The following is a 141,033-nucleotide window of genomic DNA, read 5'->3' as shown; positions in this document are numbered from 1 at the left end:
GTGAATTTATGAGTAAGCCTTGAATACCACCTCCCCACACACAAAAAATGCCAAGTGATCTCAAGCAGTGCAGGAAATGGAAAGCATCTCCTTAGGGAATCACTGCAGTCTTGTGTTGGGAAGAACAAACTTCATGACTTTATTGGAATATGTTTTGGGGGAGGGGCCTCTATGTAGGGCAGAGAAGGCGATGACACCCCACTCCAGTACTCTTGCCTGGAAAATCCCATGGACGGAGGAGCCTGGTGGGCTGCAGTCCATGGGGTCACTAAGAGTTGGACACGACTGAGTGACTTAACTTTCACTTTTCACTTTTATGCATTGGAGAAGGAAATGGCAACCCACTCCAGTGTTCTTGCCTGGAGAATCCCAGGGACAGGGGAGCCTGGTGGGCTACCATCTATGGGGTCACACAGTCAGACATGACTGAAGCAACTTAGCAGCAGCAGCAGCTCTATGTAGGGGTGAAAATAGAAAATGTCAGAGTGTTGCAGGGGAAGCGGTCTATGAAGAAACCCTCCAATGAGGGAAAATAGTCCAAGGAGTGAATTTTTGCTATGGTGTACAATGTAAGGCTGCTCTAAGCCAGATAAGAAGTTTTGTTTGCCTCCCAAATGCCTTCCTTGTTTGTTTTGAAGTGGCTCCTGACATTGAAATTTTTATAAAAATCTTGAGTGTCTTTTCTTGTGAAATAAGAAGATCCAACAATTTTAGGCCTCTATTCCTGTGTGACAGGACTCAGATGGAAGTGGATGCCTGTTTTATGAGGAGGATGCCCTCTACATTTGACCACATCCATCATTATCTTTCTTGTGTCTTCCAATTGAAAGCTAATGAAACCAAGCTGGTGGTTAAGGGCATATGGTTAAGGCATGCACTCTGAAAGCACACAGACCTCAGTGTGAATCCCCACTTTGTCTCTTCTTAGCTGTGTAACTTGTGCAGGTCACTTGACCTCTCTGAGCCTCAGTTTTCTCATGTGTAAAGTGCAGATAATACTATTTACTTCATATGTTTGTATGATGGAAAAAAAGCTAAGGTGAAGTATAAAAAATCTAGTATAGCCCTTGATATGTAGTAAGGGCTCAATAAACACATAAATAAAAATAAATAAAAGTGCTTAATGCTTATATATTGAGCAAAAAAATACAGAATACCCAATTCCCTTCCTCAGGACTTTTATCATATAACTCAAGCCTATCATCTTGGCATATTGTCTCCTTTTATCTCTGAGTATTATGTGATGTGTCCGTTTGTCTTCTTACTTGACAGGCAGGCCCCATGCCCAAACACATTGCGTTTATAATGGATGGGAACCGTCGTTATGCCAAGAAGTGCCAAGTGGAACGGCAGGAGGGCCACTCACAGGGCTTCAACAAACTGGCAGAGGTGGGTATGGGTGGCAGAATCAAGGGTGAATGGTCTGGGGAGAATTGGATTATAGTTAAAATCCAAGCCCTGAGTTTGCTGTGGTTTGGGAGTGCTTTTATAGCTGTTTGTTTTCTTCCTTGCTTGTTTGCTAGCTGTAAGTCTCATACCAACATTCACAAAAAATTAAATCGTCTAGTTAATCATTACAAAGTATTAGATATAAGAGCAAAATTGTCTCCTCTTACCACTTTAATCAACAGTTTATATTTTTCTGTGCCTCATCCCAGTCCTTATAGTATGTTTGACATGACTTAACATCCGTAAAATTATATCTATGCTTTTGAAAAAAATTGTTTATTTTTCAGTTCAGTTCAGTCGTTCAGTTGTGTCCAACTCTTTGTGACCCTATGGACTGCAGCATGCCAGGCCTCCCTGTCCATCACAGACTCCCAGAGCTTACTGAACCCACGTCCATTGAGTTGGTGATGCCATCCAACCATCTCATCTTCTGTTGTCCCCTTCTCCTCTCGCCTTCAATCTTGCCCAGCATCAGGGTCTTTTCAGATGAGTCAGTTCTTTGCATCAGGTGGCCAAAGTATTGGAGTTTCAGGAATACTGTGTCGGTTTCTGCCGTATATCAACATGAATTAGCTATAGGTATGCATATGTCCCCTCCTCTTGAACCTCCCTCCCACCTCCCACCCTTTCCCACCCCTCTACGTTGTTATAGGGGGTTTGGGTTCCCTGAGTCAGTCATACAGCAAATTTTCATTGGTTATCTGTTTTACATATGGTAGTGTATATGTTTCATGCTACTCTTTCCATTCATCCCACCCTTTCCTTCTCCAACCCCCTACCCATGTCTGTTCTCTATGTCTGCTTCTCCATCGCTGCCCTGCAAATAGGTTCATCAATACATTTTTCTAGGTTCCATATATATGTTTTAATATGTATTTATATTTGTTTTTCTGACTTTCTTCACTCTATATAATATGCTGTAGGTTCATCTACCTAATTAGAATTGACGCAAATGTGTTCCTTTTTATGGCTGAGTAATATTCCATTGTGTGTATATACCACAGCTTCTTTATCCATTTGTTTGTCTATGGACATCTTGGTTGCTTCCATGTCCTAGCTACTGTAAATAGTGCTACAGTAAACACTGGTGTACATGTGTCTTTTTCAGTTATGGTTTCCTCAGGGTATATGCCTAATAATGATATTACTGGGTTGTGTGATATCTCCATACTGTCTTCCTGGACATACTGGAGTGGGTAGTTGTTCCCTTCTCCAGCTGATCTTCTCAACCAGGGATCAAACCCAGATCTCCTGCATTGCAGACAGATTCTTTACCAGCTGAGCCACCAAGGAAGCCCAAGAATACTAGAGTGGGTAGACTATCCCTTCTCCAGGGGATCTTCCCCACCCAGGAATAGAACCAGGGTCTCTTGCATTGCAGGTGGATTCTTTACCAGCTGAGCTACCAGGGAAGCCCATGATAGTTTTATTCCTAGTTTTTTAAGGAGTCTCCATACTGTCTTCCATAGTGGCTATATCAATTTACATTCCAACCAACAGTACAAGAGGGTTCCGTTTTCTCCACACCCTTTCCAGCGCTTGTTGTTTGTAGATTTTTTTGATGATAGCCATTCTTACTGGGGAGAAGGCAATGGCAACCCACTCCAGTACTCTTGCCTGGAAAATCCCATGGACGGAGGAGCCTGGTAGGCTGCAGTCCATGGGGTCACTAAGAGTTGGGCATGACTGAGCGACTTCACTTTCACTTTTTACTTTCACGCATTGGAGAAGGAAATGGCAACCCACTCCAGTGTTCTTGCCTGGAGAATCCCAGGGACAGAGGAGCCTAGTGGGCTGCTGTCTGTGGGGTCACACAGAGTCGGACACGACTGAAGTGACTTAGCAGCATTCTTACTGATGCGAGGTGATATCTCATTGTAGTTTTGACTTGCATTTTTCTAATAATGATGTTGAGCATATTTTGATGTGTTTATTAGCCATCTGGATGTCTTTGGAGAAATGTCTGGGTAGGTCTTTTACCCACTTTTTGATTGGGTTGATTGTTTTTCTGCTATTGAGTTGTATGAGCTGCTTGTATATTTTGGAAATTAATCCTTTGTCAGTTTCATTTGCTATTATTTCCTCCTGAGGGTTGTCGTTTCACCTTGTTTATAGTTTCCTTTGCTGTGCAAAAGCTTTTAAGTTTAATTAGGTCCCACTTGTTTATTTTTGTTTGTATTTCCATTATTCTAAGAGGTGGGTTATAGAGGATCTTGCTATGATTTATATCATACAGTGTTCTGCTTATGTTTTTCTCTAGGAGTTTTATAGTTTCTGGTCTTACATTTAGGTCTTTAGTCCATTTTGAGTTTATCCTTTTACATGTAGTTGTCCAGTTCTCCCACCACCAATTATTGAAGAGACTGGTCTTTTCCCCATTGTATATTTTTGCCTTCTTTGTCAAAGACACGGTGCCCATAGGTGTGTGGGCTTATCTCTGGACTTTCTATCTTGTTCCATTGGTCTGTATTTTATCTATAGCTTTGATAACCTTGTTTTTTCTTGACATTTGGGCAAGCATTTTTCTAGGTTCATGTATAGCCTTTCTACCTGTATGTTTTGATGACTGTGGAACATTTTATCCTGAGGATCTGACATGGTTTGTTCAGCTGCTCCACTGTTATTGGACATTATAAATGGTACTGGGCTTCCCTGGTGGTTTTGACAGTAAAGAATCCCCTTGCGATTCAGGAGACTTGGGTTCGATACCTGGATCAGGAAGATCCACCGGAGAAGGGAATGGCTACCCACTCCAGTATTCTTGCCTGGAGAATCCCATGGACAGAGGAGCCTGGCGGGCTACAGTCCATTGGATCACAAACAGTTGGATACAACTGAGCAACTAACACTTTCACTTTTCACTTTGATAAATGGCACTAGTTTAGAATAAATTCTTAGACGTGACATTTCCAGAGCAAAAGTAGGGGGTAACTACCCATCCTGAGATTGAGGTGTTTTTCAGGACACGGGCCTTTAAGTGCTTAAACTAGGAAAAGGACCAGACAAACAAGGACATGACTCCAACAGAGGTCATCGGCATTTTATGGTTTTAATGCCTATTGCAAATTGGGAAACATTAAATTTAACGATAACAATGGACTGTGTTGATCTTTGTGAAACTCTAGCCCATGGATCTCAGCTTCCTGGCACAAGAACACAGCCAGCACAGTGATACTTTTTGCCTTGAATGAGTGGTTGTGGAGTTCTCTCCAACATTGTGGAGTCTTCAGGTCTGTTGACCTGAAGTTTCTCTTTTATGACTAGAGGCGGTTTTGCCCTAGTGCTTAGGAGCTTAAGCTCTGTGGTCACTTAAAATTCATCGGCACCCCTGCTCTGCCACTTCCTGGCTCTGTGACCTGCTTTAAGTTACATAGCTTCCCTTTGCCTCAGTTCCTCCATCTACAGTATGGGGAAATAACATAAGGATTAAATAACATGGTTCAATGAAAAGCATGTGGCACATGCTGGCGTAAAGGAAGTGCTCAAAAATTGAAGTTGTTATTAGCGTCTTTACTGACTGAGGTCAATGGTGGGCTCCAACCCGGATGTACCCACTAAGTTCGCTGCCTGGTAAGGTCTTCAGGGCCCAAGCCTATTGGCAGTTAATGTGTTTGTGTATCTGATAGCGAATTAGAAAGGTGGTTCTTCAGCTTTATTTCTTCAGTTCTGTTTGAATGTCTTCTATCCCTTGCCTTTAACCTCTAGGCTCCCTGTTTCAGCACTGCTGTTCTCAGCTCCAGTTTGTTCTCCACCTTTAGTGGCACTGGGTTAGAGAAGTACCAGAAGACTGAGTTTAAATTTGAGTTTTACTTCTCTTTTCATTGAGATGTAATTTCATACAGGGAAATGCACAAATTTGGGGTTTTGACAATTGCACTTGTCTGTCTATTCCACACCCCTATCAAGATATAGAACATTTCCATCTTTCTAGAAGGTTCCTTTGTGCCCCCCCCACCCCAGTGAAAGCCTATGCCACCTCCTCTTCCTCTCTACAGGCACCCACTGTTCTGATTTCTGTCACTCAGTGTGATGAATGTTTGCTGTTCTAGAACCTCACATAATGGATTCATACAGTAGAGCTGTGGACTTTTGATAACATTTCTTCACTTTCCCAGGCTCAGTTTTACTATCTGTAAAGTAGGCATGAAAACAATAATGCCTTTCTCAAAGGGTTGCTTGAAGAATCAAATGAAAAAATGTATGTGGAAACACTTTGGAGACTTAAATGCTACACACTTGTGCAGTTGTTGCGTGTTTTCTTGTAACTCATCAGCCTCTCAGTCTTCTGGAATAATGATGCTATGGGCACCTGTGTTCTTATGTACCTTTAGCCACCTGTTGAGGGATGGATTGTGATGCCGTTTCACAGATAAGGAGATTTAGGCCCTGAGAGGTTAAATGATATGCCTGCAGTCACATAGCTAGTGCATGATGGAGTCAGGGGCTAGGACCTAGAACTTTACTCTCTCAGTGAAGAGTTCTTTCCAGTAAACCACAGTAGCATCAGCGTAATAATACTCATTAAGTTCGCATTTTTCAGTCTCTCAATTGGTGGCTTTCTGCTTGTTTGGTTCACTATTCTGGTATTATCCTAGTTCTACCCAGAGTGGGAAGGAAGAAAGTCTGTCTCCCACTTCCAGCACTGAGATGGGGCTGAGGCATGCCCCGTTTCCCTTCCTGCTCTTCCTGGATCCTAGCTCCTTGCCTTCTCCCCCTCAGACTCTGCGTTGGTGTTTGAACTTGGGCATCCTGGAGGTGACGGTCTATGCGTTCAGCATCGAGAACTTCAAACGCTCCAAGAGTGAAGTAGACGGGCTAATGGATCTGGCCCGGGAGAAGTTTAGCCGCCTGATGGAAGAACAGTAAGATGCTGTCAGAGGGGAGCGTGCGTCCTTCCACCACCTCCAGCCTTATCCTAACCTTCAGCTCTCTTTTCTGGGGCTAGTTAAGGAACTCTAAATCTTTCTGCTGTTAATAAGACCTCTTCAGTGGCAAGTATGACAAGCTAGTTTTTCTCTTTTTTCAAAGGAATCATTTATTTGAGGGTATGGAGGTATTTCATAGAATTCAAGGACAAGTACAACCAGCCTCAGGTAGAACTGAAGTCAGGGATTGGAATCCGTTAGATAATGGATTCTAAATGCCTCCTTGGACATTTACTTCTTTGGCTCCACAGACCAGCTTTGTCTGCTTCAAGAGCACAGCCCAGAATGAACTAAAACCCTAGTTGGTTCTAGTTCTAAGCAGCCCACTTTAGATTGGATTTCTATCCTGGGACCAGTAAGCTGTGACCAGGGGAGTAGAGTGAGAGAAACTTTGAAAAAGTCATTTTCTGTGGTGCAGTCATCCCTAAAAAGCAACTATACTTCCCTGTATATTCCCTTGGAAGGAACTGGATGATGCACAAAAGGCCTTTATGGGGATGAGTCAGTACTAGTCTTATCTGTCATTATGTTTAAGCCTTAACTCAGGGAGCAAAGCCAGAATGGGATGAAGAGGAAGTTTGGTGGAAATTATTTGCTCCAAAATGTGGAACTCTCTCCAGCCCGGACTGCCCCAAAGTCTTCATTACGACCATTTTCTGCCCAGCTCCTCCTCACTCCAGGACCAGGAAGAGGAGAGAACAGAATACTTAGAGCTCTAGCAGAGCTGGGCCTAGGACAGTTCTGTCATTTCTGTCCCTGTGTGGGTCTGGGTGAGGGGAGAGTAGCCAGGCTTCTCTGTCCATGTTAAGATGGTGAAACTCTGGGCCACAGAGATTACTGCCTCCTTTGTGGCTCAGAAGTCACACCCAAGGGACTGGGGACGGAGGTAATGGGGATACGTTTCAGGTGTTCAGATTCTTCTGTATTTCACACTAATTTTGCCTTTTTAAAGTGCTTATACTGTGTGTCAGGCCCTGAGCCTAATGTGCATTCTCGTTTAATATTCACATTATCCTGTGAGAAAGGTATTATTATCCCAGTTGTAGAGAGGAAGAAAGTAAAAACCAGAGAAGTTTAGGTGTGTATCTTGGGTTGTGCAGCTATCAGACAGACAGAGCCAAAACAGACAGAATCTTTCTGACTCTGGAGCTAAGCTGTTGTCTATTATACTGTACTCCAAGAGACAGGAGGTAATCTTAGAGTTCTTAAAAGGTGCTCCTGAGATTGTTCTAATCAGTCAGTAGTAGAGGACATGGTCTTAGGTTGTGAAGTCCTGGACAGAGCAATAAGAAGCCTCAGCAGTGGTTTTCCTGTAGTGTGCCACAGAACCCCAGTGTTGTGAGGGCGGGCGTGCAAGGGACCAGAGGGGACAGGGTATGCAGTGCCGCTTTGTCTTTATCTTTTACATATTGGGCATCTGTTTCAGATTTGATTCAAAGAAAGAGTTGTTTGGCTAAAAGAAGTTTGGAAAACCACTGGTCTAGTTTGGTTTCATCAGTTGGGAAACTAACCCTGGTGGAAAGAAGAGAAAGGCTTGCCCATGGTCACACAGCAAACCAGTGGCAGAGCCAGGCTGGGAACCCAGGTCTCCTGGCTCCTTGCCAGCACTTTCACAGCTCCTTCCCTGTAGCCCTCCTTTGGGTCATGTGTGCTTTCCCAGTAAGGCAGAGATGGTTAGCACCCCCAGTTTACAAGGTAAGAGGCTCAGCGAGGCTAAGCAGTTATGCTAGGTCAGATAGTAAGCAGTAGCACTAGGGCTTGAATCTAGGTATTCTTTCTCTTTTTTGGCCACATCCCAGGGCACGCTGGATCTTAGTTCCCTGACCAGGGATTGAACCTGTGCCCCCTGCAGTGGAAGTGCAGAGTCCTAAAAACTGGACTGCTAAGGAATTCCCAAATCTAGGTGTTCTTATTCAAATATTGCCTTGATTTTGAGTATACATTTGTCTACTAGTACTCAAGTGGGTTCTCAAAACTAGGTGATTAGATCTTGCTTCACTCTTGGAAGAAATGTGGTTGAGGGTTGCAGTGTGGAAAGGCTGTGGGTGCAGCCTTCAACTCTGGATCAGGGTTCTCCAGAACCTGCCAGATACCCTCACCCCACAGTATACTTCTTGTTACGGAGCTCCTGTTTTCCAAACATTAGTCATTCTGTTTCTCTTTAGCATTCCCAAGTTCAAGAAGCTGACTAGGAAACAGTGAGCTCATGCTCACTCTGCCATTTGGGAGTTACTATATAGAGGCAGTGTAATGTCGTGATTAAAAAGGTCCTAGAACCAGACTGCCTTAATTCAGTATCTGACTTTCTACTCACCAGCTGCCTGATCTTGAATGAATTAACCTCCCTGGGCCTCAGTTTCTTCATCTGTAAAAGGGGAATGATAATGGTGTCTGCCTCAAAGGTAGATGTAAAAATGGAATGCATGTAAAACACTTAGACCAATGTCTGAAAAAGTGAAAATGAAAGTTGCTCAGTGGTGTCCGACTCTTTGTGACCCCATGGACTGTATAGTCCTGAATTCTCCAGGCCAGAACACTGGAGTGGGTAGCCTTTCCCTTCTCCAAGGGATCTTCCCAACCCACGGATCGAACCAAGGTTTCCACATTGCAGATGGATTCTTTACCAGCTGAGCCACAAGGGAAGCCCAAGAGTCCTGGAGTGGGTAGCCTATCCCTTCTCTAGTGGATCTTCCCAGCCCAGGAATCAAACCAGGGTCTCCTGCATTGCAGGCGGATTCTTTACCAACTGAGCCATCAGGGAAGCGCAGACCAATGTCTGGCAATTAACAAACATATAATTAATGTTAGATGTTGCTATACTTATATTTCACGAGAAGTTAACAAAAGTAACTAGTAATACAACTCCTGCCCTTGAGTTTGTTTGCCTGTCAGAATGGGACAGATAGCAGAGAATCCATGTGATGCAGCTTGCCAACAGGGACACGTGAGGCAGTGTAATATGTGTTAAAGAAGTTTGGGTTCTCAAATCAGACAGACCTAGGTTTCAGTCCTGACACGGCTCTTGATGGTTGTTTTGACTTTGGGTAATCCCTATCTGAGCCTCAGCCTATTCTGTGTGAGCTTCAGTTTCCCGCTGGAGAACAGGGAATGTACTAAACTCCTTTCACAGACATTGAAGGCATGCAGTGAAATAATGTAGAATGGTGCCTGACACACAGGAAAGCACTCACGCTGGTAACTGAGTATTATCTAAGCACTTTGCTCTCTCCAGCTCAGCAGGTGCTCTGTCCCAACTCCCAAACCTGCCTCCTTTCCCCCCTGATTAGGGAGAAACTGCAGAAGCATGGGGTATGTATCCGGGTCCTGGGTGATCTGCATTTGTTGCCCTTGGATCTCCAGGAGCTGGTCGCACAGGCTGTGCAGACCACCAAGAACTACAACAAGTAAGTTTTCAGATTTTCCCTTAGGGGCCTGTATCAATCTTTGACTCCCTCTAACTTTGGGGAGACCTCCTGGGCCTTTCTTGGCCTGCATTTGGTACAAGAGGCAACAAGGACTTGGTTTCGGATGCTTAGAAGCTTCCTCCTTCAGCTATAGGGCAGATGGAGATGTTTCTGCAGTATCTGTTACATGTGTGTATGTTCACACGTGCAGTTTCTTATCTTCATCCCTCATGGGCCTTGCCCCCTCCTATATATATGCACATATATATACACACACATACATATTTAAGCGTATAAATATATACATATATTTGTGCATGTATATATATGTGTGTGTACCTGTTTACATACATTTAATGTATATATATACATATTTAAATATATATGTTTGTGTTTGTGTGTATTTTTAATTGACAGAGGATGGGGTAGGAATGTATCAAGCATTATCCCTGTCTCTGAAGACAGATCCCTCAAGAAATTCTCTTTCTGTCCCACTGCTTTGACCAGTAGATGGGATGCCCTGGGGAGGGCATGCCGATGCATTGGGAACAGAGTTTAATCATCCAAACCTCATTATGTTGGCTTTGCAATGTAATGTATATTTGGCAGTGGATTTGTTTCACATCAGATTTCCTTCCTGCTCTTCTCTACTTGTTCTAATAATCACAATGAATTCACATCCTCGGAAAGCCAGGTGCTAGCAGAAGGCAAGAAGATTAAGTGAATAATAAGGATCAGTTAGTATTATTCTTACTACAAAACTAATGTTTTTTTCCCCAAGGAAAATAGGAAAACTCAAAAAACTAATAATCTCGCCTTTCAGAGGTAACCATGGTTAACCTTTGATGTGTGTTCTACCACAGAGGGGGTGCTCTGTAATCAGGGACTCTGCTTCTTACTCCCTGTCCCTCTCGGTAAATTATTCTGTTCTTCCCTTCTCAGGTGTTTCCTGAACGTCTGTTTTGCTTACACATCCCGTCATGAAATCAGCAATGCTGTAAGAGAGATGGCCTGGGGAGTGGAACAAGGCCTGCTGGATCCCAGGTACCCACAGTCGTTCAGCATGGTGACTGATAGGGAAAGCAGGCATGCACTGAACCATACAGTCCCTCCTAAGTCATGTGCGTGGGTCAGAAGTCAGAGCAGGAATGTATGTGGAAAGATTCAGGTGAGGGTGATTCCCCTCACTTAGAGTTTCAGAATGACTTCTTATAGCCTGCTTTAGAATTTCTCTGTGTTCACCACATACCAAGAACTTCCAGAAAAATGGCATAGCAGGATAGCAACACTGTGGCATGCAATAAACATGATGCCCTCCTGGTGCTCTAGCAGAGTTTTTCTAGGAATGATTTTTCAGGAATGCAGCTTTTGGGGGGTATTGTCCTTCAGACCTGTCATGTTACAGTTCATACAAGATTCAGGTATTTTTCAAAAAGAAAGTTCTTCATCATTAACAATGTGGTGGGATATTTAGAGCTGGGAGAGACTTTGGAAGCCATCTGTCTGTTCAGTCTCTATTATGAGTATAACCTTTGGTAATAATATTAGTAAACTAACAACAGCAATAGTAAAATAAAGTAGCAAAAAAAAAAACAAAACCCAGGTAATACATTATGCTTTGTATTTTATTAAATTAATATTCTTAAGTGTAAGAGCTTTGAGTCTTTTCTCCATTTTATAGATGAGAAAACTGAGCTCACACTGAAATGACTTTCCCAAGGTCATTCTGCTAACAAGTGCCAGAGCTGGGACTTCTATCAAAAACTGTCTTGATTCCAGAGGTTTTGTCCTGACATATGGGGTCTTGGGACCCAGGAATTTTTCTGACTCGCCTCTTGGATATAATTTTATTTTCCTGGGAAACTAAATTAAAATGAAGTTTCTCAATGAGAATGAAAGTATATAAGAAGAAAAAGAGATAGTTTTTAAGGCTATTTTATGAATCCCTCTTCTCCCCAATAGCTGAATGATCTTTCTGTGCTACATAATTTTATTCATTCAATCAATCATTCATTCGTTAAACAGATATTTTTTAAGTGCCTACAAAAGGCCAGGCAAATTGCTATATATAGAGGATATAGTGGTAAGAATAAAAAACATGTATTTCCTGTTTTCATGGAGCTCTGGCAAGGGAAGCAAACATTATCAAGGTCATACAAGTCAGCATAAAACTATATTGATGCTAAGCGTGATAAAGGCATTGGTGCGTGGTTCAATAAGAATTTATACTTAAGAGGAATGGACCTAGTATGGAAGGCTCTCCAAAGGAAATGAGTGATAAGTGACCTCCCAGGGGGGTGGGTGGATAAGTAATAGCTGGGGAAAGAGGCAGTCGTGTGAGGAGCTTTTGAGTTGCACAAATACTGTTGGGAAAAATTCAAGCAGAGAGTACTTGGAAGGGAGCTTAAATTATGGTGGTGATGGTGGAATAGCCCAGAGTGAATCAAGAGTAATGCAGCAGATCAAACTGAGAAGACTTGGTGGGCTGACGCTGGGAAACTTGGTGGGTGACTCCAGGTGGGTGTTACGGGTGACTTTGACTTATGCAACAGAGGACAGTGGTGCCCTTCACTGTGCTGAGAACCCTGAGAGGATGCAGTTTGAGGAAGAAGGTCAGGAGTTTGGTCTAGGATATCCTGTAGTTGTTGAGCATAGATGTCAGGTCTACAGTAGAGAGGAGGGGTGGGGACTGGGGTAACAGTATGGTAACTGATGCAAAGAGAGGGCCTAAGGAATCTGAGGAGATTCTAGAGTGAGAAGAAGAGAAGGCCTAGGATGGAGTTTTGAGAAAACTGGCTGGGTAGAGGAAAAGAAGCCTTAAGGGGAAAAGAGAATGAACAACCAGAAAGGTTGAAACAAAAGCACTGCCAGTATAATAGAAAGCAAGTAAAGAAGGTGTTCATCAGCGCAGGTGGGGTGGGAGCAACAGTATCAAACAGTGTACAGAGGTCAGTTAATATGTGGATTGAAAATTAGCTATTAGTGGGAAAAAAATGAAGATACAGGCTAAGTTGGCAGTGTGGGGCTGGGCAGGAAGATGAGATATAAGTAGATGAGGGATATATAAGTAGATGCAAGTTACTGGTAATTTTCTGATTCTTGGATGATTCTATAGTTGTTCATTATATTCTTAGTGCTTTACAGTTAACATTTTATGCATTTACAAATATTTGTGCTAAAAAGAAAAGAAGCTATTTAGCAAGCAGATTTAATATCCTTCATGCCTGGGACTAGAGCTCTGATCTCTCCTCCTAGTGCAGGATGATTTATGTTCCTCCCACATTGCATAGCCACTGACTTCTTGCTTTTTGCCTAGCAAATTTTCTCATATCCATTTTTTCTACCCTGCATGGTTTAGTAACTTGCCTGTGTGGGTTAGTCATGCAGACATGGTGTGGGCTGGGCAGGTTACTCGGGTAAGGAGGCTGTCTCTCAAACCACCAGTTCAGGAAGCTTGATGTTCAGCTCAGATTGGGCTGATCAGGGCCTGAGGCAGTGCTCTTTACGTTCTTCAGTTTTAGGCAAATCCATATTTATAACAGGGAGTCAGTGAGTTCACTACAGCCAGGCTCTACTCTTCTCATAACTGGAATTTTTCTGTTCTCTCATTACCACTATCCAGCTCCTCATTTTCCTGTCTTCCAGGGTATATATATTTTTTCTAGCAGCCATATTAATAGATTGTTTTTTCAGTATCAAATTACAGAAGAAGGAATTAGGTTGAGCATAAATGATAGTTAATAAACTCTTCTGGAACAGGTCTTAACACTCTGCCGGCCTCTATCTTCCCCTTAAAACAATAGTGTTAATAATAATTGCTAGTGTTTACTAAGCATTTTCTTTGCAGCCAGCACTTGATAAGTAGTCCATGTATATACTTCATTTAATCCTTAGATAGACGCTTTGAGGTAAATACTGTTTTTATAAATTGAACCTCACTATGAGGTTAAATCGGAGAAGGCAATGGCACCCCACTCCAGTACTCTTGCCTGGAAAATCCCATGGACAGAGGAGCCTGGTGGGCTGCAGTCCATGAGGTCGCTAAGAGTCGGACACAACTGACCGACTTCACTTTCACTTTTCACTTTCATGCATTGGAGAAGGAAATGGCAATCCACTCCAGTGTTCTTGCCTGGAGAATCCCAGGGACAGGGGAGCCTGGTGGTCTGCCGTCTATGGGGTCGCACAGAGTTAGACACGACTGAAGCGACTTAGCAGCAGCATGAGGTTAAATGGGGCTTCTTTGGTGGCTTAGTTGGTAAAGAATGTAACTGCAGTGCAGGAGGCCTGGGTTTGAACCCTGGGTTGGGAAGATTCCCTGGAGAAGGGCATGGTAACCCACTCCAGAATTCTTGCCTGATGAATCCCCATGAACAGAGGAGCCTGGCGGGCTACACAGTCCATGGGGTTGCAAAGAGTCAGACATGACTGAGCGACTAAGCACAGCACAGCATAGGGTTAAATAACCAAGTTCACAAAGTTGACTAGGATTTCCAGCCTGGCTCCAGAGCCTGTGCTGTCTTTCACTGTGGTATACCGACTGCCTTATAGGAAGGTTGAAATAAGCAATAATAAAGTATAAAAATAAAAATTAATATCTAATAGTTATCAGATCTTATGTGGCAGGCACGAGACTGAGTTTATCATGCATAGTCTCATCTGATTTTCATATAAGGTAGTGACTATTATTTGTCCCACTTTATAAGACCACTCATGTTGTTTAGTCACTAAGTTGTGTCCGACTCTTTGCAACCCCATGGACTGTAGCCTTCCAGGCTCCTCTGTCCATGGGATTTCCTAGGCAAGAATACTGGAGTGGGTTGCCATTCCCTTCTCCAGGGGATCTTCCTGACTCAGGGACTGACCCTGTGTTTCCTGCATTTTGACAACGGGATTCTTTACCACTGAGCCCCCAGGGAAGCCCTAAGACTGGCTATGTGCATGGGTGCGTGCATGCTCAGTCATGTCTGACTCTTTGCAACCCCATGGACTGTAGCCTTCCAGGCTCCTCTGTCCATGGGATTTCCTAGGCAAGAATACTGGGTGGGTTGCCATTCCCTTCTCCAGGAGATCTTCCCGACATAGGGATCAAACCCATGTGTCCTGCGTCTCCTGATTGGCATTCTTTACCACTGTGCCATCTGGGAAGCCCAAAACTAAGGTTTAAGAAGATTAGTTGGGACTTCCCTGGCAGTCCAGTGGTTACAGCTGTGCTTCCACTGCAGCGGGTGTGGGCTCAATCCCTGATGGGGGAATTAAGATTCCGCATGCCAGGTGGCACAACCGAAAAATTAAAAAAAAAAAAAAAAAAAGGGTTAGTTGCCCTGCCTAACCTAAAGTCACATAAACTAAGTGGGACAGCCTGGACTCCACCTCAGTGGCATCTGCTTCCGTAGCCTGTGTTCTTCACCACCTTCTTTATAAACTGAATGCTAGAGAAGTGCACTATGGTGTTATCACAGGGCACATTTCTGAGTTTGTATCTTCTAGAAAAGGGTCTGTGTTTCCAAGATGGTCCTGGGAACAGTGACACGTGCTTACTCTCCCTTACGGGCCATTCACTGTCTTGTTGATACTCACTGTTGCCAGGCCTCCCTTCCCAAAGCTGATGTCATATCTCCATTATAGGTTTTTAATTGATTTTATTTTAGGTTGGCCATATCCTGAAATAAGTAGTTTACTAGGGAGGAGCCATTATCTTGTGGAATATTTGTACCAATATCCTTCCAGAAGATGTTTTACTTTTTTTTGTGATAAGACATGCATAACGTAGATTTTACTGTTTTAACCATTTTTACTATAATTCAGTGGCATAAAGCCCAGTCACAGTGTTGTGTAATCATCACAACTATTTCCAGAAGTTTTCCATTATCCTAAATAGAAATACTTCTTTTAAAAAGAATACAACCTCCCCGCAATATATGCATACTTTTATAAAAGTCAGAGGTAATCATTAGAGAAAATTTGCAAGCTGTATAAAGATGAAAAATTAAATCTCTCAGGATTCGACCCTCAGCAACAGTCCTGGTAACGGGTTTATTTTTCTGGCAGTGCTGGGTCTTTGTTGCTGCTTGGGCTTTTCTCTAGTTGTGGTGTGTGGGCTTCTCATTGCAGCGGCTTCTCTCGTAGCGGAGACGAGCTCTTGGGCTTCACTAGTTATGGTTCCCGGGCTCTACAGCACAGGCCCAGTAGTTAGAGAGCACCGAGTTGTAGCGCACCAGCTTAGGTGCTCTGAGACATGTGGAATCTTCTCGACCCAGTGATCGAACCTGGGTCTCCTGCACTGGTAGGCAGATTGCCTGCCCCTGAGCCACCAGGGAAGCTGCCAGGTAAAGTTTTGATTTGAAGTATTTCCTTCTGAGTCTTCTTGTGTGCTTATGTATGTGTGTGTGTTTAACTATCTTTTCTAGCAAGCTGTGACAATGTCTGTTACTTGTATTTGAATTCTAGGTTTTTTAAAAAGGTACATAGTCAAATACGTTTTAGATGTATTTATATTTGGAAAACTAGTGAATATTTATTTCTGAGATCTGTTTTCAGTGGCTCATTGATTGATTTATTCGAACAAATCTTCCTCTGTCCTGGGAAAGTCCTCTGCTAGAAGAACAGGATAGGGGCTTGCCCTCAAGCAGTTCACAGTCTGGTGTGTGTACACTAATACGTAATCCATGGTGCCATGTACCACAGTAAGGGATGTGATGTGCAAGGCACAGAGCTGATGCTGACAGAAGTGGTGATCAGCTATGGTTGGGAGTTCAGCCAGAGTCATCTTTTTAAAACACTAATCCAATAATGACATAAATATTTTCAATAGAAGAAATTACACTGTGAACAACTTACAACCTTAATCATGCTTTGTTGCTTATTTGTAATATGAGCACTCGTCCATGTCCCATGTTTTTAATAATTCTTCCCTTTATTTGTTTATTTATTTTTGGCTGTAACAGGTCTTAGTTGCAGCATGTGGGATCTTTCCCTGTGGTACACAGGTTCAGTAGTTGTGGCTCACGACCTCAGTAGCCATGAGGCATGTGGGATCTTAGTTCCCTGACCACGGATTGAACCCTCATCCCCTGTATTGGAAGGTGGATTCTTAACCACTGGACCATCAGGGAAGTCTTCTTAATAATTCTTCATATCATAATTTTTAATGGCTACAGAATATATCTTGCTTTAATTTCACTTAAATCACTTAATCACTTTGCTGTTGGTTCTATAAGCTATTTCTAATTTATCATCATTACAAATAGGGCTACAGTGAAATCTACGGCCTTAATTCTTATCTGCATTTTGGATTGTTTCCTTAGGATCTGGATCTGGATGTGTCTGTTTCACCTTATTTTTGCCAAGATTTTTTATTTAATGTAAACTAGAGTTTTGCCAAGAAAATGCACTGGTCATAGCAAACACCCTCTTCCAACAACACAAGAGAAGACTCTACACATAGACATCACCAGATGGTCAACATCGAAATCAGATTGATTATATTTTTTGCAGCCAAAGATGGAGAAGCTCTATACAGTCAACAAAAACAAGACCAGGAGCTGACTGTGGCTCAGATCATGAACTCCTTATTACCAAATTCAGACTTAAATTGAAGAAAGTAGGGAAAACCGCTAGACCATTCAGGTATGACCTAAATCGAATCTCTTATGATTATACAGTGGAAGTGAGAAATAGATTTAAGGGACTAGATCTGATAGATAGAGTGCCTGATGAACTATGGACTGAGGTTCGTGACTTTGTATAGGAGACAGGGATCAAGACCATCCCCATGGAAAAGAAATGCCAAAAAGCAAAATGGCTGTCTGAGAAGGCCTTACAAATAGCTATGAAAAGAAGAGACACGAAAAGCAAAGGAGAAAAGGAAAGATATAAACATCTGAATGCAGAGTTCCAAAGAATAGCAAGAAGAGATAAGAAAGCCTTCCTCAGGGATCAATGCAAAGAAATAGAGGAAAACAACAGAATGGGAAAGACTAGAGATCTCTTCAAGAAAATTAGAGATACCAAGGGAACATTTCATGCAAAGATGGGCTCCATAAAGGACAGAAATGGTATGGACCTAACAGAAGCAGAAGATATTAAGAAGAGGTGGCAAGAATACACAGAAGAACTGTACAAAAAAGATCTTCACGACCCAGATAATCACAATGGTGTGATCACTCACCTAGAGCCAGACATCCTGGAATGGGAAGTCAAGTGGGCCTTAGAAAGCATCACTACAAACAAAGCTAGTGGAGGTGATGGCATTCCAGTGGAGCTATTTAAAATCCTGAAAGATGATGCTGTGAAAATGCTGCCCTCAATATGCCAGCAAATTTGGAAAACTCAGCAGTGGCCACAAGACTGGAAAAGGTCAGTTTTCATTGCAATCCCAAAGAAAGGCAATGCCAAAGAATGCTCAAACTACCCCACAATTGCACTCATCTCACACACTAATAAAGTAATGCTCAAAATTCTCCAAGCCAGGCTTCAGCAATATGTGAACCATGAACTTCCAGATGTTCAAGCTGGTTTTAGAAAAGGCAGAGGAACCAGAGATCAAATTGCCAACATCCTCTGGATCATGGAAAAAGCAAGAGAGTTCCAGAAAAACATCTATTTCTGCTTTATTGACTATGCCAAAGCCTTTGACTATGTGGATCACAATCAACTGTGGAAAATTCTGAAAGAGATGGGAATACCAGACCACCTGACCTGCCTCTTGAGAAATTTGTATGCAGGTCAGGAAGTAACAGTTAGAACTGGACATGGAACAACAGACTGGTTCCATATAGGAAAAGGAGTATGTCAAGGCTGTATATTGTCACCCTGCTTATTTAACTTATATGCAGAGTACATCATGAGAAGCGCTGGGCTGGAAGAAGCACAGGCTGGAATCAAGATTGCTGGGAGAAATATCAATAACCTCAGATATGCAGATGACACCACCCTTATGGCAGAAAGTGAAGAGGAACTAAAAAGCTTCTTGATGAAAATCAAAGTGGAGAGTGAAAAAGTTGGCTTAAAGCTCAACATTCAGAAAACGAAGATCATGGCATCCGGTCCCATCACTTCATGGGAAATAGATGGGGAAACAGTGGAAACAGTGTCAGACTTTATTTTTTGGGGCTCCAAAATCACTGCAGATGGTGATTGCAGCCATGAAATGAAAAGACGCTTACTCCTTGGAAGGAAAGTTATGACCAACCTAGATAGCATATTCAAAAGCAGAGACATTACTTTGCCAACAAAGGTCTAGTCAAGGCTATGGTTTTTCCTGTGGTCATGTATGGATGTGAGAGGTGGACTGTGAAGAAAGCTGAGCGCCGAAGAATTGATGCTTTTGAAGTGTGGTGTTGGAGAAGACTCTTGAGAGTCCCTTGGACTGCAAGGAGATCCAACCAGTCCTTTCTGAAGGAGATCAGCCCTGGGATTTCTTTGGAAGGAATGATGCTAAAGCTGAAACTCCAGTACTTTGGCCACCTCATGCAAAGAGTTGACTCCTTGGAAAAGACTCTGATGCTGGGAGGGATTGGGGGCAAGAGGAGAAGGGGACGACAGAGGATGAGATGTCTGGATGGCATAACTGACTCGATGGACGTGAGTCTGAGTGAAGTCCGGGAGTTGGTGATGGACAGAGAGGCCTGGCTTGCTGCGATTCATGGGGTCGCAAAGAGTTGGACACGACTGAGTGACTGAACTGAACTGATTCTAATTTTATAGGTAAAAATTGGTATTTTACTTTTCTTTAATGGAAATTATTTCTTAAAATTTTTCATGTGGCCAGATAATACCATATAGTTGGTAGTTTTTTCCTGGCCAAAGCACAGATACTCTATTTTCATTTTGTCACTTTTGTCTGTACCTCCTTAGATTTCTCTTCTTTTTGAAATTAATTCTGCCCACTGCATACAGTAGACAGAACAAACTTATTGCAGACACATTTGAAATTCGGAGAGTTTATGTAGGGATCCCAAGTCCCCCAGCATGCTGCTCGGTCTGGAAATAATCTTTATTCTTCTTATGTATGTAGCATTTTATAGTTCCTAAGGTGCACTCAAATCTGTATGTCACTTGAGTTGACCCTCTCAGTAACCTATAAGTAAACAGTACAAATGTGCCTATTTCAAAAACAAAGAGAGCTGAAAAATTGTTGATTGTACAGATTTCGCCTTTTTTTTTTTTTTTTTTTAAATTTTGGCCACAGCACACAGCGTGTAGAATCTCAGTTCCCCAACCAGGGATTGAACCCTGCCCACAGCAGTAAAAGGGCTGAGTCCTAACCACTAGACCACCAGGGGGGCTCCCTGATAGCTCAGTTGGTAAAGAATCCTCTTGCAATGCAGGAGACCCCGGTTCGGTTCCTGGGTTGGGAAGATCTGCTGGAGAAGGGATCGACTACCCACTCCAGTATTCTTGGGCTTTCCTTGTGGCTCAGTTGGTAAAAAATCCTCCTGCAATGTGGGAGACCTGGGTTTGATCCCTGGTTCGGAAGATCCCCCGGAGAAGGAAAAGGTCACCCACTCCAGTATTCTGGCCTAGAGAATTCCATGGACTGTATAGCCCATGGGATTACAAAGAGTCGGACACAACTGAGCAACTTTCACTTTCAGACCACCAGGGAGTTCCCATGTTTCACATTCTTAATGAGAGAATTAAAATCATGCTGTCAAGACAAGACTCGGGGGCTTCTCTGGTGGTCCAGTGGTTAAGAATCCACCTGCCAATGCAGAGGACACAGGTTTGATCCCTGGTCGGGGAAGATCCCACATGCCCCAGGGCAGCTAAGCCCCTGTGTCAAAACCACTGAGCCTAAGTGCCTCAGCTACTGATGCCCACAGGCCTAGAGCCCATCCTCTGCAACACCAGAAGCCTCTGCAGCGAGACGCCTGCACACCACAACTAGAGAGTGGCCCCCGCTTGCCACAACTGAAGAGAGCCCGTGAGCAGCACTGAAGACCCAGCACAGCCAAGACTCAGATTATCAGGGAAATCTGAACCAGAGCCCTTCCTATTGCCCAGACATAAGTGAATATTATTTCTCAAATGATGGTATAGAACATAAAGCTGTGGTTTGCAAAATGATGACTGAGAGATGGACTTACCGAAAGACACACAACTAGTAAGTGTAAATCCTTGTTCTGAATACTCAGCCCAGATTGCTCTGCCTTTTTTTTTTTTTAAATAATTTTTATTTATTTGTTTTTGGCTCTTTGTTGCTGCATAGGCTTTTCATTAGTTTTGGAGAGCGGGGGCTGCTCTCTGGTTGTAATGCGTGGGCTGCTCATTGTGGTGGCTTTTCTTGTGGAACGGGGGGCTCTAGAGCACAGGCTCAGTAGTTGTGGCACATGGGCTTAGTTGCTCTGTGGCATGTGGGATCTTCCCAGATCAGGGATCAAACCCGTGTCTCCTGCATTGGCAGGCAGATTCTTTAGCTCTGAGCCACCAGGGAAGCCTTTCTGCTTTTTTTGACTACACTCCCAGAAGAATGTTCCCACCAAGAAATTTTGTCTTCTAACCTCTTCCCGAGATGCAACTCTTACCACTTGGAGATTCTAAATTCTGCCTCTTGGTGCTTGGTAGGATAGGTAAACAGCATTCCTAGAACCACCAGACACCAGTCTTGCAAATACCCTCTTTCATTGGACAGAAAAGTTTAACTTAAGATAATTACTCCCAGTCCCCATTCTTCCTTCATTCCATCTCCTTTCTGAGTGTCTGCTTGGAAAAGTAGCTCTTATCAAATGTAAGAGGGCCGATCATTTTGCTGGTTTTCATATCCTATGTGGATTTTTTGCAGTGTTTCACTGTCCATAGGACTTAAATTTAAGGTTTTAAAATTTCTATCTATAATAAATTCAAACCATAGCCAAAGTATATAAAGTAAAAAAAGATAGTCTTTCCTTCTTATCCAACCTTCCAGAAATAATCACCGTTAATAGTATGGTGTATGCCTTTTTAGATTTTGTTTGCATGTATCTATGTTTATATGTATTCACAGGTGTGAGGGTTTCTGTGTGTGTTTTCCACACTATTTTTTTCTGAAACTTCCTTTTTTTCATTTAATGTTACGTCTTAGACATCTTTCCAAATCAGTGCACTTAGGTTTATCTGTATTAAAAACATTGGCATAGTATTTAATCAAATTGCAAGGTCCTAGGGTATATCCATTTTATTTTTAAAAAAATATTTATTATTTATTAGGTTGGTGCAAAAGTAAAAAAAAAAATTGCAGTTTTGCATTGTTGAACTTTGCTGTTTGATATTGGAATATATTCTCAAATACGGTTATGTTATACATCATTTTAATGCACATTTCTAGCTTTATGGTTTTTTGCTAATGACATTATTGCTGGTTTTTTTTTTTTTTTTTTTGCTGTTTATATTTATTTTAGACTATAGAAATGATGTTAGACAAAAAGCAAATTCAAGCAGTTTTTTTATTTGAGTTCAAAATGGGTTGTAAAGTAGCGGAGACAACTGGCAACACCCACAGCGCATTTGGCCCAGGAGCTGCCAACAAATGCACAGTGCAATAGTGGTGCAGAACGCCTCACAAGGGAGGCAGAGCCTTGAAGATGAGGTGCTCAGTGGCCGGCCACTGGAAGCTGACAACGACCAGTTAAGAACAGTCGTCGAAGCTGATCCTCCTCAGACTACACAAGAAGTTGCTAAAGAACCCAACATCAACCATTCTATGGTAATTCAACATTTGAAGCAAGTTGGAAAGGTAAAAAAGCTTGATAACTGGGTGCCTCGTATACTGACTGAAAATCAAAACAATTATTGTTTTGAAGTGCCATCTTCTCTTAATTCTGCCCAACCACAACAAGCCATTTCTTTTTTTTTTTTTTTGCAATTAGAAAATGAAACTTTATTGACAGAGCTTTAACAGTCAAATATACAACATAAGAACAGCATAGATGGTTTCAGTTTATCTTCTTTCAAGCAAATGGCTGCCCTTCACCTGCTTCTGGCATTTCAACAGGCTCTATATTTGATGCAAACTCCTCCCTGACATCAGGACCATCTCCACCTTCACCCCCAGTCTTTGCCTCAGCCAATTGCTGGAGATCAGCTTCCAGGCCAGAATCTTCAAAGGGATCCTTCTCCTCTTCTTCATCACGATTCACTGGATCCTCTCCATGTACTTCTTCCTTTCTAGGTGTGATATCCTGAATCTCAGCTGGCGGTTCCTCTTGTTGAGGTTGCTCAACACTGGGCTGCTGGTCAACCACAGGTTCATCCACCTGGGAGCAATCTTGATTTGTAGGTCCCAATTTTGATGCCACTTGCCCACTCATATTTCTCCCTGGTGAGTCTCAAGTAGTGAGAAAGAACCGGGACTGATTAAACACACCCGTCTCAGGCCCAACGCTCCTCACAGAATGCTCAGGAAGCAACAAGCCATTTCTTGATCGGATTGTGACATACAACGGGAAATGATTTTATATGACAGCCGGCGACAACTAGCTCAGTAATTGGACCAGGAAGTGGCAGAGTACTTCCCAAAGGCAGACCTGCACCAGAGGAAGGTCCTGGTCACTGTTCGATGGTGTCTGGCCCACTACAGCTTTCTGAATCCCAGTGAAACCATTACATCTGAGAAGCATGCTCAGCAAATCGATGGGATGCACCAATGACTGTAACTCCTGCAACCAGCATTGGTCCACAGAAAGAGACCATTTCTTCCCCATTTCTTCTCCACAGCCATGCCCGACCACCTATCACACAACCATTGCTTCCAAAGTTGAACGACTTGGGCTACAAAGTTTTGCCTCATCTGCCATATTCACCTCACCTCTTGCCAACCAATTAACCACTAGTTCAAGCATCTCAACAACTTTTTGCAGGGAAAATGCTTCCACAGCTAGCAGGAGGCAGAAAATGCTTTCCAGAAAATGCTTCGAATCCTGAAGCACGGATTTTTATGCTACAGGAATAAACAAACTTATTTCTCATTGGCAAAAATATGTTGATTGTAATGGTTCCTATTTTGATTAATAAAAATGTGTTGATCCTAGTTTTAATGATTTAAAATTCACCGTCCAAAACTGCAAGTACTTTTGTTCCAACCTAACATTTGGCTATGCTGGGTCTTAGGTGTGGCATGCGGGATCTTTAGTTTCGGCATGTAGCATCTAGTTCCCTGACCAGGGATTAAACCTGAGCCCCCTGCATTGAGAGCATGGAGTCTTAGTCACTGGACCACCCGGGAAGTCCGTGGTGTATGCATTTTTTAAAAAAAGATGTTTTACATGAAGGACAACACATGCTCTGATGGGTACATCTATTTTAGGCCTGCAACTAAATTACTTTGGGTGAAATTTTCATCTTCTCTGAGCTTCAGTTTCCTTATCTAAAAAGTAAGGATAGAAATATCTTATGTAGTTGTGAAAATTAAAATCATTCTTTAATTTATCAAGCATTTATTGAGGGCCTTCTGCATGCCAGGTAGAAGTAATGTATTTGATGGCGTCCTACAAACTGGGAAGCTTTATGTAAGGAAGTTCATCGTGAGAGTAATTCAAGAGGAGATATGTGCTTATCTTTGTCTCTTCCTCACTCACCTTAGCGATGTCTCTGAGTCTCTGCTCGATAAGTGCCTCTATACCAACCACTCTCCTCACCCTGACATCTTGATACGGACTTCTGGGGAAGTGAGGCTCAGCGACTTCCTCCTCTGGCAGGTAGGTCATTTCCAGCCACTATTCTGTTTGTGTCAGAACTGAAAACTGTGACTGCACCCGCAGAACAGATTGGAGGGGGAGCTAAAATCCAGAGTACTGTCTGCAGGCTGTGCCTGGTAACATTTGTTATCCCTTCCTCATCCACCCCTGGCTTTTTGAGTCTGTGTGGTTCTTGCTGCCTGGAATGCCCAGAGGAAAAATCAAAGCCATCCTGCTGTAGTGGAAGCTTTACTTGTGCCTCTGTTCAAGGAACTGGACTTCTGCCTTATGTCCTGAGCACAAGCTCCTGCCTTGGTAACCTGCCATGTAACCTGCACCTCTAGGCTGGAACCTTGCCTTGAATTTACTGATTTCTCTCTTTCAGAATAAAGGGCTGCATTTACACAAGCACAGTCCACAAGGGATATAAACTATATGCAGACTCTTTCTTTGGGGCCTGCCATTGCCTCTCAGCTCAGTTATCCCAGTGTAGGTCGTCATCTGAAAGCTCATACTCAAATAAGGTTGTCTTTGCTTGAGAATCTCCATCATCTGTTCGCTTTGCCCCTGGGTAGCACATGGCTGGAGAAAATCTTGTTCAAGGAGAGGCTGGAGGGAGAGACATGAGTTGGAAACAATTCACATGGTAAATTCCAGAAATTTTAATGGCCCGTAGTCTCAAAAGCAAACTAACAAGATTCAGCTACTGAAGATACTTTTAGTCTTTGGCTATACTAAAGAAGTGTAACATGCAGCTTATGGTTTTATGGCCCGCTCTGTTGGTCAGATGATGTCGGAAGAATTTACATCTGGGCACTGAGTTTTAAGAGATTGCACTGGTAAACTAGAGGACTTAGCAGAAGAGGCCAACCAGAAGATGGCCAGGAATCTGAGACTCATGTCCTCTAAGGCATAAGTGAAGGATGATGGTCTGGAAAATAGTTTATTCTCTTGAGGGGAAAAAAAAATTGAGTTCCTCCTTGGTGCTGGGAATATGGCAGTGACCAAGTTAGAAATTGGAGAAGGTAATGGCACCCCACTCCAGTACTCTTGCCTGGAAAATCCCATGGACGGAGGAGCCTGGTAGGCTGCAGTCCATGGGGTCGCGAATAGTTGGACATGACTGAGAGACTTCCCTTTCACTTTTCACTTTCATGCATTGGAGAAGGAAATGGCAACCCACTGCAGTGTTCTTGCCTGGAGAATCCCAGGGACGGGGGAGCCTGGTGGGCTGCTGTTTATGGGGTCGCACAGAGTCGGACACGACTGAAGTGACTTAGCAGCAGCAGCAAGTTAGAAATAATCCCTACTGTCTTAAAACTTAGAGTTTGTTAGCAAGGACAAGCTGAACAAGTCATTACAACCTTGGGAGCAGATAACAGGCCGCTGTAACCTAGCCTTCCAATATGTGAAAAATGTCACTTTGGAAAAGAAAGTTGTTCCAGAGAGAAGACCTTAGACCTTGGTAGGAGTTCCAGGGAAGGTGACACTGGTTTAGCTTAATGAGCTCTTTGACAGCTAACATATCCCCCTTTAGGCACTGAATTCCTTTCCACTAAAGGTCTCAACAGTGACTGTCAAGAATGTTCCAAAATCAGTAATGATTGTTAAAAGTTCACTCAGCTCTGTGCTTTGTTTTATGTATGTTATCTTATTAAATTTTTATAGTACCTTATAATACAAGATACTCTTATATACCCAGAGAAGTTAAGTAACTTGCCTCAGGTCAGATAGATGGTAAATGGTGGAGCCAGAATTCAAAGCCAGGCAGTCTGGCCCCAGAGCCCATGCTCTTAACCATTGTGCCATACTCTGCTACTTAAAAATAACAATGGCAGCTACCATTTATTCATTGCTAACTTTTATCAGACACTGTGTCTCTGAGATGACCTCTGAGGGCCAAGAGCCAATAACATAATCCAGATGTTATTTCATAGTCCTAAAATTGGCTCTTAGAAAACTCCTGGTGGAAATGTTGATCTCGCCTCGCTTTAGTTCTGCCTTGCTACAGGCAGGTGACCTTACTGCCTCAGATGACCCTTCCCCCATCAGTGAGTGGATCCGGGCTGGCAACAGCAGCTGCAGCTCAGGATGCCTGGGCCACCTCATCTCTGGACATGATCAGCCTGCTCCTTCTTTGGAACCTGACTAGGGATATGTTCCAGTGACACGTTACTAAACCAAACTCTCTTCCTTCCCCACCTTTCCCAGACCTCCCACTCCTGCCTGGTGTTCCAGCCTGTTCTGTGGCCAGAATACACGTTTTGGAACCTCTGTGAGGCCATCCTGCAGTTCCAGATGAACCATAGCATGCTTCAGGTAAGAGTTCATGGCTGGCCTGACTGGATGGGATGGAAGAAAATATTAGCATTGATTGACCCCCATGACTGTATATGTCAGGCACTTGCTACTGGCATGTTAATGATAATGATGAGTAGCTACCACTTACCGAGTATTTACTGTGTGTCAGGCACTGTAAACAGTGTATATCACCGTCTCATTTAATGTTCCCAAGAACCCAACAGCCCCACTTGTGCAAATGAGTAAATCAAAATTATTTAGTTAAGGACACAGAACCAATAAAAGACCGAACTGAGATTCAAGTTACAAGTCTTTAATCTTTTCACTGTGGAAACTCAGGAAATGCTTCTCAGAGAGAATGGCCATTATTCACTGAAGGAATTAGCCTAACAAAAGATTGTAGAAGTGGAAGTATGCAACATCCAAGACTCTTCCAGAGGGATTAAAAACAAAATAGCACTATCTTCCCATTGTATAAAGCTGTGTTCTACCAGTACTTGAAGTTCTGCTTTCGGTTTTGATCACTAGATCTTGAAACAGGTTTCATTAGGAGGGAGATTCACCTATATCTGATTAGGACTCTTCATCATAATGACAATGTGTATGCTGGTGGCAGCTAACTTATTGAGGGTCTGCTAAGGCACTTTGGTGTTTTCATATTTAACCCTTCCAACAATCCAGCAGCTTTGGTGTCCTCATTGTTCAGATATGGAAACAGAGGGATACGGTAACTGTCTCCAAGTCACAGAATTTTAAGCCCAAAGCTGGTGATGCTTCTTGAGTCTGGAGAGTTAATGGCCAGGAGGAAATAAAGATATAAGTCAGGGCTTCTCAGTCCCCCTGGCATCGGGGACTCCTTGGAGAAACTGATGAAAGTCATAGACCATCTCCCTAGAAAAACTGCAAAGGTCACTCTAACACATGGCATCTTGCATAGAATTGCACGAATCACTGAAGCACGTAAACTACTTCTGGAGGTTCACATAACTCGTGAAATCTTTCCCTGAATCCCAAGTCCAGAACTCCTGGAATAAGTCAGTGAGATTATGTGCCTGATCATTTAGGCTCAGAATATGAGGAAACTGAAAGAGGAAGTTGAGTTCAATTGAAAGGAAAAACAGCAAAGTCTCAATTATCCACTGTCAGTGAGGAATGAATATCAGTTTTTCCACATGACCAAATCTCCCTTTAAGAACTAAAACTTCTTTATCCTTTTTTGATAGAGAACTTTCTGAAACATGTCCTGTGTGTAATTCATTGACACCTACTGTGTATTAGGCACTTGCTAATAATTACGATGATCAGAATAATCACGTTCTACTGATGCTGATAGTGATGGTAGTGATCCCATCTTGAAGCACTTCATTGTCCAGGATGGCCTTGAAAGATGGGATTCTTTCTCTAAGCTAGAATACTTGACTCTAAGTCTGCAGACTCTAAGTCTGCAAATACTTGACTTTAGGATTTCTTGTTTATGGTCAGTGGCTAATTTTGACAGCATTTCTTCTTCCCTTCTCTTCCTGTTTCCAGTTTTAAATGAGCTACAGGTAAGAAAACCAGTCAATCAAGCTTGTTAGAATTATATCTGTAAAGAAAGAGTAAACTGGCCTTTCATGAAGCCCAGAGGATCTTGGTGTACGAGCTTTTGTGTATGGCTATTCTTGTCTCTGGGCTTCCCTGGTGCTCAGATGGTAGAGAATCTACCTTCAGCGTGGGAGACCTGTGTTCAGTCCCTGGGTTGGGAAGATCCCTGGAGAAGGGAACAGCTGCCCACTCCAGTATTCTGGCCTGGAGAATTCCATGGACAGTGGAGCCTGGCAGGCTACAGTCCATGGGGTCACAAAGAATCAGACACGACTGAGTGACTTTCACATTACTGTCTCTAATTAGGAAGCTCAGAAGTCTTTTAGTAATTCAGATTTCTCAGATACTTTCCCACATGGCTATCAGAGGAATTACCTCAAGTTGCACTCATTCCGTTCAGTTCAATACAGTTCAGTCGCTCAGTCGTGTCCGACTCTTTGCGACTCCATGAACCGCAGCATGTCAGGCCTCCCTGTCCATCACCAACTCCCGGAGTTTACTCAAACTCATGTCCATCGAGTCGGTGATGCCATCCAACCATCTCATCCTCTGTCGTCCCCTTCTTCTCCCGCCTTCAACCTTTCCCAGCATCAGGGTCTTTTCCAATGACTCAGCTCTTGCATCAGGTGGCCACAGCAAATGTCTCATTCTATACATGTCTGTTACCGAGCACCTGGTCTGAGTCAGACACTATGTCAGTATTCCACACAAGAGATTGAAGCAGTTAATTGGCCAGACAAGATCCCTACCTTCATGGAGATTATATTTTTACTTGAGGAGACAGATAATAAGTAAACAAATATATGCAATAAGGCAGTGAAGAAACAGAGTGTTGTCCTAGAAAGGAAGGAAGCAAGCAAGAGGTGCTGAGTGGAGCAGTCAAGGAAGGTCTTGATAAGCCATGATATTAAAGATGAGAAGTAGCAGACATGTAAAAATCTAAGGGAGAAGGATTATTCTCTGTAGAGGGAGCAGGAAGTGGAAGGATGCTACAGTTATATAGTTTAGGTCTTAGAAGAACAAAGAGGCCAGCATGCATGAAGAAGGATGTGAGATGAAGCTGGGTAGGAGTCAGGCCTCTGATCATTCATGGCCTTGTAGGCTATGGGGACACATCTGAAGACTTCTGATCAGAGGGAATGGCAGGATCTAATTTACATTTTGTATAATTCACTCAGGATTTTCACAGGGCAGGAGTCAGAGATCAAATTCCTAGAGTTGTCCAGGTGGGAGGATGTGGCCTCGAGGTGGGGTGGCGGCTGCAGAGAAGGGAAGGGCTGAGTGGACTGAGATGGAGGAAAAACAAACATTAAAACAGGAACAAATGAAACTAAGTTGATAATACAACCTTCAGAGAAAGGGATTAATTCAAGTTACCTGAACATAGTTCTCTGATTATACATCTTCAGCAGTATATATTCTAAGAATAATACAAACTGGAAAGCAAACTTAAACATCACTTAAGAGGTTTATCAGTGGTAATGTTAATGATGTAATTCTGAAATTCTTTCATGCCTCTTGTAGGAGAAAACCAATGAGCATGAATATTAATGTTACTAGGAACCAAAACATTTAGGTTTTGGCCTGGGCAGTTGGGTGGATGGTTCTGCTGTTTTCTAGAATGGGGTGGAACATGTTTAAGGACAACCTTTAAGAGTTTCATTTGATACCTACGAATCATAATTCCAGACATTTATTGAGTTCTTACCACGTGTCAGGCATCCTTTTACTTGATTCTACGTAGTTCTATAAGGTATATACTACTCTTAATTGCCTCCATTTTTAGAGTGAGGAGACCAAAGTAATAACAGATATTGACTGTCCTGAACTCTTTCTCAGCAGACCCCATGGGGGTTTTGGCCAGATTTCCTCTGCCCAGGAGCATTCATACTGTTTCTAGAAATCTTAGCACCTCAGCAGAAGCATTAGCAGTATAGTCCAGACTAAACATCCTGGCCAGTATGCTGTCAGACTAGAGAGCTGATCTTTCTGATATCCGCCTTGTATGTGTTCTGTATCCTCACCAAATTGGATTGTTCAGTTCTTATTCTCATCCCCTTTGGTTTTCTGCCTCCACATCTGTGTTCTTGCCCCATCTCCCAAATTCTTATTGTTCAGTTTGAGCTTCTCTGTCTCTAAGCCCAGCCCAGTATGTCCTGATGCCCTGCAGGAAGCCAAGGTAGGGAGCTGGGTTCTTGACCTAGCTCACTGGGATGAGGGCAGGTGCTGGATGCTAATGGAAGCAGAGACTCAGCTACAAATTGTTGGAAGCTAGATCCTGGTATCTGAAGGGATCGTAAAAGTTTCCAGGTGGTCACCCTTCATCTTAGAGAATGGGGTCTAGCAAAGGGAAGCAATCTTGACGATGACACAGTAGGACAGAGAAAATCAGGGTGGGGAAGGGGTGGGCAGCAGTACAGAGCCACTGATTCTCAGTTACAAGCTGCATGGATGGTAGGTCCCCGGGGATCTTTTCTCAGCGATGAGGAGTAATAGTGTGGTCCACCTGATCTGCAATGATGTAGAGGGAGAAGATACAGGTTCCCACTAAACTTCCTTTGATGCATCTGTCAGAGGTTAAATACTAGGCTGGATCAATCAACCATTTTATTTCTAGTACTCTAAAGGTAGTCAATGTCTTCTCAAGAGAAGTTAGAAAACTTCAGCTGTTATCTCAGACATTCCTGACTTTGAATCATAGTGCTTCCTACTGGCTATGTGACTGACTAGGCAATTACTTAACCCTTCAGAGAATCACTTTTCTCATCTGTAACATGAGAGAAGTAATGATAATACCTGCCTCACAAGTTTGTGATCAGCCTTCAGTGAACTAACACACCAAGAGAACCGAGTGCAGTGGTGGAACAGAGTTCATTTTCAGAGACTGCTGGTCAGTATAGTCCATCATGTTTGTCTCTGGGCTCTTCATTAGACTTCATCTGTCTCCAGAAAATCCACAGACACTTAGCACCCTGCTCATCCCGTCCCTAGGACAGTTCCCTTGGCACGGAGACTCTGGGTGCTCGTCAGAATATCATGTTACCAGCAGGAGGTGCTGTCTCAGCCCTCCGAAATGCATCCCACTTGCTACCAACCTGGGGAGATGGGGACTCAAGAGAGGACTTATTAGCTGGTGAATGTTTTGAAGCCCAAGACCTGTATCCTCTTTCCATGCCCTAGTGAAGTCAGTGGACCTGAGGATTTATGTACTGTGGAGGGGCCATTACATCTGGTTCCCTAATTCTGCTGAAGAGAGAACAAGAGCAAAGAGTCTTAATGCCCAGGAGAGGTTTATATTGATAGTCCATTTCTCAAAATGAGCTCCATGAAGCCCTTACACCAAGACCACAGAAGGTCTGTATAAGAAGTATCTACGGTAATTATTAACGCCCTCCCCCAATTGCTCCTTATACAGGGAGAGTAGACAGTATGGTCAGGGGGAGAGAAGTTGACCATTAGGACCTCCATTAGCCTAGATTTTCAGAGGCTGAGTACCTGAGAAGAACTTGGAACACCTTTGAGGCGGGGTAGTAGATCCAGACCATCTGGTTGCACAGAGGCATCCAGATGCAGGTCACTGGTTCCCCACTGCACCCCTAGAAAGTACAGCTTATCCAGAGGCACACAACACATGTCCTATAGATCTTTCAAGAAGTCACCTTAGTGGAAATCAAGGGAACTTTAACTCACTGTGTGACTTAGGCCAAGTCCCTCCCTAGCATGGTGTCATTGTCTGTACAGGAGAAGTATAGAGCTGATGGGCTTTCTGCTCTCCCCTGACTCTGTCATCCTAACAGTGAATTGCTGATTCCTGGCAAATTAGGGTCCAGACTCTGCCCGACTGCCACCTTTCTTCTCAACACTCAGTCTCGGGCTGCCATTTGGAAAAAGCCAGAGCAATTTTAACCAGCTCCACATCTCCTGCCTCTGTGGCTGGCTGGCCTCGTCCTTTCTGTTTGGCTAGAACTTTGCCTACCTAGTCTCAAGCAGTGGTGACAGAAGAATAGCTACCTGTTAATAGCCAGGCACCAGATTGGGCATTCATTATCTCCTTTTTCTTCAAACCACCCAATGAAATGGATGTTATCATCCTCATTTTGCAGATGAAGAAATAGGCTTAGTGAGGTGAGGACATTCTTGGAACAGAAACTTCTCAGACCCCAATGTTCCAGGCAGACTCACTGGCCTAATCACCCTCTCTGATTTCATGAGTCTGCCCATTATTCCCCTGCCTAATATTCTCCTCCCCCATACACTCTACCTTTATCTGACTCTTTCCCATTGGTTAAATGGAGAAGGCAATGACACCCCACTCCAGTACTCTTGCCTGGACAATCCCATGGACTGAGGAGCCTGGTAGGCTGCAGTCTATGGGGTCACTAAGAGTTGGACACAACTGAGCGACTTCACTTTCACTTTCATGCATTGGAGAAGGAAATGGCAACCCACTCCAGTGTTCTTGCCTGGAGAATCCCAGGGATGGGGGAGCCTGGTGGGCTGCCATCTGTGGGGTCGCACAGAGTTGGACACGACTGAAGTGACTTAGCAGCAGCAGCAGCATTGGTTAAAGTTCATCTGGTTCTGCCTGCCCATGAGATTCCACTGCCCCTTGACCTTCATCAATCACAATTTCTTTCCTCTGAATTACTCAGCCCTTTCCCTTACCTTCCTGATGACCCTTACCGCATTCCACCAGTACTATGGCATTTGGGTACATCTCTGTGTTCTCAGCTTGTGAGCATATGGATTGTGGTGACTATAGCCTATGCACTTCTGAACCCCCAATAAGGTCCCACATGTGGGACCCAGGGTCCTCCCTGACCAAGACCAGGAAGAAGCCCTTCTAGCAAGATGGAGACACTTCAGCAGCAACTTCTCAAACTTGTTTAGCCTTCATAGCACCACACGTGAGTTCGTTATCATAGCAGAAGAGTGCCCTTGAATGCCTTGGATCATTTAAGAGCCTGAGGGGGTATTTTCTAGATTTTTCATTTCTCGTCTTTGTGGTGGTGGTGGTGTTTAGTTGCTGAGTCATGTCTGAATCTTTTGCGACCCCATGGACTATAGCCCTCCAAACTCCTCTGTCCATGGGATTTCCAAGGCAAGAATAGTGGAGTGGGTTGCCATTTCCTCCTCCAGGAGATCTTCCCAACCCAGGGATTGAACCCACATCTTCTGTGTCTCCTGCATTAGCAGATGGGTTCTTTACCACTGTGCCTTATTCATGCAATAAATCTTTATTGTTGAGAAGATACTAGAAAATCACTTCCCTACTCTGAATCTCCATGTCTATCTCCAGCAGATAGAAAATCCCTTCCTAGCTCTATTGTGAGGGTCAAGTGAGACAACAGATGAAGTGCTTGTGTATGTGTAAGATATTCCTTAAAGGAGGAACACAGAGCAGTCCAGGTGTTCACAGGCTGAGTAGGACACAGACAGGTATCCAGATACCACAGTACGAGGTAGAGTGTGGTGGAGGGGCACCAAAGGTATAGTTGGCAGCAGGATGGGAGTTTCTCCAACATGGAATAGGACTGACAGGAGGAACTCTGAGGCTAAGGTTCTGCAGCCTGTTAGCAAGAGCAGAGAGCATCAGTAAGGCACAGCATGGCCTTGGTCCTGCTCCAAAAGGATTTTCGCCTCCGGTGCCAGGAACATCCTCCATGGCCTCCTGGGGGCATACGGTCAGTCTGTTGAACAGGTACAGGGTGCCCCAAGTGCCAGAAAGAAAGAGCCACAGTCTCTTTCCTCTAGGAGTTCATGGTTTGTCTGAAGACACAGTATGAGAAGTGCTGCCAAGGAATGTAATCACTTACCTGGTGTCAGAACTGATTCCAGGAGCCCGAGGGCTCTATGGAGCCTTCAATGGCTCCTTTTCTAACAGAAATGGTGGACTGTGGTCCTAATGCCTATTCTAGAGGCAGAATGCAGTAAGTGGCTTAGGAAAGCTGAACCTGCTCTCAGAATGTTCACAGGAGGGTCATTTGCTGAGCAGGTCAGCCTGGTCTCACATGAGAGGCAGTTCTGGATCCAAACCCTGAAAGGTAACTTAGGAAGTTGGGAAGATGACCCCCTCAGAGTGCCTGGGGAACCAAAAGAAATGACCCAATGGATATGCCCCAGGCAGGAATAGAACCTTCCTTGCATCGGAGAATAGGCAATAATAATTTGTAAAATTGCTATTTCTGTTTGAGAGCCTGCTAATATGCTGGAGGGGTTTTGCATATATTATCTCTAATCCTTAAAACCATTCTTCAAGATAGGCACAACCCCCACTTTACAGATGAAGAAATGAGGTTAGGAGAGGATTTGTCCAAAGCCACAAAGCTAGGTGGTGGGAGAACCAGAAGTCAGACCCAAATTTGCTGGTTTCCTTCCAAGTACACACCTGAGAAGAATTTCGAGAAATACAGAAGCTCACCCCAAAGAGACCAACATGGATCCAGAACTGGAGCGCCCTGCCTGTACAATGTGGGCACCACCCATTGCATACCTACTCCCAGATCTTTCCAAATGTGATCCAAACGCCCTACTGTTCCACTTAACTTGGCCAGTCCTGTGCCCCACCCCCACCTCCTCCATTCCAATTCCACCCAAACCTAAAGATGATTTCCCCACCCCAAACCCTGCTTTTCTCTAGCAGAAGGCCCGAGACATGTATGCAGAGGAGCGGAAGAGGCAGCAGCTGGAGAGGGACCAGGCTGCAGTGACAGAGCAGCTGCTGCAAGAGGGGCTCCCGGCCAGTGGGGACCCCCAGCTCCGACGGACACGCTTGCACAAACTCTCAGCCAGACGGGAAGAGCGGGTCCAGGGCTTCCTGCAAGCCTTGGAACTCAAGCGGGCTGACTGGCTGGCACATCTGGGCACTGCATCAACCTGAGTGAGGCTGGCCTCCTGCCACTTTGCCCTACCCTTGGCCTCCAGGGCCCCACTCCCCTTTCTTTTCTTGGCAAAAGGCACCTCCCTCCTGATGGATGAATTGTGTTCCTTGGCTTAGCAAGGAAGCCCGAGGCTAGGTCTGCTGGCCAAATATCTATGGGCCACCTGGGACAGTGCCGCTGGGGAGAGGGATGGGGGTGAGTCTCAAGTACCCTGAGCCCAGCTGTGATCACCGTAGGTCTGGGGAGCAGAGGGCCCCAGCTCTTCCATCTTTGCCACCTCTACCTGTACTTCTAGGTGCATTTTGGTTTTCCACCAGCACATCCTTCAACACACAAAATTTGGGGGAAGAGGTCTCCCACAAACCTTGGCCCTTTACCCATCCATCTTAGCCATCACAAAAGATGTGGCCCCACCATGGATTTGCTGGTAAAGAGCTAATAGATGGCCAGCATGATTTAGGCAAAGGGGAGGCAGAGACAGAAATTTTGCCCATCTGCTGCTCCTCCTCCTTGGCTCTCCACCTGGGATTTGCTATTGAATCTTACCCCCTCCCACCACGCTGGGCTGATTGCTCACTGAAAGGCTCAGCGCCCCCAATGGTGCGAGGAAGCCAGGCGGGTGATTACAATCCAATTACCTATTGTCGACTCAGCCCACACAAGCTTTTCTCCTCCTCTTGCAGGGCATGGGGCCAGGCTCCACTCCCCAATGAGACGGGCCCCCTCCATTGCCACAGGGTAACAGAAGAGCCTGTAGGCCCTGGTGAGTCTAATCTAGCACAGGCCACCTCCCATGGATCACATGAGGACCAAGAGCACAGAAACCAGCCCATCTCCCAACTGACTGCCTCCTGCCCTCAGCATCTCGGACTCTGCTTCCCACCTCCACAGCCTTTGAGGCTTTTCTCAGCTTTTGACCTGGCCCCCTAAGTAGGCTGTGAGATGATTTAGTCTCAGCATGGCAGAGTCTCAGCTTGTGAGGGCCAAGGTTGCCCAGCAGGGAGAAGAGGGCCAAGTCAAGGGTTGTGTCCTTTCCCTTACCTCTCCCTGCCAGGCCTGGCTACAGAGCTGCTGAGAGGATTAGTGCCTTTGAAGAGCTGTCTGTCTGAGCAACTCCATGCTTCAGGTGCCCCACAGCAGCAAGCACCAGCGGGTAGTACCAACCAAACGCTGTGTCTTCCCATTTTACTTTCTGCAAACTATTTCCCCAGCACCTCCCTCTAGGGGAGAGGTGGGGTCTTGCAAGCAGTGCTAAGAACATATTCTTTAAAACCCCTAACTTCCTTGTATTCCAATCGTCTCCCCTTTCTGTGCCTGGATACCTGGCACAAGAGACCCCTTGGCCATCATCACTGCTCCCAGAATCAGGCATGAATGCCAGACACTGTGATGGAAAAGCCAATCAGTGCACCCTTTGGCAAGTCCCCCCCACACACCTGGCACTCCCCACTACCAATGGCTGGCACAGGGCTCCCAGAGAGCAGGTGCTGTACATTTTCCAGCTTTACAATGAGGCTGTTGACAGCCTTAATTAGGGAGGCATGAATTATGCGGCTATAAAGGCAGAGCCCTACAATTAAGGCGGGAAAGAGGGGCTGGAGACAGCAAACGGAATCTGCCCTGTGAGCATGGTAGTTGAGTCCTTGTCTCCTTTCTGGGTCTGACTTTCCCTAACGTGATCAGGGGTACCGCAGAGGTGATTAATGGGCAGGTATCTCTCCGGCCTGAGGTCCTGTATTCTGGGAGAGGTACACGGGGTGGGGGAGGGGCGAGTGGCTGCCTCGGGAGGCACGGGAGAGGTGAAAAGCAGCTGAGGGATCACGGATGCTTTGAACCGGGCTGCAAATAGTTGATACGAAGTCACCGTGATTGCTTTCGACCGGTATGATTTGTACAAACCAGCTCAACCCTTGCCTCAAGAAACTCGGTGCGACCTATTTAAATGTCCTCCCACCTGTGAGCCAACCCCGCCCCCCCCAACTTGAGGATATTTATCGTGTTGTGTTCTCTTGGGTGTCAAATAGAATTTTAAAAATTCTTTCTTAGAGGTAAAACTTGTTTGCGAGGGCAACAGAAGACCGCGTTTTGCTGCAGCAATTGTCCACCTCCCTCAGGTGCACTCGGCCACTTCCAGGATCCCTAGCTTTGGGGGCGGAGGGCGGGGAGCCACTGGAAGAGCCCTTTTGCCATCGCAACACCTGTTCTCTACTTGTTTCCTAATCCCTGGACGCTTTCCTCCACCCTCCTTTTCCTCGCGCAAGTGAAAGGAAGCCAGCCTGCCAGTGTGGAAGGAGGGATTTCGCCAGCTGCGTTAGCAGCGCCCAGGCTTGGTGGCCGCGTCGGGTGGGGGCAGCTGAGCTTGATGTCTCCGAAGCGGGTGGAGCTTAGGGGGAGGGGAATGCTAGTAGGCCGCCTTGGCGGCCACTCTCCATCATTCGGTGGCGGGGTTCTGAGGTCCGGGAATACAAGGACCTAAGGGAGCCCAGCCGCCCGACAGGCTTCGGGGGGCGGTGGCGGGGGGGGGCTTTGTTGGTATTTGGGGAGGCGGCTGAGCAACGGGTGCTGAAAGGACAGCTCCTACCTGCCCCACTGCACCCGAAAGGCACCTCTACGCATAAAGTCTCCCCGCTGGATCCTCCACCCCACCTCGAGCGGTCCGCCTTCCAGGTGAGGTGCACGAAAGGCTTCCTCTGAGTGGCAGCTTAGAAGGATGCACGTCCGGCTGCGCCAAGCTGGCTTCCCGGCTGTTTCCCCACTTCAGGCGTCAGCCTCGGCCCTGGGAACTGCAGCCCATGCCTCCAAGCCGCGCGCTTCCTCCCGCCTCCGGCGGAGAAGGGCAGTGCGGCCAGGCCTAGCAAACCCCTCTTCTGGGGCCCCCAGCGGGAACAGGAAGGAAAGCGGCTGAGATGCGCCCTAAGTGTCGCACGGCTTGGAGAAGTGGGTAGCTCGGTTGCATAAGGTGGAAGGAACTTGGTAGTTTGCAAAAGCCAAGCTCTTGGCGGGAGCCGAAACCCAGAGCCCGCCGACTCACACCACAACCACCCCCCCCCCCCCCATTTACTGCCTTCGACGCGCGCCTCCCCCACTGCGCCCCCACCCCCTCGGCGCGCCGCCGTCTCGCGCGCCCTACCCCCCCATACTCCCTCCAGAGGAGGTGAGTTTAAACCCCGCCCACGTGACCCCAGCTGGGCCAATGAGCGGCGGCGGGAGGTGAAATCCGGTTCTAACCGGTCCGGGGCTCCCAGCGCTATAAAAACTTTATAAACCCCCCGGAGCCCGAGCAGTGTGAAGAAGAGGCGAGAGCGACCCCTGGATCGACTTAAAGCCCGCGCGCCACTGCATCCCCGTGTCCAGCTCCTACGTCCCGCCGCCGCAGCCACCATGCCCAAGAGAAAGGTACGTGGCGCGAGGGCCCCAGGCGCTGGGCCGCCGCCGCCGCCGCCACTACCACCACCGTCAGTGCTGCTCCGCCGCTCTCCTCGGCTTCGGGGCGCGCGAGCCGGCTACGATGCTGGAGCAGGCTCAGCCGCCCGGCGCAGCGTCTCGAGGCGGTGTCAGGCGGCCCCAGGCTACCCTGCGCGGTTCGTCTGCCCGCGGGCGCCAGAGGCCATATTGGAGGAGCGGCGGCCGCGGCGGGAGGAGCCATGTTGGCGGCTGTTTATCCCGCTCCCCTCGGGCTCGACGTGCCCTCCCCCCATGGCTAAGCTCTCCCTCCCTCCTCCCGTCCCTTCCCCGCGGGCGGGCAATTCAAACCCGAAAGGGCGGGAAGGCGGCGTTCTGGGTTGGCGGGCGGGGGGAACGCGCTGCCGCCAAAAAACCGCCGCCGTGAGGGGGCGGGACCCTCCCTCCTGGGGGCGGGGCTTCGATGCGGCCCCGCCTCCACCCGCGCACCGCCCACGGCCCCAGCGCACGAGACTCGGCGCCGGTGCGCGCCGCTGCCGCCCACGGGTTCCCCCCCTCAGCTGCGTGCGCCTGCCGTCTCCCGCCCTCGACGGCTGCCATGGCAACGGCGCTTGGGCCCCGCCCCCGGAGGGGTTTGTTTGCTCCCTGTGCAGCTGTTGCTTCTGCCTGGCGCGGCGGCGCGGGCCGCACTTCGCGCGCCTAGCTCCAGGTTTCCCCGCGTTTTCCCAGGCTGATTGGGGCTCTTACGCTCGCTGTCTAAGCGCGGTTCGAGCCTGCTCGGGCGTGCAGCTTGACACAAAAGGTCACTCCTAGAGCTTTCTAAGCACTTGGAGGATTTGCAGAGGAGCTGGAGATGCTACAAACTGACGATTTGTATGTCCTGGAAAAAGTTGTGTACAAGATTCCCATTGATCCCCCCATCCCCGGGACTTAAGTTTACTGAATCATTAAGAATTGCTTCAGAAGCTGCAACTTTCTTAGCTTTTGCTTGTTTTTTTTTTTTTTTTTCTTTTTAGGCTGAAGGGGATGCTAAAGGAGATAAAGCCAAGGTGAAGGACGAAGTAAGTCTTTCTACTTTTGGAATCTCACAAAGCTTTGGGCCCCTTCAGTGGAGCCCAAACCATATCCTTAGTCCTGAATTCACCTCAGTAAGCTCTCTTTAGTCTCTCGAGTCCAGAACAACTTAGCTCCAAAGCTTATGTTTTTAAGTGCTTCCACTGCCCTATTTGTAACTTTTTTCCTTTTTTTTTAATAGCCACAGAGAAGATCTGCAAGATTATCTGCTGTAAGTGTGTCTGCCTCTAAACTTTCATGTTATTCCCTGAAACTAAAAAGTGCTGGAAAACAATTCCCTTTACTTCCCATGAGTTACAGTTAGTCTCTTGCCCATTGGAGTTTGCTCGTTGTGAAATTGTGTTGACTGTAGCTAAAGTGGGACACTTCTGAGTGTTGTTTGAGTAGGTTTCTAAAGATAAGTTCTAATACAAAGCCCACTGCAAACTTTACAAAGCTGGAGAAACTTCTATGCCAGTGATACTGTGGTTTGGTTGTGGGTGGTTTTCTTTGGTCTATTGTACTAATGTTTTCTGCTTTCTTTCTCTCCCCCAAATAAAAGAAACCTGCTCCTCCAAAGCCAGAACCCAAGCCTAAAAAGGCCCCTGCAAAGGTGAGCAAGATGGTGAGACAAACATTGCTTATAGGATTTATGCAAAAGTCTGAATAGTTGTCTCATGTTGCTGACAGGGAGACCTGCTATAAACAAATTCTTTTGTTGACACAAAGTTGAGATTTCACAAAGTTACTAGGGCTGGTCCTTAACCAAAACCTCTGTCTTCAGTTTACAGCAAATTCTGCACTTGGGTATTAAAACACCCAAGTGTTTAAACTGTTTTATTCTATTATTTGCACCTGAAAGATTCTGTATATTGAAGACCACAATTGGTTTTGTTTGTCAATGGGGGAGGCATTTGTCTTATATTTGATAAAGCAGACTGTATCCTGGTGATATGAAATGAGGAGAAACAGCTTTTTTTTTTCCTCCTCCCTCCCCTTTTTAGAAGGGAGAGAAGGTACCCAAAGGGAAAAAGGGGAAAGCTGATGCTGGCAAGGATGGGAATAACCCTGCAGAAAATGGAGATGCCAAAACAGACCAGGTACAACTACTATTTTCACTTTCTTTAGGTCTCCTCTTTCAGTTACTGATCCCAAAAGCTTTTATGGCCTTTTTATTGCATCTGCATCACTCCCCAAGTGTCCCTTTTAATCCAGAGTTTGCTTGTGGTTTTTTCCCCCCTGTGAATTTAATGTGGATTCCTGAAGTCTCTGCCATCCAGTATATGAGAGCCTTGTGCTTGGCTTAAGCGTCACACTCCTGCTAAACCATGGTTTTCAAGCGGGGAGTCACCTCAGACCTTGTCATGCTGATGTGTCCCCTTCCCCAATTTCACAGTAAGATCCAGAGGGGAAGTGACTTAGTAAAGTTACCTACTAAGTCGTTTTAAAGAGAAGTACAGAGTCTCGAAGATAGTTTCCAAGTCTGCTTATTGTATTCTTCTGTCCTTTTCTTGCAGGCACAGAAAGCTGAAGGTGCTGGAGATGCCAAGTGAAGTGTGTGCATTTTTGATAACTGTGTACTTCTGGTGACTGTACAGTTTGAAATACTATTTTTTATCAAGTTTTATAAAAATGCAGAATTTTGTTTTACTTTTTTTTTTTTTTTAAGCTATGTTGTTAGCACACAGAACACTTCATTGTTGTTTTTTGGGGGAAGGGCACGTCACTAACAGAATGTCTCCGAAGCTGAATTGACGTGGGGGAAAAATACCTTTCCCGTCTAGTTTTGAGAGACTTCCTCTTGGTTCCCAGGAAGGAGGGATTCCTTGGTGTTGACACACATGAGCCACCGTGGCACAAACGCCTTGTGGTGTGGGGAACTAAACTTTAGTTTTCATGTCCTCTTCTCCCTCTCCACCTCAGCACAGACTTGACTCCCCTAACCCAGAGACCTGTTGGAACCTGAACCCCGTGCCCCCCCAAAATTGATGACCAGTATGTCAGGCAATCTGGACTTTCTAGTGTCACCATTGAGATGGCGTCCTTCAAAAGAGCAGCGGTTCCTTTTTTAGACTGTGGCTCCTCAGAGTGACACTTCTGCCATTTTCATTTCCATTTCCTGAAAGTCAGGGTCGGCTTGTGAAAAGTTGTTAAACAACATGCTAAATGTGAAATGTCAACCCTCACTCTAAACTTTCCCTGTTCAGAGCATCACATGAAGATTTCATTGGGTTTTATAGTGGCTTTCTGATTTTGGTAGTCCATTGAAAAAGGGAGTTTGAAAGTTGTATACTGTTAACGATTGTCTGCCCATGTCCTGCCTGAAATACCATGATTGTTTATGAAAAGTATCTTTAATAAAGCTGGATACAGTTTGGCTTGGAATGCTGCTTTTAATCTTTTCCCAGGAGTGGGGGAGCCTGGTTTCTCCCAAGTCTCTTGGGACAGGATGCATTCTGGTGTGAGGTGTAGAGGCTCCATGTACAGTCGATCTTTATGGTCCATCTATAGAACACAGTGCTGCATGGAGTTGGGAAAGATCCCAGGAGCAGACTGCTGGTGAGGCTGGGAGCAGAGAAGTGGTTTCTGTACTTGGTTATACCTGAAGTGTATCTTTAAATGCAGGTATCTGGTAGGTCTGATGTTTTGGCCTGGTAGGTGACAGTAAAAGAGCCTTTCCACTTCACTCGCATTTAAGGTCTCTGTAAAGTTAGCAGCTTAATAGATGCAGCTATATATTCCTTAAGCACACCAAAGGAAGTGCTTTGGTGTTACACAGTTGGCCATAGGATGTGTAAGGCAGATGGCACCCTGCTCTTGAGAAGTGATTATAAATTCTTGTCCTTGCTGGTGAAGTATTCTAGCTCCACAAACAAAGATGTTAGTGGGGACTTGACTCATTGCTTTAGCTTGAAGACCCTTCAGAGAAACCCTTTCTTTTAGAAAAATAGCAAGAACTCATCTGTTAGAAAATCAAACTTGTAATAAATTGACAGTTGCAATTTGAATTTGCTTTCACAGGTCACCTCTTATTTGAGGGGAGTTAACGTATTGGGTTGGCCAAAAATTTGAAAGTGTTTATGGAAAAACAAACTTCTTGGGCAGCCCAATACTTTTTTTTTTTTTTTAAACCTTATGTTACTTTATCCCTTTAATCAAAAAGGTAGAGCTTTCATATGGGTTAAGCTCTTTGTTGGTAACTTTTCTATTGTCTCTGACCTTCAATTTTGAGACAATTGTGTAATCCAAGTGTTAACACCCTTTTTACTAATGGGGAAATAGATGAAGAAACTTGTTCAAGGTTATATGTACATCTAAGGAGTAGCAAAGTCCTGGTTCAAACCCCCGACTTTAGTGAAAAATAATTTCCAAGTTCGACTTGTACTAGGGGCACTATCAGGAGAAGGTATACTTTGCCCACTTGGGCAGTTTCAGGCATTTGCCTCCATTATTGCTGAAATAGTTCTAGGGTGTTGGTGGTTAGTTTTTATTCAGGGATGGTGTCATTTTCCAGAGTGGAGCCTGTTACAACTGTTAAGAGTCGGGGTATGGCAACTTGTTATTGCACAGAAGTTGCAGGATTTGAGAAAGCCACAGTTAAGGTTACCTTATCAGTATTTGTTAAGAGTTCACATTGTTGAGACCTGTTGAGACATAGACCAGGCTAGGAGTTTGGTCACTTTCTGTCCTTTACTCTTTGGGTCAGTCCTGTGTAGATGTTATCCCCATTTTATAGTTAAGTGATTCAGAGGTGAAGTGACTGGCTTAGATTATATTCAGTAACCATCTTTTTCTCTTACCTAGAAAATAGGATGAGGAAGGTGAGCTTGAATTTTTTTTTTCCTTCCTGGAAAATATTTACCGACTTGACTGACTGTGGAGCATGAGAGTGCCTGGGTTTACAAATCAAGAAAGTAGATGTGAAAACCTTGTAAGGACATTTAAGACAATCCTACAGCTTGATCAGTGGCAGTCCTGACCTGAACATCTTATAAAAACATTCCCTTCCCCGTGCCCTGTCTCCAAGCCCAATTGGGAAGAGTTGCCAGTAACCTGCCTTGGGCTGCTTTCTTGACTCTTTAAAAAAGAAAAAAAAAAAAAAAAAAAAATCAAATGCCTTAAACAGGAGGATTTCTGTCCCTAAGAAAACTCCTGGCTTAGAGTGGTTTCTAAGAACCCAGGTGGTTCTTTCCAGCTTTTCTGCCCTAAGAGTGTGGTCCACCCACCACCCCTCCCCAGTGAGCTGCTGCAGACCTCGGCTTCACACCCGTGTGCAGAGGCAGAAGATGGTTTGTTTTTTTCTTCTTAAGAATAATGAATTATTTCACAGATGTGCCTCAGTAGCTTGAGTCTAATTGGGCAAAAGTAGATCACCTGCTCACACTTAAGCCAGTCATAGCAAGAGGGATGGAACCACAGAATCTGTTGATTCAGCCAGAATTACTGAAATTAAATAGGGTAGAGATGATAACAGAAGAACTGAGTGGATAATCACCACTACACTCCAGTCCTGTGATGTGTCCAGGCCTCACCTTGCCAGGCTTGACTGCAGCATTTAGTATTGCTGAGCACAGGCCCCCGACCTTATTTCAAAGTGGGAAAAAATTCACCCCGTAAATTCCACCATTTTAACACATAATTGAGTGGTTTTAAAATATTCACAAGTTTATACCACAGTTTCCACTATGCAGAACATTTTTAGCACTCCAGAGAAACCTCATAGCTATTAGCAGTCATTCCCCGTTCCCCTTCCCACCAACCCTAGGCAACTGCTAATCCCCATTGTCTTAATTTTTTAAATTTTTATTGAAGTAGAGTTGTTCCACATTGTCTTTAGCCAATCAAAGACATTCTATCTAAATGAAGTCTTGGAATACATAGTCTTGTGACTGGCTGATCTCACTAAGCATGTGCATGCAGGTATTTCATTCCTCCTATTGCCAAGTGTCCATCGGATGGATGATAAACCGTATTTTATCCATTGATGAGTTGGGCATTCAGGTTTCCTTTTTTGGCTATTATGAATACTGTTTATTGTATGCAAGTTTTTTGTATGGACATGTATTCAGATTGGGGCATATACATAGAAGTGGAATTGCTGGGGCATATGGTATCTCTTAGGTTTACCTTTTTGAGGAACCAACAGTTTTCCATAGCAGCCGTGCCATTTTACATTCCCACCAGTGATAAATGAAGGTTCCATTTTCCCCACGTCCTCACCAACGCGTATTGTTTTATTATAGGCATCCTGGTGGGTATGAAGTGATGTTTCATTGTGGTATTGACTTACGTTTCCCTTATGATTCGGACGTTGAGCATCTTTTCACACGCGTCGGCCATTTGTATACCTTTTTTTATTTTGGCCAAGGGCTTACAGGATCCTAGTTTCCCAACTAGGGGTTGAATGTATGCCTCCTGCAATAGAAGCACAGGAGTTTTAACCACTGGAATGCCAGGAAATTTATTTATTTATTGAGAAATGTTTATTTAGATCCTTTGCCCATTTTTAATTGAGTTATCTACTGTTGAGGTGCAGGGGTTCTTTATATATTCTGCATACTAGATTCTCATCAGGTATATGATTTGCAAGGACTCCCATCTTGTGGGATTATATTTTTTTGTCCTGTGACTATAGCAGTCTTTATATGTGAAATTCAAGAAGGAAACAGCTGTGTTCCAAAGCAGACTCTCAGGTCCAAAAAATGAAGGTATTTTTTGAACTGCCGCCTTCACTCCAAAGCCCATCCATCTTGGCATCCAAAGATTAAGGACACGTTCTGCTTAGCTATTTAATAGAGTGGCAAGCTCTGCACCACTGACGCCACAGGGCAGTTGCCTATGAAACGACGTCTGCCGCGGGGCCCCAGCTTCACTTTCTCACATTTATCATCTTCGTCCGGGAGAGCGGTTGTCTGAGCATCCCTCTAGACTGTGCTCATGCTGTGCTGCCAAGGCTATGCTGGCAGGGCAAGAGCAGGCATGGCTTCAGACTCCAAGAGGAACGGCTTTTCAAAGCTATAGTTACTTTTGGCAGCAATGTCATAGTACTGAAGATTCTTTCTGGGGAAGACAGTTGACTTTGCCTTAACCTTTCTGTCCTTAACATCTACTTCGTTGCCACACAACACAATGGGGATGTTCTTACACTCGTACCAGATCTCTATGCCAGTTAGGCACATTGTTGTATGTAACTCTCAATTCAACATCAAACATCCAGACGGCACACTGAGCCTTGGATATAATAGTCATCTCTCAGTCCACCAAATTTCTCCTAATCAACTGTATCACATATGTTGAATTTAATAGGTCCTCTGTTGGTATGGAACTCAAGGAGATGGCCCTCAACACCCAAGGTGGTGGTGGTGGTTTAGTCGCTAAGTCGTGTCAAAATCTTGTGACCCTATGGACAGAGGAGCCTGGCAGGCTACAGTCCGTGGGATTCTCCAGGCAAGAATACTGGAGTGGGTTGCCATTTCCAAGGTGGCTACATAATCTCAGAGTCACCAGTCAGATGTTTTACCAGTTCAGTTTTTTCTAGTACCACCATCACCAGGCAATACAAGCTACTTGGAACTGAACTTGGGGTTCTCCTTGGTCAGCCATCGTGGTCTTATTTCCGGAAGTGTCTCCATGCCCATCTGACTGAGGGGCGGGTTTTATTATTTAATAGTTGTGTTTTGGTTGGTTGTGATAAATCCATTGCCTAGTTCAAGGTCATAAAGATTTACATTTAACATTTTTCTAAAAGTTTTAAATAATTTTAGTTCTTAAATTTAGCTCTGAACCGTTTGAGTTACTTTTTTGTATGTTGTGAGATCTAAGCATTCCTCCTTTTAAAAGCTGTTCTAGACCTCTTCCTGGGCCTTCCCATTTTCTAAGACACCGTTTATCCATGTCTTTGCCTTATGACCACTCAGACTCCTTTGAGACCCTCTTTTCTACAGTTTCTCCTAGTAATGTCATCCAGTGACTCCCATTTTCATCTTCCACATCTCTGGAGTTTAGTGTTCCACCATTGCACAGATTCTCCTGTGCAGTCCCATCTAGACATACCACAGACACCCCAAGTTAAGCATGACTCACATGGAGTTCATCTTGCTCACAAACTGACCTCCCTGGCTTGTCTCAGGTCTGGTAAAAGCACCATACCCATTCCATCCCTCAAACTATCCTGAAGTTTAGCCCAGATACCCTGCTCCCTCTCCATCATCACACATTTCCAGTGAGTGCGGAAATCATGGAGACCTTTGGGGAAAACTTTTTTCATATTTTTGTCATGAAAAATTTTAAATGTGCAAAAGTAAAATAATGTAACAAACCCCAGTGTACCTATCACGTTGTACAGTTGCTAAGTCTTGTCCGACTCTGCAACCCCATGGTCTGTGGCATGTCAGGCTTCCCTGTCCTTCACCATCTCAGAGTTGGCTCAAACTTATGTGCATTGAGTCAGTGATACCATCCAACCATCTAATCCTCTGGTGCCCCCTTCTGCCCTCTAATCTTTCCCACCATCAGGGTCTTTTCCAATGAGCTGGCTCTTTGCATCAGGTAGCCAAAGTATTGGAGCTTCAGCACCAGTCCTTCCAATGAATATTCAGGACTATTTTCCTTTAGGATTGACTGGTTTGATTTTCTTGCTGTCCAAGGGACTCTCAAGAGTCTTCTCCAGCCTCCAAAGTTCGAAAGCATCAATTCTTCAGTGCTCAGCTTTCTTTATGATCCAACTCTCACATCTGTATATGACTACTGGGAAAACCATAGCTCTGAGTGTACAGACATTTGTTGACAAAGTAATGTCTCTGCTTTTTAATACACTGTCTAGGTTTGTCATAGATTTTCTTCCAAAGAGCAAGTGTCTTTTAATTTCATGGCTGCAGTCACTATCTGCAGTGATTTTTTAGCCCCCCAAAATGATGTCTCTCACTGTTCCCATTGTTTCCTCATCTATTTGCCATGAAGTGATGGGACTGGATGCCATGATCTTAGTTTTTTGAAGGTTGAGTTTTAAGCCAGCTTTTTCACTCTGACTTTCATCAAGAGGCTTTTTAGTTGTTCTTCACTTTCTGCCATAAAGGTGGTGTCATCTGCATATCTGAGGTAATTGATATTTCTCCCAGCAATCTTGATTCCAGCTTGTGCTCCAGCCTGGCATTTCGCATGGTGTACTCTGCATATAAGTTAAATAAGCAGGGTGACAATATACAGCCTTGACAAACTCCTTTCCCAATTTGGAACCAGTCTGTTGTTCCATGTCCAGTTCTAACTGTTGCTTCTTGATCTGCACACAGATTTCTCAGGAGGCAGGTCAGGTGGTCTGGTTCCCATCTCAGAATTTTCCACAGTTTGTTGTGATCACACAGTCAAAGGCTTTAGCATAGTCAGTGAAACAGAAGTAGATGTTTTTCTGGAATTCTCTTGCTTTTTCTATGATCCAATGGATGTTGGCAATTTGAGCTCTGATTCCTCTGCGTTTTTCTAAATTCAGCTTGTATATCTGGAAGTTCTCAGTTCATATACTGTTGAAACCTAGCTTGAAGGATTTTAAGTATTACGTTGCTAGCATGTTAAATGAGTACAACTGAGTGGTAGTTTGAGCATTCTTTGGCATTGCCTTTCTTTGGGATTGGAATGAAAACTGACCTTTTCCAGTCCTGTGGCCACTGCTGAGTTTTCCAAATTTGCCGGCATGTTGAACGCAGCACTTTAACGGCATCATCTTTTGGGATTTGAAGTGGCTCAGCTGGAATTCCATCACCTCCAACACCTTTGTAGTAATGCTTCCTTTGACCCACTTGACTTCACACTCCAGGATGTCTGGCTCTTAAGTGAGTGATGACACCATTGTGGTTATCTGGGTCATTAAGACCTTTTTTTATACAGTTCTTCTGCATATTCTTGCCACCTCTTCTTTTTATTTATTTATTTATTTATTTTTTACCACCTCTTCTTATATCTTCTGCTTCTATTAGGTCCATACCATTTCTGTCCTTTATTGTGCCTATCTTTGCATGAAATGTTCCCTTGGTATCCCTAATTTTCTTCAAGAGATCCCTAGTCTTTCCCATTCTATTGTTTTCCTTTGTTTCTTTGCATTGTTCACTTAATAAGTGAAAAGAAATACCTGTCCCATAGCTTCAGTAACTATCAGCTCATACATGGCCAGTCTTGATTTAATACCACTGTCTACTTATTCCTCTTAACCATACATAGCCTGACATCATATTTCATCCAAAAATACTTCAGTATATATGGATATGAACTTTTTAAGATACACGATCATAACAGCATATCAAAAACATGAATTCCTTAATGTTATGAAATACTGAAGTACTCAAATTTCTATGTCTTTATTTTTCACAAATTCATTTATTTGAAAATCCAAACAGGGTTTTATATTAAAGTTGGCATATTCCTTCAAGTCTTTTTGAGCTGGTAGGTTCCTCTCCATCTCTTTCCCATTCTGGCTTTTGCTAAAGTGTCATTTAACAGGTTTCTTTACCCTTTGTATTTCCTGTTAATTAGGAATAGACCTGGAAGAGTGAGTGAATTCAGATTTAATGGCAAGAAAACCTCACAGATAGTGTTGTGTGTTTTCATCAAAGATGCGTCATGTCTGATTGTCTCTTTTTCTGTGTTGCAGCCATTGAAGCTCAGTGCTTAGATTGCTTATCGAAGCAATAAGCTCAGTGCTTATCCAAGTTTGCAACATGGTGATACCACCTTTTCACCATTCCTTTCCTTACAATACCTGAAATACCACTATAAACGGAAACTTGTCTACATTACTGTTCCTATTGGAAAGAGGAAAAGCGTCCAGATTTTTTGCCAGTTTTCTAAATAATGAGTTGGTTTACTGGCACCCTCCAAAAGTGACAAGTAGGCTGTGTTTTTTTTTATTATTATTGTTAGTATCATAGTTACTGAATTAAATAAATTTTACGTGTTTCAGTTCATTGCAGTTATTAAACATCAGTGATGCTTTAATTGTCCTTAATTTTGTCCAGTGGCCGTCTCTTCAAGTTGGCTCCCAAGTCCTTTTGATACAATTCTTTTGATAGTAATATTTGGTAACTTCTTCGCTATCTAGTATGATAAGATGTTCCAAACATATCCTGTTCATTTTCTGCTCCAGACCTGGAGTCAGTTATTTTTAGGGGGATAGAACAAAACAACAAAATCCATTGTTCTTTTTAGTGATGAGAGGTAAATCTAGGCTCTAGAAGGCCCATTGCTGCTGTTTTGGTCATTGTTTCTAGGCCTTTTTAGGGCACAAAGCTAGGATACATAGTTTAAGATAAAACACACAGATACTTCTGTTCAAATTCAAGACTTCAGAGTATTTTGTTTTTAATATTTATTTATTTGGCTGTACCCAGTCTTATTTGCAGCATGTGTGATCTTTGATCTTCATTGTTTCGGCACACAGGATCTTCAGTTGCAGCATGTGGGGTCTATAGTTTCCGGACCAGCGACTGAACCCATGCCCACTGCAGTAGAAGTGTGGAATCCTAGCCACTGGGCCACCAGCAAGGTCCCTCCTTAAAGTTGACTTATGTAAAATAATTACGTAGTTCAGGTCTAATCGTTAAAACAAGATATATTCAGACAAGTCTAATTTCTGTTCCTGTATCATCCTCTGGCTTCCCAGGTGGCTCAGTGGTAAAAGAATCCACCTGCCAATGCAGGAGACATTGGTTCTATCCCTGGGTCGGGAAGATCCCTGGAGAAGAGAATGGCAACCCACTCCAGTATTCTTGCCTGGGAAATCACATGGACAGAGCCTGGAGGCTACAGTCTGTGGGGTCGCAAAAGAGTCGGACACGACTGAGCGACTCAACAACCACCAATCATCCTCTACCATATGCCCTTGCTTCCCACTGAGGGACTTTTTGGTTAATTTTTTTCCTTAAAAATTTTTTTTCAACAGATAAATAATGTTATATTCCCCCTTTCTTATATGAAGATAACATATTTCTCCGCTTACTCACTTAATACAGTCTGGAGATGTGTAATGCCCCTTTTACAGTACTGTTTTGTGTTATATTTATGTGTATTTCAAGTCTTTTGTATATAGTTCTTCTTACATAGTATAATTTTTATCTTTTAGATGTTTTTAAAAAAATTTCAGCTGCTTTTGGTATTTAAAAAGGTGTGTGTGTTTGCTCAGTGGTAATGAGTAATTACCATTACTTTAAACGCCATTACTTTATAGTAATGCCTTTATATGATAAACTTAGTCTCTTCCAACCCCAAACTCCCAATTCGTTGGCCTTTCTTAATTTTTCCCCAGCAGTCACTACTTCTCTCTGCCTTCATTTCCCTTCTCACACCCTAGGCTCCACTGTCCAGCACTGAAGCCACACCCCAGCTCGCTTCTCCCGCCTCCATCACTCTCACCAAGCACTCAACCAGCATGTGCACACAAGCAGCTGAATGTCGCAGAGGACACCTGCCACCACGCAACCAGAATCACTTGACAGTTTAGACCACGTTTCAGATGGGGCCCAAACCCTGCCGACCTCCCTGTTAGATTTCTCTGAAAGACTCGGCTTTCCTCTCGGCGTCTATTCCATACCATCACCTCTCCCATCTGCAGCACCCCATCTCCATCCTCATTGGTCACTTCCATTCAGACTTCATAGTCATGGAAGATGCAGTTGAGAGGAGCCCCCTTGTCTTCCTGCCACCTGCATATCCCCCAAAGGTGGGGGAACACCTCTCTTCTTTAGTCCAAGCCTTTTACTTGGTGTCCAGATCCATGCCGCTCAGCTCCTCTGAGACTAAACCCACAAGGTGTCCCCTTTCTCTCCTGCCTTATCCATTTCTCCTCTCCTGGCTTGTTCCTGCCTGCAAACACACCAGGCCTCAAGAGCATCCTCCCTTGGCCCTCTGGAGTCACCACCCCATTTTTCTGCTCCCCTTTATGGCAGAACTACTCAAGGAACTTGTCTGTCTTCTCCATCATCACTTCCTCTTCGCCTAGTCTCTTCTCAGCCCATTCTAACAAGGAGGCTTTGCCTCTCCCCCACCTGTTGTTAAGCCACAGTGGTGTACATCTTGCCAAAGTAAAAAATTCTGCCTCATCTCCTTTTTGCTCTCAACCAACCTCTTTTCTTAGATGTTGACAACCAGTATTGTATTCTGACTTTACCATCTACATGTGTGATTGCTCAGTTGTGTCTGACTCTGTGACCCTGTAGGGTGTAGCCTACCAGGCTCCTCCGTCCATGGGATTTTCCAGGCAAGAGTACTGGAGTGGGTTTTCTACTCCAGGGGATCTTCCCAACCCAAGGACTGAACCCGCATCTTCTCATTGGCAGGTGGATTTGTTACCACTGAGTCACCTGGGAAGCCCACCATCTACATGACAGTGACTCAAATTCCTATCTCCAAGCAGAACTTCTCCCCTCAAATCCAGACTTAGGGCACTTAATAGACTTCACCAATCTAACAAAAATTTATTAATTTTTATAACAAAGAATCTTTCCCTCAAGCTTTCCCCATCTAAGTAAACAGGACCATCATCCACCAAAACCTTGATTTCTCTCTTTGCCCGTCCATCACTCCATTCACAATCAGTCCATCAATAAATTCTTTTGGTCCAATTTGAAAAATCTGTTTTGGACCCAACCAGTTTGCAGTGTCCTAACTACAGAGGACACAGACTCTATGAGATCCCTCAGACTCCTCAGCAGCCTCTGCAGCTCTCATTTGGACCCCACCTGCACCCAGTCACCCCTCTACTTTCAGACTTGGATGAAAGACCACTCTTGGGCCACGAGATCTGACTTCCTAAAAGGCAGCCCAGCGGCTGGTTGATTTGGTCCAGAACTGTGGAGACATTCGCTCCCTAGAAACATGGGGGACGGGAGATGAATGGTGAGGGAGCTGTGCTAGTGAACGCCTCTGCCTCCAAGTTTCCTCCTTTCAGCCCTTCCAGAAAACTCTCTTGTGCCAAGGAAGTCCAGCCTCTGGATGGCCTGCGGCGTCTGCAGATGGTTGGGAAGCAGTAGCCGGCGCGTCAGGCATCCCGTCTCGTGACGCTGCCTCTTTCCCCTTCCTCACCCTTGTCACCCTGGGCTTGCTTAGATGAGTAAAGTTGTTTCAGTCACTAAATCATGTCTGACTTTTGCAACACCCTGGACTGAAAAACATCTGCTTCACTGACTACGCTAACGTCGATGATAGTGTGGATCACACCAAACTATGTAAATTTCTTAAAGAGATGGAAATACCAGACCACCTTACCTATCTCCCGAGAAACCTGTATACGGGTCAAGAAGCAACAGTTAGAACCGGACATGGAACAACTGACTGGTTCAAAATTGGGAAAAGAGTATGTCAAGGCTGTCTCTCGTCGCCCTGCTTGTTTAACCTGTATGCAGAGTACATCATGTGAAATGTTGGGCTGGATGAAGCACAAGCTAGAATCAAGATTGCTGAGAGAAACATCAGCAACCTCAGAAATGCAGATGATACAACTATAATGGCAGAAAGCAAAGAGGAACTTGATGAGGGTGAAAGAGGAGAGTGAAAAAGCTGGCTTAGAAGGAGGAAAAGTGGAAGCAGTGACAGATTTTATTTTCTTGGGCTCTGAAATCACTGGATGGTGACTGCAGCATGAAATTAAAAGATGCCAGCTCCTTGGAAGGAAAGCTGTGACAAACCTAGACAGCGTATTAAAAAGCAGGGACATCACTTTGCTGACAAAGGTCCATATAGTCAAGGCCATGGTTTTTCCAGAAGGCGTGTATGGATGGGAGTTGATTCATAAAAGAAGGCTGAGCACAAAAGAAGTAATGCTTTCCAATTGTGCTGGAGAAGACTCTTGAGAGCCCCTTGGACGGCAAGGAGATCAAACCAGTCAGTCCTAAAGGAAATCAACCCTGAATATTCATTGGAAGCTCCAGTACTTTGGACATCTGATGTGAAGAGGTGACTCATTGGAAAAGACCTTGATGCTGGAAAGATTGAGGGCAAGAGGAGAAAGGGCACCAAGAGGATGAGATGGTTGAATGGCACCATTGACTCAGTGGACGTAAGTTTGAGCAACCTCTGGGAGATAGTGAAGGATGAGGAAGCCTAGTGTGCCTCAATCCATGAGGGTCACAAAGAGTCGGACACGAATTAGCAACTGAACAGCAGTAACATGGACTGCAGCCCGTCAGGCTCCAATGTCCATAGGATTTCCCAGGCAAGAATATTGGAGTGGGTTGCCATTTCCTTCTCCAGGGAATCTTCTCAACCCAGGGATTGAAACCCATGTCTCCTGTATTGGCAAGTGGATTCTTTACCACTGAGCCACCAGGGAATCCCCTCAGGTAAAATATCAGTACTTTAGTCCTTTCCTCAGCCTTTTCTTTCCCAAGGAACAAGGATAATACCAGCGTAAAACACAACCCCGATCCAAGCCAGTGTTCACTGTCTCTGGGGCAGTGCCTCAGAACACCTGTGAACCTGTGAGCAGTGCAGGTCTGGAGCCCCACCCGAGACCCGCAGAGTTGGATTGCTGGAGAAGGGGCTCAGGACTCTGATTTGAAAAGTTCTTCAGGTGATTCTTGTGCCCATAAAGTTTGAGGAAGAAAGAGTTTCTAGAGGGGAAAAACCTGCTGCTATCTTCCTCTCATTAACTCCCTGTTTGGTGGCGTATGAGGATGTGAATCTTGGAGCTGCAGCAACCACTCTGTGACCATACGGCCAAATGTTGCCAATACACAGGAGATGACAGAGCAGAAAGCCTGGGACAGCCCGAGCTGCAAGCTCATTTTAGAGCTACCAGATCTAGATACTTTTTATTTTTGTCTGGTAATATTACATGCAGCTGAAAACAGCCCTAACTGATTCCATGTGTGTATGCCCAGTTCGGTTCAGTTCAGTCGCTCAGTTGTGTCCGACTCCTTGTGACCCTATGGACTGCAGCATGCCAGGCCTCCCAGTCCGTCACCAACTCCCAGAGCTTACTCAAACTCATGTCCATTGCATCAGTGATGCCATCCAACCATCTCATCCTCTGTCGTCCCCTTCTCCTCCCACCCTCAATCTTTCCCAGCATCAGGGTCTTTCCCATTGAGTTGGTTCTTTGCATCAGGTGGCCAAAGTATTGGAGTTTCAGCTTCAACATCAGTCCTTCCAATGAATATTCAGGACTGACTTCAGGATTGACCGGTTGGATCTCTTTGCTGTCCAAGGGACTCTCAAGAGTCTTCTCCAACACCACAGTTCAAAAGCATCAGTTCTTCAGTGCTCAGCTTTCTTTATAGTCCAACTCTCACATCCATACATGACTATTGAAAAAACCATAGCTTTGACTATACAGACCTTTGTTGGTAAAGTAATGTCTCTGCTTTTTAATATGCTGTCTAGGTTGGTCATAGCTTTTCTTCCGAGGAGCAAGCATCTCACCGCACCACCTACTGTTTTCTACCACTGAACCTTTGAAGGTACCAGCTTCCCTACTGGTACCATACCCCACAAAGTCTCCAGTAACTCTGTCTCTTCCTGGGGCCACCAGACAAAACTGGCCCTCGGAACCCCATGTCCTATGGAGATGTACTTTTCTTACGAAGTTTTATTTACTTTGGCTGTGCTGGGTCTCTTGCTGCCCAGGCCGTCTTCTAGTTGCAGTGAGAGGGGACCGCTCTCCAGTTGCAGTTCCCGAGCTGCTCGTTGTGGTGTGTTCTCTTGTTGCAGAGCATGAGGTCTAGGGTGTGCAGACTTCAGTAGGTGCAGCACGTGGGCTCCACAGTTGTGATTCCCGGGCTCTACAGCACAGGCTCAATAGTGGCCCATGGGCTTAGTTGCTCCTTGGCATGTGGGCTGTTCGCCAATCAGGGGTCAAATCTGTTATCTCCTGCATTGGCAGGCGGATTCTTTACCATTGAGCCACCAGGGGAGCCCCTACCCACTACATTTAACAGAAAAAACTTTAGCCCCTCTCACTTCCTTTACCAAAGCTGGAGGTTTAGTCCAGCCAAGACTAGTTTCTCGAATGTTTTTCTTCTTACTAATATCACTTTGTGGGACTTCCCTGGTGTTCCATTGGCGCTCCCAATGCAGGGGACCAGGGTTCAATCCCTGGTCAAGGAACTAGGTCTCTCCTGCCATAACTAAGACTCAGCGCAGCCAAACAAGTAAATAAAAATCACTTTGTGCCAAATAGGACATACATATCTCATTTAATCCTCATGACAATATTTTACAAAAAGAAGACTGAAGCACCGAACAGTTCATGAGTTGTCCAAACTACTGCTGTCCATGATGGGAGAAGGCAGTGTCCATGGGGCCAGAGGGCGCTTCTCCCATGTTCCTGATGCAGCCCCAGTCCAGACACCTGGGCCCCCAGCAGGCACCACCGCTCAGCAAGGGCACCATTTCCACTCCCAGCACAGGGGCCCAGACCCCTCACAGTCCCTGGGCCCAAGAGGAACCTTTTGGGCCACTCTGAGCTTTGGCTGTTCTGGAGCTGGGGTAACATGGTGGGACCTTGACAGGGTCTGTGCGGGAAGGGGCCAGCCAGAAGCTGGACGTTTCCCCAGAGAGTTTTAGCGACTGAGGGCACAGTGGTCACTGCTGGGCAGTGAGTCAGTACTGACTGCTGTTTCTTATTCTTCCTTGCCTGCCCATATGTTCTGAATTTCCCACACTGCCCGTGTATTCCTTGAATGAGCTGGGAGGGAAGTGTTTGGGTGGGGGGAGTGTTTGCCTTCTAAACACAAATGTTTTGCCTGCTCACTATAAAAATGTTATTTGAAACAATTTAAGGATTAGAAACAGAGAGTAAACGTGAAAATCCCCGTCACCTCTCCAGACCTTCTCTCCTCCCAGAGGCAGCCACAGCCATGCTGATGTGGAGCCCTCAAGCCACAAGAAAGGCCTGAGGGGAAAGAGCTGAGCCCAAATGTGTCCAGTCTCCAGCTTCCTCAGTCCCCTTGGCTCTGCTCCTGCGGTCTCTTTTCCAAACCAGTTGAGAAGCTCAGCCCCTTTCTGGAATCTACCCTGAAACTCATGTGCCCTGAGTGTTGGTCAGCCAAGTGGACTTCACAAAGGGTTTGGAAGTTCCTTGAAGGGTTCACATGGTACCCCACGCAGCAAACAATTTTAAGCAGCATCTCTGTGATGGGTTCAAAGTCCTTTCACCCACCTCTGCCAATAAGAAGCGCCCCGTGGTTCTTTGCCCCATACATCCCACCATTTTGCCCCTGGCCCATCCTTCCCCAACTTGGGAAATTAAAATTCTCCTCCCTTCTCTCCCCAAGCAGTTCAGCTCCCCTGCTCCTCATGGAGCCAACACAAAGGCCTTCCATGGTCCTGGGCCTGCCCTCCGTGGCAGGCATCTGTGGTTGTACAGTTCGTTTTTTCCTTCTGGTCTCATGGATTGGGGTTGGCGATCTCATCAGGAGGCTTTTGCTTACATCTGGGTTACACGCTTAACATATATAAATAGTTCGGGGGTGGAATTTTCATTTGTTTGTTTGCACAAGTGAGATCTTGTTGTACTGAGTGCTCAGCAACAGGCTGGTTTCACTCAGCCTAAAGGACAGACGTCTTAAAGGTCACCAGTAACAGTGGCTGATCTTCTTAAGAACATAGCTTGTGCTGGGCACTTTATATCTGCGCTATCCCAACCTGATCGCCACTAGCCACACGTGGCTCCTCAGCTCTTAAAATGTGGGTGGTGCTACTGAGGAAGAAGGTTTACATTTTTATTTAAAGTTTTAAAATTCATTTATCCGGCTGCACCAGGTCTTAGCTGCAGCATGTACGATTCAGTTCCCTGCCCAGGGATCAGACCTGGGCCCCCGGCATTGGGAGTGGAGTCTTTGCCTCCGGACCACCAGGGAAGTCCCTAATTTTAATTCAATTTAAAAATAAAAATATTTGCTAAATACTTTATTTTTTGGTAAGACTATGTTTTATTACATTGCGTAAGAGCTCCAACCAATGCATTCTAAAGGAGATCAGCCTGGGATTTCTTTGGAAGGAATGATGCTAAAGCTGAAACTCCAATACTTTGGCCACCTGATGCGAAGAGCTGACTCATTGGAAAAGACTCTGATGCTGGGAGGGATTGGGGGCAGGAGGAGAAGGGGACGACAGAGGATGAGATGGCTGGATGGCATCACCGACTCAATAGACGTGAGTTTGAGTGAACTCCGGGAGTTGGTGATGGACAGGGAGGCCTGGTGTGCTGTGATTCATGTGGTCGCAAAGAGTCAGACATGACTGAGCGACTGAACTGAACTGAACTGAAGACGTTGTATAGCTGAAATGTGCTATAGGTATAAAATATACACCAGATTTTGAAGACTTAGTAAGAGAAAAAGAGTGAAAAGTAGCTCGATAATTTTTATATTGATTTCATGTTACAATGATATTTTGGATATATTAACATATATATTATTAAAATTAATTCTACCTGTTTCTTTTTACTTTTTTAACATGGCTACTAGAAATCTTAAAATCATAATGTAAGTTGTATTACTTTTCTGTTAGCGCTGCTTTATACATTACCTCATTATTCCACAGACTTGTTCAACAAATGTTTATTGAATAGCTGTGCCAGCTGAAATGACTGAAACAGATCAAAATCCTGCCCTTAAAGAGTTTCCATTCTAGGTTCCAAATTTTTTTACAATAACTGTATCAGGTAGATACTGTTGTTAGCCCATCTATAAAATTAGATGAGGAAACAGAGACACAGAAGAGTTAAATAACTTTCCCAAAGTCACAGAGCTAATGAACGGCTGAGCTGGGATTTGGATTCCAGCATTCCAAGTCCACTGAGGTTAAGTTTTGTATTGTACAGTATTAATGTATTAAAATTTATCCAACCAGGCCTCTACTGTTGGATGCTATATAGGAAGCAAACAATAAATGTTATGAGAACAAGTAAACTGTGGTTGAGGGCAAATATAGACGTTGAAAAGAGACAAGCTTCAGGTCAAAGGTCATAAGCAGGGCCAGGGATAAGACAATAAGGGACATGTTCAGAAAAGATGCTCAACATCACTAGTTATTCGAGAAATGCAAATCAAAACTATTGATACAACGAAATATCTGATCTCACACTGGTCAGAATAACCATCATTAAAAATTCTACAAATAACAAATTCTGGAGAGCATATGGAAAAAAGGGAACCCTCGTACACTGTTGGTGGGAATGTGAATTGGTTCAGCAACCATGGAAAACAGTATGGAGGGTCCTCAAAAAACTAAAAACAGAATTACCATATGATCCAGCAATCCCACTCCTGGGCATGTATCCAGACAAAACTCCAATAAAAAAAGACATACATTCCCTACGTTCATGTGCTTTATGCTGTGCTTTATGTCAAGTCCGGCCGGTTTCATTCATACCCTGTGGACTGTAGCCCACCAGGCTCCTCTGTCCATGGGATTCTCCAGGCAAGAATACTGGAGTGGGTTGCTGTGCCCTCCTCCAGGGGATCTTCCCAACCCAGGGATCAAACCCAGGTCTCCCGCATTGCAGGCAGATTCTTTACCATCTGAGCCACCAGGGAAACCCAAGAATACTGGAGTGGGTAGCCTTTCTCTTCTCCAGGGGATCTTCCTGACCCAGGAACTGAACCTCGGGCTCCTGCACTGCAGGTGGATTCTGTACGAGCTGAGCTACCAGGGAAGCCCCGTGTTCACAGCAGCACCATTCACAACAGCTGAAACAACCTAAGTGTCCATCAGCAGGTGGATGGATACGGATGCGTGAGATGCATGTATCAGCTCAGTTCAGTCGCTCAGTCGTGTCCCACCCTTTTTGACCCCATGGACTGCAGCACGCCAGGCCTCCCTGTCCATCACCAGCTCCCAGCGTTTACTCAACCTCATGTCCATTGAGTCGGTGATGCCATCCAACCATCTCATCCTCTGCCATCCCCTTTTCCTCCCCGCTCCAATCTTTCCCAGCATCAGGGTCTTTTCAAATGAGTCAGCTCTTTGCATCAGGTGGCCAAAGTATTGGAGTTTCAGCTTCAACATCAGTCCTTCCAATGAATATGCCAGACTGAATTTCCGTAGTTTATTGTGATCCACACAGTCAAAGGCTTTGGCATAGTCAATAAAGCAGAAATAGATGTTTTTCTGGAACTCTTGTTTTTTTGATGATCCAATGGATGTTGGCAATTTGATCTCTGGTTCCTCTGCCTTTTCTAAAACCAGCTTGAACATCTGGAAGTTCACGGTTCATGTATTGCTGAAGCCTGACTTGGAGAATTTTGATCATTACTTTGCTAGTGTGTGAGATGACTGCAATTGTGGGGTAGTTTGAGCATTCTTTGGCATTGCCTCTCTTTGGGATTGCAATGAAAACTGACCTTTTCCAGTCCTGTGGTCACTGCTGAGTTTCCAATTTTTTGGCATATTGAGTGCAGCACTTTCACAGCATCACCTTTTAGGATTTGAAATAGCTCAACTGGAATTCCATCACCTCCACTAGCTTTGTTTGTAGTGATGCTTCCTAAAGCCTGCTTGACTTCACTTTCCAGAATGTCTGGCTCTAGGTGAGTGATCACACCATCGTGATTATCTGGGTCATGAAGATCTTTTCTGTATAGTTCTTCTGTGTATTCTTGCCGCCTCTTCTTAATATCTTCTGCTTCTGTTAGGTCCATATCATGTATGTCCTTTATTGTGCCCATCTTTGCATGAAATATTCCCTTGGTATCTCTAATTTTCTTGAAGAGATCTCTAGTCTTTCCCATTCTATTGTTTTCCTCTATTTCTTTGTGTTGATCACCGAGGAAGGCTTTCTCCTTGCTATTCTTTGGAACTCTGTGTTCAAATGGGTATATCTTTCCTTTTCTCCTTTGCCTTTCACTTCTCTTCTTTTCACAGTTATTTGTAAGGCCTCCTCAGACAGCCATTTTGCCTTTTTTGCATTTCTTTTTCTTGGGGATGGTCTTGATGCCTGCCTCCTGTCCAATGTCCAATGTCCTATGTCCTGTACAATGTCCTCCGTCCATAGTTCTTCAGGCACTCTGTTTATCAGATCTAACCCCTTGAATCTATTTCTCACTTCCATTGTATAATCGTGTCCAAGATCCTGGACACTGATTAATGTATTTCAAGCCCAAGTACCCTGCCTGTGGCTTTGGCCCCACTCTTCAGTCACTCACCCAGGCTCAGAACCTTAGAGACCTTTTAAAAATGTATTTATGTATTTATTTTGGCTTTGCTGGGCCTTCATTGCTGTGTGCGGGCTTTCTCTGGTTGTGGTGAGCGGGGGGAGGGGGGGTTACTCTCAGCGGCTGTGCACGGGCTTGTCCTTCGTGTGGCCTCTCGTTGCAGGGCGTGGCCTCTCTTGTTGCAGGGCGTGGCCTCTCGGCACATGGGCTTCAGCAGTTGTACCCTGCAGGCTCCATAGTTGTGGCGCATGAGCTTAGTTCTTCCATGGCATGTGGCATCTTCGTGCATTGGCAGGCGAATTCGTAACCACTGGACCAACCAGGGAAGCCTTAGAGCCTTAGAGACCTTTGAATCACTCCCCTCCTCTTAGACATGTCTACCTCAGCTTTCAAACTCCATCTCCAGGGCATGCTCCTCCAGGAAGTTTTCCCTGATGCCCTCACCAGCCTAGTTCAGCGCTTATCTCACCAAGCCTGGAGTTATAGACATTCACATGCACTGCAGAGCTCAGGGGCAGGGCCAGGCCCAGCACCGAACAAAGGCCCGGGCCGGTTTCATTCAGCCAGAGCCCAGCAGGCCCTGAGATCGGCCTTCTCTCTCAGGACTTCTGCCTCTCGCCTGCGCTCTGGCTGCACACGCTCCCTCCCAGGTCACTCCACACCTCCTCTGTGGTCTCTCCATCAACCTCCTCCAACCCACCACCTCTGTGAGATGACACCTACCTTCATTTAGGTTCCTTCAACCATTACATATAGCAAAGACTATAGGTAACATTACTGCAATGTATATTTGAAAGTTGCCAAATATACAATAGATGGTAAAAATATACAATATACAATATATACAAATATACAATAGATAGTAAAAGTTTTCATGGCAGGGGGAAAAATTTGAAACCATGTATGCTGACAGATGTTAACTAAACTTATTATGGTAATCAATTCCCAATATATCCAAACATTGAATTGAATAAAATGAGTACAATGTTATATGCTGATTACATCTCAATAAATAAGTTTGAAAAGTATACTGGGCCCTCTTTTGCATGCTTGGCTCAGTCCTGGGTGCTAGGGATATAATGGTAAATAAAACAACAGGTTCCCCATGTCTCCTGCATTGGCAGGAGCCAGCAGGGAAGCCTGGATTCCAGGAATTGTAATGGAAGATTCTCAGTGACACTGGTTTCTGGATAGAAAACATAATTTGATGTTATAGTCACATCATCTGGATTCTTAATGGGAAATGCAATTTAGTAAGTCGATGTGTATGCGTGCTCAGTTGCTCGGTTGTGTCTGGCAAAAACAGAAAGGAGAAAAAAGCAAAAGAGAAGGGATAAAAAAGGCAGGTTCCATCTATTACAAAGCTCACACTCTATGGGGAATCTGACATTAAACCCAGAAGCCACCAATGGCCTCACAACTGCAAGCTGAGTCCTGCAGAAAAAGAGCGTGGTTGAAGGATCAGACTGCGGGGGACTGCCCTTGTGGCCTCCCTGCTTCCACTGCAGGGAGCACGGGTTCGATCCCTGATCGGGGAACTATGATCTCCCATGCTGCATGCCATGTCGTACAGTCAAAAAAAAAAAATTGAAATCAATAAATGGCTTTTTAAAAAGAATCAGACTGTGGGAAGGAGGGACAAATCGGGAGGTTGGGATTGATATATACACCCTACTATATACAAAATAGATAACTAATAAGGATCTACTGTATAGCTCAGGGAACTCTACTCAATATTCTGTCATGACCTATATGGGAAAGGACTTTAAAAAAAGAGTGGATATATGTATATCCACTGGTTCACTGTCCTGTACTCCTGAAACTAAAACAACACTGTAAATCAACTATTGTGGTTCAGTTGTGTCTACTCTCTGTGACCCCACGGACTGCAGCACGCCAGCCTTCCCTGTCCTTCACCATCTTTCGGAGTTTGCTCAAACTCACATCCATTGAATCAGTGATGCCATCCAACCATCTCATCCTCTGTCATCCCCTTCTCTTCCTGCCTTCAATCTTTCCCAGCATCGGGGTCTTTTCCAATGAGTTGTCTCTTCCCATCAGGTGGCCAAAGTATCAAAATGATTTTTAAAATGTACAGAACAGAAAGGCATGATTAATAAAAAAAAAAAAAGATGAAGAACCAGACGGTGGTCTCCTGAGGCCAGTATGGGGTGTGGAGGGGCCAGGTGAGGGACTGAGGCCGGGGAGAGGATGTCAGCCAGGGGGAACTGCTGGAGGGCCAGAGTGGAGTGTGATGGGAGGAAGGCCGGCTGGAGACTGAGGGCCCACATGACACCGACCCTGCGTGCACGTGAAGGCCTGCTCTCCCCTGCTGGTCATCCCCTGCTCCAGACCTTCCATGGAGCCCTCTGTTGGCCTCTGTGGCCCTTAGTTGGCCTTCGAGGTCTGCTCTGCAGGAAGAAACCTGAAGGTCATTCTCCTCTCCTTTCCCCTCTTTACCCCTCCATGTCTAGCCAGAAACATTTATCAAACGTCTCTGGTAACCAGACAACTGGGCATATATACACAGAAGGCATGTCTGGGCTTATACACAGCGGGCAGCCGAGTGGACGTAGCTCCTGCCCTTTTGGAGGTGACGGTCCGCCTGTGTCCTGAACGGCTCCCTCCAGCTCTCCAGCCATCACCTTTCCAGTCTAGCCCAGCCTTCACCTTGATCGCCAGTGGCTTCCTGTCTCCAACCCCACGAATGTTCCTCACGTGCTCTTCTCTACACTGAAACAAGGAGCACAGTTTAAAGATACAACTCTGCATTTCTTACGTCTGAGTCGTCCTGCGGCTGTTCATGTCTCGGTCTTGTGTTTGTTTCCTCTGTAGCATCACAGTCTGTAATTATTATCTTTTAAATATTTATTTATTTGGCTGCACCAGGTCTTCATTGCAGCAGGCATACTCTTAGTTGAGGCATGTGGGATCTAGTTCCCTGACCAGGGATGAAACTTGGGCCCCCTTGTATTGAGAGCACAGAGTCTTAGCCACTGGACCACCACAGAAATCCCTCAGTCTTTATTCATCTGTTTACTGGCTTAGGTAAAAACAGAAGCTCTGAAAATTATGGCAAATTGAACATATGCATCTAATTTCACTCCCTCCCCAAAGTTCACTAAAACTACAGTAAAGGGATTTTGTTTAAGGCACAAACCCTTTAACATGAGCAGAATGAGGGAGAAGACAAGACTAGGGCATTGGAAGCTGGAAAACAGATGGTCGGGTGGTAACTACACTGCAAACCCAAGGAAACCACTGCCTAACCTGGGTGTGGGGAAGGAAAGCCAACACAGTTTAGACCCCCGGCTCCCCTAAAAGGCTCAGGTACCTCTTTAAACGGGGGTGTGAATACGAAAAAAGGAGAAGAGGTTGGAAGATGTTTCTGGATCAGAACTGTTAGGTCCCTACGTCCCTTCCCCAGTCCTGGAAGGAAACTGGAGGTTTATTCTCTAGACAGAATTAAACAGGATCACTGGGACGGTAGACCATTGGCATAGTAGAGGGCGGGGGTATCTTTCCCAAATCAGGTGGTGAAGCGACTATATACACTGGGAGGGCTGAGCCACCTCCCAGCCTGTCTCCCAGCTTGCCTTCCAGAAAGCTGGCAGCCATGGCTGCCTCCAGGAGGTAAGAATGGGATGTTCTTTTAAAAAGAAACCAACATCAACAACAAAAAATCCTTGAAATTAAAAATTCAACTGGGACTTCCCTGGTGGTCCAGTGGTTAAACATCCACCTGCCAATGCGGGGGACACAGGTCCAGGAAGATTCCACAAACCGGGGGCAACGAAAGCCATGCAATTACTCACGGTTACTGAGCCCAGGCTCTAGAGCCCAAGAGCCACAACTACTGAAGACCATGAGCCTTAGAGCCCATCCTCTGTAACAAAAGAAGCCACTGCAATGAGAAGCCCATTCACCATAACTAGAGAGTAGCCCCCATTCACTGCAATTGGAGAAAGCCCTGGCACAGTAATGAAGACCCAGTACAGCCAAAAACATAAAATATGCCAATAACTTAATTAAAACTTCAGTGGAAGGGTTGGAAGACAAATTTGAGGAAATCTTCCAGAAAGTAAAACAAAGAAAATAAGAAATAAAAAAGCAGAAAGAGGGGAAAAAAAGAAAATTAGAGTACTACTCCGAGACACTCAACATCTGAATAACAGAAATTAAAGAAAGAGAAAGCAGAAACAGAGAGGAAGTGTCATCAATTAAAAATCGAAGAAAATTCCCAGAACTGAAGGACATAATGTTTTCATGTTGAAAGGTGTCTCCAAGGCAAAAATATACAATGGAGAAAAGACAATCTCTTTAACAAGTGGTGCTGGGAAAACTGGTCGACCACTTGTAAAGAATGAGACTAGAACACTTTCTAATACCATACACAGAAATAAACTCAAAATGGATTAAAGATCTAAATGTAAGACCAGAAACTATAAAAGTCCTAGAGGAAAACATAGGCAGAACACTCTCTGACACAAATCACAGCAAGATCCTCTATGTACCACCTTCCAGAGTAATGGAAATAAAAGCAAAAATAAACAAGTGGGACCTAATTAAACTTAAAAGCTTTTGCACAAAGAAGGAAACTATAAGCAATGTGAAAAGACAGCCTTCAGAATGGGAGAAAATAATAGCAAACGAAACAACTGACAAAGAATTAATCCAAAATATACAAGCAGCTCATGCAACTCAATAGTAGAAAAATAAATGAGCCAACCAAAAAACGGGCCCAAGAACCAAAGACATGTCTCCAAAGGAGACTTACAGATGGCTAACAAACACATGAAAAGATGCTCAACATCACTCATTATCAGAGAAATGCAAATCAAAACCACAGTGAGGTACCATCTCACGCCAATCAGAATGGCTGCCATCAAAACGTCTACAAACAATAAATGCTGGAGAGGGTGTGGAGAAAAGGGAACCCTCTTACACTGTTGATGGGAATGCAAACTAGTACAGCCACTATGGAGAACAGTGTGAAGATTCCTTAAAAAAGTGGAAATAGAACCACCTTACGACCCAGCAATCCCACTGCTGGGCAAACATACCAAAGAAACCAGAATTGAAAGAGAAATGTGTACCCCAGTGTTCATTGCAGCACTGTTTACAATAGCCAGGACATGGAAGCAACCTAGATGTCCATCGACAGACAAATGGATAAGAAAGCTGTGGTACATATACACAATGGAATATTACTCACGTATTAGAAAGAATGCATTTGAGTGAGTTCTAAAGAGGTGGATGAATCTGGAGCCTATTATACAGAGCGAAGTAAATCAGAAAGAAAAACACCAATACAGTATATTAATGTACATATATGGAATTTAGAAAGATGGTAATGACCACCCTATATGCAAGACAGCAAAAGAGACACAGATATAAAAAACAGATTTTTGGACTCTGTGGGAGAAGGCGAGGGTGGGATGATTTGAGAGAATGGCACTGAAACATGTATATTACCATATGTGAAATAGATCGCCAGTCCAGGTTCGATGCATGAAACAGGGCACTCACAGATGGTGCACTGGGAGAACCCAGAGGGATGGGGTGGGGAGGGAGGTGGGAAGGGGGTTCGGGACGGGGGGCGGGGGGGAACACGTGTACACCCATGGCTGATTCATGTCAATGGATGACAAAAACCATCACAATATTGTAATTAGCCTCCAATTAAAATTAGTTAATTAATTAAAAAAACAAAAAAGGTGTCTCCAAGTGCTCAGTGCCATGGATGGAAATGGACCTGTTCCAAAGGTACCATCTTGAGGTATCAGAGTTTGGGGGTGGCAGGTTGGGGGGAGGTGCGCAGGGGCCAGGAGATGCAGAAAAGACCCTGTAGCTTCCAGAGCAGAAAAGAGACCCCACACAAAGCACCAGGGATCAGGATGCCTTTGGACTTCTCACAACAACACTGAAAGAAAATAATCTCCAATGAGAGTTTTTTAATAATGAGAGCAAAACTCCTGTCACTTACGATGTGCCAGGCACTGTTCTAAGAGTTTTTATATATCCTGTACTGAGCCACATTATTAAGGGCGAAGATAGAATGAAGATATTTGCAGACTTGTAAGGTCTCAAAAATCCTCGTTCCCAAGAAACTGTTGGAGGAGGTACTCCACTGAAAGGAAGGGCAAAAAGAGAAGCAGTCCCAGGGATACCCAATGGAGGAGTAAGGTGAGAGATGCCCCTGAAGACCCCAGGATCAGAAAGGGGCTCACTTGGAAGCCTAAGCTTCTGATTCCTGCAACTCTCCCCAGGGCTCTGGCATGCTGGGGTGGGGGTGGGGTTGTAAGTGTTCTCTAAGGAGGCGGGGAAAAGCCAAACAGAAGAAAGCATTTCCGCTGGATTGTCCAATCAGAGCTCAGAAGAATAGATCCTGAATCTCCAGGATCTCAAGCTCCAGGAATTTATTGATTTATCAATCCAAATTAAATATACCTAACTTTGTATACCTATTTTTTTAAGGGCCCCCAGATATAAACTTGAAACCCTACGAAGTCTGGATCTTTCCCTGCTCAGAATGAGAACTGTTCACCAAATAGAAAGGGCCGATACTCCAGACTGGAGTAGAAGGTAGACTCCAAAGAAAGTTCCCTTTAAGAAGATGGAACTGACAGAAAACCCGATGTGGTGGTCATGGAGCTCGTCTCCCAGAGCCCTCTCCTAGGAAGGGCTGGTGGCCCCACTGTGGAGGAGTTTGGACAGCGGACCACCTCCAGCTGTTAGCACCTTCAGGGCCGGTCTCTGATGCAGAGAGCTGCATTGAAAATGCAGATCCTTCCTGGGGCAGCCCATAGCGGGGACTGAGTCAGGCATAAAGGCCTGGCCATTTCAGCGGGCTTCAGGATACTTTTAGATGGGCCATACTTGCTCCAGGGCTCCCTACCAGGCAAGCAGAAGCTTCCTAGGCCTCAGTACAGTTCCTTTCGCCCTGCCCCCTCCGCTTCCACCCACTGCCACTTCAGAGGTGTTGATCCCTAGTAAACATCTCTGTCTCCATCTCTGCTGCCAGAGACCCCAACCTGAGACACCTGATTCATAGGAACCTCTTGAGAAGAGATTCAGCTAACCAGCGGAGGGTGGAACATATACAAACTAAGCAAGTGACAAAACAGGACAACTGCTAACTCTGGGGAAAACAAAAAGGGGTACAGGAAAGGACAAATAATCACAGCGTACATATAGTAATGCACACAGTGGCTACTGAGCTAAGCAAGATCGTGCTGGCAATTTGGAGATGGGGGGCTTATGTGTATGATGGCGCAGAGGATGGGGAAAGAGAATTAAAACTATCTTCCATAGTAGAGAATCAAAAGGCAGTCTTTAAACAGAAACATCGAGGGACTATCCCTGGTAGAGGAACTAGGATTCCACATGCTGTGAAGCAAAAAAAAAAAAACACAACTTTTTAAACCCCCCTAAAACCCTGAAAACATCTAGAAGTGGCAAGATGAGAAGATCAGAGATGATGGAGATGAATCTAAAATATAGTCAGTTAAAAGACCTGAAAGTGTCCATAGATGTGTCTGTGAATGTGGAGATGAGGGAAAAGTGTAGTGGACCAGACCACCTTCTGTTTTCATGGAAAACCTTACAATACTTGGTATGTCTTTAAACCACGTGTAAGTATCACTTCTGTTTTTTTAAAAGAATATAAGCTTTCTGGTGGCAGGGACCATGAGAGTCTGGTTCTATAAAATCCCCACTTGAAGTAGGTGTTCAAAAAGTTATTTGTTATTTGAATAATTGAAGTCACCTTACTTGAAGCTCTGAACAGCTCCTCATAAGGCATACATAGTGTGATGATCACAATGCTTGTGATGCCTCCAGGGACTGCAGCTGGGGTCTGGCCCTGCAAACTCCTCTCCCTGACTCCTCCTCTCATGCCTCTTTCAGGTGCTCACAGGCACACTGCTCCTTTCTGCCTCAGGAACATTTGCACATGCTGTTCTACCTAAAAAGCTCTTCACCGACATAACCTAATTCTCTTCCATAAATCAGACTTCAGCTCAAATGTCACTACCTCCAGGAGGTCCTCCCTGTCTTCTCTCTCCCTGTCTTTACCACCAGCAGGCTTATCCCAGGATCCCCAAGGACCTTGTGGTTATGTTACTACATTTACTCCTTATCTAGAAGACAGGGAGCCACCAAAGTGTTGCCAGCCAGGAAAGAGAAGATGGAACATTCTGGTAGGTCTGGGGCTCAGAGAATTATGAACAGTGGCAAGCAGCTTACTTGGGACACAGATGATCCTTGCTCAACAAAAAGCGGCCTCATCCTACCTCCCCAGGGTACCTCGGTAATTCCCTATGTGTATTTTCCAGAATGGGGCATGGCTACCACTGGGCATGGGGGATAATTTTAGTGGCATATGGCCAAATATTTTTCAGAGTTACATATTTTCTTAATGTACTAAGTCACTGCAGTCGTGTCTGACTCTTTGTGACCCTATGGGGTGTGGCCCGCCAGGCTCCTCTGTCCATGGGATGTCTCAGGCAAGAAAACTGGAGTGGGTTGCCATTTCCTTCTCCAGGTGATCTTCCTGACCCAGGGATCAAAATGGAGTCTCTTCTGTCTCCTGCATCGGCAGGCAGGCAGGCGGGTTCTTTACCACTAGTGCCGCCTTGGAAGCCCTAATTTTTATTTATTTATTTGACTGTGCTGGGTCTTCGTTGCTGCGTGGGCTTTTCTCTAGTCGCAGTGAGTGGGGGCTACTCTCTAGCTGCAATGTGCAGACTTCTCATTGCAGTGGCTTCTTGTTGCGGAGCACAGGCTCGAGGGTGGGCAGACTTCAGCAGCTGTGGCTCGTGGGCTCAACAGTTGTGGTTCCTGGGCTCTAGAGCACAGGCTCAGTAGCTGCATCACATGGGCTTAGTTGCTCTGCAGCATGTGGGATCTTTCCAGATCAGAGATAGAACCCATGTCTCCTGCATTGGCAGGCGGATTCTTTACCACTGAGCCACCAGGGAAGCCCAAAGACTTACATATTTATTTCAACTGGTATTCAAAAATAAAACTTTCATACTAAACCCATGATTTCATGGCCATTATTGCTTAGGACAAACTTCATGAGGTTGATACTCAATTGACCAACTAAGATTTGGAGCCTCTTGGTCAAGTCAAATTTGTCACACACCCTAAAAATCCCTCCACGTCTTTCTCTATACAAGTCTCCTGCCTGAAACGCCTTTCCTACCCCCTGCTTTGGAAATTCTATGTGCCCTTCAAAGTCCCAGTTGAATCCCTGTTCAGGAACGTGGCCTTCAATTAGGGTAGGAGGTTGGCATAGTGGTTAAAAGCTGAGACTTATCAAATGAAAGTTTAGGCTTTGGGTGATAATGATGTATCAATGTAGGTTCACTAATCGTAACAAATGCATCATTCTATGTGTGAGATGTTCAAAGAGGGAGGAGGTTATGTGTTGGGGCAGTAGGCATAGGGAAATACCGCATCTTAGCTTGATTTTGCTGTGAATGTAAAAATGCTGTAAAAAAATAAAGTCTATTTGGGGGAAAAAGAAAAAAAAAAAAGGGAGTTCCCTGGTGGCCAAGTGGTTAGGATTTTAGGTTTTCACCGCAGAGGCTGCAGTCAGTCATTGGTGGGGGAACTGAGATCCTGCAAGCCCCATGCTTGGCCAAAAAAAAAAAAAACAAGGCTTAGAAATTTTTTTTTTTTTTTGGCTTAGAAATTTGATCCTTAGCTAGCTGTGTGACTTTGAGCAAGATACTTAACTTCTCTGAATTTATCCTCATCTGTTGGATAGGAATAATAGTGCCTACTCTTAGAGGATTGTGAGAATTTAACGTCATCATGCATATAAAAGTAATCAGTAAATGTCTACCATACAGTAAGCCGTCTTCAAAAGTAACCTGTTATTTTCATGAGTATGGGAAGCAACGAATAAGACTTTCCCTACTTACTTTAATTATTCGTCTTTGTACGCCTTTCACATAGTACGTGCTTAGGAAAAGCTGGCTGGTTGTTGAATTTGCTGCCTTTGGAAGGGGCCATTCTCATCCACACCTCCACATCTCCTTATTCAGTGAGCAACAAGATGCTGGCGCTTATTGGATGTCCACACCCGAGTCCCATGCCTTCCTGAGTAGGATCCACGGTGCCTGGGGGAAGCCCTGGTGACCGCTCCGCCGCCACCATGGCAGCTTCAATCCCATTTCTGGAAGCTAGCTCGGGAGGAGCAGGGTGTATAAAGTCAGACTCCCCAAGGGCGGCCCTCCCGATGTCTTCGGGGACCTGTTCTCCCGCCCGGGCCGTGAGGAGTCTCTCCAGGAACCCGGCAAGGCGCTGCTCCCGGGGGCCACACGGTGGCGGCGTAGAGCCAAGCTCCGCGCCCCACCCGGGAAGCGCTGGCAGAGCCAGAGCCCCAAAAGGTGGTCTCCTGCTCCCCACCCTTTTGCCAGGACATGGCACGGCATCCAGGCCGAGAGAACCGCGGGCCTAACCTCACTTCATTACCTCCGACTGGACCCTCGACTCCCGACCCTAGGCCGGGCACTCCCGGTTCGCTTGACTCGCCCTGCACGCCCGACAAACGCTGCCGGGGCTACCCCGCCGTGCCGCCAGTCCCGCGCAGCACACCTGGCGGGTACCGGGCCAGCTCGTGCTCAGAGTCAGGCTCCGAGCTCGCCGGACGCAGACCGAGTGTCCAGTCCCAACTCCCATAGTGCGCGGGCCCGAGGGATGGAGGTGGGCGTGGGCTCGGACTCTGAGGTCCTCACAGCCCGGACCTCCGGCCCGCTCCATCCTCGGCTTCCGCTTCCGGGCCTGCATCGTCTCCGAGCTTCTCTGAATGCCGCGAATCCCCTTCCTAACCATCCGAACGCAAGTCTCAAGGACTGAAAGCATCCCCAGGGCTCTACCTATAGCGGGGTCCCCTTAACAGCGGGGAGAGGCAAACAGGGCAAGCGCTGGCACGTGCCGGGGCGGGGCATTGGGGGCGGGGCCTCGGGCGGCACTTTGGGGCGGGGCCCTGGGGGCGGGGCCTCCGAGCTAGCGCTCCCGCGGGCTGGGGAGGTACGCGAGGCGCGCGCAGGGTGCCGGGAGCGCGAACTACGCGGAAACGGGGTGGGGGGTCGGGGGGAGGGGAAAGCGCGGGACTTAGGGCTGGACGGACGCCGGAGTTGGTTTGAGTGAGCGAGAGCAGGGCCGGCTAGACCTGGGAGGTGAATGGTCTGGCCCTGGGGTTGGGCCTGGATCTGGGGCCCCAAAGCGGGAAGGGCCTGGGGTGGGGGGGCGAGGGGAAGAAAGAAGCAGGAACCCCGCCCACTTTCCGACCTGGGTTTCTTGGAACGAGCCAGGAAATCTTGGGGCTTGATCTGTAGGCCATGGTGTTTATAGAGAAGGCTGATAGGGGGCCCCATATGGTTTTTATAGAGATGGCTGATAAGACACCCATTTCCCCCACATTCCAGGAAGTTCTCAGGCTTGTGCCCCAAGTGTTTGGGGGGCCTCAGCAGCCTCCTCCCCCACACGCTGCAGGATGAGCCCCACCCCGAGAACCCAGGAAGGCCCTGTGGTCCCTCCAGAGCCTGCCCTCATCTTCAGTTTTAACGAGATTTGGGGGGAAAGACGACGTCTTGGGGCCACAGGCCACATACATCTAGATCTTCAGGCCCGAGGGCCTTCACTCTTCCCCCTACCCTCCTGGCTCCGACAAACCTTACTCTCCTTAGCAGAGGTATTAGAGGGGTCCCCATGGGGAGAAATGGAGCAATTTCAACTGGCTTTTTTCTATTGCAGTCTGCAAAAAAGGACGTGGGGGGAGGACTGAAGATGAGGTGCCCTGTTAACTCTTCCTGCCCAGCCTAGTGGCTGGCAGGAGCTCAGCAATTGGGCTGAGGTGCGCAGAATCTCGGAGTCCTTTTGTTTTCTGGTGTTTGGTTCTGCTGTGGGCCTGGGAAACACAGCTAGAAACTCTCTATGCCTGTTTTTTAAGCCCCTTCAGTGTTCCTCTTGTGTAAAGGTAATTCATACATATTATATTTTTAAATTAAACTTTACAAAAATATGGATTTGAAAATTGAAAAACTTCACTGATAATTGCTTAACATGTATAAAAACACAGGCATACATAAAGGGGTCAAACCACATATAGTTTTGCAACTTGCTGTATATTGTGGACGTTTTTTGTGTGTGTCATTTATAGAGATACTTCATTTTTAAGGAGTTCATAATATTCCAGAATACAGGTACCCCATAATTCTTTTGATCTTCTACTGATAAACATTTAGTTTTATGCTTATGTTTATAATGATCTTCATGTTGTTTCATTTTAAATTACAAATATGTGCTTATTGGAAAAAATGTAAATAAAATATTGATAAAGGCAAGAAATATGGATAAAGGCAGCACCATATTCGTACCAGCTAACTCCTTTATTTTGTAAGCTACATTTTATGGAACGCTTACTGTATGCCAGATACCATGCTAAGTCATTCACGGAACAGCAATCTGAGGTTTGGAGAAATGTCTCCAGTGAGGCTTGCCCAAGGTCACACAGCTAGAAAGTGGCAGAGCCAGGACCCAACTTTATCTGATTCCAAAGCTTTCCTGGCATCTTCCTGTTAACATTCGGGTGTCTTTCCTTCCAACCTTTTTCTTTTTTTTTAAACATGCAACAGGACAGAAATACTCACATGTAAATATGCACTGCTTTTCCTCCTCCCCAGGCTAAGTTCTAAGGAGCCTTTGTAAGGAGGGCAGAGGGAGACGAATAGACCTAAGCAGAAGACTGGAGAGACCTGGAGGAATTTCCTTCCAGCCCCAGTCAGGAAGAGCTGCTACTGAGAGAAGGGAGGGGAGTTGGCAGAGTTTGGGTGGTCAGGAATTTGGAAAAAAAGAGAAAAAAGGGAGAGCTTGGGGAGCGTTGTAATCGTGTGGAACTTTGAGGAAGAGAGATTTGGGAGGATTCTGAAAAGAGGTCTTGCCATGCGCTATGCTGCGTAATCCCTTTGCAGTGTCCTCCAGAGAGCTTTGGTAACAAAGCCTTTTGTTTCCTGTCAGTGCTTTTTGCAGTTGGATCGATTTCTTTTGGGTGAGAAGGGAGCGAAAGAAGACGAGCTTTCTCCAGGTTCACGTGCATTTTGTTTACTTTTTCTTTTATGAAAATGAGATAGCCTCTCTACCCTTGCTCACTCGGTACCCACCCCCTAGAGTGCCCTGTCTTTCCCGTATCCTCCTCCAGTCCCCTCATCCTCGAAGGCTCACCTCTCCACCTCTTTCCCTCCTGTTGGCCCTTGCTTTTTCCAAGTCCCGCATGATAGCCCAAATCAGGACAGATGACTGGCCCGTTGCTGGTAGGCCATACTGAATAGGAATTTTGCCACCACCAGAATCTCTTTGGTTACAAAAAACTGGGCTGGTTTGCTGGTTTTAGAAATCTCCTGGTGTCAAGCAGAGTACCCACGTTATCATTATCAGGGGAAGACTCTATAAACACGTATACCCATTTCCTTTTGGCATCTGAGTAGTCGAGGAAGACCCAAAGCGGTTGAGCACCGGATAGAACAATGCTTTACTCACGTAGAGAAAAGACAGAACAACACCAACTTCAGGAGTGGGTGTTGGTCTCTCATTGCCTGGGGATCTCACAGTGATCAGCACAGGGAATTCACTGTATTCACTGTTTGTGCCACAGAGGAAGGACCTTGTCCCCTCTAAGAGGAGGACAGATACAGCAATGGGGTTGGCTAGATGCCAAATGAGCGACATGCTTTAAGCAGAGGTGAAAGAGTATTCATGACACCTGGAACTAGGAAGGAAACACACACACAAGGTGGTAAATCCAGCACTGGTTGCACGGGCTCTTTATCTCCTGGTTAGGAAGAGTTCCAGGCCCAGGGCCCACTCTTACGTCATTGAATAAGGGTTAAAAAACTGCAGGCAGGAGACATTCTCAGCATTTGGCCATCATGACTCTTGTTTCCATCTTTGTTTTGACTGCTAAGAAACTCAGAACTTAAAAATCAACATTTTGTTTATTTAAAATTTTTAGTTTTGTCTGCGCTGGATCTTTGCTTCTTGTGGCCTTTCTCTAGTCGCGGTGAGTGGGGACTACTCTCCAGTTGCAGTGCACGGGGGCTTCTCGCTGCGGTGGCTTCTCTTGTTGCAGAGGCGAGTGGGCACAATTGTTGCGGTGCACGGGCTTAGTTGCTCCACTGCACGTGGAATCTTCCTGGGACAGGAATCGAACCTATGTCTCCTTTGTTGGCAGGCAGATTCTTAATCACTAGACCACCAGGGAAGTCCCAGAACTTTTCTACTGCTGGATCAGTATTTTCTCTTTGTCCCAATTTTCTTAATTACTTATTTTTAGCCTTTAAAAACTTTTTATTATGGAATATGTCAACATTTATCTTTATTTTTGGCTGCATCAGGTCTTAGTTGCGGTATTCCAGCTCCGCTGTAGTTGCGGAGTACAGGCTTAGATGCCCCAAGTCATGTGGGATCTTAGTGCCCCGACCAAGGATCAAACCTGCATCCGCTGTATTAGAAGGTGGATTCTTAACCAGTGGACCACCAGGGAACTCCCTTTATTATGGAAGATTTCAAACACATGAAAGTAGAGAGAATGTAATAAATTTTCGCATGCCTATAACCCATCCTCAATAATTATCAACATTTTGCCAATCTTGTTTCATCTGCCTTCCCTCTGAAGTATTATAAAGCACACCCCAGACATCATATCACTTCACTGGCATTATTTCAGCAAATGTCTTTAAAAGACAGGGCTTTTTCAAACACAACAGCAATGCCACTATCATACCTAACAAAATTAATACAAATTCCTTAAAACCTTTTAATACTTAGTTCATGTTCACATTTCTTTAATAGTCTGTTTCAATCAGGACTCAAGGCTCACATCGTTTATTTGGTTGATGTATCTCATAAGTAACTTTTCATCTATAACAGTTTTCCTTTTCCTTTCATTTTTCATGCTATTTATTTGTAAAGGAAACCAGAGCATTTGTTCTATAAAGCTTCCCACATCCCAGAAGATTTGGCTGATTGCTTCCTGATGGTGTAGTTTAACTTGTTCATCTCTCTCTTGAATTTCCAGTAGACTGAACGTTAGATCTAGAGCTTGATTGTATGTGTTAGTCGCTCAGTCATGTCCAACTCTTTGCGACTCCACGGACTGTAGCCTGTCCGGCTCCTCTGTCCATGGGATTTTTCAGGCAAGGATACTGGAGTTGGTTGCCATTTCTTTCTCCAGGGGATCTTCCCGACCCAGGGATTGAACCCGGGTCTCCTGCATTGCAGGCAGATGCTTTACTGTCTGAGGTACTAGGGAAGCCCTAGAGCTTGATTAGGTTTAATGTCTTTGGCAAGCATACCTTATTGGCGACGGTGTTGTCTACTTGTTTTTATGTCATTAATCAGTTCAGTTCAGCCACTCAGTCGTGTCCGACTCTCTGTGACCCCATGAACCGCAGCACGCCAGGCCTCCCTGTCCATCACCAACTCCTGGAGTCGACCCAAACCCATGTCCATTGAGTCGGTGATGCCACCCAACCATCTCATCCTCTGTCGTCCCCTTCTTCTCCTGCCTTCAATCTTTCCCAGCATCAGGGTCTTTTCAAATGAGTCAGCTCTTTGTATCAGGTGGCCAAAGTATTGGAGTTTCAGCTTCAACATCAGTCCTTCCAATGAACACCCAGGACTGATCTCCTTTAGGATGAACTGGTTGGATCTCCTTGCAGTCCAAGGGACTCTCAAGAGTCCTCTCCAACACCACAGTTCAGAAGCATCAATTCTTCAGCGCTCAGCTTTCTTTATAGTCCAACTCTCACATCCATACATGACCACTGGAAAAACCATAGCCTTGACTAGACGGACCTTTCTTGACAAAGTAATGTGTCTGCTTTTGAATATGCTATCTAGGTTGGTCATAACTTTCCTTCCAAGGAGTAAGCGTCTTTTAATTTCATGGCTGCAGTCACCATCTGCAGTGATTTTGGAGCCCAGAAAAATAAAGTCCCCCACTGTTCCCACATCTATCTGCCATGAAGTGATGGGACCAGATGCCATAATCTTAGTTTTCTGAATGTTGAGCTTTAAGCCAACTTTTTCACTCTCCACTTTCACCTTCATCAAGAGGCTCTTTAGTTCTTTACTTTCTGCCATAAAGGTGGTGTCATCTGCATATCTGAGGTTATTCATATTTCTCCTGACAATCTTGATTCTAGCCTGTGCTTCCTCCAGCCCAGCGTTTCTCATAATGTACTCTGAGTATAAGTTAAATAAGTAGGGTGACAATATACAGCCTTGACGTACTCCTTTTCCTATGTAGAACCAGTCTGTTGTTCCATGTCCAGTTCTAACTGTTGCTTCCTGACCTGCGTACAGATTTCTCAAGAGGCAGGTCAGGTGGTCTGGTATTCCCTTCTCTTGAAGAATTTTCCACAGTTTATTGTGATCCACATAGTCAAAGGCTTTGGCATAGTCAATAAAGCAGAAATAGATGTTTTTCTGGAACTCTTGCTTTTTCAGTGATCCAGCGGATGCTGGCAATTTGATCTCTGGTTCCTCTGCCTTTTCTAAAACCAGCTTGAACATCTGGAAGTTCACGGTTCACGTATTGCTGAAGCCTGGCTTGGAGAATTTTAAGCATTACTTTACTAGTGTGTGACGGAGAAGGCAATGGCAACCCACGCCAGTACTCTTGCCTGGAAAATCCCATGGACGGAGGAGCCTGGTGGGCTGCAGTCCATGGGGTCACTAGGAGTCGGATACGACTGAGCGACTTCACTTTCACTTTTCACTTTCATGCATTGGAGAAGGAAATGGCAACCCACTCCAGTGTTCTTGCCTGGAGAATCCCAGGGATGGGGGAGCCTGGTGGGCTGCCATCTATGGGGTCACACAGAGTTGGACACGACTGAAGCAACTTAGCAGCAGCAGCGTGTGAAATGAGTGCAATTGTGTGGTAGTTTGAGCATTCTTTGGCCTTGCCTTTCTTTGGGATTGGAATGAAAACTGACCTTTTCCCATCCTGTGGCCACTGCTGAGTTTTCCAAATTTGCTGGCATATTGAGTGCAGCACTTTCACAGCATCATCTTTCAGGATTTGAGATGGCTCAACTGGAATTCCATTACCTCCACTAGCTTTGTTCATAGTGATGCTTCCTAAGGCCTGCTTGACTTCACATTCCAGGATGTCTGGCTCTAGGTGAGTGATCACACCATCGTGATTATTTGGGTCGTGAAGCTTTTTTTGTACAGTTCTTCTGTGTATTCTTGCCACTTCTTCTTAATATCTTCTGCTTCTGTTAGGTCCCTACCATTTCTGTCCTTTATCAAGCCCATCTTTGCATGAAATGTTCCCTTGGTATCTCTAATTTTCTTGAAGAGATCTCTAGTCTTTACCATTCAATTGTTTTCCTCTATTTCTTTGCACTGATTGCTGAGGAAGGCTTTCTTATCTCTCCTTGCTATTCTTTGGAACTCTGCATTCAAATGGGTATATCTTCCCTTTTCTCCTTTGCTTTTTGCTTCCCATCTTTTCACAGCTATTTGTAAGGCCTCCTCAGACAGCCATTTTGCTTTTTTGCATTTCTTTTTCTTGGGGATGGTCTTGATCCCTGTCTCCTGTACAATGTCATGAACCTCTGTCCATAGTTCATCAGGCACTCTATCTATCAGATCTAGTCCCTTAAATCTATTTCTCACTTCCATTGTTTAGTCATAAGGGATTTGATTTAGGTCATACCTGAATGTTCTAGTGGTTTTCTCCACTTTCTTCAATTGGAGTCTGAATTTGGCAATAAGGAGTTCATGATCTGAGCCACAGTCAGCTCCTGGTCTTGTTTTTGCTGACTGTATAGAGCTTCTCCATCTTTGGCTACAAAGAATATAGTCATCTGATTTTGGTGTCAACCATCTGGTGATATCCATGTGTCATATCATATCCATGTCATATCATATCATGTCCATGTCATATCTGCTGCTCCTGCTAAGTCTAGTGGTACATAATATTGACTTGAAATATTTTTATTGACTCATCCATGGTTTCAGGGCCCTTGGCCTAGTCTCTTCATTATGGAATTCCCCCCAAAGTTTTATCTGTTAGTTTTAGCATCCACTGATGATCCATTATCTCATTAGGTTTACAAAATGGTGACTTTCTATTAATAATTCTATCATTCTTTTTACATTCATTAGCTGGAATTCTTCCATAAAGAATAACTTTTCCTCATCCATTATTTGATTTTCCTGAAATAGTTTGTACAGGAAAGTTAAGATAAATGCTTGATCCCTTTTATGTATTTTTAATTTTTTTGGCTATAGTTCCCTGACTAGGGACCAGGCCACTCCAGTGAAAGTGCTGAGTCTTAACTACTGGACTGCCAAGGAATTCCCTCTTTTTTGTATTTTTATAAATTGCCTGAACTCCTTTGTGGAACAAGGTGTTACAAAACAAAGGGGAGAAGGGTAGGCAGAGTAGTGAAATGGAAAGAGCACAGGCCTTGGATTTGGACAGCATCCTGACTTCATCACTTCCTAGCTGTGTGACCTTGGGCCAGCCTTCCGAGCCTCAATTTCCTTAACTGCAGATTGGGGATATTGCTCCCCGTTTCCCCACACCTTCAGTAGAATCATTTCTCAGCCTAGATCAAGCAATTCCTTGCACAGGAAAATAAAATATTTTATTCATTGTGGAAATTTTAGAGGATGCAGATAAATATAAAGAAGAGAATACTAAAAACTCTGAAAAGCATTTAGCACATGATTGGCATATAGGCTTTTTTTTAATCTTTATCTATTTGGCTGTCTTCATTGTGGCACACACAATCTTCTTTGGGACGCGCAGGGTCTCTAGTTGTGGTGCGTGGTGGAGAGGACTCTGAAGTGTGGAGGCTCAGTAGTTTCGACAGGCAGGCTTAGTTGCTCTGAGACACGTGGGATCTTAGTTTCCCGATCAGAGAGCGAACCCGTGTCCTGTGCATTGCAAGGCAGATTCTTAACCACTGGACCACCAGGAAAGTCCCTATATCAGTATTTTTGACAACTCCAGCTTGACTCTCAGGCTGCCCTGTGTCGGCATCCTTCTGGAAGAGAGTAAATTTAAGCAGCCGTGACTCCAGCCTCAGCCTAAGAAAATCCTAGCAAGAGAGAGAGAGGGGAGCCTTTGGGAGAGAGCAGGAGGTGGACTCCTCTGTTCTTATTTCAAGAGCTAGTGAAGTTAGACAGACCTGCCACAAACTTGCAGTGAGATCCTGGGAGAGTCACAAACCCCTGAGCCCTTTTCTCACCTGGAAGCTAGAGGTTGTCAAGGCTGACCTGCCAGAGTCATTGGGAGATTCCCATGAAATGTTGATGTGGAAACGCCCACCTTGGAGACAAGTGGGAGGTGCTCAGGAAATAGGGGTTAGCTTGATCTGTCTGATGGGGGCTCAGAAAGGAGGTTTCCTTTCTGAGCCCCCATCAAGTGTAAAGTCGCAAGTGACTCTTGTCACTGAAGGGCTGTGTAAGGTCTGGCTTGGAGTCCAGCTCAAAGTACTGTGTGAACTGGGTAAATGTCTTCCCCTCTGGGGCTTGGGTTCTTCCCTTTGCGAAATGGCTACATTAGGGGTCCAAATCCAAGCCCCCGGGAGCAGTCAGGTAGCAAGTGAATGAAACGGACGAGGCATTGGGACAATAGCAGGTGGTGGAGACTGTGGTAATCTGCTGGACTTGATTTACCTAAGAGGGGCTGCCTGCTGATGGTTGCAAAACGGACTGTGAGCCCAGGTGGCCTGACTTTTAAAGAGGCAGGAAAGTTCTATTTTAAATTTTATTCTTCCTGTCTTTTTTTAATATATATATATACATTTTCTTTTTACAAACCCTTCTCTCTGACTTTCAATAGATCTCAGCAAGGGAGCTGCTGTGTTACGTAGGAAACTCCGACCCAGAAGCAGGTCATCTATGAATGGTTTAACCCCAGTTTCCCCACCAATGTGCGTTGTGTGACAGGTGAGAGGGTGGCTGCCTTTCCGGCTGTGCCTCATGTCCCAAGGACTTTCCCTGACCAGAGGGGCAGTGGAATGTGCCTCCCTGTATTTTTAATTTTAAATTCAAAATTTAAATTCAAGTTATTTGAGATATTTAGCCACACGTATAGACTACACAAAATGTAAATATAAACAAAATGTAAAATAGGGTTAAGAGCATGGACTCTAAGAGAACTTCATGCACCAGCTTTACCACTTAACTGTATGACTTTGAGCAAATCATTTAGCTTCTCTGTGCCTCACTTTTCTTATCTGTAGAATGGGGCTAATTATTGCACCTACTTCACATGATTGTTGAAAGGGTCACGTGAGCAAGGACAGGACTAGGCTGAGGTTACTAGAATGAAGTTAATGAGGAACCATCATGGATGCAGAATTTAAGGGGAGCACCACCGAAAAAACTCAGCAGCGCGTGGGCTTCTCATTGTGGTGGCTTCTTGTTGCAGAGCACAGGCTCTAGAGCGTTTGCGCTTCAGCATTTGTTTAAGCCTTCTGGGCCTTAGTGTGCAGGCTCAGTGGTTGTGGCTCATGGGCCTAGTTGTCCCACAGCATGTGGGATCTTCCTGGACCAGGGATTAAACCCATGTCTCCCGCCCTGCATTGGCAGGCGGATTCTTTACCGCTGAGCCACCAGGGAAGCCCCACATGTGTCTTTCTGAATTGCGATTTCCTTAGGGCATATGCCCAGTAATGGGATTGCTGGGTCTTATGGTAGTTTTTTCCCTAGTTTTTTTTTTAAAGAATTTCCATACTGTTCTCCATGGCTATATCAGTTTATATTCCCACCGTGGCTTTATTCTTAAAACATGATGATGCACAAAGAGAACACCCATTCCACCTCCAGGGCCAGTGGTTCAAGGGTAAGAGAGAGAAAGCATTCGGCTTTGTTCGCTGTCATATCCCCAGCGCCTACCATGGTGCCTCACACATGGGTAAGATCTTAATAAACATTTGTTGAGTGGGGGAAATAACGGGATGACACATGTCAAACCTTAGAACAGTGCCTGGCACCCAGGAGGTGCCTCAATAAAATAATAATTATGTTTGAGAAGATAACAATGTCATTGTCTGTGGGTCCTATTCTGTCTTCAGACCAATGGTGAACTTGGTATGTTTGACACCCAGAATGTATCTTTTTTCCCCCCAAGATATCAGATTTTATTTTTCATTAACTTCTTTAACTTATATTTTCCAGTAATTTTTCAAAAAATATTTTCATTTTTATTGTAATATAGTTGATTTACAATGTTGTGTTAGTTTCAGGTGTACCACAAAGTGATCCAGTTGTACGTATACTCATTCTTCTTTTAGCTTCTTTTCTCATATAGGTTATCACAGAATATTGAGTAGAGTTCCCTGTGCTATACAGCAGGTCCTTGTTGGTTATCCATCTTGTATACAGTAGTGTGGGTAGAATAGATCATTTTTTTAAGGCCAACATGACAAGATTATCTTCAATAATAATCATGAAATAAAACATAATAATGGCAGAAAAGCAACAAAAATAGTAAAAACTGGCTTTTATTGAACCTCATATATACACTCAGACCAATAAAATTTTTAATAAATTAAAAATTGTAGTACAAAGGGGAACAAAGTAATGGACTAATAATTTTTGGTTACATTATTTTTTTAACAAAAAGGGACATACACACACACACGACAAAATGCCTCCAAAAGAGGCAACTCATGAAGTTTAGAGAATGGTTTGCACAGAGAATGACAGAACTGCAGTAACAATTACTGTTTTACCATCACTGTGCTATCACTGTTGACTTCAAATCTGCTGTTCAAATGCAGGGACATGGGAACCTCCCTGGGCATCCGGTGGTTGGGTCTTCGCTTTCCAATGCAGAGGGTACAAGTTTGATCCCTGGTCGGGGAGCTAAGTTCCCACATGCCTCACAGGCAAAAACCCAAAACATAAAACAGAAATACTGAACTTCAATAAAGACTTTAAAAATGTAGATAAATGGAGGGACACAGGGACATGAACACTCCTGATGTGAGCTCCAGTGATGCTGACCTGCTATGAACTCTCACCTGAAGGTGTATGTTGGGGCCAGTTATGTAACTGGGGATTCTTCAAGTTAGCGTCCATGTAGAATGCATTATTTATGAAAGGTTAGGTGATAAAATGTCCAAATTTGAAGCATATATATATATATATAATTTAAGTTAGACCAATAAAGATCTCTTCAGGAGGGAGGGTTTTATCACCAAGGACATTGTTTAGAATTGCCAGGGCATGGTGATAATAAAAGCGGACGCACCCAGTTTCACTAACGTTTTAAACCTCTCTACAGACAATGCATGCCTTATGTCTTGCACACGGAGGACTGGCCACCACCCTTACCTGATTCACCTCTTGCCTCAGGCCATCAGTTTCCTATCTCTGGCTGAGACAGTCTCAAAGTCCCTTCCAAAGCTGACGTTGCACTACTTTCTAATTCTGGCTCTGCAAGCTATTTCAAGCTATGTGACCCTGGGTAAGTCAGGTCCTCCCTCCAAGTCTCAGTTTCTTCATCTGTAGGGGAACAGTAACCCCAAGCCATGTCTTATCCTGTAAGAGCTCAAGGAGATAGTGTGAGAGAAGACTCTGTAAAGAAGGAGATGCTGCACACAGGTGGCAGGTACCCAGGTGGCAGACCTTGATGACAAAGGTGACCATGTTCCTCCAAAGTCATAAAGGAATTGTTCTTAGATTGAGGATCTGAGATAGGGGAAGGTTATCTAGTGGGTGCTGGACTTCACAAATCACTGACAGTGACTTTTTCCTTCCAGGAAAAGGCTTGATCCTCTTGGCCCGGAAGCAGGGGGCTGGTTACAATGACCCCAGTTCCTCTCTTGCTGTATTACATCCCAGCTGGAGGGAGCAACTTCCCTTCCAGGGGAAGGTGGCCAAGGCAGAAGCAGGGTGTGAGGAAATGCTGATGCCGGCTGGCTCTGAAATTAGCTTACCTGCTTGTTTAACCATTTCTCCAAAGAGAATGCAAGTTCCTAGAGCAGGGGTTGACAAAAAAAAAAAAAAAAAATTTCTTTTATTTCCTGAAGAGCCAGCTAGTAAACATTTTAGGCTTTCTTGGCCATATGGTCTCTGTTGAGACTGCTTGACGCTGCTGTTGCAGTGTGGAAGCAGCCCTAGACCATACGTAAACGGAGCGTGGCTGTGCTCCAATAAAACTTTATTTATGGATCCTGGAATCTGAATTTCACATAATTTTCACACATTATAAAATATCCTTTTGATTTTTTTTTCAGTCTTTTAAAGATGCAAAAGCTGCTCTTAGCTCATAGGCACATAAAAAGAGGCCAGATTTGGTCCACAGGCCACTGATAGTTTACCCACCCCTACTGGGCAGAGACCCTCTGTGTTTTCCTCCACGGTGTCCTCAGTGCCCAGAACAGTGCCTGGCATATAGCTGCCCATTAGTATCTGTTGATGAGCCTCTGCTTACTCTCTGCCTGTTGTCTCCAATTCCATCCCCATCTCTAGCTACTACTGAATCTCCCTCTCCTGCCAGCTCCCATCCGCTGTAACCAGCAGTGAGAAGCTTCTGCGTCTCTCTGCCTTCCCACCCCTGGCCCCATCTCCAGGTCAGTGGAGGATCCCACTAGCTAATTCTCCAGTAGCCCTGGGACTGTCTCATCTGGATGCTCCCATGTCTCCTCTTCTCTGACTGCCTTTGGCCTCATGTTTATTTCTCCAGCATCCAAAATCTTTTTACTAACAAGGCAGGATCTAGGGTTAGTTTTTTTTTTTTTTTTTTTTTCTGAAAAAGAAACAACTGTATTGAGGTATAATTTAAGTTCCATATTTAAATTGTACAGTTCAATGACCTTTTAAAAAAAGCTTATTTTTAAATGTACAACAGGCTCCAAGACAACTTCATTCTAGATATGGGTGGCAATAGATGTTATGGCAAGGAACCCAGATGCTTAAACAGGAATGGAATTGAGGATCACTTCAATGACCTTCATTAAACTTACCTAGCTGTGCAACCATCACCACAGTCAAGTTCTGTAACATTTTTATCTCCCCAATAAGATTCCTCTTACTAATTAACAGTGATGAGTCCCATTCTTACCCCTATGGTCAGTAGCTCAGTTGTATCCTATTTGTGTCCATGTGGATTCCTCTGTCTATGGAATTTTCTAGGCAAGAATACTGGAGTAGGTTGCCATTTCCTTCTCCAGGGTAGGGTTAGTTTTTGTAGCAGCAGCTGGCCCACTGGTTTCCGGCACACTTAAACTTCTAGCCCTGGGAATGCAGGATTTGCCTGTACCACCTCTCAGCCTTCACCAGGACCAGAGAGCAGGCCAGTGCCACAGCCCTTGGGAGAGTCCAGGGCCAGCTGGTTGAAGGTTGAGGATCTTGCTCCAGGCCTTGGAGATGATGCCCTGGGTGTGGCTGCTCCTGGGGCAGCCCACACACCCTCAGTTTGGTACCTCCTGGGCAGGCACAACATCAATTAGATCCCTACAACCACAGCTGCTTTGCCTTCCTGGCCAGGAAATTCCATCTTCCAGATCATCCGGGAAAGGGCCAGAGGTGGCTGATTGGTGTAACTTATGATCAAGGTCTTTAGCACAACTTGATCAAAGGAGTTGGTTCATTTGGCCAGAAACCTGTACAGCTTGACCAACAGCCTTAGGTAGATGTCCTGGCTTTTCGCCTCATTCTTTACCAGCCTCTTGATCACAGTTATGGGAATTCCTTCAAGCTGAAGCCTCTTCTTACATATTCATCTCACACCAATGGAGAACTCACCCAGTGAGCTGCCGAAGCCCCAGTCTATTGCCCTCCTCCTACTTTTCAGGGGCAAGAATTTGGAGAGAAGAGAGAGAGTCTAGGATTGTTACATACCCTTTCCAGTGAGCACTGATCGTGTAGCAGACACTGCACAGGCATTTTGTCCCCTGACTTCACCTAATAACTCATAACCACTCCTATTTTACAGATGTGGAAACAAACTCAGATGTGTTAACTGAAATTCTCAGTCAGGCAACTAGGAAGCGGGCAAGCAGGGGTTAGAGGCCAGGTTGGTGTGGCTCTATTCACAAGCCTATTTTGAGGGCTTGCCATGTCTGCCATGTCCAGCGAGTATCAGTAAACAAAACAGAAAAGTCCTACCGCATGGAGCTTTGTTCCTAGTGGGAGAAACAAACAATAAACCGGTAAATATACAATATGATTGTTGGTAGAGAGGCATGCCATGAAAGAAAGGTGAGTAATACCATTGGGACGTCCCTGGTGGTCCAGTGGTTAAGAATCCACCTGCTGATGCAGGGGACAGGGGTTCGATCCCTAGTCAGGGAACTGGATGCCACATGCCACAGTGAAGACTGAAAACCCCGTGTGCCACAGCTAAGACCTGGTGCAGCCAAATAAATAAATATTTTTAAAACGTTTAATTATCCAGATTTAAAAAATAAGCTGTCATAGCTGATAATGATGATTATTTAAATGCTGAGCCAAGTTCTGGTTAAAGGTAACTACCATTATGATCGTTCCCTGCATGCTGTTCCACCTGCTGCCAGGAGACACATGTGCCAAGACCTTCCCCTACTGAAAGGCCAAGAAAAAAATAATGACAGACTCCCTTCCTGAGGCAGGGAGCATCTAGAACCTGCACTCTTGAACATTATAGCAAGCTCATGGCCAGGCTGCAGGAGAAGGACCTAAAACCAGGTGCTCAGCCCCTATCAGCTCAGACCACTGCTCCAGGCCAGAATAACCTCTTCCACAGGGAACAGACTAAGAACCTCACTTGTGTCCAGCACACACTTATGAGTCATTCATTTAACAAACACCTCAAGTGACTGCCCAGAACAGCCTGTTTTCATCCTATTATGAATAGTAATCATAGCTAGCATTTATCCACACCCCAGAGTGTAGCATTTCAGAGCCTGAGAATAGATTGGCTGCCTGGATCCGAGTCCCAGGTTTACTGTGTTGCAGCCAGATGATGTTGCACATATCATTTATCCTCGCTGAGCGTCTCCTATGTGCCCGGCAGTGTGTCAGGTGCCAGGAAAACAAGAAAGAGCCAAGAAGAGCCCATTGCTGCCCTCTCACAGCTTACTGTCTAATTGGAGAGCCAGATGTTAATCAAGTAATCACAAAAACAAATGCAAAAGTGTACCTTGAGGTATACTTCCCTGGAGGAGAAGGCAATGGCACCCCACTCCAGTACTCTTGCCTGGAAAATCCCATGGACGGAGGAGCCTGGTGGGCTGAAGTCCGTGGGGTCGCAAAGAGTTGGACACGACTGAGCGACTTCACTTTCACTTTTCACTTTCATGCATTGGAGAAGGAAATGGCAACCCACTCCAGTGTTCTTGCCTGGAGAATCCCAGGGACAGGGGAGCCTGGTGGGCTGCCGTCTATGGGGTCGCACAGAATTGGACACGACTGAAGCGACTTAGCAGCAGCAGCAGCATACTTCCCTGGTGGCTCAGACAGTAGAGAATCTGCTTGCAATGCCGGAGACCTGGGTTCGATCCCTGGGTTGGGAAGATTCCCTGGAGGAGGAAATGGCAAACCACTCCAGTATTCTGTCCTGGAGAACTGACAGTGGAGCCTAGTAGGCTACAGTTCATGGGGTCTCAGAGAGGTGGACACGACTGAGCGACTAACACTTTCACTTTCATACCTTGAGAAGCACTCAGGAGCGGTGTCCATTGTCCACAACAGGGAGGTAAAGAAAGATGTCCTGGAGGAAGTGACTGTGGAGATAAACTGGCTTGAGGAAGATGGAAGACAGTTTTAAGAACAAAGAACAAGGTGCTGTGGCAGGGGAACTGCAGGAAAGTCAGTGTGGCTGGAGCCTGGAGAGAAATGGAGAAAACTGTGAGCTGAGGCTAAGCAGGATCAGCACATTGTAGGCTACAGATCGGTGTCTTGGTGTCCACAGCTCTCTGCTGAGTGACCGCAACATCCCTACTACAGTGATGGCAAGCTGACCTGCCCAAGCTCCCAGGCAGGGCCCAGGTGGCCTCTGTCCCCTCCCCCACCCTCCGCTCCCTTTTCCATCATGACCTGCTGCCTCTCCAATACTTTTCAGAGGACACAGGAAATAAAATATTCACAGGAAAGCACAATCACTACTGGATCCTTAAATTGAGATGATGCACTTGATAGGGAATCCTTTCGTGTAAGAAGGGAAAGGACGAGACCAGCAGCTCCAGGAAGGGGGCAGACTGAAGGCCAAATCATTCCGGTTTTCCCTTCACCTACACACCTCCCACTCATCCACCTCATTTTCCTCCCCCAGTCCTTTGTGCTTATTCTCTGGGTCACAATGTCTCTTCCCAAGTTTAACTTATTTAAACTGGCTTGCAGCCAGATATTCGGCACCTGTGTGCAATCTGTTCTGAGCCCTGAATAGGATGGCTAGATTTAGCAAATCAATGGAATACCCAATTAAATCTGAATTCAGATAAACAACAATTTTTTAGTCTAAGTAGGTCCAAATATTACAACGCTATCCCTGAGCAGCAGGGACTGGGGTGTCAGAAACTGGTTCCGGTCAACTGATAACTAACGCTGGTGATAATAACAGGTGCCAACACTGGCCCAGGTTACCTCCGGTTTGGCCCTCATCAGGGAAGTAACCAAGTGAGTGAACAAGAGAATGAACTCTGGGCCCAGACTAGCAGGGTTGTCTTTCAGCTCTGCCATTTTCTAGCTGTGTAGCCTTGGAGGGACCCAACAAATGAAATGCTTAACTTCTCTGTTCTCAATTTCATCATCTGTATATTGCAGTAATAACAGCACCTACTTTATAAAGATGCCGTGAGGATTAAATGCATTTACAGGTAAAGTGTTTAGAACAGTACCTGGTCCACAGTAAGTGCTGTACTAATGTTAGCTGTGATTATTTATCTAATCACACCAGACCAAATGTAAACTCCATAAGAACATGGATTTTCTTTTGTTCATTGCTAGGAGTGGGGCTGGTTTACAGTACATGCTCAAGAAGAGGGCCTGGCATGTAATATATACCCATAAATGTTTATTGAATTAAATCTAGTCCTCAGGATATACCGGAAAGATTGGAATCATGATTCCCTTTTTACAGATAAGGAAACAGGTTTAGGGACCCGAAAGGAGTTTCCCAACGTTAAGCAGGTAGCAAGGACGGGATTCCAACCCAGATTTGTTAGGTTCCAAAGTGTTTTCCACTCAAAACTCAATTCACTTCAACAGTTGAGGTGCTACCCTTGGAAAAGAAATAACGGGAGCATGTGGATTCAGGAGAAACCTTCACTGACTTTTTTTAAGGTCCTATAATCTGTTCCCGACCTGCTGTGTGACTTTGGGTAAGTCACCCCATCTTTCTGAAGCTGTTTTATGATGTGTAAACCAGGAGGTCATAAGTTGGTGAAGCCTGATCAGAAGAAAGCTTCTGATAAACAACCCTGCCTTAGAATAGCTTTGCAAATGGCCATTCTTCCCCCTCCATGAAACCCACAAGCCCATCTCTACACTCTTCCAGGTGTGAATCTCACCACACCTGGACTCTTAACACCGCTTTAGATGGAGGCTGAGTCTCTCCAGGGGGGATCCCTCTCCCTGGCCTCTTACTACAAGTGCAGCCCACGTGTCGGTGGATCCTGGGAGCCTCCCCAGAGGGGGCACAAAACCCAATCAGCCCAGAGCCAGGTCTCCAGCTGGAGAGATTCTGGAGAGACTTGGCTTGAAAAGAGCAAAGCATGCATATTAAGACATCAGTCTGCAGGTACTGTGAGCCCTGATGGTGGCGAAAGAAGATCCGTACCCTGCCCGGAGCTGGGGCGCAGGGGATCCCAGTGTCGGTTTGGGGTGGGGGGTGGGTGGGATGCGGGGAGTGTCCTAGGGCCTCGCAACAAGGGGAGTAGGGCTCAGGCTCCTTTCCTTTTCCAGCTTCTCCCTGGGTCAGGCCTAGGACATTCGGTGTGACTGGGAGTGGGGCGGGGGGGGGAGGGGCGGTTGAGGGGAGATAGGGGAGGTAAAGGGAATAAGGGGGTACAGGCCCGCTGGAGAGAGAGGGGGCATCTGGGAAGCTATTCCAAATGAGCTGAGTGTGGGGAGACCGGGGGCCCTGATGAGGTTTGGGCCCCGGGGACCGGGCTTGGGAGGGAGGAGCCAGGAGGGCCTCTCCTGGGCGGAGCGGAGCGTGGGCCGGGGGCTCACGGTGGAGGCGGGGCCCTCACTCCCCGCGTGGCGGAGGCGGGGGTCCTCCCTGGGAATGCCGCGCCGCGGGGGCCGGGGCGGGGCTACACTGGCCCCGCCCCCTCGCGCAGGTAGCCAATGGGCGCGGCGGCGCCGGGTGACGGAGGGAGCCGAAGTGCTAGTGCCGCGGCGGCGGCGGCGGCGGACGGCCCAGCCAGAGCAAGAGGGTCTCGGCGGGGAGGAAGGGGACGCTGGGGACGCTGAGCGTGGGACCTCAGAACCCAGGAGGCGGCGCGGCTCGGGCCGCCGGTGGAGCACGGGCGGCCCGGCTGCGGCGCGATGCCGCTCGCCCAGCTCAAGGAGCCCTGGCCGCTCATGGAGCTGGTGCCGCTGGACCCGGAGGTGAGTGAGCTGGGCGGGGGACGGGCGCCGGCGGCCGGCAAGCCCGAGTCCCCACAGGGGCGGGGCGGCCCGCGGCGCCGCTGTAGCCTGGCGGGCGCCCGCGAGGACGCGAGTGCCCTCCGGTCTCCAGCCTCGTCTCCGGCTCCACCCCCTAATGCTCCGGGTGTGTGTGCGCGAGGGACCGCTCTGCCAAGCCCCGAGGAAGCCCCTTACCCCGGAGAGCGAATCCCGTGCTGCGCTTAGATCTGACCCCCGCCTCACCCCACACATACCTGGGACCTGTACCCGGAGCCGTCGGAGGTTCCTTCATTAGGGCAGACGGACCAGGGCTGGGATGCCAGATGTCTTGGATTCCACAAGAGACGAGGGTCATGGGACCCCCCCACCCCAGCCCCCTGCCAACTTCTTGATGTCTCACAGCGGTCCTACCCCAAGAGCTCCCAGCATCTCCGCTGCTGACCTTAGAAGGATTTCCTTCTTGATCGTCGCAGTTGTGGAATTTGGGTTGACTCTGCCCTTCTGGGGCTGAAACCCTTGGTTTTCTTTGCTCCAGGCTAGGGTCAGAGGACGCCTGTGTCACCTCTCCCAGGCTCGGGAGAAGAGAATGGGGAACCTTAGACCTTTGAGAAAATTATTCCTGGAGATGAGGAGGTCCTTGGTTCCTGCCCCCTCCCATGGGAAGGGTTGGGCCTCGAGGGAATTTGGCCTTTGCCTGCCTAGCTTCTCCCAGAAGCAGCTCTTGCCTTCTGAGGATACTGTGGTTTAGGCCCTAACCTTGCAGAAGGCTCGCTCTTCCTGTGCCCACCAGGGTCAAGGTCAAGACCTTGAACCGGCAAATGGACAAAACTTTCCCCTCAGCCTCATTATGGGAAGGACAGTAGGTGATACTGCCTTTCCAGGGGGATGTGAGGATATGAGGGAGACGATGGAAACCTCAGAGAGCCTGAGACCCAAAGTGATTTTCTTGTGGCTGGGGCTCGGATCCCTCCCCACTTAGATCCCCTCCTCTGCCCTCTCTTACCTGGGGCAACCACCAAGTGCCCTGCCCCTCAGGGCCGCTGGTTGGGAGCTGAGTGAGGATCCTGGGTCCCCAGCACCCGGAGTGTGCTGCCCCTTTAAAGGGATGGTCACCGCTGACACTGGCTATTGGAGGGTGGGCGCGGCAAGATTAGGTAACCAACCTGAAGGCGCAATTTGGAGTAAATTGCTCTGGGATCCCTGCCATGGGGTTTTTACGGGCCCTGCACAGCTCAAAAGTTCTCCCGCTGACTCACCCTCTGAACTGAGGAACACGGCCCTCTGCAGCCCCTATCCACGGGCTGCCCACCCTCTAGGACTGGGGCACAAGGGGTTAGGGGTGGTGCTCAGAGGTAAATTCCTTTGTCCTGGCACACCCTTGAGACCTAGGCCTCCCTAGAGGAAGGTGGACTGGGAGAGGCCAGGGAGGGACTTACCGTGGGTTATATTAGTTGGGAAGGCAGACACCCAGAAACTTGATTCCCAGTCCAGGGCACTGCTTCCTGCTTCTCTTTGGGAAATCCTGAGGCAGGGACCAGGTTTAAACAGGAAACTCAACTCAGTTTTAGTCCTACTGCACCTGAACTTTGAGAGGAAAAAAGACGGCTTATTTCCCTGGTTTAGGGGGGCTGTGATTTCTACAGGAGCTTCACCTCGGATTCGCTGTGTGACCCTCAGTCAGTCCATAGCCTCTCTGGACCTCTGTTTCTCCACTGGCCAGGGTTGGGTTCTGGCCTCTGCTTTCTGGGCCTGAGAGGGTGCAGAGCCCTAAGGAGTGCTGCCCATTTTCCTCCTCCCCACTCCATGGAAGTGCCAGGCGACTCGGTGTTATTGTTTGGGTAACAGGAGGCATGGGGCAGCCAGGGCACGGGTTGGGCGCAGGTTCTTACTGGAGAACAGGGCCTCGCTGTTCTCAGCCCAGGTGACATGTAAGTGATACAGCACCCTGACCTGCAGGTACAGGCTCCTGGCCGGGAGGGAGGCAGGCCGAGGGGCTGGCAGGGCGTTTGGCAGAGGCCTGGGATCTGCTCTCCCTGTGACGCTGCTGAGAATGGGCTGCTCGGAGGCAGGGCCTTGTCTGGGGTGTGGCCCAGGTGAAGCCACCCCACTGGAAGTGTGGGTGAGGATTCTGCCGGGGCCTCCCCCTGGCCCTGCTGGGCTCAGTAACCGTGGCCGCAGGCCCGGCCTCGCTGTGCAGAGCTTTGCTCTGTGCCGTCCACCCCACTCCGCCAGTGTGGCCTTATTAAAGTCAAATAATTCTCCAAACAGCTTCTCAGGGCAGAGAGTATTACCCCTGTCATATGGAATAACTGAACTCAGTGGCACCTGGCCTGTGAATTAATGTCAGAGTCAGAATTAGAATCCAGATCTCTCACTGTCTTCTACCCAGTAGGCGGAGGCTTAAAGACAGGCAAGAGCTGCGGTCAAGCCGGCCAGGTGGAAGGTACTCCAGGAGAGGCTCCGGATGTTGGCAGACTCTCCTGTCCAGCCTTGGCTGAGGGCTAGTAGTGCCAGCCAGCCCTGGCACCTGGCCCCCCAGCTTCCAGCAGTGGGCAGGGTTGCCAGTGCTGGGCTCTGAACCCAACTCCTGGGGCTGCTTCCTGCCTATGGGGCACGTGCTGTCTTTGTCCATCTGCTGCCCGGCTTCTCCAGATACTGCCCTGGATGCTTCTCTTCCCAAGACAGAGCGGCTTGGGTGGGAAGGAAGGATGCTTATTGGAACCCATCTCTGACCTTTGGGGAGGGGGCACAATGGCCTGGAGGCCCTCGGTTGCTGTGCCCATGAGTATTGCTCTCTGAGGAAGCGGGAGGAGAGTGAGTCTCCATCCTCTAAGGGGCCAGAGGCCTTTCCTGTACCAGACTCGTAGACAAGGTCTTTCATTCAGTTTTCTGCAAGGTCAGTATCATTGTCCTTATTCATTCATTCAACAAGTATTTATTGAGCACTTACAATGTGACAAGTACTTCTCCAACCAGCAGGGTGCCACTGTGAACAAGACAGACCTGCCCTCCTAGTACAGGTGAGGAAGCCGAGGCTCAGAGAAGTAATGAGACAGACACATTCAGAGTGAGTGGCTGGCAGAGCCAGCATTAGGGGCTCTGTCTTTGTGGCTGCAGACCTGTGTTCTTTCCACCCTCTGTGCAACAGTCAGTCCGGAAGGGCAGATGCGCCCTGTCTTCCCAGGACCCCGGCTTTCAAGGGGAAGGCCACCTGTGGTCCTCTTTGCACTCCTAGTGCTTTCTCCGGGGCCGCCCATTCCCCGCAAGAGACCTTGTGCATCAGCTCTTACAGGCCTGGGCGTTGCATGAAGATGGTACCCAAGCCAGACCCCGGGACTGGAGGCAGCCAAACAGGCTCCCTGAATCCTCCAAGATACTGCTCTGTAAGCGCCCACCTCTGGATTCACCCACCACCTCCTCCTCTCTCTCACTGGGGATTCATGTGACTCTGGGTCATAGCCCCATGTGTCACCTGCTAACAGGCTGCAGTTAAGTCACTCAGCTCTTCTGAGCCTCATCTGAAAAATGGGAGGAATAAAACCTACTCTGGCTTCCTTGCTCGCTTTGCTGGTTTGAGGTTTCATTTGACAGGCTATGTGCCAGACCCTGAGCTGGGTGCCAAGGAGACAGTACTGGACAAGCCGTGGCTCCTCCCTGAGTTAATCTGAGGTTTGCTCGGTGCTGTGAGGCCCAGAGGAGGGAGGAAAGGACTTGAGGCTGTATGGACAGAGGAGAAGACATTTAACTGAGTCCTCCAAGAAGATCAGGAGTGTACTGAAGTGACTGGGCAGGAAAGATTTTCTTGGTAGAAGGAGCCACCATGCAAATGCTTGGGGACAAGCTGATCTGTTCAGGGTCTCAGCTTGTTCAGTTTAGCTCCAAAATAGGGATAGTAATAATGGTGATTGTTTGTGGACCAGTTATATGCCAGCTGTACTTTTTTTTTTTTTAATATTTATTTAGCTGTGCCGGATCTTAGTTGTAGCACTTGGGATCTTTAGTTGTGGCATGTGGGATCTGACCAGGGATCGAACCTGGGCCCCCTGCTTTGGGAGTGTAGAGTCTTGGCCCACTGGATCACCAGGGAAGTCCCTGGATGTATGTATTTTATAGACACTATTTTGCCTGCTTCTTAAAGCTACCCAGTGAGGTACTTTACTTTTATCCCCATTTCACAGATGGGGAAACTGAAGCTTTGAGAAATGCAGTAACCTCAGAGTTATGCAGGTGATAACCCACAAGGTCAGATTCCAGAACCCACATTAATCACCTGTGGGAGCTGGAGATGATGGCTTTGAATGCCATACCAAGGATCTGGGACGTTATCCCACAGGCAGTGGGAAGCCATGGAAGAGTTTGAGGCCTGGTACCTAGAAAGTTCTCAGTAAGGAGTGAGTGACCAGGGGAGTCTTACTCAAGTGTGATGATTGCAGTTGAGTTTTAGGAAGGGTGAGGGCTTAGAATGGGGGAGGCTGGCGTGTAGGCCCTTGTTACCATCCGGGGTTATGTCAGGAGTCTGCAATGCTGGGTGAAGTAGAACTCTGTCTACGAAGGCCTCACGCCTCCTCCTCCCCTCAGGCCTGGTTCCGCCCAGTCCTGCTTCCCAAGCTCCTGAGAGAGAACACGTATGATGGGGCCTCAGAACACTGGCCCCTGGGGAGGATTAGGGGCATTAAGGGGGTTCAAGGGGCAGGATGTCCAGGGACTGGCGGGGAGGGAGTGCTGCTCCAGGAGCAGGAAGATTATATAATGGGGAAAGCACAGCTGTGCCCGCTGCTGCCAACAAGACTGCAGCTGCCCTGTGGACTTGGCCTCTGGCTCCAAAGTCCTGGGTCTTCCTGGTCTCTCCACACTCTTGCTGTGCATGAGGGCTGGGGACTGCTCCTTTTAGCTTCCCAGCGCCCGGATGGGGTAGGTTACTCACCTCATATCACACAGGAAAGGGGTGGTATACCCAGGGTGGACAGCACCCAGTGGAGGGCGAAGTCTGGGGTCTGGAGGACTGCGCAGGGGCCAGCTGCCATGCCTGCCTCTCTGTTGCCCTGGCTGGGCACTGGAGCCGGCTCCTCTTCCTCAGTCCTCTTGAGCACCTCCTGGTGTCAGAGACCGGATTTTGAATCCCCACTGAGCAGTGGTATGGCCTTAGGTGCCATCACTAGGCCCCTCTGCACCTCAGTTTCTTTCTCTGCCAAATGGGACCCAGGCCTACCTCCCAGGTCAGGAGGGTTTAATGGTGCCCCAGGTGTGAGGCACCAAACTCAGTGCCGGCGTGCAGCAGGGGCTCGGAAGAGAGCAGCTGTTAGCACCAAAGCCTCATCTCTGCCTCCCAGGATTCCCCATTTATTAGGAGGGGCTCCCAGGTGGCACTAGTGGTAAAGAACCTGCCTGTCAACGCAGGAGACCTAAGAGACGTGGGTTCGATCCCTGGGTGGGGAAGATTCCCTGGAGAAGGGAACAGCAACCCACTCCAATACTCTTGTCTGGAGAATCCCATGGACAGAGGAGCCTGGCAGGCTACAGTCCATGGGGTCACGAAGAGTCGGAGACAATTGAAGTGACTTAGCACGCACGGCCCATGAGTCAGTAGTCCCTGCTTTGTGATAAGTGGTAAAATGAAGGTTCATAGGGAGTAGCAGTGATTCTGCAAGAATGGAGAGGGGTCCCAGAGCAGGCAGGGCCAGGGCATTTCTGGGCTGGGCACTCTCCTAGACTTTGTGTCCTTCAGCCCTTGCATCAACTCTGGGAGGTGGATGTAAATACCCATGTTACAGATTGGGAAACTGAGGCCTCTTGAGTTGGTTAGTTGGCACACACCCACAGTCCTTTCCTTCTCACTGGGGGAGGTGGCATTTGAGCCAGACCTTCAAAGATGAGATGTTTTCTAGGCAGAGAACATGGGAGGGGTGCCCAAAGCAGGCTGCCTGAGTTGGGGCGATTGCAGGAGGCTTGAGGCCTGTGCCCTCCCAGAACTCCCGCCCCCGCCTCCAGGGCCCCTCTAGCCACTGGGAGCAGCCAGGGGCTGGGGCGCCCCATAGGGTCTGTCTTTGCTTTGTGCCACTCTGGTAAGTTCTGACAGTGTTCCCCACTCTATCCTCTCTTTTCCAGAATGGTCAAGCCTCAGGGGAGGAAGCTGGGCTTCAGCCATCCAAGGTAAGGCCCAGGCCCTAGCACCGGAGCTAGGGATCGTCAAGGGTGGAGTGACTTTGCCTGGAGTGGACGAGGAGGGAGGCACTGACCTTGTCCCGCCCAGGTGTGAGGCCCCCTGGGGCAGGCAGGCAGCTCAGCCTGCCTTCTCTGAAAGTGAAAGTGAAAGTCACTCAGTCATGTCCCACTCTTTGCAACCCCGTGGACTATTCAGTCCATGGGATTCTCCAGGCCAGAATACTAGAGTGGGTAGCCGTTCCCTTCTCCAAGGGATCTTCCCAACCCAGGGATCGAACGCCGCATTGAAGGTGGATTTTTTACCTACTGAGCCACCAGGGAAGCCCAAGTCCTTCTCTGGTGCCACCGAATGCTCGAGGCAACCCCATATGTCAGGATTACTCACTTCAGCCTTCCAGTTCTTCAGGTGAGTGGACTATGGCCCAGACAGGGTCAGAAGCCAGGCTAGAACTCAGGTTTACCTGTCACCGAGACCAGGACGCTTCCTCTGTTTATTTGCTCATGGTGGCTTGGCTGACTGTATTAAGAGGGTGAAGGGCTGATGGGAGAGGCTCAAGTCCACTGGCTCTGATGAGGGCATGGCACCTGGCGCTGGAGGGAACCTGGTGGCCTCCAATCAAACCAAGGCCCAGTGCCTGGCACGTGGCACACAGGCCGTTTCTCAGGGCTCCCTGCTCCCAGCCCCAGGCCGGCTCCCTGGGCTCTGAGCTCTCTGGTCCCTTGGGCTCTCCCTTCAGCTCCCCAGGGCCTGTTGCTGGTTTTGAGTGTCAACAGCACTGCGAGGCTGGGGGACAGTCTGGCCTGGGCTTTCTCATCACCATGCTGGGAATGACCTCACCCAGTTCTCAAGGTGCTGTGAGGTCGCAGAGCTGCTGGCTGGGGAGGGGCTGTGGAAGCCGCCAGGCAGGACAGGGCGTGAGTTCTGGCAGTAGAGCTGACCTGAGTTCTAGTCCTGCCTCCACCATCGCCATTTGACCTGAAGCTTCTCCCTTCTGAGTCTAGTTTCCTCAGCAGTAAAATGGGAATAATGGTACCTGCCTCCTGCCTCTCAGAAGTGACTTGAAGGACAAATGGAAGAGCAGCTGCCTGGCACACAGTAGCTTTAGCCCTGGCAGCCTGAGTGCCTGGCCGTGTTGCTCAGCTCCACTGCCTGTTAGTGGCCGCGCCCTTCTGGCCTGGGTCTGCCTAGGTATCAGACCATAAGCCCGACCTTTGAGATGGACCGAGGGCTGGTCCTGATGTTTGTCTTGACTCAGCCTCCTAAGATAAGGGAGCCGAGTTTCCTGGGGCAGGGCAGGCCAACAGAAGTAGGCTCCCACCCCCTCCTCTTTTTGTTACTATGGCAACCTTGGGTCATCAAAGGCCAGGCCGAGTCATGTGGACTGGGCCCCTTGACATGTCTCAGCCTCATGTGGGAGAATCTCTTCCCACCAAGTAGCTGCCCCTGGTTGCCTTGTAATGAAGGGACTGTAGGTCTCCAGTGAAGATCCAGATGTTCAGATCTTGGGGCTGTAGTTCTAGGGGTTGCAGAGGTGCCTGCAGCTTTGAGGGAACTGGTGGTGAGTGCAGCTTCTCACCTCAGAGCTAGAGGGGCTGGTTAAGAGAAGACAAGCACTTACCTAGGTGGACAACCTACATTTGATCCCAAGTCTGTGACTCCTTCCTGCTTCTGGAACAGCAGATCCTGGGATGGGAAGGGAGACGAGGCTGGACATGGATGGGGCAGAGAGAGCCTTGAATGCCATGTTAAGAGAAAGAAAGTGCCATATCAGGAGCTTTGCATTTGGTTCTCATAACATCCTCAGAGGTAGAAACTGTTACTCTCCCCATTTTACAGATGAGAAAGTTGAGGCCCAAGGCCAGATCTCTAGTGGGCAATGAAGTCAGGTCTTGCTTGACCACAGAACCCACATTCCTCCCAGCCCAGGAAACACACTGAGTGCTGAAGAGGAGGAGCACTGCATCCCTGTGAGCTCAGTTTCCATCATTACTTGGCACCTGCTCATTCACCTCTGTTGCTGCAGAATCTTGTAGCATTCCCAGTGCCCACTTTTGGGCTCAACACACCAGGGGGCGCTCAGCCTGTGGTCAGAACCTCATCACTTTGTGCAGTGGAAGGAGCTGGTTTTATCTTTTGCATCATCACATGTTCATGGCACTGGGAACCCCAAAATGAAGTCAACACCCCACCTTTAGGGAGTTCTCAGCACTGGGGAAGGGTGGTGATGAGAAAGCTGTGTGGTGGATGCAGTGATGGGGAGGAACAGGCTGTGGGCACATAGAACCTCCATTCAGTGCCAGGCCTGACAGTGGGCAGTGAAATATACCACCTGCCTACCTGCCTCTCTGGGGCATGATGAGATGAGCACGTCCCAGGGAACCCAGTAGCATCCACTCTCAAGGTTGATGGTGGACCAGATGGACGGGCACTGCTGTGTGTGGCAGAAGAGGAAACGTGGGCTGTGGGGCACCAGGTCACCTTCCCCACAGAGCTGGCATTTGCCTGGGCCTCGAAAGCCAGGATTTGTGCAGCTGGAGAGAGAAGTGGCCCTTCCAGGGGGAGGAGAGGCCTGACTTGGAGGAGAGGCAGGCTCTCTTGAGTTCAAAATCCTGCGCCTCTTTCTTATTTGCCAGCTGACCTTGGGCGAGTTGTTTTACCCCTCGGAGGCTCCGATGCCTCTTCTGTAAAAGGAGACTAGAGTCCACCCATCAGGGCCACCCAGAAGGAAGGAACGTGATGTGCATAAATTGGAGCATCCAGCAGTGTTTGAGACATCATATTGGTGTTTAATGCTTGTTTATTTGATCCGTTTCAGGCAGAAGAAGGGATTGGGGTTTTAGCAGCTGTAGAGAGGACTGCAGTCTAGGATGAGAGCTCCCCGTGTGCACCTGGTCCTTTAGGCATGCTGGGGCTCCATTCACCCTCCCTCCCTTCCTGGAGGTGGATTGGGCACCCCAGGCCCCCTCCCTGGCTATCTCCGGAGCTGGACCCCTTGGAAGCGCCTGCAGGTCTATTTTGAGAGCTGAGCGTCTCCCCCCCTCCCCTCCTCTCTTCCTGTTTATGAAACCCTGATCCCTCCCGGATCCCTCATGCTCCCCTGGCTGGAGCTCAGGCAGGATGTGATTGTGGACTTCGGGGAGCCTTGGGAGTCTCAGGTGTTCGGGGGGGGGAATTTCCCTGGGACTGGCCGGGGAAGGCTCCCCAACCGTCCACCCTCGCAACACCTGAGACCCGTGGACTCTTGTCCCTTCAGCCTGCCCAGAGGAGACCCTGCAGCAGTAAGAAAGCCCTTGCCGTTCAGGGAGTTCTGTTTACCACATCCCTTTATCTCTGTGGCCCATTTTTGCTTCTTGAAACAACCTTTTGAGGGTGCGAACATTTTACAGAAGAAGCTGAGGCTTAGATAGGGAGAAAGGGTTGCACGGGAACAAATGAGTAGACGGGTCTTAGTTTCCCACCCTGCCCTCCTGGCCTCAGGCCTCTTTTCTGTGCTGGTCTCTTTACACGGAGTGTCTTTTTTCCACCTCTCTGCTTGGCCAGCTCCTATTGATCTTCAGGGTCCAGCTAGACTGTCGCATCTTCCCAGATCTTACCCCGGGCAGAGAGTGAGACCATATGGGCACCTCCAGCACTTGGCCTGCACTGTTGCACGCCACGCTTCCGTTTCGTTGTTGTGTATTTGGGGGAGCTGCCTGAGGACAAGGCTGGAGGCTTCCTTAACACGTGCGCCTCCTAGTGTCTGGCTCCTGGCCTGGGGACACATAGCCGGGGGCCCGTAGCGGTGAGTAACGTCCCGAGGGGAGGCAGGCTGGTGGGCCTCGCAAGGAGGGTGATGATGAAATGCTTCAGCCTGTAGGCTTCGATTTTGCCCCAAGCTCTCTGCCTTTCTAGCCATGTGGCCTTGGGAAAGTCACTTTCTGTCTGAGTCTGGTTTCCTCTTCTCTGGAATGGGATGACCGCACTTCCCTTGGAGTAGGACATCTGAGCCTGGCAGAATCCACACCAATAAAAGCTGAAGGAAAGAATGGCTTCCTGCAATAAATGCTCAGTTAAGAGGCACAGTTCTCATTGTCACTGCATGCCAGTCCTGGCCTCGGGCCCAAGGCCAGCTGGCCTATCAAGGAGGCCTGGAAACTGTGGACCCACTGCCCAGAGGCATGCTGGGAGAGGCGTCTGGGGATGTTTGCCCCATGAGAGGGGGCACCCCTGGGAGGCCCTGCAGATGCTGCCATCTGGGGGAGGGGCTGTTGATGTCCGTTAGGGCCAGAGATCAGCAGGTGGGCTTGGGCTGCAGCTGCTGGAGGGAGGCCCAGGTTGGGGACCCTACAGGCCAGGGATCAGGCAGGGAGTGTGGTAACGGGGGGCAGAGGCGGGTGGCGCTCTGGGCTTCTCTCCAGCTGCCTTGTGGGAGGAAGTAAATAAGAGGAAGTATCTATGGGGGGAATGGGGCCACGACCAGGGGGTGGGGTCTGGCGCTGTCCTCCCCGCTGCTGCCACCAGAGGCTCCCAGGCCCTGCACGCACCCCTCCAGAGCAGGCAGTTTGGAGACAGCGTCCTTCCTATTGCCCCTTCTTGTACCCTGCCAGCCACGGAGAGCCTTCTTTGCTTCTGAAGGGTACAGGGGTAGTGAGGAGTCGGGGCGGGGGCGTAGCTGGTACTGGACCAGAGAGCTTTGGGGCTCTCAGGGCAACCCCAGACCCCAGGTCCTCCAGGAGAAGCTGGAGTACAACGAGAGGCCTCAGTCTAAGGAAGTATCTTGCCCAACAGCCAGCAGGCCCTCCTCAGACTGCTGTCAGGGGCTCTGTGGGGACTGGAAGGGGAAGTTCTGTGTCCGTGGGGGCGTTTCCACATAGGGCATGTCTGTGGAAATGGTTTCCGATCAGCGGACTCTGTGCATCTGTGTGTGTCAGTTCCTGTGAGGGTACTGGGTGAGTGATGTGGTGAGGCCATGTGGCAAAGGGCCGGGCCTGGTCCCCCCCTGCCCCACGGCTACCTGTGAGGTCCATGCCTTCTGCACCGTCCCCCCCCACCGCCCCCACCTCAGGGCCCTGGGCGGATAGGCTTCTTCAGGGCAGCGCTGAGTGCGGTCGTGCCTGCTCTGTGGGCTGCCATTTTGGGTGGGCCCAGCCATGGGAAGGTCACCACAGGGGGAGGAACGCCCGTGCTCTGGGCCAGACTGTCAGAGGTGGTGGCCCTGCTGCCTTTTGCCCCCCATTGTCTCCTGGAGGTGTTTGCAAGTAAAGGGTGTCCCCTGTGTGGCTGCCGCCTCTACTTGTGACTTCTGTCTGTGTCCGGCTCTTCTTTCCTTAGGATCAGAGAAGACGAGGAGAAAGGTCTCTCTGCATCCACCCTGGAGTTGTGGGCTTGGGGTCTACGGTGTCCCCTCCTCCGCAGGGGAGCCTTACCCATGTTCTGTCCCTCCTCCCGGCAGAGGGGGAAGTGAGAAGGAGGGGGTCAGGGACCCTGCCTTCTGGGCCAGGAAAGTTGCAAAAGCAGAAGTGAGGGGAGTAGCCAGGCTCTCTGGCCATAGGCGTGGGACCCACCATGCAGACCCCAGCAGATTTCCCCAGGGCTGAGAGAGACTCACGCCCCTGCCCCAGAAAGGTGAGCAGAGGCTTGGCCAGCCTCCAGCGGTGTCTGTCACCAAGACTCTGCGCCAGGAATGGGTTTGGGGGTGGCTCTGTGCCCTGGGGTTTCCGGGTGACTACCTCTGTCCCCAGGGACGGTTCTCAGTCAGAGGCAGACCGAGCGGTGGAGACTCAGACCTCAGGATGGGGCAGGTCGATGTTGCTGTGTGGTCTTTGCCCTCCCCAGCCCCTCTCTCAGCCAGGTTTTCTGCCTGTCCCACGTACTGGGTTCCTCTCAGGGGCCTGATTGACCTGCAGTTTTTCGTGACTGCAGCTTCTGTGGCTGTTCAGGCTCCCTCAAGGGAGGCGTCTCTGAGGGTCGACATCTAGAGGCAGAAGTCCCCAGACTCTCCCTGGTACTAAGGGAGGGGCCGGGCTTGGCTCGGCAGGGCATCGCTCTGGCTGACTTGCCCGCCCTCCCTTTCCTGGCCCCTGAGGCCTGCTGACCCCCGGCCAGGCAGGGCCCAGGGAGAGGACCTGGGTTTGAGCAGGCTCCGCCACCAGTTCACTTTGAGCCTGGGTGAGTCGCTGTCCGGTGAAGCTCAGTTTCTGGTTCCTGAAGTGGGGCATGACAGCTTTGGGATATCTGTCTGGGTCAGGGTCAGAGTCATCAGATTACACTCAGCAGACATCCGTCTCCGTCTAGTGACTTGATCCTGGGCCCCTCTCAGGCCCTGGCATAGGACGGAAAGCCCAAAGAAATGGAATTCCTCAGAGATGAGTCGGCCACAAGTACCAGACTGCTCTCTCTCAAGTGCTGGGGTTTTGCAGATGATGTTCCCCCAGGTGGACCAGCAGGAACCCAGAGCTCTTGCCCTTAAGTCCAGGGTCTGACTCTCTGGGTGCCTGTGTGTCTATGTGCCCTGGGTATCTGTCAGCCTCCTTGGGCCTCACTGACGCTGGCTGCCTCTGACTGCTGCCCACTTGCTTCTGCTGTTGAGTTCCTGTCTGTCTCCACTCCATGAATGCCTGTCTTTACCTGTTGGGTCCATGTCACATAGCTGGGTGCCTGTTGGGTCGTGTCCCTTCTGTCTCTGCCTGTTGAGTACATTCCCCATCTGTCTCCACCTGTTGGATACAAGCCCCCATCTGCCTCTGCCTGTTGGATCCCCATCTGTCTCTGCCTGTTGGGTACATGTTACCATCTATCTTTGCCTGTTGGAATGTGTGTCCCCCATCTGCCTCTCCATGGTAGATATGAGTCCTTGTCCACTTCTGCCTGTTGGGTATGAGTCCCTTCCTGCCTCCTCCGTATGTTGGGTACATGTTCCCATCTGTCTCTGCCCATCGGATGTGTATTCTTCCCACCTCCTTCCTGTTGGGTGCATGGCCCTGTGCATCCCAGCCTGCTGGGCACGGGGACTCTCCTACCCATCTGTTGGATGTGCGCCTTCATCTGTCTTCACCTGTAGGGAGCCTGCCTCTGCCTGTTGGGTGTCCCTCCTCATCTGCCTGAACATGTCTGGTCCCTGTGTCTGCCTGTTGGGCACCTGTCTCCTCCTCAGCAGCTGGCTTGGCATATGGGGCTTTCCCTCTGCAGGCCCACAGGGAGGATGGGGAGGAGGGCCAGAGGGCAGCCCTCCGGCGATGGGGAGGGTGGGGGAGAGAGAGGAAGGGAGGTGGTAAGGGAGCTGGGAAACCACAGGCCCTGAGTGATTGGCGGCCCTGGGCTGGCCCAGCCCCCGCCTTCACCCTGCACATCCGCCTTGGGCCTGGCCACCTCCGCAGCAGCCCCGGACGCTGCCTGCTCCTGCCATGGTGCCTCGGCCCAGCCGGGCGCATGGAGCAGGATCCCAAGCCGCCCCGTCTGCGGCTCTGGGCCCTGCTCCCCTGGCTGCCCAGGAAGCAGCGGCCCAGGATCAGCCAGACCTCCCTGCCTGCCCCTGGCCCTGGCCCCAGGCAGGACTCGGTGAGTGTGCCCAGCTGTCTGGGCCTGGCCTGACGGTGGCCCCTGGAACAGGTGCCCTGGTAACCAGTTTGGAAACAGCTGGCTCTGGGTTCTCCTTGCCCATGCCTGACCCTCCTGGGTGACTAGACCCTGTCCAGCCTTGCTTCCTGGGAGAGTGAGGAGGCACTTCCGGGCTCCAGGGTGGCATCAACAGATTGGAGGGAGAGCAGAGGGGTTCTAGAACATCTGGGACCTGGCAGGAGTTTCTAGTAGACTTGTGTGAAGGAAGTGTCAGAGGGTGGTGCAGAGAGTCCCAGTCTTACTCCCTCAACCTCAGGCTGACACTTACTGGGATGCTAGGGGGAGTCTGAAGTGGCGACTTTGTGTTCTTGTGTATCTTAGCCTTGTCCTTCTACCAGAGAGAGCCCATCTTCCATCTTGGCCAGAAACAAAACCCAGCTGTGCCTTCCCAGTACATGAGCAAACTCGACTTCCTATTGTGGCAAAACCAAAACCTTTGTAGCTGCGGGAGGGGAGCCTCCAGGGAGGACTTGGGGCAGGTCTGTAGGCCTCAGCCAGAGCCTGGCATTGGCTCAGCCCGGCCGTGCCTGGGCACCCCTCTGGGCCTGACCAGGCTGGAGCAGCAGGAACGATACGAGCTCGCCTGACCCGGCTCCTTGGTGGTTTGGCCCTCCCTGGGTTTTGATATGCATGAATTGGGAGGCCTCGTCTTCCAGGGTAGCTGGCTGGTTGGACCTGCAGGACCCTGTCTGCTGAGATCTGGCGGGAGTAGGATCTCAGGATGGGGGGCCGTGCCCTTTGCTGACCTGGATGGGACCCACCATGCTCACCAGCTCTGTTCCTCCATCAGGATGAGGGCGTTCTCAAGGAGATCTCCATCACACACCATGTCAAGGCTGGCTCGGAGAAGGCCGACCCATCCCATTTTGAGCTCCTCAAGGTCCTGGGCCAAGGATCCTTTGGCAAAGTGAGTCCCGAGCCCACAGCTGGGAGGGCAGCACTGGTCATGTCACAGTGGGGGTGGGAGGACCGCCTTGGAGCTCAAAGGATCAGAGCGCAAGGGTTGATGGGTCTGAGGGGAGGAGGAGAGAGGTCACTGTGGTACCCAGGGGCAACACAAGGGCAAGCTGGTGCTTAGGGAAGCTGGAGGTCAGCCTGGGGCATGCGAGCTGGCAGGGTCAGCCCCCTGCCCATCTTCTCTTCTGCTTCCCCCTCACCACCCCCACCCCGATGCCGTCTAAGGTCTTCCTGGTACGAAAGGTCACCCGACCTGACAGTGGACACTTGTACGCCATGAAGGTACTAAAGAAGGCAACGCTGAAAGGTGAGTGGGGGGTGCCTCCCCGCAGAGCCTCAGGCTGGGCAGAAATAGAGGGCAGATGACACCCAGCTCTTAGGGGCCTAGGGTCTGATGGGAGAGACAGCTATCTCACCAGGAATACCCGGTCTGAAGATACAGAAACAGGCCTATTCTCAGCCCCTCCTTCTCTCCCACTGCCCCAATGGCAAAGACAGGATCCATTCAGAAGAAAAGACTTCGGGAACTAACCCCTTCCCACCCCCCTAAGCCAAGTGCCAGTGTCTGTAGCTGAAGGGCGTCTGGCAGGAGGCAGGGGTGAGTGCAGTGTGTTGCGGGGGCGGGCGGGGCAAGGGCTTCAGATATCAGGCATCAGCTTGGTTAGGCCGAGGCATTCTGTTAGCAGAATTGCTTCATGATGCTTGAAGAGTCTGAGGGAGACCTCTCAGAGTTGGGGAGAGCGTGAGAGGAGAGGAGGGAACCCAGGGAACGAGGCAGTTGGGCGGGTTGGAGAGGGTGAGTCAAGGCAGGGCCCCAGAAATGGATGGAGAGGTTCAGAAAGGAGCTGAGCCCACGTCTAGAATTCCCAGACTTACAGAGGGTGTGAGGGTGGTTGCGAGTGGGCTTTGGACTGGACAGTGACTCCTTGGTCAGCCTGGGGACCAGGCTGGTCCTGCTGACCAGGAGGAGTGGGCCCCGGCTAGGATGGTGGGGGCAGAATAGGAGGTACTGGCCTTGGGTTCCTGTGGCCACAGTGGGCTGGCTGTGGGGTGACTTAGCTGTGGTGCTCTAAGACCAGCCTGGTAGGAATGGGAATCCTTCCCCAGGAAGGATGATGGAAGGAGAAAGATGCTCTGAAGGGCTCCCAGGCTGGGACAGGGGAGGGGGTGCGGGACCCCACAGGCTGGTGCAGTTGGTGCTGGGACCCAGGAGAATTTGGGTTTCAGCCTCACAGGGGAGAGGCTCCCATGGGAGTAGCCAGGTGAGCTGTGCCTTTAGAGGGTGAGTTAGGCCTTCTCTCCAGACTGAAAACATAGAGGAAAGACACCCCAGGAGGGAGGAACTATGCCTGAACAGAAATGTAGGGTCATTTGATAGTTTGAAAATGCTAGATGTATTTGGGAAGCAGTGATGAGGGTAGTTAATCCAGCATGGTCCTGGCCTTGTCGGGTGAGTGAAGCAAGAAAATTAGAGGGTGAAAGGTGCTCTGAAGGGGGACATAGAGCGCTACAAGAGTCCAGAGGGCTCCAGCTCAGCCTGGCAGGTTAAGGAAAGTTTCCTGGAGGAGAGGATGCCTGAACTGAGTCAGAGGAGAACTGGCTGACGATCAGAACAGCCTAGGGACTTTTATTCTTAAAAAAAAAAAGGGTGAGGTGCCTGCTCAGACCTATGAGTCTGAAATTCATGCCCAGGGAGTCTACCCTCAGCTATAATCAGGGACTTTTTTCTTGCTTTTTTTGGCCACACCGCATGGCATGTGGAACTTCCCCAACCAGGGATCGAACCCATGCCCACTCTAGTGGAAGTGCAGAGTCTTAACCACCGGACCACCAGGGAAGTCTGGGAATTGGAGATTTTTATGCCAGACGGAGAAGGGGCTGATGAAGGCATCCCAGGGGGAGCCACAGGGGCAGAGGCTGGGGGCACACAAGGAACAGGTTGCTTAGGCTGGCTGGATTGAATGGCCCCTCGGGACACAGCTAGCGACAGGGCTAGAGAGGTGGGCAGGGCACCAAGGGCCAGTCTTGGGCACTGCCGAGAGACATGAGGAACAAGTAGAAAAGAGAGCCCTTCTTAGCCAAGGCTGGGGGCGGTGCTGTGCTGGGCGGCCAGACCTTTGGTAAGCCTCTTCTTCCTTTGACCAGTGCGTGACCGCGTTCGGACCAAAATGGAGAGAGACATCCTGGCTGACGTAAACCACCCGTTTGTGGTGAAGCTGCACTACGGTAAAGACCACAGACCCTCCCTGACCTCCCACCCCACCTGCCGGCCTTTGCCCTTGTCGGGGGGCTGTTGCCTCCCCTATATACTGCCCCATTTGCCGCCTGGCAGACCAAGGGAGCTGAGGGGCAGAGGGACAAGGCCCAGGGCGCAGCTGGCTCCCCCATGGCCTTTTCCCGTCTCCCCAGCCTTCCAGACTGAGGGCAAGCTCTACCTTATCCTGGACTTCCTGCGCGGCGGGGACCTCTTCACCCGGCTCTCTAAAGAGGTGAGCTGACGCCCGGGACACCCGGACACCCCACTGCCAGGGCCCCGGATGGGGCTGGCGCGAAAGTGAGGCCTCCACCTGGGACTCGCCAGGCCTGCCCAGCATTCCCTGACCCACCCTGGGACAGAGCCCATTCCCTGGCTGAAATTCTGAGAGTTCCCTGAGATGGTTGAGGAGAATCAGGCCCAGGATGTGATCCTGCCCTGATTCCAGGAACCCAAGAGTGGCTCTCACCTCTTCACCTCCTTGCTTCTTCTTTTTTTTTTTTTTAAGATTTATTTATTTGAGAGTTTTTATTTATTTTTTTGGCTGTGGTGGGTCTTTATTACTGCATGCAGGCTTTCCCTAGTTGCAGCATGTGGGGGCTGGGACTCATTGCAGTGCTTGGGTTTCTCATTGCAGTGGCTTCTCTCATGGTGGAGCATGGGCTCTGGGGTGAATTGGCCTCAGGAGTTGTAGCTTGTGGCCTCTAGAGCTTGGCCTTAGCAGTTGCGGTGCACAGATTTAGTTGCTCCAAGACATGTGGGATCTTCCCAGACCAGGGATCAAATCCGTGCCCCTAACATCACAAGGTGGATTCTTAACCACTGGGCCACCAGGGAAACCCCTTCACTTCCATTTTTTTCAGGGCTTCCCTGGGCAGGGTTATGAGGATTTGGAGAAGCTCAAATCCACCTGGAAAGCTGGATTCTTTAGGATTATGTGCTGTTAACCAAAAGGCTTTTGAACTCACATATAAGAATTTGAGCCAGATATAAAAATGGGACCAGTAATACAAATTAAATTTTAGAAGAGAACCAAAGTTTTTAAATGTTTAAAATGCTGTTTGAATGATCAAATAGATAATACATGACTGAGAAGAAAAATATCCATTGAGAAGTCTTCCTCCCACCCCAGCCCTCTCGACTCCCTCCTCTAGGTAAACATTTTTCTTATCTAAATTTCCCATGTTTCTTTGGGAAAAAAATACAAACCAATCCAACGTATGATCTGAATCCTGACCCCTACTTTCTTACATACAAAACACCATTCTACATATACTGTACTTTGCTTTCTTCATGACAGTGTGTTTTGGGGTAACTTGGCACTTATACCTTGGAGATGGATCTGTAGCCATCCGTCATATGGAGGGATCCTTGTTCTAGTTTATGGCTGCATTGTTGTTCAGTTGCCAAGTCATGGCTGACTCTTTTGCAACCCCATGGACTGTAGCCTGCCAGCATCCTCTGTCCATGGGAGTTTCCAGGCAAGAATACTGGAATGGGTTGCCATGCCCTCCTCCAGGGGATCTTCCCGACCCAGATCTTGAACCCGTGTCTCCTGCTTGGCAGGCAGACTCTTCATCACTGAACCACCTAGGAACCCCTCATGGCTGGCAGAGCACTCCGTGATGTGGGAAGGAGACAGTTTAGTTTACTGCTTGACCCTTGGGCTGTCTCCAGCCTTTCCCTACTTGCCTTTCAACGCTACCATGAGTGACTTGGATATTAGTCACTTTATTCTTTAAACCCCTTCATAAAGAGAAGGGGGTATGGAATCTCTGAGGGGGACTGGGAAGCTGCTGAGTGCCCAGTGCCCCAGCTCCTGAGAAAGGGGCGATCCCGGCTGAAGTACCTCCCGCCCGTTGCAGGTTATGTTCACGGAGGAGGATGTGAAGTTTTACCTGGCCGAGCTGGCTTTGGGCCTGGATCACCTGCACAGTCTAGGCATCATTTACAGAGACCTGAAGCCTGAGAAGTGAGTGAAGGCCCAGCTCTGCCCAGCTCCCTAGGGTGTGCAGAGGCAGGCCCCAGGGGCCTCTTCTAGAGCAGAGCCAGTCTGAGGGGGTGGGGTGACTCCCCCTGAGAAAGTCCCCCTCTCTTGGGTTGCCCCAAGAACTGGCGGGTGGAGCAGAGTGGTGGCAGCAGTAGGCTCGCCTGGGGGCTGCCTCATCACTAGGGCTGCCATCACCAAGCACCAGGTACCTCTGTGCCTGGGCGTTGCCTACCTTTTTTGCTAATCCAGTGTGACATCTGAGATGCCACTATTAAAGGTCCTTCCTTGATATGACCCTCTGTAGAATCTTCCTTAACATCTAAATATCCTCAAGTGGTAACTTGGGAGCCAGGGGCAGGTGCTTACGTGGAGTGGGATGTAGCTTTCGAGTAAGGCAGAAAGTGAAAAGTGAAAGTGTTAAGTCACTCAGTCATGTCCAACTCTTTGCAACCACTTGGACTGTAGCCCACCAGATTCTTCTGTCCGTGGAATTCTCCAGGCAAGATCACTGGAGTAGGTAGCCATTCCTTTTTCCAGGGGATGTTCCTGACCCAGGGATCGAACCTGGGTCTCCTGCATTGCAGGCAGATTCTTTACCATCTGAGCCACCAGGGAAGCCCAGAGTCAGGCAGACCTGAATTCAAATCTAATCTCTGCCACCTCCTAACTCTCTGACTGGGGGAGTTATTTAACCTCCCTGGGCCTTAACTTCCCCATCATTAAAACGGGGCCATGTGAGTATCTACCTCACACAGTTGTTTCAAGAATTAGCAGAAAGGTAGGCAACACACCTGTGCAGCACCCCCAGTCCCTGCGCCACCCACCCATTCATCAGCCGGACCTGGTGGACCAGCTTCCCTGGGCTGAGCCCAGCCCCTACAGACCCGTGGCGTCACCTGACCCCACCAAAGGCCCACGACTGAGGGGCCCTGAACCCTTCTCTCCATTGCAGCATCCTTCTGGATGAGGAAGGCCACATCAAACTCACTGGTGAGTGGAGGGCGCCTGCCCCTCCGGTTTCAGGGGAGGGAAGGGTGGGCTCTAGAGGGACCTGGGCTGAGTGCTAGGGTATCCGCGTGTCCTGAGAGGCTGTGCCAGGCACTTAGAAGTGGTCAAAAGTCCAGGCCTGGCATGACGTGGGTTTGCATCCCAGGTCCCCACTGTGTAATGCTGAGCAGACCATCTCACCCCCCTGGGCCTCACCTTCCTCCTGAGTACCATGGCGGTGATGCCCTCAGGCCTCTGGGCAGGAGGGCATGGGTGTGCAGGGGTGGCAGCGAGGAAGGTAGGGGGTCCTGAAGGTGTGTCCACTTGCGCTCCTTGTCACAGACTTCGGTTTGAGCAAGGAGGCCATCGACCATGAGAAGAAGGCCTATTCCTTCTGCGGGACAGTGGAGTACATGGCCCCTGAGGTTGTCAACCGCCAGGGCCATACCCACAGTGCAGACTGGTGGTCCTATGGGGTGTTGATGGTGAGTGCCCAGGCAGGGGTAAAGCATCCAGCAACCAGCCCAGGCATTGGGCCTCAGTTTCCCCATCTGTGGGGCATGGGGGCAAGGGAGGGTGGTTTCTGGTCTCTAAGGCTCTTCTCTTGTCCTCTCATAGCTAAGCTGGCCTCACACTCCTCCGAGCTGCAGTTTCCTTCCTTGGAAGGATTCCGGGCTTGGCCCCACCTGGGGTGCCTCCCGCCCCGTACTGGGCCTCTCCCCAACCTCAGGCCCCTAGTTCTGCTCCTGGTGGTCTGATTGATGGAGAGGGGAGGGACACACACAGTTCTTGATCCAGGTGGACCTCCTGGGCAGGGGGCTGAGTGGCTGGCCCGGGTGGGAGGAGGTGGGGGGCCTGAGGGGCGGGAGCAGAGCCTGAACGGACCCTTGTTCCCTGCAGTTTGAGATGCTGACGGGCTCCCTGCCCTTCCAGGGGAAGGACCGGAAGGAGACTATGACCCTGATTCTGAAGTAAGCTCCAGCCTCTCTCTGACACCTCCAGGTGTCTCCTTTCTTGGCCTCGTTTGGGGGCCAGAGTATCACCCCACACCTATCCTCAGATTCTCCAAGAACGAGACACTCCTCTGGTTCGAGTGCTATGCTTTTGCTAGGGCTCCCTTTTCACCCACGGGGCCTGTGGGTGGAGAATCCTGAGTCTCTGGGAGGGAAGCTAGTGGACGGCTTGTCTGGACTGAGCTGGAAATGAGATGTGGACAGAGGCGGGAGGTGAGATGGGGCCTCCGGGGCGGGGCTCAACCCTGACGAGACCCGGGGGCCATTGCAGGGCAAAGCTGGGCATGCCCCAGTTTCTAAGCACGGAAGCCCAGAGCCTCCTGAGGGCCCTGTTCAAGCGGAATCCTGCCAACCGGCTCGGTAAGTGGCCCCAGCCCAGGGGAGGGGAGCGGGTACAGCTGTGGCCTAGGCCACGGGGCCACATCTGGGGCTGAAAGGGGCCGTTGTCCTTTGTGTGGGCAGACAATGCCGGCGGCCACCCTGCCTTCTGGCCCCATGTGTGGAGTGTGGGGCGGGGGGGTGACCTGTGTCTGGGGGAAAGCAGGAACTGAGTCATCTCCACTCCCCCTGGGGATGAGGACAGAGGCCGGCACGGCTCCTCCGCCAAGGCTGCTGGCTCAGGAGAAGGGGCACGAGTTCGGGCGCCAGGGGCTCGGGACCCCACTGCTGGCACGCGGTGGTCCCTCCACAGATACTGTGGTCGGATGAGTGCTGTTTGTGAGCAGAGTGACCCAAAGCAGTTGACGTCTCCCCCCAGAGCCCGAGGTCCTTGTCTCCACCAGGGACAATGATCTCGAGCTTCGTGGATTAAATGAACTCACATGAACGTGCCTGTAGTAGCTGATCAGTATGTGTTGGCTCCTTGGCTCCCGGGTTCACCTGGACCTTGACCAGCTTCGTAAGGTGCCATCCAGGTGTCTGGGCTTGAAAGGAGGGAGAGCCTGTCTGGTGGCTGACAAGGGCGATGGGCTAAGAGCAGCAGAGATGAGGCCTAAGTTGGTGCGGAGCTGGGGGAGGTGGGGACCCCCTGCAAATCTCAGGACAGGTTTGACCTGTCCTGACTTTGGCCTTTGACAAGTTGTCTAGCTTCTCTTCTCTGGACCCTCCTTCTCCCATCAGTACATGGGAGCCCAATCATCAAGAGGCTCCAGAAAGTGGAAAATGCTGAGTGGTCTGTAGGCCTCGGGATGGTAGCTGGACTTGGGGTGGTGTGAGCCCAGCCTCTGGTCCCAGACCCCAGTGAGGCGCGGCCACTCGGAGGACAGGGCGGCTGTCTGGGGTCGGAAGGCCCTGGGGCAGGCCCCTCATCTGGGCTCTTGCAGGCTCCGGCCCTGATGGGGCAGAGGAAATCAAGCGGCATGTCTTCTACTCCACCATTGACTGGAATGTGAGTGAGTCTATCCACCCTGGGGCCCCAGGCAGGGCTTCGGCTGTGGTGGGAGGGGGCCTCTGCTGACTCGAGCCTCCGACGTGAAGCAGAGGTGACAGCGTGGCCTTGGGGGCACGGGCCGGCCTCCCGAGGGCGAGCAGTTATGCCCTGTCTGCATAGCCTGTGCTCCGTCCAGGCCATTAACTCCTCCTCCTGCATGGGGCTGCTGATGGGCTGTGGGGGTGCCAAGGTAACCAGGGCGCCCACTCCACCTTGCAGAAGCTGTACCGGCGTGAGATCAAGCCACCCTTCAAGCCGGCCGTGGCGCAACCCGATGACACCTTCTACTTTGACACTGAGTTCACGTCCCGCACACCCAAGGGTGCGTCCCTCGTCTGACTTTGTCCTGGGCTTTCCCTTCCCCAGGAGGGAAGTGGGGAGTCGGGGCCTCTTTGGGGCACAGGGGCCCTGAGGGCTGAGGCAGGCCCAGGTGTGTGGGCAGACAGGCGGGGAGTCTCTGACTCTTTGTCCCCGTCTCATTCAGCCTGGCTGTCCCACTCTGGGGCTCTATGGGCTTCTTTGTGCCTGGGCAAGGGGGTGGGAGTGAGTGGGTGAGTGGGCCACAATAGAAAAGTCAGGACCCTTGGCCCCGGGCACCTTCAGCCCACTGGAAAGACCAGACACATCAGGCTCCCACTCACGTCAGGGGTGAAGAATCTGACCTGGCAAATGCGCGAGGTGCACGGTCTGGCAGAGCAGGGGTGACGGTGCCCAGAGGTCAGGGGCTAGCGTGGGAATCGGCTTTGGCTGCTCTGACAACTGGGCTTCGGTGACGCATCTGGAACACGGACTTAGCCACAGACCCACTCAGTCCATGGGATTACAGATAGAAGCCAAGGAGGGGGCTTCTGAGAGGGAACTTGGTAAATCCTAATGTTTTGGCCACATACTGGGGAGGAGTGTTCTGAAAGGCCTCCTAGAGGGACAGGTTTTAGCAGAGGGGTGCTTGTACGTCTCTGATGTCGGGGAACTTGTCACTTCCCCGAGCAGCCCGTCGCATCTTTATTTATCTGACAAGTATGTACCAGGTCCGTTAGTGTGCCAGCCATGTGGGGACTGACTGTGCACAGGACAGACCCAGGCCCTGCCTTCATATGGCTCAGGCTGCAGTGGGAGAGACACAAAGTCAGCTCTGGGCAGCTCAGCAAGTGCAGCTTAGCAGGGGCAACGGGCTGGAGGAGCAGCGTGAGGCCAGGTTTCTCAGAGGACAGTGTGTGAGCTGAGCCTCAAAGGATGGACAAGGAATGGTTGTCTAGTTAGCAGGAACAGCATGTACAATGGCTTAGAGTCTCCTCTAAGGATCTGAGAAGCTGGGCGTGGCTGAGCTGTGGAGTGGGGCGAAAGGAGGCTAAGATCACAAGCATCTCATTGCCTGGGCTATCCCAAGGGCAGAGAAAGGGTACAGACAGGGCACAGACTTGTGATCGGAACCCTCCATCTGGCTGCTGCAGAGAAGATGGACCTAAAGGGGCAGACCAGACACAAGAAGGCCTCCAGGAAGGGATAAAGTGCCCTGGCCTGGGCGGGTGGTGGATGTGAGGGTTTTTGCTGTTTCTTGCATGACAGGGCTGGACTGGTCTGAACACACATGGGCAGACGGGCTAAAGCCGGTGATGAGAGGTCCTGCCCAGGCTCCCATCCCAGCCAGCTTTCTGGGCTACCTCGGGTCAAGGGTGCCTCCTCTGGTTCACACCCCGCTCCTGCCTCTGCAGACTCCCCAGGCATCCCTCCCAGTGCCGGTGCCCATCAGCTGTTCCGCGGCTTCAGTTTCGTGGCCACCGGCCTAATGGAGGACGACGGCAAGCCTCGGGCCACACAGGCGCCCCTGCACGCGGTGGTACAGGTGAGGGGCGGGAGAAACTTCTCAGCTGTCCCTTTCTTCTTGGAAGCCGCGAGGTGGAAGAGCTGAGAACACAGGCACTGAACGCGGACAGACTTGGGTTCAGACCCTGCTGCCACCGGGGAGCCCACTGCGCCGCAACCTCCTTGAGCCTCAGTTTCCCCACTTGTAAAACAGGGAAGGCAGCGTGCTTATGAGTTTCTTTTTTTTTTTTTAGTACCTTGAAACTTTATTTTAAAAATATTCTGAAATTTGAATTTTTCAAGAATCGCCATCTGCTTTCCTTTCACACACGCTTGGTCCTAATAAGTCCCGTGTGCGTGTGTGTTCAGTTGCTTAGTCTTGTCTGACTCTCTGAGACCCCATGGACTGTAGCCTGCCAGGCTGCTCTGTCCATGGACGCTTCCAGGCAAGAATACTGGAGTAGGTAGCCCTTCCCTTGTCCAGGTTATGAGTTTCTTGACACAGAGCCAGAATGTTGGAGGGCCGGGGCACACCCAGGTTGGTGGCGCTGGCTGGTGGCTGGCCCTGACAGGTTGGGCGGGCACTCGGATCTCTTCCCACTGTCTCCCACTTGCCTACTCGCCGAACTCCATGGGAAATTTAGAGTTGAGAGGCAAGAATGGAGACTTTGGAGCTCACTGCCTGGGTCAGAGCTTCCAAGGTCAGGGATTGTGGAGGGGACACTTCCTCGTGCCTCAGTTTCCTCATCTGTAAATGGGGGTGAGGATAGAACCTTTCCCCGAGGGTTGTTTCAAGGATTATGTGAGTTACATAACACAAAGTTATGCGTAAAGTTAGGGTGACTTATGTGATTTATTATCCAACTGGGATATCTTGGTCCCAGACAAGTGTTAAACCAGACTGGATGTGAGGACAGCAGATGTGAAGCAGGGCCGTGTGGGCTGTGTGGTCACCTGGTGAAAAGGGCTCCTGCTACACACTCAGCATCACAAAGCATTTGATACAGTTAATGTCTTAGAGCCTCGAGACATCCCACAAGGTGGGCTGTGTCTCCCAGAAAAGGGAAACAACCTGCCAACAGCCCCAGGAAGTGGAGAGCTGGGACCTGGCTCAGGGCTCCCATGCCCCTCGCAGGCCTGCCTGGGTTCTCAGAGCCTCCAGCTGTTCCACGTGTGTGTTATGGCTCCTTACCTGCCTGCTTCAGCACCCACTGACCACAAACTGCAGCCAGGCGCCCAGGAGCCAGCAAGTGTGCCCATCATATAGTGTAGAAAACAGGCCCGGAGAGGGGCAGGTTCTTGCCCGAGGCCTTCTACCCCAGGCTTCCTATTGTTGTTCAGTCACTAAGTGGTGTCCGATTCTTTGTGACCCCAATGACTGCAGCGCACCAGGCTTCCTTCTTGCCCAGTGCCACCTCCAGGGGCCCAAGGCCTGGGGCTCTGGGAGATGACTTTACATTCTAGAGCACATAATCAGTCCCACCTCTTGGTCTCCTGCAGCAATTACATGGGAAGAACCTGGTTTTTAGCGATGGCTACGTGGTAAAAGAGACGATTGGTGTGGGCTCCTACTCTGAGTGCAAGCGCTGTGTCCACAAAGCCACCAACATGGAGTATGCTGTCAAGGTGAGCCTCATGACCTTGTCCAGGCCAAGGATGCTCGGCTGGGGTGGAGATGGTGGGTGATGTAGCCCTGGCCCTCTGGTCGGGGAGGGATAGTGCTGGAAGCTCTGTGGATGGGTGAAAGGCGTGCGGCTGAGACTCCACGCCCTGCAGCGTGGGGCTCTGTGGCAGGTCGGGTGAAAGGCGTGCGGCTGAGACTCCACGCCCTGCAGCGTGGGACTCTGTGGCAGGTCAGGTGAAAGGCGTGCAGCTGAGACTCCACGCCCTGCAGCATGGGGCTCTGTGGCAGGTCGGGTGAAAGGTATGTGGCTGAGACTCCACGCCCTGCAGCGTGGGGCTCTGTGGCAGGTCGGGTGAAAGGTGTGCAGCTGAGACTCCACTCCCTGCAGTGTGGGGCTCTGTGGCAGGTCGGGTGAAATGAGTGCGGCTGAGACTCCACGCCCTGCAGCACGGGGCTCTGTAGCAGGTCAGGACTCTGGAGTTGATCCCCCAACACCGCCACGTGCACCCCCTTTCCTCAGGTCATCGACAAGAGCAAGCGAGACCCCTCGGAAGAGATTGAAATTCTTCTGCGGTACGGGCAGCACCCCAACATCATCACTCTGAAAGATGTGAGTGGGGGTCCTTGAGGGTGGGGTGGGGACACGGGCCCTCGATTCTCGGATGGGTCTCAGGGTGGCCATTCCTTTGATTTCTGATCCTCCTCTGCTCACAGATGGGAGGTCCACTGAGGCACCTCTAGTCTGGCTGCACCAGGTGCCCTCCCTGGGTGATGCTGGCATTCTCTGAGAGCATTCTTGCCCTCAGGACAGAGCCAGCATCCTGCTCAGGGGCCCGGGTGAAAGCCCTGCCAGGGTGATGAGACACAGAGCAGAACCCAGGCCCAAGGCTCAGGTCGTGGCTCCCTGGCCCTGCAAGCGGGAGACCGAGGAGCCCAGGCCTGGCGTCGAGGGGAGGGGCTTGACGGTGCGGTCTCTGGCAGGTGTACGATGACGGCAAGCACGTGTACCTGGTGACAGAGCTGATGCGGGGAGGGGAGCTGCTGGATAAGATCCTGCGGCAGAAGTTCTTCTCGGAACGCGAGGCCAGCTTCGTCCTGCACACCATCAGCAAGACCGTGGAGTACCTGCACTCCCAGGGGGTAAGTCTTGAGTAGGGGGCACCGAGTGGGCCTGGGGCAGGGGGCGGCCTGGGGTCTTACCATCAGCAGAGTGCATGGACCATGACTGGCCCAGACAATGGCAGTCTTCCACCAGCCAGACAGAGGGGAGACCCGAGCTGGGTGAGTGGGCAGGTGGATGGAGGTAAGGAAGGAAAGGAGGATGAGGCCACATTGTGAAAAGGAACGTTTATTCAGGACCTAGGCAGGCATCATGCTGCGTTCCTTCTTGGTTATCTCAACTGATTTTCACAGCAACTCTATTAGGTAGATGCTGGTCTTAGCCTCACTTTATGGTTATGGAAGCCGAGGCTCAGAGATGTGAGCTCACTTGCCTGAGGTCACACAGCCTGGGAAGAAGGGAGCCAGAGTGTTTGAGAAATTTGGGTGGGGCGCTACAGATGCAGAGTGGTTTTGAGTTAGGAAACAGCAAGATCACTGGGAGCTTCAAGGCTTCAGGGAGGAATCTGGCTGCGGGTTCAGCTGTCAGGACAAGAGGAAGTGGATGTAAGAGGAAATGCTGCTGGAAACACTGGCTAATTTCTTTACAATATTGTGGTTTTTGCTGTCCATTGACAAGATCAGCCACAAGTACACATGTGTCTCCCCATCCTGAACCCCCCTCCCACCTCCCTCCCCACCCCATCCCTCTGGGTTCTCAGAGCCCTGGCTTTGAGTGCCCTGCTTCATGCATTGAACTTGTACTGCTCATCTATTTTACATGTGGTAATATACATGTTTCAGTGCTATTCTCTCAAATCATCCCACCCTTGCCTTCTCCCAGAGTCCAAAAGTCTGTTCTTTACATCTGAGTCTCTTTTGCTGCCTTTCATGTAGGATTGCTGTTACCATCTTTCTAAATTCCATATGTATGCGTTAATATACTGTATTTTTGTTTCTTTTTCTGACTTACTTCAGATTCATCCACCTCATTAGAACTGACTCGAATGTCAAAAATGTCTGCAATTTGTTTATTGGATTCACAAGCTCTGCAAGGTTCATACCTTTCATTCACTTATCGTACCCCTTAAGTCTCTTATAAAACTGAGATAAAATTTGCCTACAGTAGATTTTAAGCGTACAAGTTGATGAGTTTCATTAAATGTGTACATCCATCACCTCCATAGTAAAACCTCCCTTTCAGATGCCACTGACTTGTTGAAGAGAGCAGTTCTGTGGAATGTCCCACATTATTTACTTATTTATTTGGCCTCACTGCAGAACATATGGGATTTTAGTTCCCCAACCAGGGACTGAATCTGTAACCCTACATTGGCAGCACAGAGTCTTAACCGCTGGACCACCAGGGGAGTCCCGGTCCCGCATTCTGGATGTGTTTGCCTCCTTGTGGCATCATTTTCATTGTTTCTCTATTGCCTATGTTTCCTGTAAACTGCAAGGTGCTCCAAAGTCTTAACTAGATTTCACTTCAACTTCTTTTGGGGAGCAAGGAGTCAAAAGTCACTCCATGGGAGGTGCAGTGACCTTTGCACAGCGTCGTGTCCAGGAGCCAGTGTCTCATTGCCCCTGTTAGTCATCAGGGGATGACTGAACGGGTCTGGGGACGGGTGAACGGGTGTCGGGCGGTGGGTGGGTGTGAGGTGTATCATGGAGATCGTCACCAACCTTTCATGCAATGGTTTCAGCCTTTCGTGACATTTCCCTGAATCAATCATTTCATTAGAATTTGCAAAAATAACAATGTGTAATTCTGTCTAACTTATTAGGGGGATTCTTTTGTGAAAAAGAACTTTACCTTATCACCAGAGGTCTAGTTTGGTTACTGCGTGGTCGTGTTTGAAGTGGTTTTGTGTTTTGAAATGACCAGTGCAAACAGACTGATATGGAAATATGTCAGGTCAGACAGTACACAGGCTTCCTTTTCCTGTTTTGGTCTCACGTGAGTACTAGCTAGCATTACCCGAAGAAGGTTTAGAAGATAGAGCTGAAGTGGTGAGTTTCCAGCAGGCCACCTAAAGCTCAGAGCAGGGACTGCTGTGCCTCAGAGCTTATAGTACATTCGTTCCCTCAACAAGGGAACCTGCACCCTCAGCTGTGAAAGCTCAGGGTCCTAACCACTGGACCACCAGGAAATTAACCAGGGAAGGGCTTTTTAGAGTGGGAGCTGCTTCCAAAAGTAGTGAGCCTCTCTATGAGGGGTAGGTGAGCTCCAAGTGCAGACGTTCACTCTGTAGAGGTGTCATGGGAGAATATTATTTCTTTCCCAAAGGACATCTTTGGGATTTTGGAACCTATGGGCCCTAAAGTTTCTCCATGCCAGAATACTGGAGTGGGTAGCCTTTCCCTTCTCCAGGGGATCTTCCCAACCTAGGAATCAAACCCAGGTCTCCCGTGTTGCAGGCAGATTCTTTACCAGCTGCCTCTAAAGTTTCTGGCCCTTTCCAAATACTAGGGGAAGATGAGGAGGAAATTGGAAGCCCTCATAGAGGTGTTTGGAGGGAGATTCTCGAGCTGTTTACACTTCGGCAGCATCTGTGGTCCAGAAGCCGGAAATCTCATAACAGCTGAGGAATGAGAAGGGAGTCACCAGTTCTGGACCCTCCTATTTGTTTTAATGTTATCTTCATATTGAAATATCACATAAACAGGTCATCATGCACAATTCAATAAGTCTTCAAAAAGTGAATACACCCATGTAACCAGCACCCAGAGCAGACAGGGCTGTGCCTCTCAGCTTAGTTCCCCGACCAGGAATTGAACCCACACCCTCGGCAATGAAAACTGGGAGTCCTAACCACTGGACCACCAGGGAACTCCTCAGGGAAGGGCTTTCTAGAGTGGGAGCTGAAGGATTTCTAGTTCCCCCCAACCCCCTCGAGCCCCTTCCACTCTCCCTCCTCAAGGATAACCATTCTAAGCTGACTTCTAATTTGACATCCATGTGCTCTTTCGTATCTGACTTCAGCCACTCAGCACTCTCTCTGAGAGTCACCGGTGATGCTGTGTTGCTTCAGTTCCCTCAGTCTCATTGCTCTGTGATGTCTACTGTGTGAATACAGTTTAACTATCCTTTCTACTGTTAATGGACATGGATTGTTAGTAGTTTACTTATTTAATTTTTTAAAGAAGGTATTCAAGAACAAAGGGGTTGGTAGTGATGCTGGTCCCTTCGGCATATTGCTTCACAAAGCTGATAAAGTAAGGTTTGGATGATATTCAGGATTCTTCTCTTTTGTCTGCTCTGGGTCTTGGTTGCAGGAGGCGGGCTCTTTAGTTTTGGCTCGTGTGATCTAGTTCCCTGACAAGAGCCTGAACTGCGTTCAGAGCCCCCTGCATTGGGAGCTTGGAGTCTTAGCCAGCGGACCACCAGGCAAGTCTCTGTTACCAGTTTTTTGACTATGACAAGTAACGCTGCCGTGACCTTCTTGCACTTGTCTCTCGTGAACACTCGTCCACTATAACCTGGGTGTGAACACGGCAGTGCGATTGCTGGGTCATAGTGCAGGATATGCTCATCTTTAGTAGAGGTTGGCGGGTTTCCGAAGTTGTTTTACATATTTATCCTCTCCAGAAGTGTGTGAGAGTTCTGTTACTTGCCAACACTTGGCATTTTCCATCTTTTTAATTATAGCCACTCTAAGAGATGAGGAGTGGTATCCCATAGTGCTTTTAACTTCGGTTTTCCGGATGACTGATGAAGTTGAGCACCTCTTCAGTGGTTTATTGCCATTTGGACAGCCTCTTTTATGGAAAGTCGGTTGAAGTCTTTCGTCCATTAAATGAAATTGGGTTGTCTGCTTTTCTTCATCTTATTTTGCAAGAGTTCTTTGTTTAATATGTGGAGCCCTTTCAAGTCTCTAGCTTCCCTCAGGGCCCCAGGGTGCCGAGAACAGCCTGTCTGAGAACTCAGTCGTGCTTCGCACTTTGACTTCTCTGTTTAACCGGACGACTTATATAGAAGAACTTCAGCCTTTATCTGTGTGTGTGGCTGGTCACAGGTGCCCTAATGCATCTTCCGATGATGCTGGCGATGACAGGGCACTTTGCTGCCACTGGCATCTCCGAGCACTTTCCACAGGCCGGACAGCTTCTAAGTACTTTACACATCTACTCACTTAGCTGTTTGAACAAATCTATGAAGAAGGTGTGAGTATTAGGTCATCCATTTTATAGGTGAGGAAACTGAGGCTCTGGGACCTTAAGTAAAAGTCTCATAGCTAAACTGGCTTTAGGTCCGTGCTTCTTCCTTGCATACAGTTGGCTGCTGCTTTGGACAACATCTGTGGCCTCATTTTCTTGCCCTTCTTGTCCTCTAATTTTTAAGGGCTTCTTAACAAGCACTAGCTGTATCTTGATATCCAGCATGATGGTGGGTTCACCCAGGAAGTGCTGGGGTTACTATGGCAGCAGCTGTCATTTTCCAGGCCCTGTGCTGCATACTCCTGGTACATAACTCGTATGCGCCTTCCTGTAACGCTGGGGGCCAAGCACTCTTATCAGCCCCGTTTTACAGGTGAGAAAACCAAAGGCTGGCGAGGTTGAGTGACACATCATGGTCACACAGCTGCTGCTGGTAGAGCCAGGATTCACACTGCAGCCCGTCTGCCTCCTGACTGAAATCACAGCTCCACTGGAGCCACAGACTGACTCAGTGGCTGTGTTTGGCCTGCGCAATGCAGGTATTTTCTTGGTTTGGTAATTTGGCTGCTTTTGAAACCTGGGCCCGAGGTGGTGCGTAGTGATTGTCAGCTGGAGTGAGCAGCAGCTGCCTCTGGAGCCTGTTGGCCTGGCTCCACAGGGACCATGCAGGAATTCTCTCATAAAGCCAACTAACCGGTGAGATTCAGCCGATCTAACGTGCAAGGTCTCTTGTGTTTCGGAGGTGTGATTCATTCATTCATGGCACAGAGTTCACGTAGCGCTTGCTGTGTGCGAGTCCCTGTGCTGGGTCCTGGGGGTGAGCAGGCATTCCACAGAGAGATATGGCTGATCGTGGTTGAAGGACCCCTCTCTGACCTGGGCTCCAGGCACTGGAGGGATGTGGTGGACAGTGAGGCTAGAAAGGGCAGCTTGGCTCTCCACACCAGGATGGGGACTTCAGGCTTTATCCCGAAGTAGTAGGGAGCCAATGAAGGTTTTTCACAGCTCTCAGGGAGGTACGTGAGCTCATGGGAGAAGGAAGGTGAAAATGAGTTTAGTCTGGGATTATTGGGCTTGAGGGGCTAGGGGACATTCAGTGGTTGCCATCTGGTCAGCAGCTGTGTGATCCTGGACTCAGGAAAGTTCTGGGTTAATGTCGGAGATCTGAGAGTTGTCAATAATTAGGTGAGAGTTAGTGACTCTGAATGGAACCATGCAGAGGGAGAGGCTGTGGATGGAAAGCAAGTGGAATGTGTCAGCCTCCTCCGGTTACACACGAGCACGTGGGGCCAGGGGAGAGTCACGTGCTTAAGGCCTCAGCAGTGTCGTTTGTCCATTTCTCCAGCAGGTATTTATTGAGTACCTACTGTGTGCTGGGAACTGTTCTTAATGCTGGGATGCAGCAGTGAGCAAAACACTCATGGAGCTTACATTCCAGTGGGTGGGTTCTGAAGACGATGAAGTAAATCTCCAGCAGTGGTAAATGCTGTGGGTAAAGCTAAAGCAGGGTGAGGAGACTAAGGAGTACTGCTCTGTGGTTGCTATTTTGTATGGAATGGACCAGGTGGCATTTTATATTTTATATGGAGTAGTCCAGGGAAGCCCTTATTGGTAAGGTGGCATTTCAGCCGAAACCTGAAAGAAATAAGAGAATGAGCCAGGCAGATGCCTAAGAGGAGAGTATTCCAGAAAAAGGGAACAGCACATGCAAAGGCCCTGGGGCAGGAGTGTGCTTAGCACGCTGAGGGAAGAACAAAGAGGCTGGCGTGGCCAAAGCCAGCTGAGCAAGGAAAGGAGTGCTAGAGGACCAGGGTGCCAGCGATATGGTGGGCAGTCGGGGAGAGAGGAGGTGAGGCCACCAGGCCATCGTAAAGACTTTTCTTCCTAAGAGGGGAACCCTTGGAGGTGACATGATCTGACTTACATTTAACAGGATCACTCTGGCTGCTCTGTTTAGAACAGGCCATAGGAAATGAGACAGAAGCAGGGAGACCGGTTAGGAGGTTGTTGTCGTAATCCAGGGGAGGAATGATAATGGCTGGGATCCACATGCTGCCAGTAGAGGGGCTGAGAAGTGCCTGGGCTCTGGACATTTTTTAAAAAACATTTATTTATTTGACCGTACCAGGTCTTAGTTGCGGCACTCCAGATCTTTAGCTATGGTGTGTGGGATCTTGTTCCCTGACCAGGGATCAAACCTGGCCTGCTGCATTGGGAGCACAAAGTCTTAACCACTGGACCACTATCCAGGGAAGTCCCTGGATATATTTTAATGGTAGAGCCAGCTGTGTTTGGTGATGGATTGATTGAGGAATATGAGAAAAAAAGAGGAATTAAGAATGACTCTTTAGGATTTTGACCCATGCAGTGGGAAGAGTGGAGTTGCCATTAGGTCACATGTGTGGTCCCCCCTTCCCAGGTGGTGCTAGTAGTAAAGACCCCGCCTGCCAATGCAGGAGACATAAGGAGACATGGGTTTGTTTGATCCCTGAGTTGGGAAGATCCCTTGGAGGACGGCATGGCACCCACTCCAGTATTCATGCCTAGAGAATCCAGTGGACAGAGGAGTCTAGTGGGCTACAGTCCATGGGTTCTCAAAGAGTCACGACTCTCAAAGAGTCACACGACTGGAGCGACTTAGCACGCGTGTATATACACACACGTGTGGCACGCAGATTTGAGGAGTTCACTGTGGACGGTGAAGTTAGAGCTGCCAAGTGGCTCAGTGGTAAAGAACCCGCCTGCCAACGCAGGAGGCACAAGAGACCTGGGTTTGATCTCTGAGTCAAAAAGGACCCCCTTGGGTAGGAAATGGCAACCCACTCCAGGATTCTTGCCTGGAAAATTCCATGGACAGAGGAACCTGACGGGCTACAGTCCATGGGGTTGCAAAGTCGGACACAACTGAGCACGTCCACGCACACAGACATTGACCGAGAGGGTTCAGGTTGATAATGCCAGCAGCAAGGCCCCCTGGCAGCCCCTTCCCCCCTTTCAGATTCTGGGTCCTTCTGCCCCCTCTCTGGGCCCATCTTCTGACTCTCCCAGCCCTGGCAGTGGACCTGGGCCCCCGGCAGCCTGCCCACATGGAGAACTGACCCGGACCCTCTGCCCCCAGGTCGTGCACAGGGACCTCAAGCCCAGCAACATCCTGTACGTGGACGAGTCTGGGAACCCCGAGTGCCTGCGCATCTGTGACTTTGGCTTTGCCAAGCAGCTGCGGGCTGAGAACGGGCTCCTCATGACACCTTGCTACACCGCCAACTTCGTGGCACCCGAGGTGAGTGGCCCGGCCTCCTCAGCTACGAGAGTGAGGGGGGCTGGCACGGGGGCCTTGTGTCCCTTCCAGAGGCCCCACGCTGTCCAGGACTCCGGTCTGTGTGGCCTTGGTCCAGGGACCAAGGCAGGATCAGCCCACGCCTGGGACCCTCGTCCTGCGTTTTGGGGAGTAGCAGGCAGGCATATGCCCCTCAGCCCGACCACTCTCCCCTGCCCACCTTCCTGCCAGGTCCTGAAGCGCCAGGGCTATGATGAAGGCTGCGACATTTGGAGCCTGGGCATTCTGCTGTACACCATGCTGGCGGGGTGAGTGCCCCTCTGGCCTGCACCCCATCTGCCCCCTGCCCCTTCCTCCAGCCCTAGTGTACAGGCTGGGGTGGTGCTTGTCTGATGGGAAAGACTCATCCCTGCTTCAGGAAGGGCTGGAGACAGGGGCGTGGTACTGCCTTTGGGAGCTCCACCTTGGGGAGAAAGTGCCACCTTTGGGGGCACCCACTCCGAAGGGGGAGACACAGTGCCCCCTCGCCACCCCAGCCGCCCGGATGGAGGCCAGAGGCTATACCCACACCGGGTGGACTTTCCTCCAGATACACTCCATTTGCCAATGGACCCAGTGACACACCAGAGGAAATCCTGACCCGGATCGGCAGTGGCAAGTTTACTCTCAGTGGGGGAAACTGGAACACAGTTTCAGACACAGCCAAGGTGAGTCTGTAAGGCCTGGACCGTGCTCACTCAAAGCTGGGGAGGCAGGGTCCCATCCTAGGGCTTTTCGGCATTTCACGGACAGGTGACTGGCAGCCTCATTTCTCCAAGTGGAACATCCCACAAACCTCTGTTGCTGTATTTCTCCAAGTGGAAGATTCCCAGGCAGACTGCTGTCCCCTCCCCCGCCCTCTATCTTGTGTATTGTTTGAACAACTTGGTGATCGTTCACTGGCCCTTCCTGTGTTCTGGGCCCTGAAGCAGGACAGAGGGCTGCATCGTCACGGCCCCTACCTCGTGGGAACTTAGTGTGAGGGGTCAGACAGGCTTGCACACAAGGGGACAGAGAGGCAGGTCCTCCTGGTCAGAGGTATAGGCAGTGGAGACCCAGGCAGAGCTACGGGCCAACAGGCAGACAGGCCTTCTCAGAGGAGGGAACATTTGTGCTTTCAGTACTAAACAACAGGTCCCAGTGGTGGGAACCTCTGTGTCAGATGCTGGGTTGAGTCCTTAGTGAACAGTACCCCCTCGCATTGACCTTATGCTGCTGCTGCTGCTGCTGCTAAGTTGCTTCAGTTGTGTCCGACTCTGTGCAACCCCACAGACAGCAGCTCACCAGGCTCCCCCGTCCCTGGGATTCTCCAGGCAAGAATACTGGAGTGGGTTGCCATTTCCTTCTCCAATGCATGAAAGTGAAAAGTGAAAGTGAAGTCGCTCAGTCTTGTCCGACTCTTCACGACCCCATGGACTGCAGCCCACCAGGCTCCTACATCCATGGGATTTTTCGGGTCAGAGTACTGGAGTGGGGTGCCATTGCCTTCTCTGATTGACCTTATGATTTGGGTACTTTTGCTATCCTGTTTCTCGGAGGGGAAGCTGAGGCTCAGAGAGTCAAAGTAACTTGCCCCGGATATGCAGTCGATGAGCAGCAGAGTCAGGTTTTGATCCTTCCCAGCCCAGCCTTCGGTTCTTCCCACCTTCCTACGTGGCTTCTAGACGGTGAAAGAGGAAAGAAAGGGCCTTCCAGGAAGAAATCCCCAAAAAGGGCATGTGCCACTCAAGCAGGCCCTGGAGCAGCGTGGAGAATGGATTGCAGGGGCTAATGCAAGGGTCCAGGCAGGACATTGCAGGAAACGGCTGCCTTAGCCATTCCCCATCAGCCAGGCCCAGCACTCTGCTCCTCTGCTAGCCTCTCCCACCAACCCCTTGCCTGCTCTCCCCCAGGACCTGGTGTCCAAGATGCTGCACGTGGACCCCCACCAGCGCCTCACAGCCAAGCAGGTCCTGCAGCACCCGTGGATCACCCAGAAAGACAAGCTTCCGCAGAGCCAGCTGTCACATCAGGACCTGCAGCTTGTGAAGGTACCACCACCCTAGGCTGCCAGGCCGCAGGGGCCCAAGCCAGGGTTCCGTGGGCAAGGACTCAGGGTGGTAGAGCCAGGAGATGCCACGTGTGTCTCTCCCCAGGGAGCCCCCGTCTGACAGGCCGGGGTGTTGACACTGCACTCATGGCCCCCAGTCCTTTGGGGGTGGGCACAGCTCCTGCCCTCTGAAGTCTGAGGGAGGAGGCAGGACTGATGACCATGAAGAATGACCAAGGCAGGATTAACAGGGGACCGGGTGGGCTGTAGAACCCTGGGAGGGGCTGGCTTGGCCTTGGAGCACATGTACCTCCCACCCTTGTGAACTGAGTTCCCCTTGTCTCCCAGGGAGCCATGGCAGCTACCTACTCAGCACTCAACAGCTCCAAGCCCACCCCTCAGCTGAAGCCCATCGAGTCGTCTATCCTGGCCCAGCGGCGGGTGAGGAAGCTGCCGTCCACCACCCTGTGAGGGGCCCGAGCATCCAGGCCGCAGGGCGGTGCTAGCTGGATGGAGGCAGCGTGCTTCCCAGAAGAAGCAGGCCTGAATCCCAGGGCCAGAGGGAGCGGAGCCCCGAGGGGCCCAAGAAGCAGCCAGCCCAGATCACCCCAGGGAGGGTGTGAGAAGTGCCTTCTCCTTCCCCAGGATGGACTGTTCTCGGCTCAGGCTCTGCTGGTTGAAATCGATTCACTGTACAAACTCTTTATCTATTTTTAAGGACAAAATGGCATCAACCACCATGGATTTCTACAAGATCCATTTGCCTTTCTGGGAACAGAAGTAGCCAGTGGAGCCCCAGGAGGGCGCTGAGTCACTCAAGGGCGCTCTGTGGCTGAGACCCCTTAGAGCAGCTTCAGGATTCCCCCAGGGGGACCCCCACAATTGGCTGTCTATAGCCATCAGCACCCCTCTGAGGCAGTCCGGCGTCCCCTCCCAGAGCCTTTGGCTGTTTCGCAGAACTTGCTCTATCCCGGTTGGCTCCTTTTCTGTTCTGTTATGCTGCAGTGGGGAGGTCTGGAACCATTTTCTGCTAGAGGAGAGGACAAAGGCCCTGTGGCTCCCAGCTCCAGGCACCAGCATCCACCCCTGGGTCCCCTGCAGACAGGTCGAGCAGTCCCTGAAGGAGCATCGAGAAAGCACTTTCTGGCTGACTTCTGTTGGAGTCCGCCACAGGACAGAGTTCACGAGAGGCCTGTGGGGCGGGCCAAGAGGGGCAGGAGCTTTTTTCATTTCTTCCTCAGCTGGTAACTCAGGGTTCATCTGTCCATGGCCTTTCTAATAAACTTACAGTTGAATTGAAGCATGCTCGCCTCTGCTTGTCATCCCTGGATTTGCCTGCCCTCTGCTGCTGGGTGTTGAGGACTTCGGCCATGATCAGTACTGGGCCCGGGCCAGTTAGCCCACTGCTTGGAGCTCAATTGGGGAGCAGTGGGAGTCCCACTGGCTCTCCCCATTTCTGCCAGGGATTCCATTATGGTATTGATAATCAGTCAGTTCAGTCGCTCAGTCGTGTCCGACTCTTTGTGACCCCATGAATCGCAGCACGCCTGGCCTCCTGTCCATCACCAACTCCCAGAGTCCACCCAAACTCATGTCCATCGAGTCACTGATGCCATCCAGCCATCTCATCCTCTGTCGTCCCCTTCTCCTCCTGCCCCCAATCCCTCCCAGCATCGGATCTTTTCCAGTGAGTCAACTCTTCACATCAGGTGGCCAAAGTATTGGAGTTTCAGCTTCAGCATCAGTCCTTCCAATGAACACCCAGGACTGATCTCCTTTAGGATGGACTGGTTGGATCTCCTTGCAGTCCAAGGGACTCTCAAGAGTCTTCTCCAACACCACAGTTCAAAAGCATCAATTCTTGGGCGCTCAGCTTTCTTCACAGTCCAACTCTCACATCCATACGTGACAACTGGAAAAACCATAGCCTTGACTAGACGGACCTTTGTTGGCAAAGTAATATCTCTGCTTTTGAATATGCTATCTAGGTTGGTCATAGCTTTCTTTCCAAGGAGTAAGCGTCTTTTAATTTCATGGCTGCAGTCACCATCTGCAGTGATTTTGGAGCCCCCAAAAATAAAGTCTGACACTGTTTCTACTGTTTCCCCATCTGTTTGCCATGAAGTGATGGGACCAGATGCCATGATCTTCGTGTTCTGAATGTTGAGCTTTAAGCCAACTTTTTCACTCTCCTCTTTCACTTTCATCAAGAGGCTCTTTAGTTCCTCTTCACTTTCTGCCCTAAGGGTGGTGTCATCCTGCCCTAAGGGTGGTGTCATCTGCATATCTGAGGTTATTGATATTTCTCCCAGCAATCTTGATTCCAGCTTGTGCTCCTTCCAGCCCAGCGTTTCTCATGATGTACTCTGCATTTAAGTTAAATGTACTCTGCATTTAAGTTAAATATACAGCCTTGACGTACTCTTTTTCCTATTTGGAACCAGTCTGTTGTTCCATGTCCAGTTCTAACTGTTGCTTCCTGACCTGCATACAAATTTCTCAAGAGGCAGGTCAGGTGGTCTGGTATTCCCATCTCTTTCAGAATTTTCCACAGTTGATTGTGATCCACACAGTCAAAGGCTTTGGCATAGTCAATAAAGCAGAAATAGATGTTTTTCTGGAACTCTCTTGCTTTTTCCATGATCCAGCAGATGTTGGCAATTTGATCTCTGGTTCCTCTGCCTTTTCTAAAACCAGCTTGAACATGTGGAAGTTCACAGTTCACATATTGCTGAAGCCTGGCTTGGAGAATTTTGAGCATTACTTTACTAGCGTGTGAGATGAGTGCAATTGTACGGTAGTTTGAGCATTCTTTGGCATTGCCTTTCTTTGGGATTGGGATGAAAACTGACCTTTTCCAGTCCTGTGGCCACTGCTGAGCTTTGTAATGGGATTATTAGCCACTTGTGAGCAAGTGCCAGGCACTGTGCCTGAGCCTTACGTGTATTTCTCATTTGATCTTTTTTTTAATTTATTTTATTTTTGTTTGTGCTGGGTCTTCACTGCTGCGCTCGGGCTTTCTCTAGTTGCAGCAATAGGGGGTGGGGGCTACTCTCAATGTGCGGTGCACAAGCTTCTCACTGCAGGGGCTTCTCTTGTTGCAGAGCACGGGCTCTAGCCATTCAGGCTTCAGTAATTGTTGTATGTGGCCCAGTTTGGTGACCTTTGACCTCCAGAGCACAGGCTGAGTAGTTGTGGGGCACAGGCTTAGTTGCTCTGAGGTGTGTAGAATCTTCCCAGACCAGGGATCAAACCTGCGTCCCCTGCATTGGCAGGCGGATTCTTAACCACTGGACCTCTAGGCAAGTCCTTCTCATTTAATCTTAACTCTGTGAGGAAGATATTATCATGTTATTATCCCTGTTTAGTAGATGGGGAAACTGAGGCTTGGGGTGGAGGGAATTGACATTTCCTCACACGATAAATTTTCTCTGGGTACCTATTCTGGCCCTGTTCCAGATGCCGGTGAACCAAGTAGAAAACAAGGTCATTGTTTTCCTGGACTTACTTCTTAGTGGAGAAACAGACAATTAAACAAAGGTCAGCTACTGGTGAAACATGGGAGTGAAACCGGGGTGAGAGACAAGGTGATCAGGGAAGGCCTCTCAGGGGAGGTGACCCAGAAGCTGAGATCTGAATGATGAGAAGGGCCCAGCCAGGACCAGGAGACAGAGGGCAGGGTCAGAGCAAAGGCGCCAAGGAGGAAATAGGCTGTGCTCAGGGACTGGAGAGAAGCCAGCAAGACTGTGGTGTCAGGGCCAGGGGTTTACCTGAGATGAGGTTCAGAAGGAAGGCAGAGGCCAGACATGCTGGGTTTTATAGGCTAGGGTAAGGAGTTAGGATTCAACTCTAGATGAGATGCAAGCTCCTAAAGGAATTTCATGAAGCAGGAAAGTGACGTGATTTGATTTATATTTTAGAAAACTCACTCTAACTAATGTGTAGAGAACGGATAGGGGGAGAAGGGGGAGAGGGCAGGCAGGAAGCAAAGTGATCAGTGGCTTCTGTAGCAGCTCACACAAGCGAGGAGGTCGCCTGGACTAGGGTGGTGGGAATGGAGAGCAGAGGGAGTAAAGGGTCCAGATAAGCTGTGGAGGTAAAGTAGACAGCACTTGCTATCAGTTTGGATATAGACTGAGAAAAAGGCTATTCGTGGATAGTTTCTAGGTTTTGACTTGAGTCCTTGAGTCCTGAGGGAGACGTTGGCAGGAGTAGGTGTGAGAACCCTGTTGTTCTTTAGTCACTACGTCATGTCCAACTCTTTTGTGACCCCAAGGATAGTAGCCCACCAGGCTCCTCTGTCCATGGGATTTCCCAGGCAAGAATACTGGAGTGGGTTGCCATTTCCTTCTCCAGAAGATCTTCCCAGATCAGGGATCGAACCCGTGTCTCTTGCAGTGGCAGGCAGATTCTTTACCACTGAGCCACCAGGGAAACCCTTGAGAAATTTAGGAGATGCCTTATAAATATCCAAACAGAGGTGTCAGCTAAGAGTTGTAATTAGAAGTGGCAGTTCGGGAGAGAGGTCTGGATTGGAAGTCTAAATTTGGGAGCCATTAGTTTAGAGAAAGTTTGTAGAGCCTGGAGGTTGGACTTTCAGAACGTGGTCCCTGGACCGGCAGTATCAGCATCACCTGGGAACTTGTTAGAAATGCAGAAACTTAGGGCCATCCCCAGAACTGCTCAATCAGAATCTACATTCTAATGAGATCTACATGTGATTTGTGTGCACATTAATGTTTGAGAAATGCTATTATAGGGACTGCTCATACCAAACACCCTTTTCCAACAACACAAGAGACATCTCTACACATGGACATCACCTAATGGTCAATACTGAAATCAGACTGAGTGTATTTTTTGCAGCCAAGGATAGAGAAACTCTATACACTCAGCAAAAACAAGGCTTGGAGCTGACTGTGGCTCAGATCATCAGCTCCTTATTGCAAAATTCAGGCTTAAATTGAAGAAAGTAGAGAAAATCATTAGACCATTCAAGTGTGACCTAAATCAAATCCCTTATGATTTACGCAGTGGAGGTAATGAATAGATCCAAGGGATTAGATCTAGTAGACAGATTGCTTGAAGAACTATAGATGGAAGTTCATAACATTGTACAGGAGGCAGTGACCAAAATCGTCCCCAAAAAAAGAAATGCAAGGAGGCAAAGTAGTTGTCTGAAGAGGTTTCACAAATAGCTGAGGAAAGAAGAGAAGTGAAAGGCAAGGGAGAAATTGAATTGCAGAATTCCAGAGAATAGCAAGGAGAGAAAAGAAGGCCTTCTTAAATGAATAATGCAAAGAAATCAAGGAAAACAACAGAATGGGAAAATTGGAGACAGCAAGGGAGTATTTTGTGCAAGATGGGCACCATAAAGACAGAAATGGTAAGGACCTAACAGAAGCAGAAGAGATTAAGAAGAGGTGGCAAGAATACACAGGAGAACTACACAAAAAAGGTCTTAATGACCCAGAAAACCACGATGGCGTGGTCACTCACTTAGAGCCAGACATCCTGGAGTGTGAAGTCAAGTGAGCCTTAGAAAGCATTACTACAAACAAGGTTGGTGGAGGTAATGGAATTCCAGCAGAGCTATTCAAAATCCTAAAAGATGATGGTGCTAAAGTGTTGCACTCAATATGTCAACAAACTTGGAAAACTCAGTGGTGGCCAAAGGACTGGAGAAGGTCAGTTTTCATTCCAATCCCAAAGAGGGGCAAGCCAAAGAATATTTAAACTACCATACAATTGCATTCATTTCACATACTAGTAAGGTTATGCTCAAAATCCTTCAAGCTAGGCTTCAACAGTATGTGAGCCAAGAACTTCCAGAGGTACAAACTGGGTTTAGAAAAGGCAGAGGAATCAGAGATCAAATTGCCAACTTTCGTTGGATCATAGAGAAAGTAAGGGAATACCAGAAAAACATCTACTTCTGCTTCATTGACTACTCTAAAGCTTTTGACTGTGTGGATCAAAGCAAACTGTGGAAAATTCTTAGAAATGAGAATACCAGATCATCTTACCTGTCTGCTGAGAAGCCTGTATACAGGTCAAGAAGCAACAGTTAGAACCAGACATGGAACAATGGACTGGTTCCAAATTGGGAAAGGAGTACGTCAAGGCTATTTATTGTCACCCTGCTTATTTAACTTATGTGCAGAGTATACCATGTGAAATGCCAGGCTGGATGAATCACAAGCTGGAATCAAGATTTCTGGGAGAAATATCAACCTCAGATATGCAGATGACACCACTCTAATGGCAGAAAGTGAAAAGGAACTAAAGACCCTCTTGATGAGGGTGAAGGAAGAGAGTGAAAAGGCTGGCTTAAAACTCAGTGTTCAAAAAACTAAGATCATGGCATCCAGTCCCATCACTTCATGGCAAATAGATGGGGGAAAAGTGGAAGCGGTGACAGATTTTTCTCTTCTTGGGCTCCAAAATCACTACAATGAATGCAGCCATGAAATTAAAAGACACTTGCTCCTTGGAAGGAAAGCTGTGACAAACCTAGACAGCATATTAAAAAATTTAGAGACATCACTTTCTGACAAAGTTTCATATAGTCAAAGTTATGGTTTTTCTAGTAATCATGTACAGATGTGAGAGTTGGACCATAAAGAAGGCTGAGCACCAAAGAATTGATGCTTTTGAACTGTGGTGTTGGAGAAGACTCTTGAGAGTCCCTTGGACTGCAAGGAGATCAAACCAGTCTATCTTAAAAGGAAGTCAACTCTGAACATTCATTGGAAGGACTGATGCTAAAGCTGAAGCTCCAGTACTTTCACCACCTGATTGGAAGAGGGACTCATTGGAAAAGACCCTGATGCTGAGAAAGACTGAGGGCAAGAGTGGGGGATGACAGAGGATGAGATGGTTGGCTAGCATCACTGGCTCAATGGACATGAATTTGAGCAAACTCGAGGAGATAGTGAAGGACAGGAAAGCCTGGCATGCTGCAGTACATAGGGTCACAAAGAATCAGACACAATTTAGCAACTGAACAATAATAACAATTGTAGGGACTGAGAGCAGAGAAGGGGATTGATGGAGAGTGAGCACATACTAGCATTTAGAGGAGATGACCTGGAGGAGGGAGAGCCAGCAAAGGAAAGGAGATAACAGTGAATGGGGACCTTCCAGTCTGGCTCAATCCAAAGCTTTATGAACCAGACACTTTTGCTTCTGTTATTTCTCAACCTTCTCACTTTATAGATAAGAAAGCCAGGACTCAAGAGATGAGTATGTCTTATTATGATAGAAGCAGATTCTGACACTAGCAGTTCAACTTCTGAGCTGACCTTGACTTGCAGTTTCTGAGCTAGCAGTCTCCCTACAGGAGCAGGAAAAGCTGCACTGGAACCCCAAAGGCCGAGGGGCTCTCGTGAACACACACTCACACACGTAGTCCTGAGCCCCTGACCAGGGTGTGTTCCATCTCTGTGCAATGAAATCAACATTTACTGTCCCACCCACCACCCGAGGTCGTCCACCCTGGATGCCATCATCCTTGCTGGAATCCTGAGGCTCCTCCCTGACCCCTTCCCCCACTTCCTACCTCCAATCTGCCTTCTGGTCCCATCAATACTGTTCCCTAAATACTTTGGGGATCCACCCCCTTCTCTCCCTTCTCCCCGTATGCCTCTTTTTTGTTGCTTACTTGTTTTTGTTTTTAATATTTATTTATTTATTGGCTGCATTGGGTCTTAGCTGCAGCACGTGGAATCTTTGTTGTGGCTCACAGGCTTCGCTCTAGCTGTGGCACGTGGGCTTAGCTGCCCTGCTGCCTGTAGGATCTTAGTTCCCTAACCAGGGGCGGAACCAGCACCTCCATCCCACCCATTGGAAGGCAGATTCTCAACCACTGGACTGCCGGGGAAGTCCCTGATCTTGTTTTTTGTTGTTGTTGTCGTTGTTGTTCTTTGCCGCTGCCTACTACTTCCCTTCGGTCTTTTGTGTCCCCAGCATCCTCCATTTAGAATCACAAATTCTGACCCAGCATCTGCCCTGGAGTGGCTCCCTGCTGTCCACAGAGAGAGCCCAGACAGTCAGTCCTAGTCTGACAGTCAGTGTCCTGTGGGACCTGGTCCCCCCTGAGCCCCAGCATCAGCTCTCATAACTTGTCCCCAGATTGCTCACATGACCTGAACTTGCCAGGCTCCTGCCTGCACTGGATTCTGCCTGGCTAACTTCTACTCATCCTTTGGGAAAATTCAAATGACACCTCCAGGAAGCCAGCTAGGACATCCCAGACAGGGTTTGGCAGTTCTCCTTTGGGATCCCCAGACACTCTATGTTATACAGATTTGGAACTGGCTGATGATGTATTTTCTCCCTACCCAGTCTGTGAACTCCAAGGTATGGGCTGTGTTTTGTTCATTTCGGTATCCCAAGCACCTAGCTCCAGGCCTGGCACACAATATTTTGGTTCTCAGCTAGCGTTTGTTAAATGAGTGAATGAGAGAGAACGCAGGAACAGTGGGCTTGGAGGTGCAAGGGGAAGCACAGAAACTTCACCCACAGAGTTGCAGGAGCCTGGAAAGGCATCTAAGGAGGAAGAAAAGAAGCCAATGCTCCGATGCACCAAGCAATTAGTGTCTTGCCCCAGGCACCAGAGGGGGGATTCAAGAACCAAGATGGGTAGAGTGAGAGTCCGCAACTGCTTTCTCAGCAGCTAAACTCCGATACTCATATACTTCACCTCTCTGAGCCTCAGGTTCCTCACTTGCTAAATGGGAATCACAATCTGGGCTCATCTCACAGCTTAATCTCAAGATCAAATGAGCAAGTGAGTTTGCACATGTTTTGGAAGGTAAAAAGTGTAGCTTACACAGTTAAGCTTGTTCTAACTTTTACAAGGTGAGCCCCCACCCCAGCCACTGCCCTCAGGAACTCAGTGGATTTCAGAAGCACACTTCCCAATCACCAGCATCTTAGCCAGGAACTTTCCTCTCTGAGTGCTGACTCCCTGGGCAAAAGCCACTTATAGAAATAACCCGACTTGAGGAATCGAATTGTCAGTTCAGATGTTCCCAAGTGCCAGAGTCACTCTTCCCATTAAGGCTCGAATAACAGTGCCTGAGCTCCCATCCATCAGAATGCCCATTCCATGAAATATCCCCGTGCGCCTATTAAACAGATCCTTGCTCTGTGGAGGCGCTGGATGCCAGGTGTTTCCCAGGCTTTATTTCAGTTGATCCTCATGTGAAGGAGTTTTGTTTTTTCTTTTTTTCCTGGCTGTGCCACATGGCTTGCAGGATCTTAGTTCCCCAACTAGGTATCGAACCCATGCCCCCTGCAGTGGAAGCACAGAGGTCTAACCACTGGACCACTGGGGAAGTCCCCAGAGATATGATTAATTCCATTCCAAGCATGAGAAAGTTGAGGCTCGGAGGTTAAGTGATTTGCCCAAGCATACAGCTAAGTGAAAGAGCAGAACTCAAACTGAGGTCTGTGTGGTTCTGAAACTGCTCTTAACAGGGTACTGCCCCACCTCTCCGCTTCCAAGAAGCCCAAAATCTACTTACCATGCTCCACAGAGTTATCTGGTTGTTATCAGTCTTCCCCTCAGGCAACCATGTGGTCATAAAGGCACCTATAGTATTGGGGTCTGGTCTCAATTAGAAGATGTCGTTAGAAAGTAGTATTTCCCAGCGGGCAAAGGGCAGAAAACATCTCAGGGAATTTGGGGAGTTTCCTATGGACAGTCTCAGAAGGTGGTGAGTTCCCCATAGCCTGGGCTCAAGCAGAGAACTAATGAGACCTGTCAGGATCCTCGAGAAGATTCCTGTTGCCAGGTGGGGACTTATTTAGATGATTTTACACATCCCCTTTGAGTCAGAGATGCCAGTTCTCAACTGTTGGCACAGGCATCAAAGTCCCTAATTGTTTCTTGTATTTCACCCACTTACATTTTATGTTTTTCATGGTTATTTCTGGGACAGGCACCCTCAGAGAAAAGGCTGGTTTCCCCTAAATGTTAAGCATCCAAACATTTGGTACTTTGATTAACATATGGATTTAATCCTTGATCTGGCCATTCATTTATTGGCGATGATAGTAGGCATGATTGAGTTCCTGCTTTATACTCAGCACAATATATACATCACCCCTAATGCTCAAAGCAATCTCATGAGGTGGGTATGATCATTTCCATCTTTTAACAAGGAAACTGAAGCTAAGAGAGGATACTTGCCCACTGGTCACCAGCAAGGAGGTTGACTGAGCCAGGTTTTGAGCCCAGGTCTATTTGGCCCCGGGCTTCCCTGGTGGCTCAGCAGTAAAGAATCTGCCTGCAATGCAGGAGCCTCAGAAGACACGGGATCGATCCTGGGTTGGGAAGATCCCCTGAAGGAAGGCATGGCAATCCACTCCAGTATTTGCCTGGAGAATCCCATGAACAGAGGAACCCGGCGGGCTATAGCCCAGGGGGTTGCAAAGAGTTGTGCACGACCGAAGCAACTAAGCAAGCACGCGTGCTATTTGGCCCCAGAGCTCATTCTAGGCCACTTTGCTGTACAGCCTACATTTCATCCCACACTGACTTGTAAAATTTCACAGTTAAAAGGGCTCTAAAGGCCTCAACCCAGTCTCCACCCACGACAGGAATCTCCAACAGATGGTTCTCCCGTTTCTACTCAGATACTGCCAGCGATTACGGAGACCCCCCCACCACATTACAAGGCCATCCCCCGCACGGCAGGAAGGTTCCTCTGCTTTGAACCGAGGTCTTCTGCATAGCTTCCATTTCTTGAGGGGGTTCCCACTAACTCCAAGGACTCGAGGGAGAAATGACTCAGCAGTAACAGGAGGGAAATCTAAAGGACACCCCCCTCCCCATCCTCAGGGAAGCAGCTGCAGCCACAGGCAAAGCTTGTGCTGTCAAGAGACACAGATGTGGAGGTGAGCAGGAGGGCCTTGTGAGCCATGCCCTCCCCAGGGCTGTGCAGTGGACCCTCCAGCCCAACTCATCCCTGAAGGCAGGTGGTGGTGGTGAGAACAGCTGGATCTGCAGTCACACCCCAGCCCCAAGGCTGACCTGCTGTTTGACCTTGGGCGAGTCATTTCACTGCTCTGAGGTGTTTCCCCAACCGTCAAACGGGGCTGATGTGAGTGTTAAAGGAGAGGGTGTGTCTACAGAGTCTCTCAGTTAAAAGCAAATGTCAAACGTAGGAATGTAGGAAGAAAGCCGGAGTCCGGGGTTAAGCACGGGCTCCAGTCAGAGCTGTCCTGGTTTTGTTTGTCGTGGCAGTCTGAGCGCGGGTTAGAGAAGAATTTCCAGACACAGAGCATTTTAGAAGGGAGTGAGTTTATTAAGAGCAGGGAGCAGAGATAATGAGGGTGCGGTGAGCACAGGGGGTTGACTTCCTGACAGGCCGGCGAGAGTTGATTGAGACGCTGTTAGAACAGGGGGTTGACTCAAGGGAGAACTGATGCTTTTCGTGGGTTAACAGCCAATTTTTATAGCCTCAAGACAAAGAAAATTCCTGCTGGAAGGTTGGCATTGTGAAGTGAAAATCGCTCAGTCATGTCCGACTCTTTGTGACCCCATGGACTGTAGCCCACCAGGATCCTCTGTCCATGGGCATTCTCCAGGCAAGAATACTGGGAGTGGGTAGCTGTTCCCTTCTCCAGGGGATCTTCTGAACCCAGGGATCAAACCCAGGTCTCCCGCGTTGCAGGCAGATTCGTTACCATCTGAGGTACCAGGGAAGTTAGGTGACTAGTTAGGGCACTATAGGGTGAGCACTGAGGTGGGCATTTTTGCCTAATACGGGGTCAGCTGAAACTCCAATACTTTGGCCACCTGATGCGAAGAACTGACTCATTGGAAAAGACCCTGATGCTGAGAAAGATTGAAGGCAGGAGGAGAAGGGGGCAACAGAGGATGAGATGGTTGGATGGACATGAGTTTGAGTAAGCTCCAGGAGCTGGTGAAGGACAGGGAAGCCTGCTGTGCTGCTGTCCATGGGTTCGCAAAGAGCCAGACGCGACTGAGCAACTGAACTGAACTGGGGTCAGAAAGCCTGCTGGTGATAATCAGGGGGGCTTCTGGCCGCGGTTACAAAGGAGCTCAGTCAGTTCCCAAGATGACCTTGTTCCTAGATGCTGCTTCTGTAGCCTTGCTGCAAGGCCTTGCTCGGTAGCCTTGGGGCAGGACTGCACATTGTTTACTTTTTTTCTTGAAGTATGAGCATTTCTGGGTTAGAATCCAATGTTGACCACTTGTCCGTGTGACCTTGGGCAAGTCATTTAGCCTCTCTGCCTCAATTTCCCCTTCTTTAAAATGGGAATTAATAGTAGTGGCTACTCTGGAAAAGGTAAAACTAAGCACCGCCTCAGAAGCACGTGGCACAGGGCCTGACACATAGGAAATGCTTAACATGTGTTGATAACACTACTACCCACTCTCTCCTCCCAAAGCACAGACTCCTCTGTCTCTGCCTGTCTGTCTTTCCGTCTCCAGAGCAGAACTACCAGTCAACTCATCTGAACATCTTTGTCCCACGAGAAGGAACCCTCTCAAAACGGCTGTCTCTGTCTTTTCCTCTCCTACCTCAGAGCCTCTCTCTGAGTTATAACTCATGTGTATGACTCAATTTGAAACTTCTTTTTATAAGTAATTTCCTCTGTTTCTCTTCCCTTCTTCCGCTCCACACCCACTCCTCAGGCTGTGGGCTAAATTGAGAAATCAAGGGGCAGATGACACATGTTTGAGTGAAGTCTGAGGTCTGCACCTGGGCTGGGCCTGGCATCACTCACCCATTGCAGAATCTTCTTACCAGAGGACTGGGTCGGCACAGTCATTCCTTCTGTTATTACAGAGGATTCCAGGTCCTAGACCCTTTGTGTGAGCATCAGGGAGCAACTGACGGGGACTGAATATTCTCACCTGGAGGAGTGAGTAGAGGGTTAGAATCAGAAGGCACGAGGGTGAAGTCAGATCTCAACATCGGCCATCACAAGCTGTGTGACCTCGGGCAGGTCACTTGTCCTCTCTGAATTTCGTTTTCCTCATTTGTAAACCATCCTCAGAGCATCATAAGAGTGAAGGCTCTAGCAGAGATTAGGTGCAGAAAAAATGGTAGCTATGTTGCAAGAATGCTTGATAGAACATTCAGAGCTGAAAGAGACCCTCCAGAACCAGGGATCTTAACTTGAGCTCCATGGGCTTCCCAGAAACGAGGAAATGATATATAAAAGGGTGTATGCTTGTGTAGTTTTCTGGGGGAGAAGGTTCACGGTTTTCATCAGATTTTCAGAGGGGTTTGGGATCCCCTAAAATTGTGTCCAGGGGAGCAGATATTAGACTTTTACTTGACTAGTATGCGGAAGAGTCTTCTCGTCCCAGCACTTAGTAGACATGCATTGAAGATGCTAAGACCAATGCTCCTTGCCTGTCTGGAGCTTTGGGCTTCAGGGCGGATAAGTGATTTAGCCAAGGTGCAGACATCTGAGAATGGAAGGAAGCCTACTGCTGGGATTGGAACCCCAAATCTCTGACTGCAAAGCTGGCCACATTTGTATCAGGAGAGGGCCCCCGCCCCCCCAGGCCTGTGACTTGCCTAAGTTCCCTCTGGTTAGCCAAGACTAGCAGGATCAGCATTGCATAAGAAAGGTGCTGGGGGGACTTCCCTGGTGGTCTAGTGGTTAAGAATCCACCTTCCAATGCAGGAGATGCAGGTTCGATCCCCTTCGGGGCAGCTAAGCCCATATGCCTTGCCGCAACAACTAAGCCCGTGGGCTCTAGAACCCATGCTCTACAACAAGAAAAGCCAAAGCACCACACGCAGCCAAAAAAATAAATAATACTAATGGTAATAAAAAGTTGGGAATCCTCTGGCATCCCAGTGGTTAGATACCTTCACTGCTGGGGCCCAGGTTCCTTTCCTGGTCAGAGAACTAAGATCCCACAAGTCACACAGTACAGCCAAAAAAGGAAAAAAAAAAAAACCCGCCTTGGGGCCACAGGAGCTGAGGTGTGGATACAGCCTATGGGGGTGCAGACAAACTGCCAGGGGTGGGCAAATCCTTGACTATGACTGGCCCTATTCTACTCTGAGCTGACTCAGGGAGGCAGGTTCCTCTCCTAAACTCCAACACAAGCTGACAGACCAGGAAGCAATTCCACAAGTGTATTTAGATCAACTATGTGAGGTTTAATTCACCGTCAACAAGGTGCATGGATTTTATGTATACGATCAGATGAGTTTTGACAA

At 48.3% G+C, this 141,033-nt stretch overlaps 3 protein-coding genes, 2 long non-coding RNA genes and 1 pseudogene across 10 annotated transcripts in view; 3 read left to right on the top strand and 3 right to left on the bottom strand.

Moving 5' to 3' along the window:
* DHDDS (dehydrodolichyl diphosphate synthase subunit) overlaps positions 1 to 37,236 on the top strand; it is a 38,665-nt gene extending 1,429 nt beyond the window's left edge. The window contains exons 3-9 of one of the 2 annotated variants that reach the window (XM_027519652.1): positions 1,273 to 1,389; positions 6,169 to 6,311; positions 9,662 to 9,778; positions 10,721 to 10,822; positions 24,339 to 24,453; positions 26,644 to 26,751; positions 34,961 to 37,236. In XM_027519652.1, the coding sequence (XP_027375453.1) occupies positions 1,273 to 1,389; positions 6,169 to 6,311; positions 9,662 to 9,778; positions 10,721 to 10,822; positions 24,339 to 24,453; positions 26,644 to 26,751; positions 34,961 to 35,197 (939 nt within the window). In that variant the 3' untranslated portion in view covers positions 35,198 to 37,236. Of the gene's footprint in view, positions 1 to 1,272; positions 1,390 to 6,168; positions 6,312 to 9,661; positions 9,779 to 10,720; positions 10,823 to 24,338; positions 24,454 to 26,643; positions 26,752 to 34,957 lie in introns of both variants that reach the window. The other variant, XM_027519643.1, reaches the window with a different exon arrangement.
* A 1,089-nt stretch (positions 37,237 to 38,325) lies between these two features.
* Positions 38,326 to 42,038, top strand: HMGN2 (high mobility group nucleosomal binding domain 2). The gene is made up of 6 exons (XM_027519665.1): positions 38,326 to 38,594; positions 39,617 to 39,661; positions 39,856 to 39,885; positions 40,216 to 40,266; positions 40,658 to 40,753; positions 41,171 to 42,038. The coding sequence occupies exons 1-6, from the start codon at positions 38,580 to 38,582 to the stop codon at positions 41,204 to 41,206; spliced, it is 273 nt and encodes a 90-aa protein (XP_027375466.1). The 5' UTR covers positions 38,326 to 38,579; the 3' UTR covers positions 41,207 to 42,038.
* Positions 42,039 to 45,193: 3,155 nt separating this feature from the next.
* LOC113881319 lies at positions 45,194 to 47,211 on the bottom strand (annotated as a pseudogene).
* A 35,108-nt stretch (positions 47,212 to 82,319) lies between these two features.
* Positions 82,320 to 87,005, bottom strand: LOC113878488. Its single transcript, XR_003507003.1, has 2 exons — positions 86,961 to 87,005; positions 82,320 to 83,814 (listed from the first exon to the last, which is right to left on the bottom strand). It is a non-coding gene; the product is annotated as an uncharacterized LOC113878488 (long non-coding RNA).
* Positions 87,006 to 87,300: 295 nt separating this feature from the next.
* Positions 87,301 to 97,373, bottom strand: LOC113878481. 2 transcript variants are annotated; one of them, XR_003507000.1, is made up of 5 exons: positions 96,939 to 97,373; positions 95,316 to 95,484; positions 91,828 to 91,975; positions 87,471 to 87,645; positions 87,301 to 87,339 (listed from the first exon to the last, which is right to left on the bottom strand). It is a non-coding gene; the product is annotated as an uncharacterized LOC113878481 (long non-coding RNA). The 2 variants fall into 2 exon arrangements; XR_003506999.1 differs by lacking the exon at positions 87,301 to 87,339 and having other exon boundaries at positions 87,398 to 87,645.
* Positions 90,145 to 128,111, top strand: RPS6KA1 (ribosomal protein S6 kinase A1). 4 transcript variants are annotated; one of them, XM_027519597.1, is made up of 22 exons: positions 90,145 to 90,373; positions 96,497 to 96,541; positions 104,941 to 105,057; positions 105,333 to 105,414; positions 107,253 to 107,333; positions 107,517 to 107,596; positions 109,227 to 109,333; positions 110,304 to 110,341; positions 110,681 to 110,823; positions 111,239 to 111,309; positions 111,623 to 111,711; positions 112,674 to 112,738; positions 113,000 to 113,102; positions 114,493 to 114,623; positions 116,084 to 116,209; positions 116,728 to 116,817; positions 117,189 to 117,347; positions 124,585 to 124,746; positions 124,975 to 125,051; positions 125,333 to 125,450; positions 126,675 to 126,812; positions 127,160 to 128,111. In XM_027519597.1, exons 1-22 carry the CDS (start codon positions 90,311 to 90,313, stop codon positions 127,280 to 127,282), a joined length of 2,208 nt encoding a protein of 735 aa, XP_027375398.1. In that variant the 5' UTR covers positions 90,145 to 90,310; the 3' UTR covers positions 127,283 to 128,111. The 4 variants fall into 4 exon arrangements, with proteins under 4 accessions (XP_027375398.1, XP_027375406.1, XP_027375417.1 ...); XM_027519605.1 differs by lacking the exon at positions 96,497 to 96,541 and having other exon boundaries at positions 90,158 to 90,373; XM_027519616.1 differs by lacking the exons at positions 90,145 to 90,373; positions 96,497 to 96,541 and adding an exon at positions 102,049 to 102,158.
* The last annotated feature ends 12,922 nt before the right edge of the window (positions 128,112 to 141,033 follow it).

Source organism: Bos indicus x Bos taurus, chromosome 2, assembly GCF_003369695.1.
Source record: "Bos indicus x Bos taurus breed Angus x Brahman F1 hybrid chromosome 2, Bos_hybrid_MaternalHap_v2.0, whole genome shotgun sequence".
Classification (NCBI taxonomy): Eukaryota; Metazoa; Chordata; class Mammalia; order Artiodactyla; family Bovidae; genus Bos; species Bos indicus x Bos taurus.
Note: the sequence above shows the minus strand (reverse complement) of the source record. Positions and strands in the feature narration are given on the sequence as shown.

Excerpts from the sequence above, each read along its gene's own strand:
- RPS6KA1 (XM_027519587.1), top strand. The coding sequence starts at position 103,962 with ATGGAGCAGGATCCCAAGCCGCCCCGTCTGCGGCTCTGGGCCCTGCTC. Across the intron at positions 104,091-104,940 it reads CTGGCCCCAGGCAGGACTCG|GATGAGGGCGTTCTCAAGGA; the intron begins GTGAGTGTGCCC and ends TTCCTCCATCAG. Across the intron at positions 117,348-124,584 it reads AGTACCTGCACTCCCAGGGG|GTCGTGCACAGGGACCTCAA; the intron begins GTAAGTCTTGAG and ends CTCTGCCCCCAG.
- HMGN2 (XM_027519665.1), top strand. Across the intron at positions 40,267-40,657 it reads CTAAAAAGGCCCCTGCAAAG|AAGGGAGAGAAGGTACCCAA; the intron begins GTGAGCAAGATG and ends TCCCCTTTTTAG. Across the intron at positions 40,754-41,170 it reads GAGATGCCAAAACAGACCAG|GCACAGAAAGCTGAAGGTGC; the intron begins GTACAACTACTA and ends CTTTTCTTGCAG.